This window comes from Lissotriton helveticus, chromosome 11 (assembly GCF_964261635.1).
Source record: "Lissotriton helveticus chromosome 11, aLisHel1.1, whole genome shotgun sequence".
Taxonomy (NCBI): Eukaryota; Metazoa; Chordata; class Amphibia; order Caudata; family Salamandridae; genus Lissotriton; species Lissotriton helveticus.
The window spans coordinates 1065063991-1065208169 of record NC_136072.1 but is presented as its reverse complement, the minus strand read 5'-3'; the positions used below and the strand labels follow the sequence as shown (position 1 = coordinate 1065208169).

General features: G+C 46.7%; 1 protein-coding gene across 2 annotated transcripts; it reads right to left on the bottom strand.

Annotated features, from left to right (window-relative positions):
• Nucleotides 1-34969: 34969 nt before the first annotated feature.
• Nucleotides 34970-112414, bottom strand: KMT5A (lysine methyltransferase 5A). 2 transcript variants are annotated; one of them, XM_078667612.1, is made up of 8 exons: nucleotides 112396-112414; nucleotides 104826-104923; nucleotides 81793-81949; nucleotides 68397-68601; nucleotides 63526-63634; nucleotides 63212-63271; nucleotides 47813-48003; nucleotides 34970-36115 (listed from the first exon to the last, which is right to left on the bottom strand). In XM_078667612.1, exons 2-8 carry the CDS (start codon nucleotides 104913-104915, stop codon nucleotides 35905-35907), a joined length of 1023 nt encoding a protein of 340 aa, XP_078523738.1. In that variant the 5' UTR covers nucleotides 104916-104923; nucleotides 112396-112414; the 3' UTR covers nucleotides 34970-35904. The 2 variants fall into 2 exon arrangements, with proteins under 2 accessions (XP_078523738.1, XP_078523737.1); XM_078667611.1 differs by lacking the exon at nucleotides 112396-112414 and adding an exon at nucleotides 112166-112300.
• Between the last annotated feature and the right edge of the window lie 31765 nt (nucleotides 112415-144179).

The window sequence follows — 144179 nt, the reverse complement described above, 5'->3', positions numbered from 1 at the left end:
AGTGAGGGCGATAGATGGAGTGAGGGCGATAGATAGATGGAGTGAGGGCGATAGATAGATGGAGTGAGGGCGATAGATAGATGGAGTGAGGGCGATAGATAGATGGAGTGAGGGCGATAGATAGAGTGAGGGCGATAGATAGAGTGAGGGCGATAGATAGATAGAGGGCAATCGATAGATAGAGTGAGGGCGATTATGAGGGCGATAGATCGATGGAGTGATGGCGATTATGAGGGAGATAGATGGAGTGAGGGCGATCGATAGATAAGAGTGAGGGCGATAGATCTATGGAGTGAGGGCGATAGATCGATGGAGTGAGGGCGATAGATCGATGGAGTGAGGGCGATAGATCGATGGAGTGAGGGCGATAGATCGATGGAGTGAGGGCGATAGATAGATGGAGTGAGGGCGATAGATGAGTGAGGGCGATAGATGGAGTGAGGGCGATAGATGGAGTGAGGGCGATAGATGGAGTGAGGGCGATAGATAGATGGAGTGAGGGCGATAGATAGATAGAGTGAGGGCGATAGATAGATGGATAGAGTGAGGGCGATAGATAGATGGATAGAGTGAGGGCAATAGATGGATAGAGTGAGGGCGATTATGAGGGAGATAGATGGAGTGAGGGCGATAGATAGATGGAGTGAGGGCGATAAATAGATGGAGTTAGGGCGATAGATAGATGGAGTGAGGGCGATAGATGGAGTGAGGGCGATAGATAGATGGAGTGAGGGCGATAGATGAGTGAGGGCGATAGATAAGTGAGGGCGATAGATGGAGTGAGGGCGATAGATGGAGTGAGGGCGATAGATAGATAGATAGAGTGAGGGCGATAGATAGATAGATAGAGTGAGGGCGATAGATAGATGGATAGAGTGAGGGCGATAGATAGATGGATAGAGTGAGGGCAATAGATGGATAGAGTGAGGGCGATAGATAGATAGAGTGAGGGCGATTATGAGGGAGATAGATAGAGTGAGGGCGATTATGAGGGAGATAGATAGAGTGGGGGCGATTATGAGGGAGATAGATGGAGTGAGGGCGATAGATGAGTTAGGGCGATAGATGAGTGAGGGCGATAGATGAGTGAGGGCGATAGATAAGTGAGGGCGATAGATGAGTGAGGGCGATAGATGAGTGAGGGCGATAGATGAGTGAGGGCGATAGATGAGTGAGGGCGATAGATGAGTGAGGGCGATAGATGAGTGAGGGCGATAGATGAGTGAGGGCGATAGATGAGTGAGGGCGATAGATGAGTGAGGGCGATAGATGAGTGAGGGCGATAGATAGATGGATAGAGTGAGGGCGATAGATAGATGGATAGAGTGAGGGCGATAGATAGATGGATAGTGAGGGCGATAGATAGATGGATAGAGTGAGGGCGATAGATAGATGGATAGAGTGAGGGCGATAGATAGATGGATAGAGTGAGGGCGATAGATAGATGGATAGAGTGAGGGAGATAGATAGAGTGAGGGCGATAGATAGATGGATAGAGTGAGGGCAATAGATGTATAGAGTGAGGGCAATAGATAGATAGATAGATAGAGTGAGGGCAATAGATAGATAGATAGATAGAGTGAGGGCGATTATGAGGGAGATAGATAGAGTGGGGGCGATTATGAGGGAGATAGATGGAGTGAGGGCGATAGATAGATGGAGTGAGGGCGATAGATAGATGGAGTGAGGGCGATAGATAGATGGAGTGAGGGCGATAGATGGAGTGAGGGCGATAGATAGATGGAGTGAGGGCGATAGATAGATGGAGTGAGGGCGATAGATAGATGGAGTGAGGGCGATAGATAGATGGAGTGAGGGCGATAGATAGATGGAGTGAGGGCAATAGATAGATGAGTGAGGGCAATAGATAGATGAGTGAGGGCAATAGATAGATGAGTGAGGGGAATAGATAGATGAGTGAGGGCAATAGATAGATGAGTGAGGGCGATAGAAGAGTGAGGGCGATAGAAGAGTGAGGGCGATAGATGAGTGAGGGCGATAGATGGAGTGAGGGCGATAGATAGATAGATAGAGTGAGGGCGATAGATAGATAGAGTGAGGGCGATAGATAGATGGATAGAGTGAGGGCGATAGATAGATGGATAGAGTGAGGGCGATAGATAGATGGATAGAGTGAGGGCGATAGATAGATGGATAGAGTGCGGGCGATAGATAGATGGATAGAGTGAGGGCGATAGATAGATGGATAGAGTGAGGGCGATAGATAGATGGATAGAGTGAGGGCGATAGATAGATGGATAGAGTGAGGGCGATAGATAGATGGATAGAGTGAGGGCGATAGATAGATGGATAGAGTGAGGGCGATAGATAGATGGATAGAGTGAGGGCGATAGATAGATGGATAGAGTGAGGGCGATAGATAGATGGATAGAGTGAGGGCGATAGATAGATAGAGTGAGGGCGATAGATAGATGGATGGATAGAGTGAGGGCAATAGATGGATAGAGTGAGGGCAATAGATGGATAGAGTGAGGGCAATAGATAGATGGAGTGAGGGCGATAGATAGATGGATAGAGTGAGGGCGATAGATAGATGGATAGAGTGAGGGCGATAGATAGATGGATAGAGTGAGGGCGATAGATAGATGGATAGAGTGAGGGCGATAGATAGATGGATAGAGTGAGGGCGATAGATAGATGGAGTGAGGGCGATAGATAGATGGAGTGAGGGCGATAGATAGATGGAGTGAGGGCGATAGATAGATGGAGTGAGGGAGATAGATAGATGGAGTGAGGGCGATAGATAGAGTGAGGGCGATAGATAGAGTGAGGGCGATAGATAGATAGAGTGAGGGCAATCGATAGAGTGAGGGCGATTATGAGGGCGATAGATCGATGGAGTGAGGGCGATTATGAGGGAGATAGATGGAGTGAGGGCGATCGATAGATAAGAGTGAGGGCGATAGATCGATGGAGTGAGGGCGATAGATCGATGGAGTGAGGGCGATAGATCGATGGAGTGAGGGCGATAGATCGATGGAGTGAGGGCGATAAATAGATGGAGTGAGCGCGATAGATAGATGGAGTGAGGGCGATAGATAGATGGAGTGAGGGCGATAGATAGATGGAGTGAGGGCGATAGATAGATGGAGTGAGGGCGATAGATAGATGGAGTGAGGGCGATAGATAGATGGAGTGAGGGCGATAGATGGAGTGAGGGCGATAGATGGAGTGAGGGCGATAGATGGAGTGAGGGCGATAGATGGAGTGAGGGCGATAGATAGATGGAGTGAGGGCGATAGATAGATAGATAGATAGAGTGAGGGCAATAGATGGATAGAGTGAGGGCGATAGATAGATGGATAGAGTGAGGGCAATAGATGGATAGAGTGAGGGCGATAGATAGATAGAGTGAGGGCGATTATGAGGGAGATAGATAGAGTGAGGGCGATTATGAGGGAGATAGATAGAGTGGGGGCGATTATGAGGGAGATAGATGGAGTGAGGGCGATAGATAGATGGAGTGAGGGCGATAAATAGATGGAGTGAGGGCGATAGATAGATGGAGTGAGGGCGATAGATAGATGGAGTGAGGGCGATAGATAGATGGAGTGAGGGCGATAGATAGATGGAGTGAGGGCGATAGATAAGTGAGGGCGATAGATGGAGTGAGGGCGATAGATGGAGTGAGGGCGATAGATAGATAGATAGAGTGAGGGCGATAGATAGATAGATAGAGTGAGGGCGATAGATAGATGGATAGAGTGAGGGCGATAGATAGATGGATAGAGTGAGGGCAATAGATGGATAGAGTGAGGGCGATAGATAGATAGAGTGAGGGCGATTATGAGGGAGATAGATAGAGTGAGGGCGATTATGAGGGAGATAGATAGAGTGGGGGCGATTATGAGGGAGATAGATGGAGTGAGGGCGATAGATGAGTTAGGGCGATAGATGAGTGAGGGCGATAGATGAGTGAGGGCGATAGATGAGTGAGGGCGATAGATGAGTGAGGGCGATAGATGAGTGAGGGCGATAGATGAGTGAGGGCGATAGATGAGTGAGGGCGATAGATGAGTGAGGGCGATAGATGAGTGAGGGCGATAGATAGATGGATAGAGTGAGGGCGATAGATAGATGGATAGAGTGAGGGCGATAGATAGATGGATAGAGTGAGGGCGATAGATAGATGGATAGAGTGAGGGCGATAGATAGCTGGATAGAGTGAGGGAGATAGATAGAGTGAGGGCGATAGATAGATGGATAGAGTGAGGGCAATAGATGGATAGAGTGAGGGCAATAGATAGATAGATAGAGTGAGGGCAATAGATAGATAGATAGATAGAGTGAGGGCGATTATGAGGGAGATAGATAGAGTGGGGGTGATTATGAGGGAGATAGATGGAGTGAGGGCGATAGATAGATGGAGTGAGGGCGATAGATAGATGGAGTGAGGGCGATAGATAGATGGAGTGAGGGCGATAGATGAGTGAGGGCGATAGATAAGTGAGGGCGATAGATGGAGTGAGGGCGATAGATGGAGTGAGGGCGATAGATAGATAGATAGAGTGAGGGCGATAGATAGATGGATAGAGTGAGGGCGATAGATAGATGGATAGAGTGAGGGCGATAGATAGATGGATAGAGTGAGGGCGATAGATAGATGGATAGAGTGAGGGCGATAGATAGATAGAGTGAGGGCGATAGATAGATGTATGGATAGAGTGAGGGCAATAGATGGATAGAGTGAGGGCAATAGATGGATAGAGTGAGGGCGATTATGAGGGAGATAGATAGAGTGAGGGCGATTATGAGGGAGATAGATAGAGTGGGGGTGATTATGAGGGAGATAGATGGAGTGAGGGCGATAGATAGATGGAGTGAGGGCGATAGATAGATGGAGTGAGGGCGATAGATAGATGGAGTGAGGGCGATAGATAGATGGAGTGAGGGCGATAGATAGATGGAGTGAGGGCGATAGATAGATGGAGTGAGGGCGATAGATAGATGGAGTGAGGGCAATAGATAGATGGAGTGAGGGCAATAGATAGATGGAGTGAGGGCAATAGATAGATGAGTGAGGGCAATAGATAGATGAGTGAGGGCAATAGATAGATGAGTGAGGGCGATAGATAGATGAGTGAGGGCGATAGATGAGTGAGGGCGATAGATGAGTGAGGGCGATAGATGAGTGAGGGCGATAGATGAGTGAGGGCTATAGATGAGTGAGGGTGATAGATGAGTGAGAGCGATAGATGAGTGAGGGCGATAGATGAGTGAGGGCGATAGATGAGTGAGAGCGATAGATTGAGTGAGGGCGATAGATGGAGTGAGGGCGATAGATGGAGTGAGGGCGATAGATGGAGTGAGGGCGATAGATGGAGTGAGGGCGATAGATGGAGTGAGGGCGATAGATAGATGGAGTGAGGGCGATAGATAGATGGAGTGAGGGCGATAGATAGATGGAGTGAGGGCAATAGATAGATGGAGTGAGGGCAATAGATAGATGAGTGAGGGCAATAGATAGATGAGTGAGGGCAATAGATAGATGAGTGAGGGCGATAGATAGATGAGTGAGGGCGATAGATAGATGAGTGAGGGCGATAGATGAGTGAGGGCGATAGATGAGTGAGGGCGATAGATGAGTGAGGGCGATAGATGAGTGAGGGCGATAGATGAGTGAGGGCTATAGATGAGTGAGGGTGATAGATGAGTGAGAGCGATAGATGAGTGAGGGCGATAGATGAGTGAGAGCGATAGATTGAGTGAGAGCGATAGATTGAGTGAGAGCGATAGATGGAGTGAGGGCGATAGATGGAGTGAGGGCGATAGATGGAGTGAGGGCGATAGATGGAGTGAGGGCGATAGATGGAGTGAGGGCGATTATGAGGGAGATAGATAGATAGAGTGAGGGCAATAGATAGATGGATAGAGTGAGGGCAATAGATAGATGGATAGAGTGAGGGCAATAGATAGATGGATAGAGTGAGGGCAATAGATAGATGGATAGAGTGAGGGCAATAGATAGATGGATAGAGTGAGGGCAATAGATAGATGGATAGAGTGAGGGCGATTATGAGGGAGATAGATAGAGTGAGGGCGATTATGAGGGAGATAGATAGAGTGAGGGCGATAGATGAGTGAGGGCGATAGAGGAGTGAGGGCGATAGATGAGTGAGGGCGATAGATGAGTGAGGGCGATAGATGAGTGAGGGCGATAGATGAGTGAGGGCGTTAGATGAGTGAGGGCGATAGATGAGTGAGGGCGATAGATGAGTGAGGGCGATAGATGAGTGAGGGCGATAGATGGAGTGTGGGCGATAGATGGAGTGTGGGCGATAGATGGAGTGTGGGCGATAGATAGATAGATAGATAGAGTGAGGGCGATAGATAGATGGATAGAGTGAGGGCGATAGATAGATGGATAGAGTGAGGGCGATAGATGGATAGAGTGAGGGCGATAGATAGATGGATAGAGTGAGGGCGATAGATAGATAGAGTGAGGGCGATAGATAGATGGATGGATAGAGTGAGGGCAATAGATGGATAGAGTGAGGGCAATAGATGGATAGAGTGAGGGCGATTATGAGGGAGATAGATAGAGTGAGGGCGATTATGAGGGAGATAGATAGAGTGGGGGTGATTATGAGGGAGATAGATGGAGTGAGGGCGATAGATAGATGGAGTGAGGGCGATAGATAGATGGAGTGAGGGCGATAGATAGATGGAGTGAGGGCGATAGATAGATGGAGTGAGGGCGATAGATAGATGGAGTGAGGGCGATAGATAGATGGAGTGAGGGCAATAGATAGATGAGTGAGGGCAATAGATAGATGAGTGAGGGCAATAGATAGATGAGTGAGGGCAATAGATAGATGAGTGAGGGCAATAGATAGATGAGTGAGGGCGATAGATGAGTGAGGGCGATAGATGAGTGAGGGCGATAGATGAGTGAGGGCGATAGATGAGTGAGGGCGATAGATGAGTGAGGGCGATAGATGAGTGAGGGCGATAGATGAGTGAGGGCGATAGATGAGTGAGGGCGATAGATGGAGTGTGGGCGATAGATGGAGTGTGGGCGATAGATAGAGTGAGGGCGATTATGAGGGAAATAGATAGATAGAGTGAGGGTGATAGATAGAGTGAGGGTGATAGATAGAGTGAGGGGGATAGATAGAGTTAGGGCGATAGATAGATGGATAGAGTGAGGGAGATAGATAGAGTGAGGGCGATAGATAGATGGATAGAGTGAGGGCAATAGATGGATAGAGTGAGGGCAATAGATAGATAGATAGAGTGAGGGCAATAGATAGATAGATAGATAGAGTGAGGGCGATTATGAGGGAGATAGATAGAGTGGGGGCGATTATGAGGGAGATAGATGGAGTGAGGGCGATAGATAGATGGAGTGAGGGCGATAGATAGATGGAGTGAGGGCGATAGATAGATGGAGTGAGGGCGATAGATAGATGGAGTGAGGGCGATAGATGAGTGAGGGCGATAGATGAGTGAGAGCGATAGATGGAGTGAGGGCGATAGATGGAGTGAGGGCGATAGATGGAGTGAGGGCGATAGATGGAGTGAGGGCGATTATGAGGGAGATAGATAGATAGAGTGAGGGCGATAGATAGATGGAGTGAGGGCAATAGATAGATGGAGTGAGGGCGATAGAGTGAGGGCGATAGATAGAGTGAGGGCGATAGATAGAGAGAGGGCGATAGATAGAGAGAGGGCGATAGATAGAGAGGGCGATAGATAGAGTGAGAGAGATAGATAGATAGATAGAGTGAGGGAGATAGATAGATAGAGTGAGGGAGATAGAGTGAGGGAGATAGATAGAGTGAGGGAGATAGATAGAGTGAGGGAGATAGATGAGTGAGGGCGATAGATAGATGGAATGTGGGCGATAGATAGAGTGAGGGCGATTATGAGGGAGATAGATAGATGAGTGAGGGCGATAGATAGATAGATGAGTGAGGGCGATAGATAGATGGAGTGAGGGCGATAGATAGATGGAGTGAGGGCGATAGATAGAGAGAGGGCGATAGATAGAGAGAGGGCGATAGATAGAGAGAGGGCGATAGATAGAGTGAGGGCGATAGATAGAGTGAGGGAGGGAGATAGATAGAGTGAGGGAGATAGATAGAGTGAGGGAGATAGATAGAGTGAGGGAGATAGATAGATGGATAGAGTGAGGGCGATAGATAGATGGATAGAGTGAGGGCGATAGATAGATGGATAGAGTGAGGGTGATAGATAGATGGATAGAGTGAGGGTGATAGATAGATGGATAGAGTGAGGGCAATAGATAGATGGATAGAGTGAGGGCAATAGATAGATGGATAGAGTGAGGGCAATAGATAGATGGATAGAGTGAGGGCAATAGATAGATGGATAGAGTGAGGGCAATAGATAGATGGATAGAGTGAGGGCGATAGATAGATGGATAGAGTGAGGGCGATAGATAGATGGATAGAGTGAGGGCGATAGATAGATGGATAGAGTGAGGGCGATAGATAGATGGATAGAGTGAGGGCGATAGATAGAGTGAGGGAGATAGATAGAGTGAGGGAGATAGATAGATAGAGTGAGGGAGTGAGGGAGATAGAGTGAGGGAGATAGATAGAGTGAGGGAGATAGATAGAGTGAGGGAGATAGATAGAGTGAGGGCGATAGATGTGTGGGGTTGAGGGCAGAGCGTGGGGCAGAGCGTGGGGAAGAGGTCAGAGCGTGGGGCTGAGGGCAGAGCGTGGCGCTGAGGGCAGAGCGTTTTCTTGGTCTTGCTGAGCGTGTGGTGGATGTTGCAGAGCGTGTGCGTTGCAGAGCGATAGTCTGTTATGTTAAACTCAACGCAAAACATATTCCCTAGTGCCTTTGCAAATCTAAATTCCTATTTTACATCCTGCAAGTAATAATAACGCAACAGTATACTTTTTTCTATTTATTTTGCAACACAATATTCTCGCTGAAGTGCATCGAAATTCGGCTGTAAATATCAAAAGTCGAAATTTTACAGATTAGCAATAGCCAGTGTTAAAGGTCTGTCAGTATAAATCTCTGTTAAAAGTCTGTCAGTATAAAAAAAATAAAATAAAAAAAAAGAGGCTTCATGTGATGGAAGGGGTAGAAACTGAACCTAACAAAAGGAGTCCGCCGAAAGTATCAAGGATTAAAGGAGGAGTCATGTCTAGTTTGTGCTCTACTGGCGCCGCGGATCAGTTTACTTGTGACACTTGTAAACTTCCCATTGTAAAGCAACAGCAGGGAAGTGGTGCTATCGGCATACGTGCACCCCAACGGCCACTTCTTTTTCAGTTACTTAGACGAAAATAAAATAATGTTTTCAAGAAATATATTTTTAAACTGTTAAACATTTCTTGAATCCGTGTTTTTTGAAGCGCAATAAAGCAACAACAAATTGTGTCGATAAACGAGCAAAAAGGAGAACTTTGATAATTTGTAACTTTGTTTTTCTTAATTTCGTTCCCATACACATTTCATGAGAGCTTAGTCATTTATCAGTAAACCGTAATTTTTTCTTTGTAAAGACGGTCTTCCTCTTGTGAAAATAATCACAATGTGACACGGACTCACGTAAATGATAGCAGTGCCTTGCAACTAAAATATATTTGTATTATTTGAAGGGTGAAGGGGTGCAGAGTGTGAGGGGTAGAATATGTGTAGAGCAGTGTGTGAAATGCCATTTAGTACGGTCTAATGTGTGTAGGGCAGTTGTGACGACGAGGTTTGTATGGGCTAATGTCTGTAGGGCAGTGTGTGATGTGGTTTTTAGTGTGGTCTACTGTGTGTAGACCATGTGTAAGGTGTCAACTTATGGTGTCTAATGTGTGAAGTTCAGTGTGTGCGATGTGGCATTTTGTGTGTTGTAATCTGTGTAGGACAGTGTGAGGTTGCAGTGTAGAGGGAGCAGTGTGGAGTGGTCTGTGTGTAGAGGTAATTGTGAGTGTTCTGTGTAGAAGTGTTAGTCTGAGTGGTCTGTGTGAGTGGGGCAGTGTGTGTGGTCTGTGTGTGTTGTGTGAGAGTGGAGGTCAGTGTGTGTACTTTGTGTGAGGCTGCAGTATGTGTAGTCTGTGAGAGGTGTCAGTGTGTGGTTCTTGTGAGAGGGGGGCAGTGTGTGTGTTTTATATGAGGAGGAGCGTGTGTGTGGTCTTTGTGAGAGGGTGGCAGGGTGTGTGGTCTGTGTAATAGGGGGCAGTGTGTGAGGTGTGTGTGAGAGAGTGAGGAGCAGTGTGTGTGGTTTGTGTGAGAGTGGGGAGCAGTGTGTGTGGTGTGTTTCAGGAGGCATTGTGATGTGGTGGTGTCTGAGTGATGTGGTGGTGTCACTGATTATTGTGGTGGTGTCCCCGATTATTGTGGTGGTGTCCCCGATTATTGTGGCGGTGTCCCCGAGTGATGTGTGGCGGTGTCCCAGAGTGATGTGTGGCGGTGTCCCCGAGTGATGTGTGGCGGTGTCCCCGAGTGATGTGTGGCGGTGCCCCCGAGTGATGTGTGGCGGTGCCCCCGAGTGATGATGTGGCGGTGTCCCCGAGTGATGATGTGGCGGTGTCCCAGAGTGATGATGTGGCGGTGTCCCAGAGTGATGATGTGGTGGTGTCCCAGAGTGATGATGTGGTGGTGTCCCCGAGTGATGATGTGGTGGTGTCCCCGAGTGATGATCTGGTGGTGTCCCCGAGTGATGATCTGGTGGTGTCCCCGAGTGATGTGGTGGTGCTGTCCCCGAGTGATGTGGTGCTGTCCCCGAGTGATGTGGTGCTGTCCCCGAGTGATGTGGTGGTGTCCCCGAGTGATGTGGTGGTGTCCCTTAAATTTAACAGAGAAACTGTAGGAATGGCTCGGAGTAGTGCTTTAAAGGCTAAAACATACCTATTTATTAGATTAATTACTATTTAATACTTGCTGTTTGACAGCTGAGTTTACTGGACTTAATATGTATTGTTAGTGTTGCTGGGGCTGTTATTAAATTGTTCCTTGTAATAATAGCAGAGATCCTATTAACAGCATGGGCATAGTTCACACGGACTATTTACATGTATGCATTAGTGGTGCAGTGACACTAAGACGCCTAGGGGCAAGGGGCCTGGCCAACAGTATTTTAAGTAAAGCTAATGTTTTAATGTACATCTTTTTTGGTGATGCATTTTAAGGCTTTTGACGGAGTTTCCTGGGTCCGTTCTCTTTGTAAAATATAGGCAAACATTCATTTTTTATTTGTCTTGACGACTACAAAGTAATAGCATTTTCCATGCATTTAAACGTATGCGAAGGGGCAGTTGTGTTTTTGCCCCTTACTTCAGCAGTGACATTTTTTTCCGGAGCTTAGCTTCCTGCTGTTAGTGGAGTTGCATCTCACAGATGCTGCCAGGCAACAGATTACAATCTTTACGACGCAGCTTAAAGCACTAAAGTATCCTGTTCTGGTATCGTTTCCAACTGGTGAAAACATGTGATGTTTCACACTCTTGCAGGCTTTCGGTCTGTGTTTTTTGTCTGAACTAAATGGCAATGCATTACAATAGCTTAGCCCAGTTACAAAATGTACGTACGCAAATTTGTTTATTTAAATTGTTTAGAGCTTATAGCGTAAAACATTGTTTATTCTGAACACAAAACTGCTTTTTTCTTTCTTTACACGTTTAAAAAAGTAGCTACAAATGTTATTAGTACTGATTTTGTCAAGAGAAAAAAGTGCCTAGGTTCTAAATATTTTCCAGCTTAACGCGATGTTTTCAGCTTCATTGATTATATTCCTTTGGTTAGTTTAGGTTATGGAGCGCATATAAAGTATAAATAATGTGGTTTTAATTAAAATGTTGTTACAATATTGGCTGAAACTACAATTAAATAATGGCCTTGTTCCATTTGTTTTTATAGCGCTTAATTTGTAGCTATAGTGGTGCAGGGGCTAATATAAAAAGCCAATCAGTGCGCATACAAAATGTGCAAATGTGTTTGTGAAGTTGTTTTGGAGCTTAAACTGCAAATGCTTATGTTGCAGTGCCCATGGGCCAACGTTTTTAGGTTTCGACCTGGTGAGGGCACGAAGTGCCCCTCCCAGATCGAAAACTTTTGTCAACAGTATGGATGTCGGCACCGCCTCTGTCTCTCATTGGCTAGCTCCATAAATGGAGGCTAGCCATTGGGAGACAGAGGCTGTCAATCGCGCTTTCTCTTGAAAACGCGTTTCGGGGGCGTTTCGCGGTGTTTTTTAAAGCCCCGCCCCTTTGTCCCGGGCCGCGCTGTCATTGGCTGCCGGCCCGGGACACCCCCGTGACGTCATTCCCCGGGCCGCGCTGTGATTGGCTGCCGGCCCGGGACCTGACTTGTTGCCGTCTGGAGCTCACCCCCTCCCCTGCTTCGGCAGTTCCCACATGCTGGCGTGCGCTTGATAGCGGTAGCCTGATATAGGGCCCCTCAGAGTGCGGTGTCAGGTGAGCATCTGGTCGCGGTGCTTCGAATTAAACAATGAGGTACATTGTTGTGGCCTCTCCATGACTTATGTTCGAATGCAGCCCTGGCAAATGCAGCGCAGGTTCTTTTTAGAAGAGATTTGAAAGTTTACTTGTGTGGAAGAAAGTGTTTGTCACGTGTCTATGTTCCTTTATCCCCCCCCCCCAATATATTTGTATATCATAACTTTTTCCTCTTCTGTTGTATTTCTCTCCCCGCCAAACAAATTATTTTGGTCCGTAATCACTGGAAGGCATTCGCTTTGATGTTTTCGTGTACTGTATTGTAGCTTCATTCGTATAGCTTTTATTCACAGTGCCGCGTGCCGGGCATCTAAGCGCATTATCTGACGCTACACTGTGGAGGCGTTCGTGGATGAAAGGTTGTTGAGCCCGGTACTCTTCTCTACCCAAATGTACTCTTCTGAGGATCTCACTCCCCCGCCGAACCCCCCCCCCACCTGCGTAGTCCCACCACCTTCCTTTATTTTGTATACCCTCGCTCCCCACCTGCCTCCGATTTCTTACTCGTCCCTCCTCTCACTCGCCGAATCGCTTTTTATGAAATAGTTCTGTTTACTTTCTTGACCCACTCCCTCCCTCCCCGTAAGACGAATTTGCGTTGTAACTTTGGCGTTTGCAAGGATCCTTGTCGCACTCACTTCTTTCTCTTCTTGTTCATCAACTCCTCAAACACTGGGCATTACCTGCCCCGCCCGCTCAACATTCTTGTACCCGCCTTATCACATCTTCGCTGAAAGCCGTGGTCTTTCCACAGTGAGGAAAAGCTAATATATCGTTGGAGACATTGATTTATTTTCACGTCTGCGTCTGCGCATCATTCATTCACCCCACGGGGCGGGCACACTCCAGGCACCCGCTGTGTTTGTACCTTTTCTCGCCGCAGCGAACTGAACAAAAAGCTTTAACATATCAGTAAAGCATCCCCCCTCAGTTAGCACGCGCCTACTTTAGACTCGCGTGGTCACAACATATTAGACTGATGGTGTGGTGATTAACCAAACAGTTTGGAAACGTTTGGCATTCCGAATACATTCCCGTAAAAATGCCTACCGATGCTCAGGATGTTAACAAGCAGTTCTATCTGCTGCTGGTTGAAAGGGCGGTTCCCACCTGGCGACGGGTTATCACCACAGCTTTATTTTTTAAATGAATGCAGGGCTGCCGACTCCTGAGGGTGTCTATTTTTTTTATTCCACCCCGTGCCTCTTTCTTCCATCGCCCGACAGCCAGTTCCTGTCTCTATTTCACTCGTGCAGGCTCCTCTCAACCCTGAGTTTAACCTTCGTTGCAGCGTTCCCGATTTTCTCTCCATCCTACCTACCCCTTCTGACGTGCTCTCTCCTGCTGCGGGTCAAAGTCCGATGATGAAAAGTAAGTCTGGGTCCCTCCCAACAACCTGCAAGCAACCACCGGCACAAATTAAGCACTGCGTGACCAAACCACTAAGAGCGGCGGCATCGCCAGTGCGTTCAATGGGTAGATACTGTCCGGTACTTTATTTTGAAAGCTGCAATTCTCAGCACTGCTCCACTACTTTTGACGGGAGAGTACTGGCACTTCTCATGGGAAAACAGGTATTCACTTTCAGGGGCAGATTTACAAGCTCCTTGCGCCACTTTTGCGTCACTTTCCCCGCGTTAAAAGTGACGCAAAAGTGGCGCAAGGGGCTTGTTAATCGGCCCCTTAGTCTTAAATTGAGAGTACACGCACCTCTATATTTCCATTTAAAGTCGTATACTACCATTTCACACATCCTGCAAATAATATGGCATCATAGCGCCTAGAAGAGACGGTGTCAGCGGGAGCTGTAAGCAGAAGTTTACAGACGCTCCTAGGGGTGAAGTTCAAAGTCCTGAGAATCTGCTCATAATTTCAGAAACCATCCCAGCGCGTGCCAGTCCCTAACATGGCACTTAATGACATGTATGGTTGGACCAGGGCTAGGCTGGGACTGGAAGCAAACGCAGCCCCAGAAAGTGTTGTATCACCAGCCTCGCAATGCACAAAGCGCGCACACTGTGATCCTCTGCACCGAGATTAGAATCAGCGGCTTCTACAGTCTGGCCAAATATAACATATTGACAGATGCTGCAGTTTTAAAACTTCTGGGTCTACCTCAGTACCGAAGAGCATGATTCCGAAGGAGTTAAACTGACCCGTGTTGTAGTGCCCTGCGGCACCGAAACAGGGTTCCAAGAGCTGGCAGAACACAGTGAAAGGCAGATGGTGTAGTCATAGCCGGATATGCCAACGGGCACCCGGACATGCCAAGCGCAGAGGGTAGAGCTCGGTGGATCTGTTGGCATGGGGCGGGGGTGAGTCTCCTCCATAAACTCCCCTGAGCCCCGAGACTCCGTTGGCTCGCCTGTTTAAACCGTTTCCATGGATTAAAATCAATACCCCCCGCATTTTAGTTTCCTGGAGGGGGGTTGGAGAGATCTGTAGAGCTAGAGGGGGCGGAGAGAAAGGGTGCCACCGGTTCGGGTGCAGGCAGCAACACAGGCCTCCCTTTCGGTTGATTGGAGTCACATACAGCCATATCTCCTCTAACTCTCGGGTCCCCGGTGCCACTGCACCTGCTGCACCACTGACAGCTACGCCCCTGGAGAAGGAGGATTCTAAAGCAGAGGGGAGCTTTTAAGCATTAAAGAAGTGAAGAGATCGTCAGGACGCGTGGAGAGAGCAGCACGTGCGTCACTCGCCCTCAGAGCTTTATGGACATATGTTAGGAGTGTCTTTACGTGAAAGATCCGAGGTCTCCCCTCATCCGCGGACCGTATTTATTTATGCATTTTTATATAGCGTGGACATTACCCAGGGGTGTCAAAGCGCTTTACAATAGAGTTAAAGAAAGGTATAGCTCTCGAGGGTGTTATACCGTCCCACCACGCCCAGTTCGGTGTGAGGTACTTACCGGTTTTGTCAGGAGGTCGCAACTGTCGCTGTTGAGGGGTTGAGGTTGTCCAATACCAACTCTGTTTAGTTTTGATTTCACCTCATGTCTCTTTTTCCCTACCAACCAATAGTTCCTGCCTCGTTATCTCACCCTCGCAGTTTCCTTTTCATCCTTCCTTTCGTCCTATGTCACCTTTTTCCTATATTCCTCTCTCTCCTTCTTTCTACATTTTTTTATCGGTCTCTCGACTGCTCTGGGTTGAAGTCTGATCATTAGTAACACATCCTGGACTCATAAAATGTATGTCCGTGGCGGCGGCCACCACCTGCAAGCACCGCCACAAATTAAGCTCTGATTATATAATTCTGGGCCGTTAGTTCTCAGTTGGAAATGTAGCTCCCGGGTCACCTGAAGAGATATTGCATTTAATCGGGTGAGGTAGGTTCAGGGAGCATGCTTGAATGGAGGGAAGGCAGTATTTGAAGGAAGGAACTGCTCTCGAACGTTCCAGAAAATAGGGGGTCATGGCAGGGCACTTTTGTATACAGTGGGCTGCTGCTTGGGGAAGAGTGGAGGCACGAGCGACAGGGGCTTGGCTCATTCACTTTCCTTTCACAGTTCTCAAATTATCGGGTAAACGAGAGAGAACTGTTATATTTCTCCTTTTTAACTTCTTCCCGAAGTGTCAATAAAAGTAATAAGTAACACAATAAAGCTATTTGATAATTTTGTCAAGTGGATAGTTGAAGTGATAAAGTATATTCTGTGTGAAAAAAAGGCTAGACAAAAATGGCCCTTGGCCCTTTGAAAACAACTGCAAAAAGAACAATTGATGGACAGAATGCTGCACAATGTTAAACATTCACCCCAGTACAGAGATGTGGCCCTAAATCCATCCTTATTTTGCTCTACATGCCTTTCCAGTTCAGACCCAGCCATATGCAAATCAATTTTGACCCTGTTCCCCATGTGAACAGTCCAGCCCGAACTGCCAGGCCAGGTCCTCCCCGGACTGGAAACAAGCATCCTGGACCAGACATGTGAAGAAGACGCAGTGTCAGGGGGGCTGCTGCTGTTTGCATGTGGTAGCTTTCTTTTGTTTGATGTTGTCTAGACATCCCATGAATCAGCCATTCCGCTGCTGTCCTCGACATCACACACTATCCGAGACTGACCACTCGTGGCTGCCACAGTGGGGGATGGGAGCTCAGGAACAAGCACATTTGGATTTGTACATTTTGCTGCAAGCTGTTGCAAGCTAGGGACCTACAACTGGCAAAATAATAAAATAATAGACATTTCTCGACGCTTTTGTGCTGAGCCCCGCCCCTAACTGTGTATTTGCCGCATTAAAGCGTTGTTTTCGGGCCTGGGTCTGAAGCAGACCGTGAGGCATGTAACAGGTCTTTAGTCAGACAATTTCAGGTGCATAACACGTAATTAGTTTACAGCAGTTTAAAAGATGTCAGTCAAAAGTAGATGCATTCGGTAAAATGAGAGGCAAAATGGCGGAACACAAGTCTGTCCAGTGGGAACTTCTTCAGGTCCTCTTGCCTGGAGGTCTTTACACAGCCACCTCGCAGTGCCAGTTAGGCCTGCAGCAAAGGGCACATTGGAGACCCCGAGGCGGGTGACACTGAAGGGTTTTGGGGGACTCCATTGAAATGAATGGTCATGAACATATTTTCTAGAGCTTTCCACAGCAGTTACTGTAAGTACTCGAGTGGAGACAATATACCACTAAAAGGAAACAGTCATTGAGGGTCCCACTACTATTCTAGAAGAGACTTTAACAACAGAGTATTGCTTGGATACACTCTTCTTGATAACCTTAGTGTAATCAAAACCAGACAGCCTCCGTATTGGGCATCCCCATTACCTTTCTGAGAAATATCGTCTGTAATATAGTTTCCCAATTATCGTTTGTCGCTGTTCTCTTGTTACCTCCAGTACAGTGATATTTTAGTAAACGGTTTCTAGGAGACGATATTCATGTCAGTTGATATTCTGACAATGTATTCTAGTGCTACCATGCCTGTGTGTCTAAGCACTAACTTTTAGGCGCATGCTTGGTTGTGCTCTGTTTATGCCGGAATCTTGCTGTTGTGCAGTTGCGCCCTGAAACACAAACTTGTATGCCATTACCAGGGGCCGATGTCTGGAGCAGCCAAGGATACCAGCTGCTGTGGTATAAATTGAGGGCAGGGGCCTGGATATTTATACCCAGAGGCAGCACTAGTGGCAGACCCAGAAACCCATTAACATGCATAATGCCAGGTGGTTAGAAGGTCACTGGGGACTGAGATAAAAGGACGCGCACAAATTGCTTTGATATGAAATGTTTTATCTACTCTTAGGCTAACCCAGTTCGGCGCTTTGTTCCTTTCCCGCAGACTGTTGTAAGGAATAGATCTCTTTCAAGAGGCTGCCTGCTATTATTTGCTTTGTAGATGTTTGTTTACTGGCCTGCCTTAGGGTCACTGATTATACTGCAGCCCCATATGGTATCACTAATGACGAATTAAAGCCTTGCAGAGAGATGATTGCTCCAAGGATAGGTCAGAGAGGCGCCCAAAATTGCCGTAGGGTACACTAGGTCTCACATTTGCGAGAGATTAAGCTAATGGCAATGTAAATGACAATGGCATTTATTTAAGGAAGAGGAAGAGGTGTGGTGCCGCGGCCAGGGCGACTGACTCCGGAATCGGGGGATCACGGTTCGATCACCGGCGGCAGATTAGCCCAGCACCATGTGACTCTGGGCAATAGCTTGCTTAATCTTCCCGACGGCCCCCAGCGCCTAGAGACCCTAACGGGTGATTGTGCGCTTTACAAATGTGGATATTATTTATCTGTTTTCAAAACCAACACATACATACAAATTTTGTCATTTACAATGCCAATAGCTCTAACTTTTCCAAAGGCGAAACCATTGCATTGTAAATGCTTGTTTAGGTATTGTGATTGCTTTTTATTATTTTCTGGTATTTTACAAAGTTTCCCGGATCTGTACTCCTTGCTCAATTTATAAACTCTTAAGTTCACGAAAAGGGTGCAATTGTCTGTGCGCACCCTGTACGGATTAGGTAAGGGGACACCGGTGCACATTTTAAAAGCAGTCAACCTAAACCTTACTTTCATCTATAGCCACAAGTGTTGCTGTAACTCTGGTTTTAGTACAATGCTTGTTTGTTTCTATTTCTTATGACGTGGTTAAAGGCTTAAAAATGTGTACTAGAATATTGGAGAATATCTTTTAAGAGCATAGTCATCGTTTACAGTTCACATTTATGCGTATCGATTAGTGGCGCAGCAGGTGCAGTGGCGACAAAGCAAAGGTGCCTGCCAAACAGTGGTTATATTTATTTTAAACCCCAGCACAACAGCTGCATGTACTTTACTTCAATTAAGGGCAAAACTGAGCATTAATGAAAAGCAACTAAGAACAATAAGGCAGATAAGGCCAGTGGCTGTTTCCCCCTGCCTGTCTAGTATGCTAGCTATTCTATTTAGATATGCTATAACGCTAATATCACTTGGGCTTTAAGAATACTGCATATAGATAGCTGAGAAAAAAAACACCAGCTAGAACGACACCAGGAGTTCATGTGAAACAATGCATGCCCCTGATAAGACGAAAGCTCCATTAATTCTAAGAACGCACACCAAAAAATGTAGTGCCGCGGTTTGGCAAAGTGAAAGTGCCAAGAAGATAAAACAAAAAAGGCAGCTACACAAGAATATACCTACGGGACATGCCGAAGTGAAAGCACCATGGAGATAGGAGAAGGTACATACAAGACAGCGACTGTAAAAGTAACCAGGAACTAACGGGTAGATGTGGCCTTTGGCTGTTTCCACCTGGTTGATATGGGTGGTATGTATATATGCAGCATAGCAGATCACACACTGATGTGTTAAAATGGAATCGACATGAAAAAGGAAGAAACCACACACTGTAGAACATCAGCCATAACTGTAGAATGAGTTGACTTAATACAATGCCCGGTGTTAATAAAGCAAAAGCGCTATAAAGATGTAAGAAGCCACAAAGCGAAAATGAAACGCTGCTGTTTGGGAAAATGAAAGCGGCAAGAAGATTTAAGAGGCTGCAACAAAAAAAGTTAGTCACTGTGATGTGTAAAAATGGAAGCGCCAGGAAAATGGAAGAAGCCACAAACAGTAGAACACTAGGCAGAACTGTAGCATGAGTTGACCTGATACAATGCCTGGTGTTGGTAAAGCGAAAGCGCTCTATAGATCTAGAAGGCACCAACCCAAAATGAAGCACCAGGGCTTGGTAAAGTGAATGCGGCATGAAGATCTAACAGGCCGCTACCAAAAAGCTATTCGGCAAGATGCGGTAAAATACAAGCGCCACAAAAATTAAAGACAGCATGTTAGACCTGTCTGCCCTTTGAGTAGCCCTTCTGTTTATTTATTTTGTCCCCTTTTTGCCCCTCAAAACCTTTTCAATCTTTTTGTGTCCACTGGATTTTTGTGGTGTTGGCAGGGGTTAGATGCCCTTTTGCCCTCATAGTTTTTACCTGAGGCCTAGGTGCCTTTTCTGACTAGAGAGTATGGGACCCACAAAATGGTCGCCCTTAACTGCCATAACGGTCATTCCTAGACAGGACCCATAGACTAGCATAGGGACCTTCCAGAACCTTCTGGTCCCTTCTGGACCTTCTGAGGCCAGTCTATAAAAGGTCAGCTGAGGAGGAGCCATTTTGTCTTACCAGAGAGAGTCAGCTGGAGTACAGGCTGTAGCACAAGGTGGGGGTAGGATATCCAGAGGGTTGATCTCCCAGTGTAGGGACGCTTCCTCACTGCTTCACCACCCCTCTCCCCTTGTAGTTACTGACTTGACCCTGCCACGAGGTATTCCTGGGCGCCTGACAGATCCATAGCCTAGAAGAAGGGGCTAGGAGTGGTCAAGGGTGACTGAATTACTGAGGAGCTCAGTCCATTGCCCAGTAGGAAAGCCTCAGTAAGACACTCGTAGCATATTACCAAGAAGAAGGAAGGGTTAAATTGGTGAAATCGATTCTAGTGACCTCCTAGTTCAGTTCCCTAAGTGAACTGAGGACCTATTTGCCTTCCCCCCCCCCCCCAGACATTTCAACCGGAATCCCTCCTCGTACCTGTGGTGTCAGGCTGCTGGGTTGTGAATAGCGGCTCGCCAGGAGGAGAAGTCAGGGACTGCGTGATCAGGGCAGTGACCACAGGTAGTGTGGTCGAGGGGAGGAAGCAACCTCATTCTTTCATTGGGCCAGCGAGAACGATCGGAGGCTTGTGAGGAAAAGCCTCTCTCCAATCTGCGCAGGCCCGGTAGAGTGAACACTGGCCTAGGAGCGAGGGCGGAGCAAAGGAAGAGGTATTGCCGCAGCTGAGCGGGCTCGGTCTTGGAGCCACTAATCACTCGCGCCTGCTCAGTCGGGCCGTTTCCCTCAGGAGAGGCGGAGTCAGCGCTCGACGAGGAAGCGGGTGAGGCGAGCATCGGCCCTTCAGCCCGTGTGGCTCTCTTCACCTCTGACCCCGAGCGGCGGGTGAGGCGAGCATTGGCCCTTCAGCCCGTGTGGCTCTCTTCACCCCGCGCCAGCTCTGACCCCGAGCAGCTGGTGAGGCGGGACGAACTAAGGGCAGAGACCACTGGTGTGATCTTTCTCTCCCCCGGTGTTCCGAGACTATGGCCCCGAGGGCCCACCTCTAAAAAGTAAGGAGTGTGTGTTGGGGGGAAACCTAAAGCTCAGAGTACCACCGACCAAGGGGCTGAGGATCGGTCTCTTCCTAAGGGTCTAAGCAAGAGTGGCTAATTACAGATAGAAGCCTTCAAGACTTCCACTAGTGACCTGATCACCTTAATGCAGTTATTGGAAACTGATTGTTGATATGCTAGTAAATAATCCTCTTTGTTCAGGAATAGAGGAGAACTTTCATGGAACAGTGAGGTGGGGGATAGTAGCCATTGTTCCTTGATACTGCAGGGGAATAGTCAGTAGCCCCCACTTATGTAAACCAAAGGTTACTTGAATTCATAAAGTGAACTATTGATACTCATTTAGAGACCTGGTACTGAATTCGTTTGCTTGTAAATTGAGTAGTGATGATTTCTCTTCTGTAAACACTGTTTAGTGCTGATTTCTTTGATGTAGAGTTGAACATATGTACTGTGACTAAAGAGAGTTAAGTATCTACAGAAATTTAAAGAAAACTTTTATAAAACAGCTCATATTTTTCTAACAATGGTGTAGTGTCCTTATTTTTTGAGTGGTGGGATGTTATGTTACTGATGGGTGTGGCGCAAACTTAGCACATGTTCCTTGGAGTTAGGCCTGCCCACTTAGTGCCAAGCTGCCCTATGTGACTTGGGGTTCCCTAGGTCCAACACAGCACACATCAAAAAATAAAAGTCCGTGATATTTGAAAATGAAAGCAACATGTAAATCTAAAAAGGCAAGCCGCAAACCCAAAATGAAGCGCAATGGTTTGGGAAGTGAAAGCGGCAAAAAGATCTAAGAGGCTATTACAAAAAAGTTAGTGGCCGAGATGTGTAAAAATGGAAGCGCCATGAAAATGGAAGAAGCCACACACAGTAGAACACTAGGCAGAACTGTAGCATGAGGCGACCTGATACAATGCCTGGTGTTGGTAAAGTGAAATCGCTCTAAAGATCGAAAGGCACAAACCCAAAATGAAGCGCTGCGGCTCGGTAAAGGGAAAGCGGTATGAAGGTCTCCCAACTGGGACAGAGGACTTAGAAGCAGACGGGGACACGATGGGTGAATAGGGAGTGGGTAGTAGAATGGGGAAACAGCGGGGGACAGTACAGAGACGGAGGGGAAAAAAAAAAAAAAAAAACAAACACAGAAAGAGGCCACTAAAAGAGACGCTGCAGATAATCGTAAAGAGCCAAAGAAGCTCTCGGCATTGCTGTGGCAGGGTGGGGGGTGGAGCATTCTTTTGAAGACTGAGGTGGCGGGCAGGGGAGCACTGTAAATAAGTCTTCGGAGGAGGGCTGATTCTGCGGAGCGCGTGAAGTGGCAAGCTCTGGCATTGCGCAGAGGGGGGCGGGGGAGAGCATTCCTTTGAAATCTGAAGCTCTTGGCATTGCTGTGGCGCGTCTGATGCGATGATGCGAGGCACAGACAAATGGTGGTTTGTGACGTGGCTGGTGTGGCGGGGGAGCGGAAAGGATTACTTTGAAGTCTGATGCCGAGGCTCGGGGAGCAAATGGCAACCGCGCGCACGGAGCACATGCACTGTGTGTAATCCGCCTGCCAAAGCCCTCTTGGTAAGCTTTCCTGATGCACCTCTATATGTCTCGAGCTGCAATGCGCAAGCGCATTGGCAGGTCGAGACCTAAAAAGTGGGGGCATACCCATGCAAGAAAAAATGGCACTTTCTCACAACCGCCTCACAGTCAGTAGTTTCTAACCCCTGGTATGACGATAGACTCAATGACGACAGGCGTACTATGCGAATGGCAGAGCGCACCTGGAGATCGGACCCTTCAGCCCTGCACCTCAAAAGGCTTAAGAACAAGAGAAATGCCTACTTCAGGAAAATAAAGCGCACAAAGTCGGACTTCTTTAGCCGCCAGTTGGACCAATCAAAAAACAGGCCAAGAAAGCTGTTCGAACTAATCAAGACCCAAACAAAGGCACAACCCTTACAATCAAACAGCACAACAAGCGACACCCCACACTGTGAAGCCTTCTCTGCTTTCTTTAAGCTAAAGTCTGACAACATAAGAAATGACCTCATCATGGATGTAAGCCGATTCCCCAACCACACCAGAATGTCTAACAATCAACCTAAAAACAAGGCATCCTGGCTGTACTTCGATACCTACTCGGAAGAAGCAATACACAAACTGCTCTGCACCTTGAAGCCCTCTAATCACCTCACTGACCCCCTACCTGCTAATGCTGTAAAAGACTTCATCCCCTTGCTCCTCCCTCTCTGGACCAAAATCATCAATAGCTCCCTACAACAAGGCCTAATTCCAGACTCCCTCAAGGTGGGGCAAGTCACGCCTATACTCAAGAAAGCCTACAGCTGATCCGTCTGACCTAAACAATCACCGACCCATCACCAACATCCCCACCCTGGCCAAACTGCTGGAGAAATGTGTCCAACTCCAACTAACAAAACACATTGATCAATTTGACCTCCTCAACCCTCATCAATCAGGCTTCCGAGCGAAACATAGCACGGAAACAGCTATGACACACATAATTGATGACGCCCTCCAAATTCTTGATCGCAATGAGTCCTGCCTCCTCATCCTTCTTGACCTCTCTTCAGCATTTGACACGGTCAAACATGAGAACTTGCTGGAGCTGCTAAGCACTAGAATGGGTCTATCGGGAACTGTTCTCAAATGGTTTTCGTCCTTCCTTCACAACCGGTCTCAGAAGTTCAAGATCGACAATGTGCTATCTACACCTGTGCCTGCAGATCTAGGTTTCCCACAAGGATCCTCCCTCTCCCCCACACTGTTCAACCTCGTCATGGAACCGCTCGCCACCTTGCTCCAAGCTTCCAATGTCCAATTCCATATGTACGCCGACGACACACAACTTTACCTAAAGCTACAGTCCCTTGAAGATATCAAACATCTGAACTCCACACTTATTAACACTCAATCTTGGCTGGCCGATAATCACCTCAAACTAAATGCTCTGAAAACTGAGTTCCTACTCATCTCACCCCGGCGAAAATTTCCACCACCCAAACCTGGCTCAATAATCTAACAGCACTCAATGTCCAACCTACCATCGTGGATTCGGCGAAATCCCTAGGCATCACACTCGACGCCAAGCTCAACATGCAGCAGCACGTTAGCAAAGCCACAAAAGGAGCTAATTTCCAAATCAACACACTGAGGAAAATTAAACCTTTCCTCCCTGCCGAACACTTCCAAACTGCTGTACAAGCTCTAGTCATCCCTCGAATAGACTACGGAATTGTGGCCCTCAGCGGACTCCCGCTATCCACAACAGCACCCCTAAGAGCCTCCCTGAACGCTGCCGCGAGACTCATTACTGGCTCAAGAAAACACTCGCATATATCCCCAGACTTAAAGTCTCTAAAATGGCTGCCTTTTGAAGCTAGAATACAGCTAAAAATTGCAGTTATGACACACGCGGCCGTGCACCACAATGCACCCAACTACCTCGCTCAAAAGTTGTCTATATCAGGAGGTTCGAGATCCAATAGAAGTACAAAAAATCTACTCCTGAAACCTCGTAGATTCCGGAAAGAGAAAACATACAAGCGCTCCTTCTCAGGAATGGCACCCAGGATCTGGAATGAGCTCCCTCCTGAAACCAGGCTTATCTCCTCCACTGCACTCTTCAAGAAAGAGGTGAAAACCATCCTTCTGGCCAAGATCTCCTGACCGTATAGGTGCTGGATCAGAGACTCTGCATTGCTCTGTATCTCTGTTCACCTGGTCCTTTGGCACTATACTTCTACTTGATGGGGGACATTATTACACTACTCTTAATACCGACCAATATATGATACACTTTGGGTTACTGATTCACTCTCCCGATGCCCCCACTCAGTGTTCTCTCTACATTAAGTCATTGGTATAAGCCATCCACACACCCAAGGTGTACCTGAACACCTCTGTAGTGGGATCAATGACTGGTGCCGTCTTATATTACTTGTTTACCTGTTTGTATATTGATATGTTTTATGTATGTTATTATTATCATACCATGTCAGTGACTATTATTCTGCTTCCATTATCTCTGCTCACTCCTACTGCCCCTACCCTGTCATTGTGAAGTGCTCTGATATCTGTAAGGATCTTGTTCGCGCTATATAAAACTTTGAATAAATAAATAAATAAATAAATCGTGGTGCTCCCCCAAACACCACATGCAGCTGGGGTGAGGATCTGTCACCGACATCCGGCGCGCACAAGACGAGCACGCCTTAAAGCCCGAAGGCATTCGAACACTGTCCCCAGAAATACACAGAAACGAAAAAGGGAAGGCCTGAAACAGGCCAGGAACACTATCCGGATCCACGTTGCACGCGGAAAAGGAAGAAAACTGACCTAGGCGTGCTGGGGTGGGACATGTGACCTCGCTGAGGTAATGTTCGCGGACGTCAGGGCGGAGTCGCGTGATGCCGTGTCCCCCCCCCCGGCACGCAGGGATGCTGTGGCAAAACTTTTCCGGACCCAGTCTCGCGCCTGGGGATAATTCTACGTTCAGTAATCTGCGGCTAGTAGTGTCTATCAGATCCGAGATACGGCGACCCCGGACCTGCCTCAAGCCTCCAGCCTAAATCCAGAAGGCCCCCCTAACTGCGACCAGGAGCTGGTAGGAAGATCTGACCTCAAAAGGCACCCCTGCACCCAACGCCCCACGGCCTTGTGTGCCCAAACTAACGGTGCCTAACCAACCCTTAACTTCCCAACATACGTCTCGAAATGGTGGTCGTAAACAGTAGTCCTTCTCCCTGCCTGCAGTGCTTATGCAAACCAGAGGTTCTCCATACAAAACAGGGTGCCGATGAAACCGCACTCTGCACCCGGCCGCCCCAGTGACGCTGAGGATGCACCTTTTGTGCTACTTTGTTTCCCCATTTGCCCGGACCCAAACCCCTAGGAGCTTTGCTCCCACAACCCAGTGGCCTGCTTGCCAGCAGCCACCAACCGGAGGACCCCCTTTCCCCATTGGATAACATTGGGCCTCAACATTCTGCACCCGGCCGCCCTAGTGCAGCGGAGGGTGTAATAAGAGCGAATCACTGATCCTGGAGGACCCCCCCCCCACCCCCCCCCCCCCGAGTCTAACCCAGAACCTTAACTCCCATAGTCGATAACTTACCTGTGAACGAATAACTTGTTTTTCCTCCATAGGATAACATGGACTATTTTCTTCCAAAAAGTTTGGAGTTTTGAAATCTAAAATTATTATTTAAAAAAATAATAAACGCACAAATAACCAAATAGTATTTACTTACCTGTTTGCAGGAAATGTCCCAGTGCTGAATCTAGGCATCCAGCACGGATTTAGAAAAGTAACATAAAAAGTAACTTACCTGTAATTTACTGAAAAAGCCTATTCATTTCAATGTAATGTTTTGCTAAGTATTGCAATCTACTGCATCCCCTGTAAATCAAAGCACAAGTTCTATTGCACTTTCAAATTGTTCTACATTCAGCAACTTATTACTGTAAAGTATTTAATGCTTACATGTGCTAGGCTTGCTTGGTTAAAAAAAATAAACCAGTATTTTTTTTATACAAAAACAATTGGTCTAGCATTCAGTCCTTGAGTGTGTGAATTCATTTGCTGACTGAGTGTGTACATCAAATGCTTAACACTGTCCTCTGATATGGCCTTAATGCTCAACAACTCTACCACAAATAGAGAGTAAGGTCTAACTTTAACCTCTGCCTATCTCTGGGGTCACCTGGACTCTATATACACTAACTCATTTTGGTGTAGTATATGAACAATAGTTACTTACCTGTAAACAGGGGGTTCTCCAGTATTGGTGTCTTTCATAGATTCACATGCCTGAATCATTCCCCGTCGTCGGAGTGGGAGCGCCACGGTATATAAAAAAGCAATAATATGCCATAATATATATAGCAAATATCAAAAATACTAAACCAGGAAGTAAAGTAGCACCAGCTACAGTAGAAAAAACTTCCACATCAGTGACTATCCTAGTCGTTATGTATTAGTCCAAACTGCAGCCAATCAGGCGACAGCACCCACCAGGATGTTCTCCCCAGAGGCTCAGGCTCTCAGATTTTCTCGCACAGGAGTGAAACCCAATAATGCCTAAGTGAGTCTCTGGGGGGAGGCGGGAGGGTTGCATGTGAATCTATGAAAGACACCAATACTGGAGAACCACCTGTTTACAGGTAAGTAACTATTGTTCTTCTCCAGTATTAGGGGTGTCTTTCATAGATTCACATGCCTGAATCCGAATGGTAAGCAATACTCCTAACAAAATGCTCGTAGACATCAGAGTGTCAAATATATATAGTATGCATGTATAACAATCATCATCAACATGTGAAATAACGTCTAAAGAGCATAGAGAAGGAGGTGGAAACAGAGGCTCACCTTATTTGAAAAGATTGTGCAGCACTGCTCTTCCAACCGAGGCATCTGCGTCGTCTGCTGAATCTAGACAGTAATGTCTAGTAAAAGTGTGTCTGCTAGACCATGTAGCCGCTCTGCAGATCTGTCGAAGAGGCACACCAGCAAAAAGGGCAGTGGAAGAGCTAACCACCCTTGTAGAATGTGCTTTTGGCAAGGACTGTAAGGGTCTACCGGCCTGCTGATGGCAAAGTCCTATTGTAGAGGAGACCCATCTAGCAATGGTCTGTTTTGAAACTGCGCAGCCCTGGCGTTGCCAGCCAAAAGCCACGAACAGTTGGTCTGTCTTGCGAATGGCAGAGGTTCTTGAAAGGTAAAACTTGAGACATCTTCTAATATCCAACGAATGCAGTGCCCTTTCAGCCGGAGACTGTGGGGCTGGAAAGAATGTCTTGAGGACAACCGGCTCATTCAAATGAAAATCCAAAGGCACCTTTGGCATGTAGGTTGGATTAGTACGTAGTACCACCGAGTCCGTGGTGAATTGGATGAAAGGCGATCTAGATGTAAATACCTGAATATCGCTCACTCTTCTAGTAGATGTTAAAGCGAGTAATAATGACACTTTCCAAGTTAAAAATTTCAGGTCCACCTTATGGATCGGCTCAAAAGGGTGACGCATGAGCTGAGTTAGTACGACATTCAGATGCCATGCAGGTGGAGGTTTCCGTACAGGCGGAAACATACGAAACAATCCTTTAAAAAAATTGCTGAATGATCCTTTCGGAAAACAAGGAGTTTGATCCATCTTGACGAAATCTAGAAATGGCAGCCAGGAAGACTTTAAGAGTCGAATGCGACAACCCCAATCTGGCCAAGTGTAAAAAGAAGGGTAGAATTTGCTCAGGCTTGGCATGAATGGGATGGAGACCGTTAGACTGGCACCATGCACAGAAACGTCTCCACTTAAATTGGTAGGTCTTGATCGTAGATGGAGCCCTGGCTTTCGCAAGTACCTCCTGGCAATCCTGTGGAATGTTTAAGTGTGCAAATTCCATGTGCTGAGGAGCCAAGCTGACAATTTCAGCGAGTTCGGGTCCGGATGGTACACCTTGCCGTTCTGGGTGGATAGAAGATCCGGAATGCGAGGAAGTTGGATAGGGTTGCATTCCGAGAGAAGTAGCTCGGTGAACCAGTATTGCCGGGGCCATCGTGGAGCAATCAGAATCAACCGGCATGGCTGCTTCTTCATCTTCTTGATGACTTTCGGAATCAGAGGTAGCGGTGGAAAAGCGTAAGCGAATATTTGACTCCAATTCATCGAAAGGGCATCGCCACACGAGTCCTTGTGGGGAACCCAGCTTGCAAAGTATGGGCATTTCCGGTTCTGTTGCGTCGCAAACAAGTCCAGATCCGGATGCCCCCAAGTCCGAAAGATGCGGTCTAGAGATGGTTGATGTAGCTCCCACTCGTGAGTGCAGCCTGTTGATCTGCTGAGAGAGTCTGCTAACACATTCGCGACTCCCGGGACATGGACCGCTGACAGATGTATATTGCGAGTCAGAGCCCAATTCCAAATCTCTTGTGCCTGTTGCGACAGCCGGGCTGATCTTGTGCCTCCCTGCTTGTTTAGATAATGCATGCAGGTGGTGTTGTCTGTCCGAATCAAGACTGTGGCGCCCTCTAGGGTCACCCGAAAGGACTTCAGGGCTAGAAAGATGGCGTGCAATTCCAATCTGTTTATGTGCCAAGTCATTTGGATCTTGTTCCATTTTCCACTGACAGTCATGCCTTGGAGGTGTGCCCCCCAGCCTGTCATTGAAGCGTCTGTCGTTACTATGAACCTGGGCATTTCTGTGAGGAAAGAGCATCCCACTTGTATGTTGTAACCTTGACTCCACCATTGAATCGCTTCTCGCATTCGAGGTGTTAGTTGTACGATATCCTCGAAGGAACCCGACACCTGTAACCACTGGCGACTGAGCTCCTCTTGCAAGGGCCTCATCCGAAGAAGACAGTTGGGGGTGAGAAGAATACATGAAGAAATCATCCAGACAAAGGACTTGAACATGCGCACTGAAACGCACCCTTTTGACAACAGTGTTGCCGCAAACCTTTGTATCTTTTCCTGTCTCTCTTTCGAGATAAATACTTGGGCGAGCTTGGTGTCCAGTGTCGCTCCCAAGAAGGTCTTTCTCCTTGCTGGCGTGAGGTGCGATTTGTCGAAATTCACTGAGAAACCCAGGCTTTGCATCAGTGAGAGAGTTTTTTGTATGTGACTTTTTACCATGTCGAAAGAACTGGCCTTGATAAGGCAATCGTCTAGATATGGATATATCTGTATAGACTGCATTCGAAGGTGAGCTGCCACCGGGGCCAGTATCTTCGTGAACACTCTGGGGGCTGAACGCAGTCCAAAGGGAAGAACCCTGAACTGGAAGTCCCTGCCAGCCACTCTGAACCTTAGGAACTTCCGGTGCCTGGGAAAAATTGGAACATGGAAGTATGCATCCTGAAGGTCGAGTGTCGCCATATACTCTCCCGTCGAAAGAAATTGGAGGATTTCCTGGAGTGTCAGCATTCTGAATGACAGTTTTTTGAGGAATTTGTTTAGGTCACGTAGGTCGAGGATTGGTCGCCATTCCCCAGATTTCTTTCGGATAAGGAAAAACCTTGAGTAGAATCCTTTTCCTCTCTGATGATGAGGTACCCTTTCTATCGCTCCCTTCCGAATCATAATGTTGATCTGGGCAAACAGCTCCTTGAGATGTGCTGGAGGCGGTCCTTTTGGGGGGAAATTTGGGGGAGTTTTTACAAATTCCAAAATGTGACCTCTGGCTACTACGTCCAGAACCCACTTGTCCGTGGTAATCTTGGACCAATTCAAGTAATTTTGGGATATTTTTCCTCCAATTTGGTTCGGGTTGGGACAAAGTGGTGGCAGGATGCGTTTCTCACTTCTTATTGTCTCTTCCACGATAGTTGGATTTTCCTCGAGACTGGGAAAAATTTCCTCTTCTCTGTCCGTAAGTCTGTTGATATGGCTGGTATCTTTGGTTTCCCTGGGCGGAAGTATAGGAGCGCTGTTGGTTATAGCCTCCTCTATTGGAGAAATTCCCTCTTCCTCCACGAAAGGAAGACTTTTTGTATTGTAAAGTGCCCAGCGAACGCACTGTCTCAGTATCCTTTTTGATGGATTCTAGAGCATCGTCAACATGCTTTCCAAATAAGAATTCTCCATCGAATGCCATATCTATAATTCTTGTTTGGACCTCCTGCCGAAAGGATGTTGCCTTTAACCATCCTTGCCTCCTGAGAACAGCTGCACCGGCTAACTGACGAAAACCTGTGGCAGCAACGTCCACTGCAGCATCAATTGTCTCAGACGAGACACACTCTCCTTCCTGAAGGATCTTCTTAGCTTCAGCCCGATCTGGCTCGGGGAGTTTGTCCACATACGGCGAGATGTCTGACCACATCTGCCTCTCGTATCTCCCTAAGATGGCCAGAGAGTTAGCAGCCCTAACGGTTGTGGCTGCAATTGTAGAAACCTTTTTCCCGATAGAGTCTAGACGTCTCCCTTCTTTGTCTGGTGGAACAGAGACCTGAGACGTTGGGTTAGAAGACCTCTTTTGCGCTGCCTGCGCTACTACAGAGTCTGCTTTCGCCTGTCCAACGAGGCACGCTGGAGATGAAATTGGTGCTCTATATTTCTTGTCCACTCTCGGGAGCACTGCTGGCAAAGAATTTGGCTTGGACATTATCTTCAGTCCTTCCTTCCATATGAATTCTATGATAGGAATGGTCCAACTCTGTTTTTGTGGCGTAGATTTAAAGTCATACAAGAAGCAGTCTTCTTGTTTTGACTCCATAGTAATCATGAACCTCCTTGTTGCTCTATCCATGATCTTGTGGAATGTGGCAATGTCCACAGGAGGTGACTGTGCTGTAGCAGGTTCCGCCGGAGAGGGCGTGTTGGCATCGTAATCCTCATACTCCGACAATTCTGACTCATTGTCTATCTCTCCTTCTTGCTCCTCATGATCTGAGTACTCTTCATCATCTGCCTGAGGAGCTGCGACCTGTGACGCAGACAACCCTGCATGTCCTTCCCCCAACGTCACTGCAACAACCGGCTGTGCCTGCTTTGAAAGCGGCGTTGTTGTTCTAGGTCTTGGTGTAGATACCTGAGAGTCCCCTGACTCTGAAGGTGGGAAACGCCTATAGTAGTCGCTGAGCATATACTGTAGATTGCGAAATAATTCCTCAGGCATTTGCGAGGTAGGATCAGGTCTGTCCTCATGTGAAACAGGCTCCGTTTCATGCATGTCTTCCTCCATATCATCTTGAATCTTAATTCGGAGGTCAGACGGACTTCTGGCCGCTCCAAAATTTCCATCCTCATAGGATCCTTCCTCATCTGAATCCAAAAGTTTCTCTGGAACTACTGGCGTAGAAGAAATTGCGTCATTAGTAGCTCTTTTCTTCAACAACGTAGCTGTGGTTGCAGGGGAAGGTAACGGTATCCCCGATGACTGAGCTGACCAAACCTGTAAGGTAGTGCAGCTTGACAGTGTTGGCGTCGATGGGGTCTCCTCCGCCACCGACGAACCTGTCTTTTGCTGCTGAATGGCTTGTCCCGTCGACGGTACCATCGTCGACGGGTACGTCGTCGAGGTCGTAGACGGTAGCTTAGTCGACGTTGATTTCATCGTCGACGAGGATTTTATCGTCGACGGTAACGTCGTCGGCGAGAGCTTCGTCGACGGCAAAATTTTCTTCGTCGGCGGGGAGCCAATCGTCGACATCAGAGTCGTATACGAGGAGCTCGTCGACGGTACCTTAGCCGTCGTCGACGGGACTACAGACGACAACGAGATAGGCCTGATCTGTACATGAACCAACGTAGGCAATGAGGCCGAAGACATGACTAACGTCGGCCTAGGTGAGGAGAAAGTCATAGTGCAAGTAGTAGACGTGACCACATGAGAGGAAACACTCCTTTTTTGACGTTGAAATTGTCAAAGGTGGCAATTTAGGAGGCACAGACTTCGAAGATTTCTTGGGAACTGCAGATTTCCCAGACTTCTTAGAGGGCGTACTATCCATCTGAACAGGTGTAAGAGTCTTATTTAAATCACTAGGTACAGAGGTATCCAGAGAGGATTGGGCCTTCTTTACCACCTTTGCCCTTGGAGATGAAACTTCAGTTTCAGCCTTCCTCTTAACCGACATTAGTGAAGAACCAGAGGCAATGCTTCCTACCTCAGATACCGGGTCTTCCTTGTCCTTTAGTCTGTTGAGCCACAACAGAAGTCGTCCTTCCCTGTCTCTGATGGTCTTAGGGGGGAAGGTACGGCAGATCTTGCACTCCTTTGCCTTATGGTCAGGATAAAGGCAATATAAACATTTTTTGTGGGGATCTTCCTTGAATAATCTTGGTTTCCCACAAGAATCACAAGCCCTGAACAGGGACTTAGAGGTAGACATCTGAAAAAATTTAAGAAACTATTAGTCTTGAAGAAAAAACTGAGCAGAGCTCAGGGAGACTCCCTTCACACGAAGTGCAGTAGAAAATCTGAGAGCCTGAGACTCTGGGGAGAACATCCTGGTGGGTGCTGTCGCCTGATTGGCTGCAGTTTGGACTAATACATAACGACTAGGATAGTCACTGATGTGGAAGTTTTTTCTACTGTAGCTGGTGCTACTTTACTTCCTGGTTTAGTATTTCTGATATTTGATATATATATATAGATATATATATATATATATATATATATATATATATATATATATATATATATATATATATATATATTATGGCATATTATTGCTTTTTTATATACCGTGGGACTCCCACTCCGACGACGGGGAATGATTCAGGCATGTGAATCTATGAAAGACACCCCTAATACTGGAGAAATATAGAGCCAGTTTCCTACGAACCCTCACCCTGCTCAATCTCTCCGCTGCCTTCAACAAGGTCTCCTAGAACTCCCTCATCAGAAGACTGCACTCTATTGGCATACAAGGATCCGCTCTCCAATGGATCTGTTCCTTCCTCATGGTAAGAACCCAAAGAGTCAGACTGCCACCCTTCACATCAGAGACCAAGAAACTGCTATGCAGTGTCCCACAGGGATCGTCCCGCAGCCCCACTCTTTTCAACATATACATGACACTGCTCGCCAACATCATTCAATCACCACATCACCGTCAACTCCTACGTCTGACACCAAACTCATCCTCTCCCTGACAAACACCACCAGAACCAGCTTCACCAACTGCATGTCCATGACAGCAGACTGGAAGCTCAACTCTGACAATACAGAAGTACTGGTCTTCGGCAAGAAGACACCCCCCCCCCCCCTCCCCTCCCTTTCCCCCCCATGGGATTCCACCTGGTGGCCGTCAGAGCTAGGACCAACTCCAATACCCACAGACCACACAAGAAATCTAGAGATCATCTTAGATGACAGGCTCAACAGGACGGCTCAAGTCAAACCAGTATGCACCTCCTGCTTCCATATCCTAGTCATGCTGCGAAAGATCTTCAAATGATTGCCTCAGAACACCAGACAGATCATCACACAAGCACTCATTACCAGCAGGCTAGACTACGGCAACACTCTGCGCCTGAATCCCCAAACTACTCCTGCATAGACTCCAGATGATCCTGAACGCAGCCACAAGGCTCATACTCCCAAGCTGCACCCACATGCCGCTGCACCCACATGCCGCTCGGAGGGCTTCACTGGTTCCCCATTCACATGCGCAGCCAAATCAAGCATTTTACGCACACATAGAAAGCCCTACACAACACAGGACCAGAATACCTGAAATGTCGCAAACACTTTCACCAACCCACCAGACACCTACGCTACCTATGTTCGGTTACTGGACGTGCTCTCACCATAGGATTAAGTGATGTGTGACGAATGTGCACTATTCTCTACAGGATTTCATATACAGACCGTCTGGGCACACCTAATGTTCTGAAAATTCCAAGGGGAGCTGGGCTTGCTGTGGTGGAAGAAAAGTTTCTTCTCTTCTGGAAAAGCAGTTGCGGTATGTGGAATGGTCCGAGTAGTTTTCCACACAGGAATTAAGACTGCCTTTGAACAAGCTTCTCTGGTAGAATTAGACAGAAAGAACTTGAGACAGAGAGCTGGTCCATGATAATATGAACGCAGACTAAGATCTAAGATAGACGACACATGCCTCCCGAACCAATTTCCCAGTCCCAATTTCCCAGTCCACGGCCCAAGACTCCTGAAAAGTCACTTTCTAAACCATGCATCTCGCCCTATTTAACATACGCTATTACTAACCGAAACATACAGGACCCCAAGTGAATGCAAGTTACTCTTGTTCACTTCATGGATGCATAATAACTATGGTTATACAGCCACAAGTAACCATATGTGTTCTAGACAACCAATTAATGCAGCCACACAATTGATTTATACACATGTGCAGCTTTTAAAGCACTTCCACGGCATTCAGAAATTGAAAAAGAAACATTTTGAATCATGTGCTTTCATGTTAATAAATATTTATTCTTTTTTGACAATTTTTACTTTCTCTGACCACATTTTAAAAACAATTCCAACTCACTCTTCTTGCTCTTAAATATTGTAGATCCAAGGCATCGTGATTTGGACATTCCACACTGCAGCAATCTAAAACAGTACACTGGAGAGAAGTATATTTTTTCTTTAGGAAACCAAGGCAAGCTTGAGACTTTCCATCTTAATTTATAGTATTCTGCTGAATCCAGATACTTGAGGGTTGGGTGGAGGAGAGGAAGATTTGTTTTATTTCTAGCACCCAGGACACATTGAACAAGTGAATTCCACAAAATCCTTCAACTTCCTTTTGCTTGAAGTGTTTTTCCTTCTTGAATGGAATCCACTCATGTACCCAACCAGAAGACTTGTCCCATTTCATTTCACTTGCAGCCATCTCCAAAACCGGATAGTCAAGATAGTAAATGGACGATGCTTAACCATTAATATATTTCCTGGTATTTTGGCTTAACATGAATGATCTTTCACACGTCGCATCCACTAAGTCACTGAGGTTACCTTGAACTTCCAGAGTACATCAGAGATGCAGAACAATGTCATGAAAGGAAGGAAAATGTAGGATGAATGCAGCTATTCTGTTAAGGTCAACAAACAACATTGTCTGAGGCGAGGTAAACGAAACCATCTAAAAATCCTGCATAATAATTCATTGCATGCTTTGGAAGCACCGACTTTTCCACAAAATGTACAAAAGTTGAACAATATAAAAAAAGTTTTGGTAATCTAAGGCTGCTTGCCCTGAAACTGATCGTAACCAGCTTTAAATTCTAATGGTTACAGAGTAAAAAGGCAAATTTTAAAACCACCCAAAACAGTTTCCTAAGATAATGGTAAAATCATTAACAGCAACTCTTCAAGTGTTCAGTCCAGGAAAAAAGGCTGAGTTACTTTTTCAGCCATGGATGTGCTTCAATGGAGGCCTTGCTACGGTCCCCATAATCGTACAACAGTTCTTCACCTGCCTGAATATCCCTGGAGGCAATTAAGATAAGATGAGGCACCGTGTTAATGTCATGAAGTTTCGTGTGACAGTTACCAGCTTTGCTGTGATTTATCAATCTTCCCAGTCTATTGGTTTCTCGAGTAGCGTCAACACTAAAAACAAAACAAAAATGCAGAGGCATGCATTATTGATTGCACCAAAGTAAAGCAAGGAAATTTACTCAAGTTAGTCTACCTTACAACCATTCAAATTGCCTGCAGATTGTTACAAGCAGCCCCAACCCATTTACCCTCTCCCACCCACTAGTTAGCATTCACAATATGTATGTTACTTACCTGTAACAAACATTTGCAGCATGGGGAGTTGTAGACTGACATGTTGTAGGATCGAATGCCATTTTGTACTAGGTTCCGAGTATTGAAACAGTTTTTTTCCACCAAAAGCATTATTTTTGGAATCTATTGAATTATTCAGGATCATCTGAAACCGCAAGGTACGGGAGACAGAAAGCTGAATTTGTCAATATCTAGGCTATCTTGCTTAAACCTATAATTGACATGCATTGGCATACCCAATAGGTCTCGCCTTTGGGACCTGTATTTAATTATGCAGCACAATATACTTGGTGCAACATCAACTGTTGCATAGCTTAACACTTATAAGGTCCCAAAGGTGAGACCTATTGGCTATGCCAATGCTTGTTTTCCTTTTGGTCATGCTGAGCAGCAGGTGTAAAATAAGATTTGTTGCTGCAGTACAGCATCGCCAAAAAGCATTGGCAAAGACGTTAGGTCCAAAAGGTGAGACCTATTGGCTTTGACAATGCTTGTTTCCAGTGTGAGGGTACTACGATGTGACAAAGGTGGGATGATTTTTTGGGACCTTAACCTTGTTCTTGCATAACAATTGCTGCCGGTACTGGAACCTGGCTGGTCCCCATTCTATGCCAGCGTTTGTCCCTTGTAACCGAACAAAAAAAAAAACGTGGGTGTACCTGAGCAAAACGTACAATTTACAAACTTCCTCTGTGTATGCCGGTTTTCTCTAAGACTACGTGCGGACTCTCCCCATCACTATACCCCTCTGATAGGGTTATGTTAGTAATGACATGATATTTTCCTTTATCTTGTCAAATATTTTCAGTGAAAAATCTGTTGTCTACACGTCTCCCGTGCAATGAGGGTGCATTGGTGCCCCCCACTATACCTTGTTACAATGAGAGTTTAGGACAGATGAGCGTGAAAAATAGGTTCCGCATTTTTGGGAACCCTCACGAATGTACCACTGCGTAGGTTCTCATTTGCATGATCCCTTTTCGGATACGTATTTTGAATGCGCACATCCACGAATCGAAAATAGACTTTACAAAGCATAAGTTCTGGACACTTTGCAGAGTTGCCACAGTCGAAGAAGTCCGCTCTGCAAGCATAACCTACCCGTTTCACCTCTTCAGGGTCTCTATTAAGCGACAATTGCAAGACTTCTAGCTTCTTGCGCATCTAGTAAATGTCTGTAACTCGAGCCATATAATACTATTTTGCGCTTTTTGTGGAATCGAAATGTACCACTACACATGTGCTGGTGCCAAAAGGAATTCATTGCACGGCCAACCGTAGCAGCACTTCAAAGCCAGGGAGACGCCAAACATCTTGAGGCTTGTTGCTTTGAAGTGCTGCTGCCTCCGAGGCAGAGCGCGACGTGCGCGAGCGGGATCTCATCTCAACTGCACAACGAGTCCCTAACAGCTTTGCTTACGAGCATGGCATCTGAAACCATGAGCGTGTGGGTAAACACTGCCTTCGATGAGTGCCAAGCTTTCTAATTGTACACCCGCTGTGTCAGTCCATTTCATTGTTGAGTGGCTTAGATCAGCATAGTTAGCAGAGCAACACATATTTACATGTTTAGTCGGCTGATGAATGAGGCCCCCGCTCTGCTCTCAGAGCCATCTGGTAAATGACATGCGGTTTAGAAGAAGCCGTAGCAGCTGTTAAAGCCTAGAAGAACAAGTGATCGTGGTGGAGAGAGGGCGGGGCATCCAGTAACCATATGTGTGTCAGCACGGGTTTACAGTTGCCTTGCTGTGCAGCCAGGAACGAAAGTGAAAGCAGTCAGCTAATTTTCGAAGCACACACTCGTGCTTGTGGCGCGCCACAAGCACTCCCACAAGGTGTATGCCGCCACAAGCACGAGTGTATGCTTCAAAAAGCTGAACGACGGCTAAAGGTCTCCTATGTAGCGCATGAGCGCTGCGTAGGCAAGACCTAAAGAACAAGTTACTTACCTTCGGTAACGCTTTTTCTGTTGGATACAGTATCTGCCTGTGGATTCCTCACCTTGTGAATATCCCCCTGCATCAGCAACGTTCGGAAAATTCTTTGCAGCTCGCCGGCGTGGAAGACGTCACAGGAACGCACGACATCGCGCGTGGCTCCGCTGACGTCACAGACTCCATAATAGGCCTACGCCGGCATGATGACATCAGTTCCACCCTTTTTTCCGTGCCCTCGAGGCACACGGAAGGCCCAACAACAATAGAAATGAACACAGTATACACAGTACAAACTAGTCAAGTTAACACACATAGTGTGAATATAATATAGTAAACATGTCCAAGAACACATTCCCTTTGAGGATAACATGTATACATTAAAAAACATTACCAGAAATGCAGGTATAGAAGAGTGGACAATGGGGAGGTGGGTGGGCATGTGAGGAATCCACAGGCAAATACTATATCCACCAGAAAAAGCGTTACCGAAGGTAAGTAACTTGTTCTTCAGATGGATACATCTGCCAGTGGATTCCTCACCTTGTGAATTGATTCCCACAGCAGTCCCCACTCCTGGAGGAGGGTGTCCACTCCTCTATACCAGAAAGTCCTGAAGGACAGAACGCGCAAAGTGGCCGTCCCTCCTCACCTCGGTATCCAAGCAGTAATGCTTCGCGAAAGTGTGGAGGGAGGCCCAAGTTGCCGCTCTACAAATGTCCTCAACAGGAACACCCCTAGACAAAGCAGATGTTGATGACTTTGCTCTAGTAGAGTGGGCTCTTATACCCTCTGGAGGTTCCTTACCAGCCAGGGCGTAGCAGATCTTGATGCATAGTATTATCCATCTCGAAAGTGTGCGCTTGTGCACAGCTCTTCCTTTTCTGCAGCCAGCAAATCCAACAAACAGCTGGTCATCCACTCGATACTTCTTTATCCTATCACGATAAAAGCTCAACGCCCTCTTAGGGTCTAGACGGTGAAGCTGCTCCTCCTCCTTGGAAGGGTGAGGGGGAGGATAGAAGGTAGGAAGGGTAATAGACTGTCCTAGATGGAAGGGAGTTACCACCTTAGGCAGAAAAGCAGCCCTGGTCCTAAGAACCATTCGTTCAGCATGAATGGGGGCTTCAAACTAAGAGCCTGAAGCTCACTTACCCGCCTTGCCGAGGGAATAGCAACCAGGATGACCATCTTAAAAGACAAAAGTCTCATGGGACACTTGTGCAAAGGTTCAAAAGGAGAACCCATCAAAAAAGTAAGCACCAGATTCAAGTCCCATTGAGGTACAATAAAGGGAGTAGGAGGAAATGTATTCGTAAGGCCTTTCAGAAATCTTAAAACAAAAGGAGATTTAAATAAGGACGGCTGATCCGGCAGGCAGAGAAATGCCGACAAAGCCGAAAGATAACCTTTGACTGTAGCCACAGCAAACCCTTGCTGCGCTAAAGAAAGAGCAAATAGAAGAATATCTGATAAGCGAGCCCTCAAAGGGTCAATGGACTTCTCCCCACACCAAGTCACAAATTTAGACCATCTGTATGAATAGATTGACTTGGTGGAGTCACGCTTGCCGATAAAATGACATCCACCACATCATGTGGGAGAGAAAAGGAATTCAGTTTGCCCCGTTCAATCTCCAGGCATGAAGGTGTAAGGTCTGGAGGTGGGGGTGTAGAACCTGCCCCTCCATCTGAGAGAGGAGATCTGCCCGGAGAGGGAGACGGAGCGGCGGGCACGAGGAGAGGTGGAGAAGATCTGTGTACCACACCCTTCTTGGCCAATCCGGGGCGATCCATATGACTTGGGCCCGGTCTTGGCGAATCTTCCTCAGAACCCGAGAAATCAAGGGCATGGGAGGAAACGCGTAAAGGAGTTATGAGCCCTAACTCTACTGAAACGCGTCCCCCAAAGCTCCCTGCATCGGATACTGGAGACTGCAGAATGACGGGCAGTGAGCGTACTCACGAGTGGCGAACAGGTCCACCTGGAGTTCCCCACGTCCGAAAGACGTGACAAACTACCTCTGGATGAAGCCTCCACTCGTGGTCGGCCGAGAACTGCCGACTGAGACTGTCTGCATGCACGTTCAGAACTCCGGCGAGATGATTTGCCAACAGACAAATCTGATTGTCCTGAACCCAGGACCAGAGACACAGAGCCTCTCTGCAGAGACACTGCAACCCCACTCCTCCCTGTTTGTTGACATACCACATCGCGGTGGTGTTGTCCGTCAGGACTTGAACCGACCGCCCGCGAAGGGAAGGGAAGGGAAGGGAGAAAGACCTTGAGTTCTAGACGTATTGTCCACAACTCTATAAGGTTGATGTGAAGCAACCTTTCCTCTGGAGACCAAAGACGCATGATCTCCAGATCCCCCAGATGAGCACCCCACCCTAAAGTGGATGCATCCGTTATCACCGTGGCAACCGATGGAGGTAGATAGAAAGGTTTTCCTTGAGACAGATTGCCTTCCACACTCAACCAAGATGCATCCGCTGCAGCTTCTTTGGAGATCCTCACAGACTCAGATCTCCGTTGTGTTGATACCACTGCCTGCGGAGACACCACTGGAGTGCCCTATGTGCCAGCGTGCAACAGTGACAGGACTTCCTCCTGCAGGAGAAGTAGGTGGTCCTCCAAGCAAAATCCTTGGCAAGGAGGGTAATCCGGAGGAAATTCCCGAATGGGAAGAGCATACCCATTCTCTACGAGATTGAGAACCCAAAGATCTAATGTAACCGATTCCCAATCCCATAGAAAATGGGTAAGCCCACCCCCCCCACAGGACCCGCTTGATCCGGAATGGCGGATCTAGGGCTGCTTTGCTGATGATGGAGGGGGTTGGGAAGCGGAGGAGGAGGAGGCTTGACGTCTGAGGACAAGCGCTTTGTCTCCCCCTGTAGGATTTATATAGTGGATTTTACTGTTGCTGCTGCTGTTGAACTTGACGGTAGGGTCGAAAGGACGAACGTCCAAAACCTCTATACCTCTTAGTCGCAGAGCCTCTGGACTGCAGCCCCAAAGATCTGGCAGTAGCCCTACGGTCCTTAAATCTTTCTAAAGCTACATCAGTTTTTTTGCCAAATAATCCAGTACCATCAAATGGCAAATCCAACAAGGCTGCCTGAACGTCCGCAGAAAAGTCAGATGACTTCAGCCAAGCAGCCCTTCTAGAGGCAACAGAAGTTCCCATAATGCGAGCAACTGAATCAGCAGTGTCAAGTACACTTTGAATCACTTGACGTGCAGCCGCCTGTGTATCAGCCAACACCTCCTCAAAATCCTTCCTGTTGTCCTCAGGAATTTTTGGAGCCAACTGCCGTACAGGGTCCATCAGGGCATGAATTTATCTCCCCAAGAGACATGTGGCACTGGTCGATTTTAGAGCCATACTCGCAGAAGAGAAAATCTTCTTCGCAGTCTGATCCCGTTTCTTGGACTCCTTTTCCCCAGGCACTTGAGGGAAAGCACCAACAGACCTCTAACAGGCTGCCTGTATAACCAGACTTTGAGGCAAAGGATGCGAGGATAGAAACTCAGGACCACCAGGAGCTACCCTATACCTCCTTGCAACACCCTTAGCCACTGCAGGAGCTGTAAGAGGCTTGTTCCAAACCTCCAATATAGGCTCAGTCAAAGCCTCATTAAAAGGAAGCAATGGTTCTACAACCGAAGATGGGGAATGAAGGACCTCAGTCAATATATTAGCATTGAATTCAGCTGTAGGCAAAGATAAATTCAAAAGAGCTACAGCCTTTTTAATGACCACATGGTATGGTGCAACGTCCTTTGAAGGGGCATCAGAAACAGAGCTTTCCCCTGAATGGGAGCTGTCCTCTAAGCCACTAGCTTCCCTCAAATCATCAAAATAGTCCTCCTGAAGCTCACTTTCTTCCATCTCAGCCTCAGCCTCTCTATATCTCTGCTCCTCTAGAAGACGCTGAGCTTCCCGCCTCGATCTTTCCTTCACGGGCCGCGCCGTCGGATCCGTGACCGACTCCGACTGAGCCAGAGCCGAGATCGGATCCGGAAGCCCAAGCTGCTGCTCACGAGGTCTAGTCGGAGCCGGCGACGATGGCATCGGCGTCGACGACCTCGGTAGCGCAGAGAAAGGCCAAGGCGGAGCAGATGCCGGCATAAATGGAGCTGGAGCATAGGAGTGGGGAACTCCTAAACTATATGCCAAAGGACCCATAGGACCCGAAAGTGCACCAGAGGGGTACAAAGCTCGAGTAGACTCCATACATCGCGTTTAAAAACAAAGTAGGGTCTTGACCTGGAGCTGGGAAGGGCGGGTAAGAACCCACAGGATGCCCTCTCGGAGGTTACGGATTCACCTCCTCTTCCACAGGCTGATTGACTGGAGTCACGGAGCCCTCATGTAAAGGACCCTCGTCTTCCTCTCGAGCCGGGGACGGCGCCGTAGAGGGAACCAACACCGGAGCCGGAGAATGCACCGGCGACTCCAAGGGCGAAGCCTCACCTTCTGGAACACCAAGCAAAGGAGACACCTCATCTTTTCTATGCCTCCTCTTAGGCGACTTCGGCCTCGACTCCGAGTCCTAACCGGAGTGATGACGAGATCCATGCCTTCGTTTCTTATGCTTTTTCTTCGCTGACCTCGAAGCATGACCAGAAGACGACTTAAAAGGCTACGCCGTGCAGGAACTCGACCTACTCGAACGCAATCTCGAAGTCTTCTTCTCTTTTCTACCTTTCAACTTCGCCACCAGAAGTTTTGCTTCCCTCTCTCGAAGAGCCTTCGGGTTCATCTTCTTACACGAAGAACAGCCTTTCACATCGTGGTCCTAACTCAGGCACCAGATACAATCCTCATGCGGGTCCGTAATCGACATCATCTTGCCGCACTCCCCACAAGGCTTGAACCTGGTCCTCTTAGACAACATCCTCAGCGAGAAACATGCAAGAAGCCAAACAGATAAAAACAGTAACAAAGTTACCAACAGCTACAGAGGTTCCCTGAAACCGTTAGTGTCGAAGACGCAGAAAAAAGGGAACTGATGTCATCACGCTGGCGTAGGCATATTACGGAGTCAGTGACGTCAGCAGAGCCGCGCGCGATGTCGTGCGTTCCTGTGACGTCGTCCACGCCGGCGAGCTGCAAAGAATTTTCCGAACGTTGCTGACTCAGGGGGATATTCACAAGGTGAGGAATCCACTGGCAGATGTATCAATCAGAAAAACCACCACCAAAAAGGGAAATCGCCCTAATCACTGAGAACATATAAATATAATAAACACACACCTGCACAACCTGAAAATAAAATGCCATTCAAAGAAAGGAACAGGAGGGAGGAGTAGTACATTTTTATTTCTTTCAATCCTATGTAACATTGTTATACAAGGTAGAAACAAGAAAGACTGTTGAATATTATTCTGCTTGAGTTTCGCAGTTTAGGACTGTCATTAAAATATTGTTTTGTCTTCCCTAGGATTCCTCCAGTTGTGGGTGTTGGGATTAAAGGTGGAGGGTGTAGAAGCATGTTTTAGGGCCAATCTAACTAGGTTAAACAATGTAGAAAATATTAAAATCTTGTTTTATCTTTTGGCAGTGTTTAATTATTTTGCCGAATGGTGAAATGGTTGGCTTATAAGAATCTTGAGAGGAAACCTCGAGTCATCTAGGGTGGGCCCAATGGATATAAGGAAAAGACCTCTCTAAATGTTATCCAGTGACATGCTTCATCATAGAGTTCTTTCCGACCCTCCGACGGTCAGGGCATGCAGCAACCTCTTTCCTTACAAGGGAGCACTTTTTAAGGAAAAAGTGTGTGGGATCTATAGGAGGCAACCTTTAAAATTGCCAAGGCGGTGCCCAGTTAGTATTTATTCACAGGTCCATCTGACAAGCTTATCAACTGGGAAAAACAGACTAGCTGGAGTTACTGTCACTCCTTGGCCCTCAAGTGTGATCAACTAGTTTCTGCCACATACCCAAATCCAGTGGCTTTCGTCAGGATCAGTATGTCCCTATTAATACCCTTTTGGGAAACGGTGGCAGTTATTTCATCATTCCATGCAACACACATACTGTAAACTACCGTGATAACCTCTCTTAGAAGAGGGTCCACTTATTTAGTGGCCCTTCTGGTGCCTCATAGCGATCTCTGGATGGGAGTGTGCCCAGTGGTCACACAGTCATCATGGGTTCCCACCTCAGCCTGCATGGAAAAGGTTTTTCCCCCTACATCCAGTGGGCCCACCCTAGATGACTGGAGGTGGACTCTCTTGAGCATGACAATGTATATGAGGAGGGTGAGTCACAACATCCGTTTCCCTCCTCCTTTCCGCTCTTGATTTTTTTTCATAAGAATCTTGGACAATATGCACCATCACATACACCCCCAAACACAGAACAGGTAAAACCATTTGATACACCAGCCCCCTTTTCTAACAAGTCAGTATTAATTGCAGGTCACTTGCTAAACACCCCAGATATGCAAGGTATAGTGATAGGAACTGTGAAAAGAGTGCTGTAACAACATACAAGGGATAGTGGTGAAAACATGACAAGACTTTCCACATAATAAAATTGATAACCGCAAGGTGTCCCATTGTTGTGCGATACCTTCAGCCAATTCCTGGCATTTGGCCAAACTGCACTTTTCTGCAGGGGTATTTTAGTCCATAGTAACAATGTTAAATGCAAGTCTTCAAGTCCCAGAATACAATATTATGTCTGTTAAAAGGTCAGGATTCACTTAAATTGGGACATTTGACATGGGGACATTTGGCACCTATGCATGTGCACCAAACAGTTGCACTACCTTAATACAGTCAGGCAAATAATGCAGTAAAGAAGGGGCGAGCATGCTTAAAGCGTCCGGTGCTTTAGAATGCAGGTCAGTAGGGAGTAGACGATTGATCCAAACGGTGTCCAGAAATGTGTTTATTGAAAGTTTTGAATACAGCACTGTTTTTTTTTATTTTTTATTATTAGTAGTCCTGTACCCCAGACAGTCATGCCAGAGTGTGAGAGTTTATGCAATATTAAAAAGGGTAATGAGATGCAGGTGAAAATGCAACAGAGACTTTCTATGTCTAAAATAGACCATCATAAGTTCATTGGGTGCACTGCCAAAGAAAAGACACTACATACCCTGTTTTACTTCACCTTTAAATTATATATGTGCTTTATTGTAATCACTGCATAAAAACAATAGTTTTTGTAAACACTGGAATAAAAGTTTGTATCTACTTTGAGGGTAAGGCAGCTGAATAAACCCAGACTTCAAAAGGTTTGAAAAACAGAGAAAACACCACTTAATCCACAAAAATGCCCGTAGGTCTGTTCTAATACATGATCTTTTTATAAGAGGTGATTGGGGAGAAGGAGGATTATGTCTAAAAGGAGCCATGGACATCTTTGGAAAATCCAGGGATTCACATCCATGCATAACATCTTATGACTACACGTCTCCATAACCTGGGAAACAAAGTCAGTGGTATCTTAGCCAGACCTCATTATATACTTCACTTTGTCCTGGCCATCATGTACCGTCTGTGCAAAGGAGTTTTGGAAATCCTCATGCAATACCTCATTCCTCATGTTCAGAAAAGCATGGATATAGTAACCCGAGAGAAACAGCATTCAAAGAACAGAGTGCTACGTTTGCAGATATAAAGCTTCTTTCTCCGATTCACCGTTTGGTGGAGCTGGAAGAAAAGAATTTGGATAGACTTCACAATAAGGCTCTTAGGAGTTGTATCCTGCATCAGGAAAACTGGATCACCCAAGGCAGGTCTGTGCGGTCTAGAAATAGGACAACCCACTGGTGGGGTAGAGCAAGCCTTGGACCATGACCACAAAAGGGTCTCAGTCAAAGATTCATTACAGGGCCCTGAAGGGAATGCCAGACCTGCAAGATTTGGGTCAGAACAGTGGCCTTGGTCTCCGAAGTAGTGAGCTACAAGTCACCCCTCTCTGCGTACTCCCACCACAAATAGTGTTCTCTTCTGCAGGGGCCACTAGGGGATAATTACATTCCACTTCTGGTGGAGTGTCCAAGCCACTGGCTTTTTGCAGGTCAAGATATGACAGCATCAATATAATAAAGTAGTAACTAATGATTATCTCCCCCCTCAAGATCATAGTCTTCATTGTTGGGAACATGTTCAAGACCTTAAAGAGCATCCAAGTCAGATCCAAAGAGGCCATCCATTCTCCTGAAATGTTGCTGCCACGTCAAGGGGGCAAGAGGACTGTTGATCATTCTGCAGTGGAGCCTTGTTAAGCTAAATCATGACATGGGATGCCCTGAGCCAAAGCCAGTTCTGCAGTCAGAGTGGAATACAGTACTGGTACCTCTGGAGACCAGGGCAGCCTCGATAAAGGGGCAAAGGATGGAGGCTAGAGCAAGAAATTCAAAGCAAAGCCAGCCTGGGGTGGGTCGGTATCAGGGGAGGACTCACCAGCAGAATTCAGACCGGTGGCCCGAACAGATCCTTGGTGTGCAAAACATCATCCGAGACGTCCAGAACCATTCTAAAGAGCTCCAATCTGATGGAGTCCACGTTTTTTCGGAGGAATTAGTGTGTATCTGCTCTAGAATGGAAATCTGATTGTAATAAGAGGTTGAAGCTGGAGTCAGGGCTTTAGAGAGCCAATTATGAGAACTCTCCTCGCAGTGCAAGCAAAGGATACAAAGAGACCTGGGTAAACTTTGTGTACTCTCTGACTTTTCTCTGAACTTAGCCTTGCACTTGACCTTCGACAGTGAATGGGACAGAGAAAGGACCTCTAGAATCGGAGCAGAAACAATTGTTTTTTTACTCTGTAACAAAGCTTTGCTTCTCACTCGCAAATGGCCTCTGGTGTCACCAGGGAACATTTTGGGTGTGGAAAAAGAGGTATTTCCATCAATGAGCACGGGTGGCACAGATATGTAGCTCTGTGTCATATCCGAAGTCAGAGTGTCAAAGTTGTAGCAAAAACTGGTAACGCCACCTTCTAGAGCACAAAAGCTATTGCAGAAATTGTTGGATCCATTCTGCATCCTGAACTGGGTAGACTAGAAGTCCCAAACATGCTGCATTACTAATAGGCAATTAATCTACAACATATAGCTGGTTGGAGACTTTCTACTCCTGACACTTTAGGTTTCATCTTTAAATAATCGTGGAAGTCCAATACGACATTCATATTCCCTTGATCTTCATTAAAGATTCAGGTTGAGATTTGCATTTTTGTTTTTAGCTTGCAGAGGATCAAGAGCAACTGCTGGTTTACACATCGTGCTCAGGAAGGGTAGATGACATTTAAAATACATTCTCGCTAACCAAAAGTTCATCAAAATAAACAGCAATTTAACAACGACACATAGTGGGGATGCGGGGAGTTCAAGGGAAATTGAAGACAGTAACAAATGTACCAGAGAATTGATCAAGACAAGTCATTGCTAAAAGGCTGCTCGAACACAGAATCAACTAAACGAGATTTTAGATAAACAAAGTTGAGAAAGGTAGGCTGATCCATCAGTTCAATCTGCATCTTTGTTATGCAAGAGAAATCATTCAATTTAAATCAAGCTAAAAAGAATGCTATAAGACTGACACTCACCAGTAGGTTTTACTTCGGTATTGGAAGTAGTACATGTAGCAGCCTGTAGAGGAGTCCTGTGCATAGAGTGCTTCTCGTTTCTTTGCATCAGTAATCTCTATGAGATCACCATGGTATTCAACAACAAATTCCCCTCGAATAAAGTCTCTTGTGGCAAACACTCCTCTGCCTTTGCCATCAATAAAATCAATCTGAGCAGGAGAAAAGACGAAACCTTTTTTCCATTAAGAGTTCACCAGTTATCTCAAATGCAAACAAAGAAACCAGCTAAATTCCATTTCATCCCCACCAAGAATTGGTTGAGCAGCAAGACAGTTTAAACGGAAAACCACAAAATAAGAAAACAATCAAAAGCCTTTCACTTTCACCGCAGCCATCGAAATAGTAGACATTTTCTTTTTTAAACAACTGAAGTATTACAAATGCAAGTGCTGTGCACCCACATCATTAGGATATGTAGAGACCAGATTACAGAAATAATATAAAGGGCTAGGGAAAATGAAACTTTAACTCATTTTTAACTACATCATACATTTATAGTTTCCGGCACAGGGCAAAGAAAGGACTTGCCGCCCCCCCCCCCCCAAAAAAAAAACCTTTTGGGGCCAGATGTACGACCTTTACATTTTGCGACTCGCAAAATGCAATTCACAGCAGTGTCTCATACACTGTTAGCGATTCCTAATGGGCTTGTAGGTGCCCTTTACGACCCCATTAGGAATGGCCAGCACTCCCAGGGATGGTGGCCTGCTGGGGTCAGCAGACCACCATGTCCGACTGCTTTTTTTAATAAAGCAGGTTCTTTTTTTGCATTAATTTTTTTAAATGCAGCCTGTTTTTCTTAACCCCTTCCACGCTCATGACGAGCTGGGCTCGTCATGAGGTAGCCTCCTCGCACGCTCATGACGAGCATGTAACATGCGCTTTACAAAATCTCAGCGTGCGAGCGGAATTCCGCCCGCACGCATGCGGTTAAAGGAAAACGGGATTAAAAAAAAAAAAGAAACGTTTGTTTTATTTTTTAAGGGTAGGTAGTGCTCCCTGGGACCACTGCCTGCCCTTAAAAAATATTTTCCCATCCATTCACAAAGGGGAAGGGGTCTCCTTCCCGTTTGCGAGTGGATTACCAAGCGTTTTGCTGCTGCAAAACAATGGTACATTCCATGGTAACTCGCTATTAGGAAGGGATGGAGGAGAGTTACAAACGCTACATTGCAAAATAGCATTTTTACATGCAAGGACACTTTTTTTGCGGTTGCAAACGAGCAGATTGCCAGTTTGCGACCGCAAAAAGCAGTCTTACATCTGGCCCATGGTCCTCTAAAAAAGGAGGAATTATAAGCCAGGTTTTGGGTAGCAAAGTTAGCCAGAAGAAAAAATCCCCACAAACATTAGTAAAGGTGCAGTTTCCATCCAGTCCTCAATGGGCATCTTTATTATTATACTAGTGAAAAGGAATATGCTACTTACCAGTATGCATCTGTTCTTGGCATGTAGAGCTGCTGATATTCATATCTGTGCATAGATCGCCGCCTAGTGTTGGGTCCGGATGATTGCACCTTGTTGTCCTGGAAGAGTCTTCGAAGTATCACGAGATAGGTGACTCCTCCCCTGGACTACAGTGCGCATGGGCATCTTCTCCATCCTCAGATTGTTTTTCGCCATTGTGGCAGAGATGGAGATAGTAAAGTAAGAGATGGCCATGCCAGAGATAATGCTGCAGCAGCGACAGGCACCGGGGAGGAGGGCAGGCGATATGACTGTCAGCAGCCCTACATGCCAAGAACAGATGCATACTGGTAAGTAGCATATTCCGTTCGAGGCATGTGGGCTGCTGAATTCGTATCTGTGCATACACTGTATAGCAGTATCTCCTCCAGCGGTGGTTACCTGTGCCAGCTGCAGCAGTTTGAAAAAGAGTTTTGAGGACAGCCAGGCCTACAGCAGCTTGCTGTTTTGCTTGCACGTCTACACAGTAGTGTTTTGTGAAAGTGTGTATGGTGGTCCATGTGGCTGCCTTACAGATGTCTTCAAGAGGAATATTTCCTAGGAAAGCCATGGATGCCCCATTTTTCTTGTAGTGTGCGCTCTTGGGGGGACGGTTAAAGTGTGTTTTGCCTTTTGATAACATATTTGAATGCATTTAACTATCCATCTGGCTATTCCTGACTTTGAAAAAGGATTTCCTTTGTGTTGTGATGCAAAAGCAACAAATAGTTGTTTTGTCTTTCTAAATGATTTAGTTCTGTCTACATAATAAAGTAGAGCTCTTTTTACGTCTAATGTGTGTAGGGCTCTCTCAGCTACGGACTGTGGATTTTGAAAGAATACTGGCAGTTCTATTGATTGATGGATATGGAAATTGGATACAGCCTTAGGCATGAACTTAGGGTTGGTTCTAAGAACCACCCTGTTGGCATGTACCTGCATGAAAGGTTCTTGAATTGTCAGTGCTTGTAATTCGCTCACTCTTCTGAGTGAGGTAAAGGCAACTAAGAATGCAACCTTCCACGTTAAGAATTGTAGTTCGCATGAGTGTAGAGGTTCGAAAGGAGGTCCCATAAGTCTGGTAAGCACTATATTTAGATTCCAGACTGGGGAAGGGGGGTGTCTTGGAGGGATCACCCTTTTCAAACCCTCGATGAAGGCTTTGATTGCTGGTACTCTAAACAGTGAAAGGTGTTGCCTGTTTAGAAGGTATTCTGCTATAGCAGCGAGGTGTAGTCGTATAGAAGAGTATGCCAAGTTAAATCTTTGTAGATGCAGCAGGTAACAATGTTTTGTATGGAAGCGTCTAATGGGTCGATTTGGTTATTGTTGCAGTAAATAACAAATCTCTTCCATTTAGCTGCATAGCACACTCGTGTGGTTGGTAGTCTTGCCTCCCTAATGATGTTCATGCAGTCTGGGGGCAAGTTAAGGTATCCAAACTCTAAGACCTCAGGAGCCAGATCGCTAGGTTCATCTGATTGGGATCTGCGTGTCAGATTTCTCCATGGTTCTGAGTTAGAAGATGGGGTGCAAGGCACAGTCTTTGATGAGGAGCTACTGAAAGTTGTAGGAACGTTGTGTACCACGGCTGTCTCACCAATGTGGGAGCAACTAGGATTAGCGTAAGTGAGTGTTGCCGCAGTTTGCGTGCCACCAGCGGGATCAGTGGTGCTGGGGGAAAAGCGTACGCAAATCTGCCTGACCAGTTCATCCATATCGCATTGCCCTGTGACAACGGATGTGGGAACCTGGCGGCAAAGTACCGGCATTTGGAGTTTTCTTTTGTGGCAAACAGGTCTACCTCTGGGTGACCCCACGCTTCGAAGAATGGCTGGAGAACTTGGCGGTGAATCTCCCATTCGTGTAGTTGTTGGCTGTGCCTGCTGAGCAGGTCGGCAATCTGATTGTCCTTCCCTGAAAGGTGTTCTGCTAGGAGAAAATTTGTTGGGGGGGAAAATCGCCCACTTTCATATGCTTTGTGCCAGATGGGACAGCTGTGGAGAGTGGGTTCCTCCCTGTTTCTGGATATAGTACATTGCGGTCATGTTGTCCATCCGGATCAACACCGTCTTGCTGTACAAGTATTTCTGAAATGCTTTCAGGGCTAGGAATATCGCTAGCAACTCTAGTTGGTTGATCTGCAGTTTTTCCTGTTTGTTTCTCCAGAGCCCTTGTACTGTGTATTGAAGGAGATGGGCTCCCCAGCCTGTCAGTAATGCGTCCGCTGTTAGTACTAGTTGTGGAACCGGCTCTTGGAACAGTCGCCCCTTGGAAAGGTTTTGTGGGTTCCACCACTGCAGAGAGTTGTGAGCGCGACTGTCTACCAACACTAGGTCTTTTAGTTGTCCTCGAGCCCGGTTTCATTGCCGTGCTAGGCATTCCTGTAATGGGCGCATTTGAAGTCTGGCATGGGGGACAATGAATATGCAGGAGGCCATCATGCCTATGAGCTGCATAAAGACTCGAGCTGGCAGAGAGTGTTGTGGCAGGAATTTGCGAATGAGTATTTGCATGCTGGCTATCCTTGCTGAGTTTGGATATGCTTTTGCCACTGAGGTATTTATAGTGGCTCCCAGGTACTGCTGTGCGTGGGATGGTTGCAGATGCGATTTTGGATAGTTGATGGAAAACCCTAGACTGTGTAGCAACTGAAGTGTTTGAGATGTGTGTGTTGCGCACTGTTGGCACGATTTCGCTTGTATTAGCCAATCGTCCAGATAGGAGTACACATTGATGTGTTGCCTTCTGAGATATGCTGCCACTGTTGCTAAGCATTTTGTAAACACTCTTGGAGCCGTGGTAACCCCGAAGGGCAAAACCTTGAATTGGTAGGGTTGACCTATTGTGAACCTGAGGTATTTTCTGTGGGCTGGATGGATGGGTATGTGAAAATACGCATCTTTGAGGTCCAGTGTTGCTAGGAAATCTCCTTGTTGAAGCAACGGGAGCACTTGCTGTAGTGTGATCATATGGAAGTGTTCAGATAGTTTATATTGATTTAGGGGTCTGAGGTCCAATATTGGTCTGAGGGAGCCGTCCTTCTTGGGAATAAGAAGTATAGGGTGTATACTCCTGTCCCTTGCTAGTGGAAAGGGACTTGCTCTATGGCCCCCTTTTCCAGCATGCATTTCACCTCTTGTTGGATCAGGGTGATGTGTTCCATGGACATAGAACGATGTCTGGGTGGTATGTTTGGTGGCGTAGAAGTAAGTTCTAGGCAATAACCAAACTGGATAATTTCTCTCACCCACCTGTCCGTGGTAATTGCGTGCCAGACAGGTAGGAACTGTTGGAGTCTGCCTCCGACCGGTGTTATGTGGTCTGGAGGCAGCGTAATGAAGTCACTGTTTTGTGGCAGTGGAGGCTCTGGTGTTATTGCCTCCACATCCTCTTCCCTTATTACTGTTGCCCCTATAACTTCCTCTGTTTGTGTTCTTGTTGAAGGAATCTTGTGTGTTACTTTTGTATGAGGCAGATGTTTGCGAGGTATTTCCTCGTGTAGTTGCCCTGTATGAGGAGCGCCGAAAGGAGCCCCTGTGCTGCTGAAATTGCAATGCCCCCATGGATTTTGCGGTTTCTGTGTCTTTTTTCATTTGATCCAAAATGGTGTCGACAGCAGGGCCAAATAGAAAATCTTGATTGACAGGTTGGTTAAGAATGGTGGATTGCACCTCATTCTAAAAACCGGAAATACGCAGCCATGCAGGTCTGCGTAATAAGAAGCTAGTGATAATTGACCTAGCTGCGGTGTCTGCTGCGTCAAGCGCGCATTTGATGGAGGCATTTGTTATAAATTTTCCCTCTTGTATGAGGTCATCAGCTTGTGCTTTAAAGGGCTCAGGCAGGTGTTGCATTAGGCTTTCGAGTTGATCATAATGCGCCCTGTCGTAACGAGCCAGTAGGGCTTGTGTATTAGCAATCCTCCATGAGTTGGAGGCTTGTGCTGCTACCCTTTTGCCTGATGCCTCCAGTATTCTTGACTATCAGGGGGAGGTGCTTCCCCTGTTTGGGAGTTGGCCCGTTTACGTGCATTAGCCACTACCAGTGAGTCTAGTGGTAACTGTCCCCTGATGTAAGTAGGGTCTGTAGGAGCTGCCCTATACTTCTTTTCTATTCTGGGGTTGATTACTCGTGCCCTGGCTGTATCCTTAAATATGTCAGGTGCAGGTTTCAGAACTCCTTTTAACATGGAAAGTGTTCTAACGCTTTTTTCTGAAGTGGGGAAGGTGTCAAATAAGAAGTCTTCCTCAACAGGGTCATTATGCATATCTACATTGTGGAATTGTGCTGCCCTGTCTATGAGTTGATTGAAGACTATGGTGTCATCTGTAGGTGACGGCTTAGTAGGATAAGAGGGTACATCAGGGATGGGGTGGGTGTTGTAAGGGTCTGTTGGCTCCTCCCATGGTTCCTCTTGTGGTTGAGGATCTTGTGGGAAAATCATATTGAGGTTGCGGCTCATCCCCCATGTTACCCTCATTGTCCCCCTGGTGAGAAGGAGAGTAAGGAATGTAAGGATTAAAGGGTGTAGTACGCATGATAGGCTGAAAAGGAATGAAGGGTCTAGAGGGAGAAGTCCCAAAGTCCTTTTTCTCTAATGGAATAGGGGAATGTGAGCCAGAGTCCAAAGTCCTCTTATTTCTGTGCAGGATGGTAACTTTACCAGTCTCTGGATTGATGTATATTTTTGCTTGGTCGTCTGATGGATCTGGGTGGAAGAGTTCTTCCTCTACAGTCTTGGGTTGAGTGTTAGACTTTTTTGGGTCGATAACACTTTCTTTTTTTACGACTTTTGGAGTTTTTCTTGCTTTTTTTCAGCTCGGGGCCCTTGTTCGGGGTCGACGAGTGATTTGGGGGTCGACTGGAACTTTCGGGTCAACACGTTTTTTGTGCTCCGTAGGCTTTTTGGGATGAGTGTCCTTTTCAGAGTTGACGTTCTTCGGATCGACTCGTGTCTTCGGAGCACTTATCTTTGGGTCGACAGGTGTTTCCGGCCATGCTACCGGCTTCGGTACGGCCCCCTTTTTGTCGGCAACCTTTGGCGGGTCGATGGATTTTGGACCGGTAGGCTTATTCGGGTCGGCGCCCTTCTTTGGTTCGGCGCCCTTAGGCTGCGTGCCCCTGTTCGGTTCGACTAACTCTTTGGGGGGGGGGGGGGGGGGGGGGGTCGACGCTTTTTGGCTGTATGGCCTTCTTCGGTTTGACACCCTTTTTTGGCTCTGGAACCTTCTTTGGGACGATGTTACTGGGCCCTGGGGTCTCTGAAGGTTTCAGTTTCGGAGCAGAGCCGGATTGCGGGGCTAGCGAAACTTTTTTATGATCTTGGCTAAGGCCTTTTGGCGATGCCTCGACCGGAGCTTTCGGTTACGGGCTTATTGGTGTCGGGGGCAGTGTACTCACGATTTGCCCCGGTGGGATCTCGTCATCGGCGTCCGAGTAGTCCTCGACGGTGACTCTCTCTAGGTCAGAGTGTTGAGCGTCCGGTAGTTCCTGGTCATCATCGAAGATGTTGTTCGGTTCCGGTGCCTGTCGCTGCATTTCTTGCCTAGCGGCCCATCGGATCCGTATGGTTTTCTTCGACCGAAACTGGGCGCAGGCTGGGCAGGTTTCTTCCCTATGGTCTGGGGAAAGGCACTTGTTGCATACTGAGTGTTTGTCAGTATGTGGGAACTTGGAGTGGCATTGTGGGCACCTTTTAAAAGGGCTTCTTTCCATCGACGGTCGGCTCACGTGGCGTCGAAAAATCCCAACGGCCCGCGTCGATGACCGATGGGAGATTGAAAGTTGGATCGAGTAGAGAGGTACCGAACGAGAACAATACCGTCTAAGTCGCAGGCCTTTTGGCCTTTAGAAAGTTTTTTTTTCGATTCCGAAGTTGGAGTTTTGAAGTTAGCATCCGAACCCAATGGCGGAAAAAAACAATCTGAGGATGGAGAAGATGCCCATGCGCACTGTAGTCCAGGGGTGGAGTCACCTATCTTGTGATACTTCGAAGACTCTTCCAGGACAACAAGGTGCAATCATCCGGACCCAACACTAGGTGGCGATCTATGCACAGATATGAATTCAGCAGCCCACATGCCTCGAACATAGATTTTCTGGGAAAGTTATGACATGTTTGGTTGACGGAGGAAGTAAAAGGAACATGTTACTTAACCTGTGGCATGTAGTGCTGTACATTTACATGCTGCGCATAGTCCTGCCATATAGTGTTGTGCCCGGATGTGTGCAGGCTGTTTTTCTTCGAAGAAGTCGGAGTCACAAAATAGTGCAGCGAGTCCTCTTGTGGATAATGTGCATGTCATCGGATGAAATATGCAGCAAACCGATGTCTAGAGAGATGTCCATGTAAAAGAGGAAGAAATAATAAAGACACTAACACCCACAGTGTCCGGAGAAGAGGGTGGGTGCATGTGACAATTGATGAACGGCATGCAGAACAAAAAAAAACAAAAATAAAAAAATAAATAAATAATCACCCCCAGTCAAGAGATCTGGGCTAAATGCATTATTATTTTGTTCACCATGCCACCCCAGTTTAGACCTGGTTGTATACAAATCAGGCTTGGCCCTGTGCCTCATGGGAACAGTCCAGCCTGAACTGCCAAGCCAGGTCCTCCCTGGACCAGAAACAAGCATCCTAGGACCGGTTTCAGGGTTACAAGACTGATTTGGATATAGCTGGGTCTGAACTGAGGTGGCAAGGTGAGCTAAACTATGACTAATTCAACCCAGATCTGTGACTAGGGGTGGGTGTCTGAAAAGTTTCAGCACTCCGTTCATCATCTCCTGGTGTTCGCATGTGAAACAACACCACTACAAGCCATGAACAGATGCTTACAGGACAAGTAACATTTTCCATTCAAGGCATGTGTGGCTGTAGAGAGACATGCTGTGCATAGAATGTAAAGCAGTCTTCCCAAAAAGTGGTAGCTATCTGGCAGCAGATTGACAGAGTACAGAGCACTGCCTGTCCAACATTAGCTTGTTGGGGGGGGGGCTAGCACATCCACACACTAATGTTTTGTGAAAGTGTGTGTGGTGTAGAACAAGTTGCCGTTTTGCATATCTCAGCTATTACATAGCTCAGGATGTTCCCCATGAAGGCCATAGGGAATCCTTTCTTCCGAGTAGTGGGCTCTAGGAGGAATGGGTAGAGTCCTCTTAGCATAGTATAACGGGATGCATCTAATGATACATCTGGCAATGGCGTATTTGGATAGGGCCTCCCCTTTATGGGGTTTGGAGAAAGCAACAAAATGCGTCTTCCTAATGGTTTGGCTCTGTCAACATAGTACACGAGGGCTCATTTTACATCCAAAATATGGAGAGCCTGATCCACAACTGAAGAGGTGTGGCGCCGCGGCCAGGGCGACTGACGCTGGAATCTGGGGACCACGGTTCGATCCCCGGCTCCGGCGGCAGGTCAGCCCAGCACCATGTGACTCTGGGCAATAGCTCGCTTAATCTTCCTGACGGCCCCCCAGCGCCTAGAGACCCTTACGGGTGATTGTGCGCTTTACAAATGTGGACTTTACTTTATTACTTTACTAATCAGGTTGTGGGAAAAAAGACAGGAAGTTCAATGGACTAGTTATGGTAGAAGTGGTAGACTTCCTGCCGCATCTTGAGGAGGTCAGCACAATAGTTGTCCATGACCAGATGGTACTCCTCTATCAAATGGATTTTGAGGCAGCGAGCCCACCGCCAACTGTTCTGGGATAGCTGCAAGAGTTATGGAGAATGTACCCCCATGTTTCCGAGGAGAATACTTGGCTGTCATATTGCCTGCCCAGATACGAACAAACTTGCCTATCAGATGAGGCCTTCAATGAAAATTTAATGGCTAGAAGTTCCAGGTAGTTTATGTGGAGGTCCTGGTCTTTGAGTTCACGGTCTCTGGAAGTCAAATTTTGCAAGTGTGTGCCCCTACCTGTAAGGGAGGCATCTGTTGCAATGGTCCTCTGTGGAACTGGGTCGAGGAAAGTCCACCCCTGCAACAGGTTGTTGGTGTTCCACGACAGCAGAGAGCAACAAGTGCGGCAGCCAATCATCACTAGATCGTTCCAATGACCCTCCACCTGAGAACTCTGTTCCACTAGGCATTCCAACAACAGGTGCAAGTGCAGCTTGCCATGGGGTGATATCGCAATGCAGGTTGCAATCATGCAAAGGAGGCGCATGACTGTTCTGACCGTGAATTTTGATTTGGTTTGACAAGAGGGAGCAGTGTCTGAAAGTCTGGATCCTGGCAGGGTTGGGATGGGTCATGCCTATCTCAGAATTGAGAATAGCCCCAGGAAGGGTTGGATCTGGAGGGGTTCGAGGTGGGATTTAGTAGCGTTAATGGTAAACCTCAATTGGTGAAGAAGGTATATTGTGATGCGTGTTCTCAGCATTACTGGTAGGTGGCACTCTTGATCAGCCAGTTGTCCAGATAAAAGAAGACCTGGATGCCCGGGCGGTGCAGGTATGCAGCCACCACTCCAAGGAACTCGATTAACACTCAAGGTCCAGTAGTAATCCAAGGGTAGCACTTTGATGTGGTAATTTGTTTTGCTAACCACAACCCAGAGATATCGGCGATGAGCCGGATGTATTGGTATGTGAAAATAGGAGTCTTCAGGTAGCGTGCAGACATGAAGTCACCTTGCTAAGAAGCGGAATGACATCCTGGAGATTGACCATATGGACAAGCTCTGAAAGGATGTATTCATTTAGTGACCTATGGTCCAGAACGGGATTGAGGACCGGTCCTTTTTCGGTATTAGGAAGTACAGCGAGTACACCCTTTCCCTGTTGATGGTGGGAGGCGGGTTCTATAGCCACTTTGAGAAGGAGAGCTTTGACCTCTTCTCTGAGAAGCCTTTGGTGTTCTGGGGATAGTTGTTTTGGGGTGGAAAGGTGGGAGGTGTGGAAGTGAGCGCCAAATAACCAGGTTAGATATTATCCAACATCCAATGGTCTGAGGGGATTGTCTGTCACATGGGGGGGAGGGGGGGGGAAAGCCTTGAAGGCAGGGTTTGTCGGTGGTTGCAGCTCCTTTTGGGGAGCCACCTTTACCTCTAGAGTTGTTGCTCCTGTAAGACCCTGTAAAGTAAACCCTGGAAGAGAATTGTTGTCCACTGGTAGGACGTGGAGGCTTTGGGGGAGGTGGTTTTCGAGCCTCTATGATTGGGTGTGCAACGGAAGGTGCTGCTGGGAGCAGGTGTCTGAAGGGTCTCCTGGACTATTTTGACCTTTTCTAATATTTGGTCTACCTGTGGACCAAAGAGATGCTAACCATCAAAAGGCATATTCAACAGGTTCTGTGGAGGTGTGAAGTCAAGGGGATCCTCTGGAGGAACAGTTGGGGAAAGTAAAGGCCAAGGTACAAGGTGAAGGGATGGTTGTTCATGGGGTAAGAAGATGGGGTAAGGAGATGGAAGCCATATCCACTTTCGTGCGCTGCTTTGGGGAAATCGAAATGCAGTAGCGGCTGCTACCGGATGGTGGTGTTGGGGGTGGGTGAGATGTAATCAAAGACAAGTACTTACCTTTAACGGCCTGCCGCTGCCTCTACTCCGTCCTATTCGTCTTCCTGTCCTGGCCAGCAGCAGATAGCACCTGGGCACACAGGCTCCCTTGAGCCAATCACAACGCTGCAATGCAGCATTGTGATTGGTCGGAGTGCTGCTGATCGGCTGGCAGAGGGAGCATGTGCATGTTACTCACCAGGCTGGGTAATGCAGCCTGGTAGGTACATACAAAGTGCACATGAACTGTTTGGTCGGCCCAAGAGGGCCGTCCAAACAATTCATGTGCACTTAGAGTGCGAACCACCCCTCCCCTGCTCTGTAGAGCCCATCCGCACCACAGACTGCAATAGGGAAAACAAAATGATAACGATAAGTTATCCTTTTATTTTTTCCTTTTGAGTGGTGGGGTGATGCGCCTCTGCTTTAGCGGAGGAGCTACACTGACGGAATGGCCAAGGCTTCCTTGAAAGACAGCTGGCGTTTTGAGGGTGGAATTGCAGCAGGCCCCCCAAGGATGGGTAAGGATTTGACTCGTAGAAGTGAATGGCCAAGTGTTTCTGCCTGGAGTCTATTCCCTCCTGCAAATTGTGGAGAAGCAGTTCTACTACATCGGTGGCAGTCATGCTGATCGATGCCTAAGTCTTCGGCTTCGAGGGCGGCTTTGATTTCGTCTCAGAGGGTTGGTTCAGTGCTGGATTGGCCGTTGCTGGACCGGACAGTCACAAAGGCTTCTTGGGCCCTGGGCCCAAGATGGGAGGAGCGTCTAAAGTGGTTTGTCGATGCAGACCATGGCTAAAGGCTGTGGTGGTTCAAAAGTCTGTCTCTGGTGCTCCAGAATGGCTGTGTGCCCTTTGGCAGAGGGCTGCACAGATTGAGAGCGATGTCAAGGGGGACGGGATTGCCGTACTCATGGACTGCTGAGTCAGCAGCAGGTCGTCAACTTCCAGATCAGAGCCAGAGCTTTCTTCGGGGAAGAAAGCCTCTTCATCTGCAGCAGACAGTTGAAGATGATGTTCTCTCTCAATCTCCTTGGAACAGAATTGTCGATGTGCCAGATGGTTTTGAAGAGTCTTCTTAAAAGAGAAGGAGCAGCAGGCATTGCAGCTTCGTTGTGTCTGGGCGACAGGCACAAAATTACAGACCTGAAGGAGATCTGTCCGAGGACGTTTTGCATGGCAGCGAGTACAACAACAATGGTATCTGCTCCATCACCGTCAAGGCATGGAGGAGAGACTTGACCGAGAGATGAGTAGGCCCCAAAGGTCGAGGCCCCGGTAGACGGTGGTTGGCCCTGATCCCACTCTACCAAAGTAACCAAACATCAACCCGAGACAGAAAGTAAGCGAGGCGCAATCGAAATACAATACCGACAGAGGGAAGAAAACAATGTGAACCAAAAAAAGAGCACAGCAACAATGTCGACACGGATCACAAGTCCAAACCAGACAACTGAAAGAAAACTAACAATGAGCAAGATAAAATTCACACTATCTTGTGATTCGGAAGATTTCTTCAAAGAAAAACTTACACACATCCGAGCCCAACACCAGATCGCAGGAGTATGCACAGCATGTGTACCCATAGTTGCACATGCCTCAAATATTTAGAAATCCAAAAAAGGCCAGGCACGGAAAAGAAAAGAAACCAGGAGTCTGGGGGTCAAAATATTTGGGGTACTTAAGCAGAAACTGCAGTAAAGGTGTAAACAAAGAAAAAACAAATCAAATAGAGAGAAGTGGGAATTGCATAGAATGTATGCCTGTGCTCAAAGTTGGATTTTCCGTAGCAAAGGAGCAGTAAATGACAGCTAAATTGATTTTTCTGCAAAGGTGTTTTAAGAAAAACATTTCATCAGCCTTTCCTAATTAAGATCAGAACCGAAGGGAAGAAAAAAAATATTAAGAAACAAAACGCCCAGGAAAATACTATAAGTTTTCGTCTGATGCCATAATTATTTCTCTTTTAAATTGGGTTAATGGATTCTTAAAAAATTGTTTCCCTTGGAAACAAATTCATGTTTACCACCATACGTAAAAAGGCAAAGCATAGGTTCTATCAAGCCGGTGGTCTGGATTTTGAAGAACACCCAGACATTACACATGCTTTAAAAGCCAAGTGTTTTAAAGTACAGCTTTCGTAGACACGGGTAAAAAGGTTTAAATAAGCTGCTCCGTAAGTCTTTCCAGTTATGAAAAGATTATTCCATTGGACCTGCAGTGTGAACAGGAAATGTCTAACCTGTCTTCAGGGAGGTATGTTTGAAAAAGCTTGCGGTAGGTTCCTTACAAGTTGTACACAAGTTGTTTAATACATCTGCGAGCAATCTACTGAATGTATGAACATCTTGCATGTTTTTGCAATGATCCCACAGAGTATACAACATAAACGGACAGTAATTTCCTGCAGAAGACGTTTGGGGGCACATGCTCAAACAAACATGAGAATGGATCCTGGGTGCTGTTGAGCTGCACACATGTTCATGCACTGGCAGTCTGCCGAGGCCAGAGTATGTGTTGGAATAAAACACAGCTGGCTTCTTCTCACATCTGGGTTCATCAGGAGGTGTGGAGACCTGTGCTGAAGACCTTTGGCCTGTGATCATGGGGAAGCTGCAGACACAGCAGAAGCTTCGCAGCCTAGGAAGGGGGCGGGGGGGGGGGGGGGATGTGTGCATCCAATCATTAAATCCACCCAGTCATCCTATCCTGATTAAGCTAGAAGAATTCTCTTTGGCAAAAAAGACAAAGCCAGCATGTTCTGCATCACATCACATGACGATCATCTCCTTACTGCTAGTATACTTCTGCAGGTCCAACACAAAAATGTAGAAGAGATCAGGTTTTAAAATTAAAAATCAAAGTGGACATCAGCTTAAAAACCGAACTTGAACAGAGGCAGATCACTCTGAAAAACAATGGCTTAAAGTGTGCCAATGGATTGGTGTTCCAAGTCCTAGTGCACCTGCAAGGAATTTTTGTTGTGGTTGTTACTCCATGCTATTATTCTGTATCCCCGCTGTGATTAAGAGATGTCAGCCCAGATTAACAGGGGGGAAAACACAACGGCCACTACCCCACAAGCCACCTACACCCTGTGTTTCCAGCTCCGTAACTGCCGGGGAATTTTTGAAAGCAGGCACTGCTTATCAGGAACCGGTAAGATGCGACTGGTGAGCAGTGCGCTTGCGGGCCTGAGCAGTAGTAGTCCTGCAGCTGGTCATGGGGTTTAAAATAACCTACCAGCTTCACACTGATGGAAGAAAAAAAATAGACAAAGTGCTACACATCGCAACTTCTCACAACCTTAAAGAATGGCACATAGAAACAGGAAACTGTGGTCCATAAGGTATCATTCTATTATCATTAAGGTATCATTCTAATATCAAGTATCACTATATTCCATAAAGAGAACATTGTAAAGTATTAATAGATGTAATCCCTTACATGTACACATAATCAATATGCCATTTATAGAATTTCTATAAAGCACTAGTTTCAAGAAAGTAAGTGTCAGACATTTTTGTATAACAATTTAATTCCAAAAGGTTATCATTTTTAGCATGGTTTTGCAAAATTTACACGTTTTTTTAAACAAATTTTAGCAACTTTTTTTCCACAAGGTCCAGTGCCCACAAACAGGAAACGAATATGCAGAGATAAGTGAAACAAATTGCATCATATATAAAAAGATGTAACATTCTGATCCTTCCATTATTTCTTAGGTTTGAGGTTCAAGGAGTGAAGTCTATAAACATCTATGACAGACTGTGTTTCGACCGCAGGTCTGTAAGTTCCTCATCGAGACAGGGAAGTGAGTAGCCAATATCTAGAAGTTGCAGCGTGGGAATCTCTCACCAGGGGGTTAATCCAAGTTGCCCCCAAGGAAGAATTAAAGGACTTCAAGTTCAGAAGTGGCTGCTTCTTAATGGGGCCCCGTTCACGAATCCAAATGCACAAAATGGCTCCCATCGTTTGTCAAGATCGGGTGAACTACAGTAGAAAAGAAAATCGCCTAGACTGGACTCACCAAGATAAGCGGCAAATGAATGCGCGCATAGAATCAAATGACTGAGCAGGAACCAATAAAGATGCGACTGGCTAGCAGTGAGCTTGCAGTCCTGGGCAGGACCATTGCCGTAGCTGCTCAGGGTTTTTTAAATAACCTCTACCAGCTTCAAACTGATGAGAAAAAAAAGCAACAAAATAGGCAAAGTGCAACACTGCAACTTCTCACACCCTTAATTAATGGCCCATAATGGTGTAGCGTCATGGGTTAACCAGCAATCTCCTAGGTCTCACCAAACACATGCGTCACCAAACAGGCCAATCATAATCTTCCTATGAAAATAAATATATAGATTAAGATATTTAAAACTAGGGGTGCATCTTACCTTCATGCCTTCTTCTTTACCGCTTTTAATTAATTCATCTATTCTTAGCTTTTCTTCACACTGGAAATAATGTGAGAAAAAAATGTGTTATATTAACAGTAAATGTAGTCAAGCGTTAACGTTACTAATTCATAGTGAAGAAAAGCAATTAAACACAGTATACGAAACAAAAACGTATCCTCGGTGTGCAGTGGACAAAGTTGAGCTTTCAGATTCTTAGTTAATTTTGGATCCATGAGGGCTCACAATTCATGGCAATTGGTTTACACGGTTGGGTTTTATTGCACTGCCTACGATTCGAAGCTGGCACATACCTGTAATTCGGCTTTGCTCTTCCTGCCACTTCTTCTGACCGGGAAGTAATCTGTAACCTTGCGATTCTGAGAATGTCTTCCTTGAACCCTGGAGGATGAGACTGGAAGCCTGGAGGGAAAAATGGAACACATCATGAAGTATGGAAGCACATAAACAACAAGGGAGAACACAATGAAGGTAGTGCCTATAAAAGCCTTGCATGTGGAACCGAACACCATCATTGTTGTGATCAGCAATGTCCGCGGCAGATGCTTTTCACTTTTGTCCTCACTTATAAAAAGCAATGTAATCTGTGTGACTAGACTGTCAGTTGTAGTCGAGATGGACACAAGCATGCTTTTTAAACCGCTCCTTGCAAAACAGTATCATGGATATACACAAGGCAACAAAGTGCTTAAACTTGGAATCTGGTGCCTGGCACTCCGGGTGATCTGGCGTTGTTGGATGTGGAATGACATGTGGGAGATGTTTCTGTGCAGAAGTATGAGGCTATGCAGTTTGAGAAAACGGTCCTTTTAGGAGTAGCCAGAATCCAATATACAAGACTGGCATCAAGTAAAGCCTGCACTCTGGTATGAAGTGACAAGACTCAATCCATTGAGGGACTGTGGCGCAGTCAGCCATGTGTCATGTAGCATTCACCTAGGAACAACTGACTAACTCAAGTGTTGACTGTTAAGCATTCTGCTACAAGCCGCACGACATCCACCCAGAAGGAGGGAAAGTGCAACTAAAGTTAGCGAGGGCTACTGGTAACCACTACAAGCAACCAAACACTCACCCAGGGGAAGGAAGACATGGGCTGCTTTTAGAAATGGTGACACATCCAAGACAATCAAAGACGTTATAGTAACGACTGTGGTTCCCAAGTATAACATTTTGCCTTTAATTGCAGGACATGACCTTAAGTTGGGGACCCAAATTTGTAATCAGCAGAATTCCAGGTACTTCTACAAAGGTCTTTCACTGTGTGCTAGGAGCTAGGCTAACAGGACTGGCTGGCCCTGGCCTCCTGACGGGGTGAGTGCGGAGATCCCATGACCAGGCGAGACACTCAATTACAGAATGGTCCGAAGCGGAAGGCTGGATGGGTCAAAGCTTCCACTAGCTATCAGGAAGCAGCTAGGGTGAGAGACAAGAGTAGTCATCCTCTCTGAGAATGATTAATGTCAGCCGACTTCCACCCACAGACATACAGGGTGCCCTAAACACAGATGACAAACTATGCAAGATCCCAGCACGAAGGTCTGTCCCGAGTGTAAGAAACTGGCTCTATATAATCACTGCACCAAAAGGAGGTACAGTGTGTATAGAGTCCAAGGGTCTCCAGAGGTTTGGCAGATGTTAAAGTTAGATAGAACCTTACTCTCTAAAGTGGAAGCTTGGCCGAGCAGTAAGGCAGTATCAGAGGACAGTGTTATGCATTTGATGTACCCACTCGGTCAGCAAATGAATTCACACACTCAAGAACTGAACTCTAGGCCAATTGTTTTGTATAAAACAAAAAATTAAAAAAAAGATATACTGTTTATTTCTAGAACCAAGCAAGCCTGGCACAGGTAAGGATAGAAATACTTTGCAGTAGTAAGTTACTTGTGTGAACACAATTTAAAATTGTAGTATAACTTGTACTGTTTTTTTTGGTTACAGTTTTAAGTAAGCAGTTTGCAACACTTTGCAGGTATAATACTTTCGAATGAATGGGCTTTTTAAGTAAAATGCAGTTAATTACTTTTCAGATTACTTTTGCTAACAGGGCTGGATCCTAGTTTCAGCACTGGGACATTTCCTGAAAACAGGTGAGTAAATGAGTTTTAGTTAGAGGTACGATTTTTAAAGAATATTATTGCATTTAAAAAAAAAGTTGACACAAACTTTTTCACATAGAATCACCAATGTTATCCTATGAGAGGAAATTCATTTAGCAGGTAAGTTATGTTAACAATACTTTTTCTTACTCAGTCCTGCATACCTAGATTCAGCACTGGGACATTTCCTGAAAACAGTTGAGAAAATGCGTTTTGGTTATTCGGCTGATTTTTAAGGAATATTTGTAGTTTTCAAAAGTCAACACTTGAAAACTTTTTGGGAGAAAATGTGTTAATGTTATTCTATGAGGAAAAAGAGATTGTCGGTTTACAGGTAAAAAAAACGGTCTTTGGAGGTAGGTTTCTGGGGTTAGCCTCGGGGGTCTCCCAGGGTCAAAGATGCACCGTTGTTGTACCCTAAGAGGCACTCGGGCGGCCGGGTGCAGAGTGTTGAGGCCCAATGTTATCCTACGGAGGATAGGGGGGGGGGGGGGGGGGGGCACTCTGGTTGGTGGCTGCTGGTAAGCAGGCCACGGGTTGTGGGAGCAAAGCTCCTAGGGTTCAGGGCAGGTTGGGGACCAAGTTAGCACAAAAGGGGGACCAAGTTAGCACAAAAGGGGCACCCTCAGTGGCACTAGGGCGGCCGGGTGCAGGGTGCCGTTTTGAGGTCGGGTGGCCTGTTGATTTCAATGGAGATTCTCCGGGACAAAGAAACACTGAAGGCTCGGGGACGAGGATCTTCCAGGAGTGACCACCATTTCGAGGGGTAAGTTGGGATGTTGAGAGATGGTTAGGCACCGCTGGGTTGGGCACACAAGGCCGTGGGGCATCGGGTGCAGGGGTGCCTTGGGATGTTGGATTTTCTTGCCCGCTCTGGTCGCGTTGGGGGGGGGTCCTCTGGATTGAGGCTTCAGGCGTCGTCTGGAGGCTTGAGGCAGGTCAGGGGTCGCCAGATCCCGGGTCAGGATTGCCATGGGGGGGAGGGGGGGAGAAGACCTCCTTGTGGTGTTTTTCCAGTCTACCTGGGGCCAGGTTCAGCGGGTGCAGAGTGGGCTGGCTTTGCAGTTCCTGGCTGGCACCAGAAGCTGCAGTTCAAACATGTCAGGTGTTCACGGGAGAAACAGCTTGGAAAGTGAAGGCAGGCAGGTCCTCTGGAGTTTGAGGTTGCTGGCCGCTGGACAAGCTGGGGTTTTGCAGGAGAGGGGAGAGAGACCTGTAGGGCTGGGGCCAAGTCAGTGGGAGTCGTCCTCTTGTTAGCTCTGCACAGCTTCTCGTCTTTCTTAACTTCTTTTTCTTGTGGTTGCTGGATCTGAGAAAGGAAGGTTCAGGGTGCCCCTAAATACTAAATTCAGGGAAGTTACAGGTAGGAAGAGAGCAGGGACCAATGGGTCCCTTCCCTGGGGTGGGTACATCCCCCTATTCAGCCACTCTCCAGTGGGAGGGGGGCAGGAGCCTGTCCCTGGTTGGCTGAGTCCCCCCATCCTCAAGATGGCGGGGACTCAAAGTTGTGCTTCACCTTGCCTCCCCCACCTTAGGAGTGGGGTTGGCAGAGGTGGGCACACCTCTCTTCTTCACTTGTTTTTCCCGCCGGGTCTCCCGCCCAAAGTGGGGGTAGAACCAGTGGGGACCAGTTGCTGAGAGCAGCAAGTGGTCTGGAGAGGCTCACAAAGGTGGTATGCCTTTGAAGCTTCTCCTTTGTGAACCCTGCCCATCTTGGAGGGGTGGGCAGGGAAGGAGGCTTGGCACCTTGTCCCAGGATGTGCATTGTTTCAGGCCCCAAAGAGCAGCAAGCTCTCGACCCTGTGGTCCAGAAACATGCCTGGTGGTGGCAGCCTACACAGCCACTCAGTCAGATAGGTCGAGTTTCAGGGGGCATCTCTAAGATGCCCTCTGTGGTGTGTTTTACATTAAATCCCACACCGGCATCAGTGTGGGTTTAATGTGCTGAGAAGTTTGCTACCAAACCTCCCAGTCTTCAGTGTAGCCATTATGGTGCTGTGGAGTTTATGAGGACAACCTCCCAGCGCCATATACTCTTAATGGCAGCACTGCACTTACAGTGCCCAGGAATGGACCTGGGTGCTGTAGGGGTACAGGGCTCATACACCTGTACCTCACCACTTGCATAGGGCACCCAGCTAGAGGGGTGACTGATGAATGCCAGGGCAGTGGTTTGTGGGCATGGGACACAGGGATGTGGGAGCTGGGCTCCTGGTCACTTACTCAGGGCAAATGGGGAAGTAGGATAGGACAAAGGTTGCACTGCCAGAGGCACTCGGGCGGCTGGATGCAGGGTGATTTTGAGCCTTCGGGCGCTCAATGTTATTCAATGGAGATCTTGAAAAGGGAACAAAGGCTCAGGCTCGGGGACGGAGGATCTTCTGGAGCGACCAATACTTTGAGGGGTAAGTTGGGATCTTGGAGGATAGGTAGGCACCCAGGAGTTCAGCACAGGGGGCTGTGGGGCACCGGGGTGTCTTCGCGGTTGGAGGGGTCCTTTGTCCTGAGGCTGCAGGTGTCATCACGGTCGTCGAGGAGGGTCCTTGGGCACTGGATTCTAGGTCAGAATCATGGGTGGGGGGTGGGGGGGGGGGGGGAAGACGTCCTCGTGGTCTCGATTCACTCCAGCACAGGCCAGGCTTGGCGGGTGCAGAGTGTGCAGGTTTTGCGGTTCCGGGCTGATGCCAGGGCTCGTTACTTGCTTTGAGCAGTACCACTGCTCGTGGGAGACCCAGGTAGTCAGAGTCGCAAGGCATTCAGGTCCTCTGGGGTTTTAGAGGTTGCTGACCACTGGAGAAGCCGGGGTGTTGCAGGAGCAGGTTTGAGGTTCCACAGGCCTATAGGGATGGGGCCAAATCAATTGGTGTCTTCCTCTTTTTAGCAGCTGCACGGCAGGTCTTCTTGTTCCGTAATCTGGATCTAAGGAAAGAAGGTTCAGGGAGCCCCTAAATACTACATTTAGGGGCGTTACAGGTAAGCAAAACATAAATTCAACTACAATACTACTTAAACTAGTTAACAGATAAGTGACCTATTCCAAAGCCAGATCACAATTCACTTACTTCCTCCTTGCTGTTGATGCAGGTTTTGCTTTGATGGAAGTGGCGGGTACTGCACTTATTTTAACCACTGGCGGCAATGCAACATCCACTTGTTTTTCTGTTGATGTTCCCTTTTGGCCATTGTGCATGGGCTCTGAGGAATTACATACTTCTTTATCTATGGATTTCATTGCAAGTTCAGCTGTGTTACAAGCATTTCTTTTTTCTGTGGGTGAAAATGTGCAAAAAAATAAAATAAAAACTTGAAAGGTCTTGATGTACTAATTGTAATTCTACACCTTAAGACTATACCATACAACACAATGGAAATTATGAAACTGTGCCCTTTCATTGAGATCAGGTTTTCATTTCCACAATGCAGATTTAACATGGAGTTTGTGACTTAGGAAGGCACACACCAAGCCTCTATCCCATCAGATGCTTGTGGAAAAGTAAATTTTGCCATGTTCTGTGTCCCTACGCGTCCTCCATCATATGTTATGTGTGCATGATTAATATGCATATGTATTCCCCATGTTCGATTAAAGACGCAATTACAGTTGTGTCCATCTCTAGTATGTCAGTTTCCAGTTCTCGTGAATACTACGAATATCAGGCCTATGTAAAGCTACGTTGCCACGTTTCTCAGTGTGCACGTTATTTCATTGTAAAGTTCCCGTTTCTAGGCCTCAAAAGGGCCTGGACACCAGATTCAGCTTCTGTCTCCTGAGCCTCGCTGAGGAGCGATACAGCCCCCACCTGTGTTCCTGACCCTTCACTTACTTCCTGCCTTGCAGTGCCCGGTTCAGCCTGGCTCTGCCTCTGAGTCTGCCAAGAGTATGTTATGATTCTAGTTATCAGTCCAGTCCTCCTTCTCTGCATTCCTAAGCTACTGAATCGCATCAATAGTTTCCGTCATTGTCTAGCCTTTACGTCTCCATGTAAGAGAAATACTGCATTTAATGGTCATTTAATATTCTTCATCACGCACTACATGTAGAATAATGCATGCTCCAGTCTTAGAGTCTGTTCGCCTTTACCCAGATAACTTTTGGATTCTATCAACATGTTCTCTAAACATCAGATACTAGATACTGCTTAGGTACATGTCGCCCTGACTCTCCAGACTTCAGTCTCTGCTCCTAGCACAGAGTTCGTAGCCCCCAGCTTCTTCTAGTAACACGTCATTGCCAGTTTGCGCGCACCATTAGGTCAGAGGTCCCGGCTCCTTAGGTAGCCCCCTCCATGTTTCCGCCCCATTCATGACATATTCTGTTACGTTTGCATCACATGTCTATGTATACGCCTCTGTTACACCTACTTTCACCCTTATCTTTCGCGACTGCTATTGACCACACCCACTGCTCCGCCTATCGTATGTATTGTAATGCAACTGTTTTAGTATATATGATCGTGTATTGTTATTAAATGTTAGCGCGCGCTCATCCCAGATCCAGCCCCGGCAGCTGCCGGGCTCTGCCATCCTATTCCTATGCAGGTTGTCCTGTTCCTGTCCTTTATGCTGTAATAAACCTGCAAACTCCTACTACCTCGAATCTTGACTCTTATTTATTGAGCTATCTGTTATTGCTATGCCTAGACAAAAATAGATTCGGTATTATTTATTTATATACCACATAATGGCGCCCGAACAGGGACTTGCCCTTTCCCCACGTGTCGGTGAAGCCACACCGGCCCCCTGACCCTCTGCAGTCGTGACGGAACTCTTCTGCGCACCGGCAGATATTTCTGCTTTAAGTATCCCTCAGGCCCACGGAGGAGACGGAGGAGGCGGTCCAGCATCCAGACGAGACGGTGGAGGAACGCGGCGAGTCCCGACCAGAGCCCAAGCCGAGAGTCCAAGGTCCGAGGTATCCGGAGGCCCACCCGTAACAGAAGTTCGAAGTTCGTCCGTCCGGCGTCGAAGCAGTCCAGTCCAGTCCGAGGCCTTCCGTTCTTGCTGCCCGGTGAGTACCGTTGCTGGGGTAGTATCTAGACAGGGTCAATCTAATTGACTCTGGTCCGTGGGTTGGTGGTACACAGACCCACAAAACGAAGTGTCCACTTCGGTGGATGCGGGTCCTGACGTGTCTCTGTATGAGACCGGTAAGTTTCGTACTGTTTCAGCAGTGCATCTAGTTTCTGTTCTAGTCAGTTCTGTTCTCGAGAAAATTCATGTATTCTGTTTTCCGTATTCCAGGTAGTATTCTGTTCGAACTGTTATTCTGAATGTTATTCATGTATTTTAATGTCGTGGTATGAGTGTGAAGTAATTATCGTGTTTATTGTGTATTGTGTTGTGTCCAGATTATAGTTCAGTCATGCCGCTCTTTTCAAAACTGCGTCAGTTAAAAACCAGAAAAGGTCTGCTAGAAGCAGCAGTTCCTGTTCCGCCTAGGGACAGTCCAGGTCATTTCATGTATCAGAAGCATGGCATAAGCGCCATATTGTATCTAGATTTATGGGTAGAGTATACCAAACAGTTTGGAAGAAAAGTATAGATGGCCCGTATCAGGTACGTGGGATGCCGAGTGCATCATGAGAGTAGAAGAAGCATTATGGAAAAAGAAAGCCAGACAGTCACAGAAAGATGCCATCGAGTTATGGCGCAAAGAATCTCATAAAAGAACCGAAAAAGAAATCAGAAAGTCAGAACTAAGTAGAGAATCCTTAGAGCGGGCCCAAGAAAGGGAATTAATCGAGATTGGTGAACGAGTTAAAACCGAACAGTCAGACAGACAGAGGCATGCTCTTATTAAGGGTATGTATCCTCTTCTTGCCGAGGGCTTGCCAAAAGCAACCCCAGAGGCATCCAGTAATTTCCCGCCACCACTAGTTCCGACCAAGCTACGTCACAAACCGACCGCAGCTGATATTTTCATTTCGTCCTATTTGGACGACACAGTCCCAGAATATGCAAATCCTGTTCCTGCTCCGCCAGTCCCTGTAAATCAGGCACTTCCCGCTCCTCCAGACACCGGAGTACCTGTTACGGTACCCCCGGTCCAGCCCGCCATACAAGTCCAGCCTGCATTTCCATTTCCCACTCTGCCAGGACGAAGAGCATCAGTAGACGACTCTAGTTTAGGGGCCGCAGGGGGAGGTCCTCCAGGAACCCCGCCGCCACACAAGCGTTTAACGTTAGCCGAATTACATGCACAAGCGTCACAGCGTACGCCCAGATATCAGTCTGTTGCAGAAATAAGAAAAGCCCTTACCGAATGTGGCTATGATCCAGTCCCAGGCGAGGATAATATGGTTTTATATTCATTACGCGTGAGAAAGGTGACCGAGTATCTAGTCACCCTACCAGATATGAAAGAAGATCTAGACAGAATATATCGTTTCATCCGTACAGGGAATGATCCAGAAAGTATTAGTGACGTCATGTGCCAAAGAAAAGTTGAAGTCCAGCTCATGCTATTAAAGTTTCTGATTAATTGTTTAATACGAGAACAAGATTATCCGACCAAAGATCGAGCAGAAATGAAAATCCTGACAAGGTGGAGTGATAATATAGCCGAGGGTAAGCATAAGACCATCAGTAGTATAGAGAGTATGTACAAGAAGATTCGTAAAGAAATAATAAGGATACATGAACAACGCAAAGAAGCACAAGTAAGCGAGAAAGAAAGTAACTGATACTGAAGAGGTAGAGGACGAGAATCCCGACAGAATAGCGTATGTAGGAAAATCTAGATTTCCAGATCGCCATTCACGTCTAGAATACAAGCCAGTTTTTCACCATCCAGCATCAGAACAAGGTTCTCTAGAACAAGTATTTCAAGCTACCGATCACATTCTGAAATCACGAATCGGTTATAGCGAGTTAAGTACTATGCATGAACAAGAACTAGTCCGATCAGCAGTCCGATGGATTACTGATTCTACCACTTTTCCAGACGAAATAGTGGCACAAATGTTTCTGAAAATGCCCCCAGCCGAGCAACGACTGGCGGGTATGTATATGATCCAGCACCTCATTACATTGTATGAGGATCAACATTCTGATCCAGGTCCGTTACACGATGTCCTGAACGAGTTACTCCAGTACAAATGGAAAGGTTTAGGTACCGATTTGATTAGTGTCATTCTAGAACAGCGCCACAAATACAGAACGTTTCTGAACCCACATTTTGTTCATGTCTCACCCCCAGAAAGTAAACCCTTTTACATAGACAGACAGAATCCGTTACGAGAAGTGCATCCAGTTAAGACAGAGGGTGGTGAAATGCAACGAGTGTTTGTTTACACCCCTATCACAAAGATGGAACTCTTAGAGATGAAAAAGTTAATTCCCTGTCATGATAAAGATCCAGCAGGGTTCCACCGAGAATTAAAAGACATGCTCCGTATGGGAGAATACACGTATCCAGATATCATTAAAATGTTAAAAGTCTTGTTGCCCGCAGGGGTATATGAGAAACTCAAAGAAAAAGAATGGGAGGTGGGAGAGAAAAAGATCGATTGGACAGTCCTAGAAGCTGAAGATAAGGCACGAGTACCAGGTACCGGTCTTGGAGATAAATGTAAAGAATTACCAGAATTATTAATACAAGTTTTGCCTAGGTTATTGACAACTAGAAAAGAAGACTGGGATGCAATCTCAGCATGTAAACAGAAACAAGACGAAGATATTAGTGATTATTATTCCAGATTTGAGAAATGTTTTACCATAAACAGTGGCCTCAAGACAAGTAGCGAATCATACCCTCATCTTTTTGTTACTAAATTAGTCGAGAATTCAAGTCCACAAATTAAAAACCGAGTTTTGAAAGTCGAAAGTACCTGGCAAGCTAATACCCCGTCCCAAATGTTACAGATGCTTCAATATCACCAGAATAGAATCAGAGAAGAACAAGAACATGAAAGGAAACGTATGAAAGACACGAAAATGAAAGTACTAGTTGCACAATCCGTTCAAGACAGTCAGAAAAGGGGTCCGAATCAAGCCAGTCATCCTGCAGCTCCCGTTAAAGGAAACTGCAATTATTGTAAACAGCCAGGTCATTTTATAAACGAGTGTGCAGTTCTGAAACACAACATAGCTACCGGTAAGACTAAAGAAAGACCACGTCCGCCTAGACAAGAACAAGTTACACAGACTCCTCAGTCACAGAATGCACCACAGACAGTTACAGCACCGCAGCCTATCGCTGCAACACAGCATGTTACACAGCAGATGTACCAGTATGCACAGTCTGAGTATCCAGAGTATCAGCCATATTCATGAAACAGCCTAGAGAGGGAGGTAGGCTTGCCTCTCATCGAGATACCTGTAGATCAAGAAGGTCCCTATGTTCATAGTCAAGTATTAGGGAAAGATAGAAAGTTTCTGATTGATACAGGGGCAAGTAGGACCACTATAAGTCACGCCGAAGTTCCAGGGGCTCCGCTCTCAGGCTCTAGAAATGTTTCCCTTGGATTTTCAGGAAAACCTATTGTAAATGAAATATCAAAGCCAGTTACTCTAGAAGTAGGTCCATTGTCCCGCACTACTGACCTGTTACTTACTAAGTCATGTCCAGAAAATCTATTAGGCATTAAGACACTGAAAGAGTTAGGTGCAGTTATATGCTGTTCCCCAGAGGGAATACGATTGTTCCTACGCGACTTCAAGGGTCACTATGTATTACGAGATTTTGATCCCAGATTGTCCAATGTTCCGCAGCATCTATGGGCGCAAGGTTCAACTGATGTTGGCTTTATGCAAATCACACCCCATCGTGTGACTCTCAAGCCAGGTGTAGTCCTGCCACGAATAAGACAGTACAGATTGCCATCTGAGGCTGTAGCAGCCTTATCCAAAATTATTGACGAGCTCATGGCTCAAGGAGTAGTTGTAGAAACTGACTCCAATGTATGCAATTCTCCGATCATTCCTGTTATGAAACGTACTGATCCAAATGCACCTCCAGTATATCGTTTAGTGATTGACCTTCGAGAACTTAATAAATGTATTATTCCCCAGTACCCAGTTGTCCCAGATATCTCTTCCCTGTTGACAGCCATTGATTCCGAAGCCACATTTTTTACAGTCATAGACCTCAAGAATGCGTTTTTCAGTGTCCCCATTCATCCAGACAGCCAGTTTCTTTTCGGATTTTGTTTAAATGGAAGGAGCTATATGTTCACACGCGCTCCTCAAGGTTTCACAGAAAGTCCTAGTATTTACAGTCAAGCACTCAAGAGACAACTAGACAACATTCACATGCCAACTGACACTGCCCTGCTCCAGTATGTCGATGATCTACTGATCACAGCCCGTTCTGAACGTGCTTGCGAGCGAGCCTCACACAGTCTTGTATTTCCTAGCCGAGATGGGACACAAGGTGTCCCCTTCGAAGCTTCAATTCTGTGTCCAGCAAGTGGTCTACTTTTGACACTTACTGTCCAAGAGGGGTAGGCAGTTGACACCAGACCGTATCCAGTTAATAGCGAGTCTTCCTCAGCCAAGGACCCAGAAGGAGGTACGTGCTTTTATTGGCCTTACTTCTTATTGCAGACAATGGATTCCTCAGTATGCATTCCTAGCTAAACCACTGATACAGTTAACGACACAGGAGGCAGCCGTATCGACTGTCCTCCCTTGGACATCTGAACATGCACTTAGTTTCAATGAGTTAAAGAAAGCCCTATGTCAAGCTCCAGTTCTAGCAACACCGAACTACAGTAAGTCTTTTACACTTTTCGTCACAGAACGCGAAGGTACAGCATTATCTGTCCTCACACAAGATCAAGCAGGACAATACAAGCCTTGTGCTTATTTTTCGAGCACATTAGATCCTGTAGCCCAGGCTCTGCCTGCGTGCCTTAAGTCAGTTGCAGCCACAGCACTTGCTATCAGACAAAGTGATTCCATAGTATTAGGACACTCCCTGACAGTACAAGTTCCACACTCCGTGGAAGTTCTTTTAAACCGAACACAGACTCAGCACTTGACAATTGCACGTTTAACAGGTTATGAACTGACACTGTTCCAGCCACACATAGAAATCAGACGCTGCAACGTTTTAAATCCTGCTACATTGTTACCATCAGTTACTTCGAATTCTGCCACACACGACTGTGTGGAAGTAGTTAACATCATGACAAAGCCAAGACAAGATCTGACAGATATTCCATTACCAGATCCCGACCTGACACTTTATGTGGATGGTTCATGTATGAGAACAAGTACAGGAGAACTAGTAGCCGCGTATGCAGTGACTACTGACACTGAAGTTATTGAAACACACCGTATTGACACCCTGTCTGCTCAAGCAGCAGAGCTAGTTGCTCTGACTCAAGCCTGCATTCACGCCAAGAACCTGAAAGTTAATGTTTACACCGATTCACGTTACGCATTTGGAGTTGTACACGACTTCGGAGTGCTCTGGCAGGAGAGAGGTTTCATGACTTCTCATGGAACCAAGATTCAGCATGGTCTCCTTATTCAAGCTCTGTTAGATGCAATACATTTACCGACATCCATTGCTATCATGAAGTGCAAAGCACATACGAAAGTTACTGACACTATTTCTCAAGGTAATGATCTAGCAGATCGCACAGCCAAGCTTACAGCTCAGACACCAGACATTCCAGTTAATAAGACACCGACACACACTCCAGATCTGACTACCTGTATGACAGTTAAAGACCCTACACAAGATGTCATAGATATCCAGTTACATGCTACTCCCGATGAAATCAAGAAATGGTCCGAACAAGGAGGGGTCCAGACAGATCAGGGATGGGTAACAAAGGGTAAAGCCACATGGTTTCTCCCCGACTCCATGGTTCAAGTCATTATCAATACCGCACATAGTCCAGCACATTTAGGAGAAAAAGCTATGTTAGACAGTATCCAGAATATTTGGTTCAACAAGCATTTACGAGCTGCAGCCAAGCAGAAAGTCCGTACCTGTATGATATGTTGTCAGTTTAATCCAGGTAAAAGTGTCCCGGTGGAACAAGGTGGATTCCAGCCCCCTGACCACCCTTTTGAAGTCCTCCAGATGGATTACATTCAGATGGAGCGATGTCGAGGTTTCAAGTATGTCCTTGTAGTTGTATGCGCTTTGTCCAGGTGGACGGAGGCATATCCAGTTCCAGATTACACAGCCGCGACCACTGCCAAGCAGTTGGTTCGTGAGTTCTTCCCCCGTTACGGACTCCCTAGGGTCGTATATTCTGACAACGGCCAGCCATTCTCATCCGAGCTAATGAAACACGTGTCCCTTTTGTTAGGGTACCAGTGGAAGTTCCATCGTGTACGCCATCCTGAAGCAGCCGGTCTCGTAGAGAGACATAATCAGACCCTGAAAATTCGAATTGCAAAGGTTTGTCAAGAGAAAGGTGTGGACTGGCTAATAGCTCTGCCAGTTGCCCTGTTCTATATGCGCATGGTCGCACATTCCAGATCAGGTCTGTCCCCGTATGAGGTCGTTTTCGGCCGCCCCCCTAACATGTGGGGTACTCCTAGACCCCGAAGTATTACCGATGTTTCAAGTAATATGCTGACAGATTACCTAGCTTCCTTGATGTCTGCCCTCAACTCTTGTCGTTCACAGGTTGCCGCCGCATTTCCAGACAATACCGAGGTGGCACCGCATGAAATCGTTCCCGGATCCATGGTCCTAGTGCGAAATTTCGATCGTTCAAGTCCGCTGGAGCCTCGCTGGAAGGAGCCCCGACAGGTCCTCCTGGCCACCCGCACAGCTGTGAAGTTGGAGGGACGCAAAGGCTGGGTGCATCTTTCGCATATCAAAAGGTTTTATGGATTGAAACCAATTTCAAAGAACATTTCCGAGGATTTAAAGGACTGCCAAAGTACTATTCTTAAGGACTGTCCCGCAAAAGACAATGATACTGCACCCTCCCTGTTAGAGACAACTCCGCAACAGGAGTATAAGAAAAAGTTAAGGTCTAGTAAAATAAGTCAGCCAGTTTGATTGTCTAAGTCCTCCCCTGGGTGAAACGGTTAGACCGGTTTCTGACATGTATAAAATAGACCCCCATAGTGAGAGAGTTAGTCAAAACTCAATCCGATGTATCGTTTTTCTATGTTTCATATTATTTCTCAGTATTATGATTTCCTGCACCAGTTATGCGTTTTATCTGTATTTTCCAGTTCCTCATGTAAATAAGTCTTCTAATGTTACAGTAGAGCACACGTTTAGTGATCTGCCTCCTCATGAACTCTTACCGCCTCGCTATGCGTAACAATTCTTTTATCCGCATGTTACATTATTCACACCAGACCAGCAATGCCACTAATTGTTGGGTGTGTGGTCGACTCCCCCCTTTCCAGACCCCGAAGGGAGTTCTGCCACTCTTTCCGTATCCCTTTTCACATAATGGTTCGTGTGGAGCATGGTCCACGTTAACGTCATCTTCAACAGATATGTCTTTTCTTAACAGTACATGTTTCCCAGACAAGCAAGGTCTTCCCCACAGAACAGGGTTAGATCTAGAAAACGAAGTTTACAATTTAGGTAATTATTCTTCGAATTTCATGGTCCTGAATGTTCAGTCTGATTCCACTCCAGACTTACCTGCTATTTCAGTACTACCAGTCAAAGGCGAATTATGTGTTAGAAATAATGGTTCCGTACATGTAGGACATAGCGATTGTACTACTATTGTCAAATATAGTGACAGTGGGAAATCTATTTTCAAAGCTTCACGTCATTCTTATTTTATTTGTGGTCAGACCGCATATGTTCGTCTGCCCCTCGATTGGGAGGGAACCTGTTACATTGCCTTCCTACTGCCACCTGTTTTCCTAGCTCCATCTGATTATCATAGAAACACACATCTAGTACACATTAGACATAGAAGGGAGTCCCCCATTGTCGATTATACTGAAACTGCTCTAGAACAGTATACAGATTTCAATAGAGGTTTCTTCTTCTTTATAGGACCTATCCAGAATAGTAAGCTAATTCGTAGGTTAACCAGAACCCTTGAAGCAGTAGTCAATGAGACTGCCTCTGCCCTAGGTAACTTAACTGAAGAGCAATCTGCTATGAGATTTGTCGTTTTACAGAATCGTCTCGTCCTTGACGTCATATTGGCCGATAGGGGCGGGGCCTGTAGAGTCATCGGATCTAGTTGCTGCATTTTCATTCCAAATAAAGCACCGTCTGTTTATTCAGCTATAACCAGACTCCATAAAATTGCCCATCTGTTACACCAAGATCCAGGCACCTGGACATGGTCCGGTTGGTTCTGGAATATAATTTCCGCTTGGGGATGGAAAGTCTTGTCCTTTCTAGGTATTGCAGTAGCGATCATATTCAGCTGCTGCCTCTGTATACAATGTGGCCCTGCGATTTGCGGCATTTGTGCTACCTCTTGTATTCCTAGTCCCAAGTCCCGTTCTAAATCCCGTTCCAAGAAAATTCGAGACGAGCAAATGATACTGTATGAAATGATAGATGGTATCATGAATATTGATGTTTCCTGATGGAAACGTAGTGACAAGGAGGGAATGTGGAAAAGTAAATTTTGCCATGTTCTGTGTCCCTACGCGTCCTCCATCATATGTTATGTGTGCATGATTAATATGCATATGTATTCCCCATGTTCGATTAAAGACGCAATTACAGTTGTGTCCATCTCTAGTATGTCAGTTTCCAGTTCTCGTGAATACTACGAATATCAGGCCTATGTAAAGCTACGTTGCCACGTTTCTCAGTGTGCACGTTATTTCATTGTACAGTTCCCGTTTCTAGGCCTCAAAAGGGCCTGGACACCAGATTCAGCTTCTGTCTCCTGAGCCTCGCTGAGGAGCGATACAGCCCCCACCTGTGTTCCTGACCCTTCACTTACTTCCTGCCTTGCAGTGCCCGGTTCAGCCTGGCTCTGCCTCTGAGTCTGCCAAGAGTATGTTATGATTCTAGTTATCAGTCCAGTCCTCCTTCTCTGCATTCCTAAGCTACTGAATCGCATCAATAGTTTCCGTCATTGTCTAGCCTTTACGTCTCCATGTAAGAGAAATACTGCATTTAATGGTCATTTAATATTCTTCATCACGCACTACATGTAGAATAATGCATGCTCCAGTCTTAGAGTCTGTTCGCCTTTACCCCGATAACTTTTGGATTCTATCAACATGTTCTCTAAACATCAGATACTAGATACTGCTTAGGTACATGTCGCCCTGACTCTCCAGACTTCAGTCTCTGCTCCTAGCACAGAGTTCGTAGCCCCCAGCTTCTTCAAGTAACACGTCATTGCCAGTTTGCGCGCACCATTAGGTCAGAGGTCCCGGCTCCTTAGGTAGCCCCCTCCATGTTTCCGCCCCATTCATGACATATTCTGTTACGTTTGCATCACATGTCTATGTATACGCCTCTGTTACACCTACTTTCACCCTTATCTTTCGCGACTGCTATTGACCACACCCACTGCTCCGCCTATCGTATGTATTGTAATGCAACTGTTTTAGTATATATGATCGTGTATTGTTATTAAATGTTAGCGCGCGCTCATCCCAGATCCAGCCCCGGCAGCTGCCGGGCTCTGCCATCCTATTCCTATGCAGGTTGTCCTGTTCCTGTCCTTTATGCTGTAATAAACCTGCAAACTCCTACTACCTCGAATCTTGACTCTTATTTATTGAGCTATCTGTTATTGCTATGCCTAGACAAAAATAGATCCGGTATTATTTATTTATATACCACATGCTGCATAACATCACTGAAGCACAGAGAACAAAGGCGCAACAAACGGGTTTATCTCTGTTGATCCAAAAGGTACCGGAGAGTGCATTTTTCTTTCCATCGTTCTTTATCTCCAAATTCTATGTTTCAGCCCTGCACAGTATACAATAATATTGCATAAGCAATCACCTTAGTAAAGGAGACCATGTATATTTTGACACCTCCCTTAAAGCGGACAATAAGCCCCAGGGTAACTTTTTCCTAAAAGACTTATTCCAGGCCTACTGGTCTATCCAAAAACATCACCTGCGGGTGGGGGGGGGGTGGGGGGGGGGGGGGGAGTAATGTCGCTTAACCAGAGTAGCGAAAGCATAAGCACGTAGATTCCAACCAAGCAAAATGCTCATGTTGCCTGTCGGGAGCCAAATGGGAACCACAGCTCCACACCATTTTGGCCAGTCTCCTCCCCTAACATCCCAAATAGCAGGTTTTTTTTGCTTCTTTTTTTAACAGCCAAAAGATGTAAAAAGGTATTTTGGCACATGCATCAACTTTGCTTCTATTCACACCTTCCATGTATACATCAAGTACAGAGGTTTTAATTACTCGTGCAGAGAACCTAACCCAGCATTTTCTGCGTTAAGCGTGGAGGGATATTCGTGCCAGGCAACTTTGAAGATGCCCAACACCCCCTCAAAACATCTGAATAGCAATTAACTGCAAACCACAGTTATGTATAATGTACATGCCTTACCGAGCAGTGCATAGTACTCAAAGGAGTAAGTCCAGGCTGGATGACCCAAGCTATTCCAAGTCACTCAACCGTCTGTAAATACAAACATCCCCAACTGCTGCAGCACTTGTACTGAACACTAGTATGCAAGACTATTTGCCAACAGAACCCGTTCTTCAAGTTATGTTGCGGTGCGTTTCGGTCTTTAAATTGCTTATTAGTTAAACATAGACATCCTGCCTTTTTTTTTTTAATCAGAGTCCACAAAGTCAGAAACACATTCCACGTTGACTCTACTAGTTTGCAAATGTGATACAACAGACACCCGGGAAGAAGATTTGGAAAGCTGCTTTACTGAGAGAAATACTACCACCAAATAGCCACTTAACATGGTAGATCACCCCTCACACAACTTCCTAAAAAAGATTACTGTCCACATCAAATATTGCGCCTCATTCCAACACAAATCCTCTGGCATCACAACACTGACCAGTCCTTAGTGCGTTTTAAGAAAAGGGAATAAATAAATAGTATTTTTTTAACCACTTTGAGAACTCTCCGGAACTTGCCAGGGTATGCAGTGTGCTCTAAATTAACAAAATTACCGACTTACTGTACTCTTCAGTGTCAATATGTAGTTTAATAAGCTATTATCAAGTGATAAAACTAGATTTTTATTTGAAGTAAAACGTTTCAATGCTTGCAGACTGACAAGCATCTGCTAGAGAATGATGAAGTCGCACCAGCTCATTCAGCAGGTAGAAACTCAGAGCCCCACAGGTATTTAATTAACTAACACCTTTACAGCAAAAAAACTAAAATGCTAGTGCACGACTCCCCCAAAAATCCGAATTCCCAAAAGTACCAGGAAGTACATCATAAAGGAATACTGCAAAATGATCAGAGTGGCAGGAGAATTCTAAATGTGTAGTCACACTACCCTCGTTTAATGTTCACTGTAGATGTGCTTTTCGTCCCCCAAAATGAGAATACAACTATACTTGTAAACTAAGGAGCCATGGCGGTAACAACTCACCTTCTGCTTTTCTGTGAGCTTCAATTATCGCTTTCCCTGCACATTTCACTTCATATGGATTGGCAGAGTTCTCTTCTTGAAGTGGAGGGCGTACATTGGGAGATTTAGTAGGACTCATGTAGGTGTAGATCTTGGATTGCCCAATAAATACAATGTCCTGGTGCAGAAGGAAACAACAAAAAAAGTTTAGGAGGCAATTTAACAATACGGAAGTAAAGTGTGAACCACCACCTCTTATTAGATCTAGCATAGAGACAACTTTACTTGTCTCACCAGCTACAGGTTTTCGGCGCGGGGGGTACAGGGAGGGGGGAATCATGTTACTAAAAACTTATTACACTGATCTGTTCAAGTGTCATTTTTTTCTGCCTAGCAAAGCATACAACATGGGGCAATGGATCAGCCCACTTTATACACTGGCTCTGTAAGCAGAAGCCCTTCGCATGATCATATGTGGATAGACACTGGAAAATGAGTGCACTGCCTGCCAGAGATAGATAGATAGATAGATAGATAGGAGATAGATATCTATCTTCACAGTTCATCTCTGAAAAGGGGAGCCTCCAACTCTGCAGGGCGGCCTAGAGAACAGGCACAGAGCAGCCTGTCAATTAACACAAACAAATTGTTAAAGCCCAGTTCAGGAACAGCAGTGCATTTATTTTTCGAATTTAAAAAGGCAGCATGCTCTCATTACTTTCGCTACACATTTCAGCTCCAACGGAGCCTAGTTCACAGGTGAGGCAGCTAGCATGTGAGGAAATCACATGCTTATTTGTAAAATCCAGGCTCTCACGTGACCCCCCATATTTGTAAAACTTCATGTCCCAAACTGCACTGTTGCTGAGAAAAGTACATTTCCATCTGCAATGTATTACCAAATAAAGCATATTTGCATCCAGGGAACTGCAGATGTTCTATTCAAAAACATTTCATTGCAGAGTGCATTTTGTGTAGAAAATTCCTCCACATATGAGAGAACTCGTGCAATATCAAGGACCCCGGATCCGCATATTGTGAATCTTTCAAACAGCCCCATGTAATGCTGCCAAATAAATGTCTAAATTATTGCAGTGTCCGGAAAAGTCAATAAGAGAGAACTTTCTCCCCCTTTTGTATCCCTTTCTCACCTCTGCACTCGTGTCAGGGAAATTCTTCTGCTGGCAGATACAAGAGGGGGAGAAAATTCTCACGTCTTGACTTTTCCGGACACTGTGCAATAATTGAGACATTACATTGAGACATGCACACATGGGTAATGAATTTTAAGCAAATATGTCAAGTAACTTCATTGCATACACAAAATGGGGCTACAACCCAATCATTTAGGGCCCGATGTAGGTAATCCCAGATTCGGTATTTAAGAACAGGCAAATGGGATGTAGGTTATTTTACCGAAAAAATTACCGAATCGGTAAGTTTTGGTAATTACCGATTCGGTAAATACCGATTCAGTAATTGCCATTCATTCCTATGGGCTTAGAGGCCCATAGGAATGAATGCCAATTACTGAATCTGTATTTACCGATTCGGTAAAAGGGGAAAACATTGAAGGATGGCAGTTAGTCACTTTGACACCCTGTTGCACCCCTCAATTGTGTATGGGTGCACATGTTGCAGACATACATGCCCTAAGGGCATGTATGTCTGCAACATGGCACTGTTGGAAAAGCAAAAAAAATGCTTTTTGCAAGGTTCATTATTTACCACCAACTTGTAGTTGGTGGTAAATAACGAATCCTAAAAGGGGAAAAGCACTCATTTGAGTGCTCCCTACATAGCAAAATCGGTAATTTACCGATTCCCTAAAATACCGCTTCGGTAAATTACCGAATCAGTAAAATGCCCACCCACATCTCATTTTCCAAATACCGGTCGGTAACGGCTGAAATTACAGAATTTCGGCCGTTACCGACCGGTATTTGCCTACCTACATCTGGCCCTTATTGAGTAAACTGCACAAAAATTAATACAGAGCTAGGGGTCCACTTACAATGTTAACGCACTTATGATGTTGCACATTTCCACAGGTGTCTTAGCCCATAACCTCAAGATAGTCTCAATGAAAGTTAAGGTCCAAAACCACCCTGTTAAACGGAGGATGATACTGGAGTGCCTTCACAAACAAGGGGGCCACATCTTCCTACTCCAAGAGACGAAAATAGACTCAAAACAATTTAATTCACTTAGAATTAGGTCTTACAGCGATGTTGCTGGCTTGGACGCAATAAGAAAGAAAAATGGTTTCCTGACTAATAGCAAAGAAATCCAACTTAGTGGCAAGCACATCTGACACTAAATGGAGGTGGATTACAACAAAATTGTCAAAAGACAATACGAAATTTTACAATAATATTATTTATGCCCCAAACAGGGACGAGTTGGAATTCTAGGATGATTTGAGCAAACAAATTGAAAATCCCAGACACTGCTATACACATACTAGCAGGCGATTGCAATCTCTCCATGGACCCAGCATTAGACAGGGGATCACGCTGTCCTTTTCGCACCGATACAGAAAAGGGGGTGGTGATGAACAGAGTGTTTGAATTAAGCAGACCACTCTTACCCAGTCCAAAGATCAGGGATTGATCCATCACCGTTATTTATCTCACTGCCCCATCCCAGCTCAGAACCTGGCTATATGCAAATTAGTCTGTCCCTGGCCCAGTGCATCATGGGAACAGGGCAGACCAAACTACCAAGCCAATTCTTCCTTTTCGCACCAACAACTCTCACAAAGCCCTTCTTAATCTCTGCACACGTTTCAATTTTATGAACACTTGGAGACTACAAATCCCAAAGGAAGGGAATATACCTTCTATTCGTCCCCGCATAACTCCTACTCACGCATTAACTACGTACTTATTTCTGGCAATGCAACAGCCAGAATCGCAGAAACCTCGATTGAGCCGTGAGTGATCTCAGACCACTCATGCATCAGCTTATCTATATCTGATCCTTTTAGGAAACAACCTCTCTGGAGCCTCAAAGAAGTTTTAGAAAAAAAAGAGTCAAACAGACAAACCATTGAAACCGCGTGTTAGAATCGGCTGGTCTCTAGTTGGCAGAGGTATACACTTCTGACAAATAGGGACCCACCTCCTCTAGTCAGGGCAAGGGGATCACACACTCCGATAACCCCCACTCACCCCCTTGGTAGCTTGGCAGAGCAGACAGGCTTATCTCAGAGGCAGTGTGTTAAGCATTTATGACCATATACAGTAATAAAGTGAATACACCACAAATGGACACAACACAGAAGGTATTATAAAAATAAGGATGTTTATATAAGGCTTAGCACAAGACCAAATAACGACAAAAATATACCACAATCTCAATACTCTTTGGAAGGAAAAATAATAGTTCAGGTAAAGTCTCTTCTTAGTAAACAGTTCTTTAGCAACAAAGGTAACTATGTTTAATGAAAAAAAAAGTGATCATTCAAATATCAAGGTAACTATAGAAATCAATTCCAAAGCAAAAATGGTGAACAAAAATTGGCTCAATAAACATTCAAAAACATGTTAGAAATGTAATCTTATTGGAATAAACAAAAATTGATATTATCAGATCTTTCAACTTAAAAGTCCAATGCATTTCGGGTTTCAATGAACCCTTCTTCAGGGGTTAATGTATAATATCACGTTTCAAGTAGATTTTCTTGACTTTTAGTTCCGAGGCTGCACACTACAATACAAACATGCAAACAAGTTTGCTTAAAATTGTAGTAATGAAAATTGCGTACAATAAGTTATGTAGAATTTGCGGAGGGCGGACCTTGCCGGCAACCGTGATGGCCGCTTGAGTCCAGAGCTCCGTCTCGTCATCCCAATTATCCTTCATCACCACGCAGATTAGCGGAGCAGCAGACTTCCCCACAACTTGTGGACAGCGTGGGCTCTCGGCGGAGGCTGGGCGCATGAGTAACGGCGCCAGAATTATCCAGTTTCCTTGACGAGTGGCGGATGGCGTGGTAGGCCTCAGAGTTGCGCCCTGCAGTGCAGCCCTGATCCGAGCTGCGAAGCAGTGCGTGCAGCCTGATAGAGCGGAGGTGCCCGAAGAGTGCTCGGTGGCGGACCGGAAAGACCAGACCGGCCCGCGCAGTTCGTTAGCGGGGGTGAGCGGCCTTGCTTCTTTCCCCCCCCGGCCCTGCCTCCCCCTCCCCCCCCCTTGCCCTCTGGTGTGGAGCGGTGTAGCGGGCTGCCTGCCGCGACTACGGGCTGGACAAAAGAGACCTGGTCGAGTGCCTGCTGCTGATACCCGGGCCCCAGCAGTCTTGGGGAGCAACTGCCAGGCAGAGGCCGTGGGAGGCCGCGGCACGAAGTGGATTGCCAGCAACCCCCCCCCCCCACTCAGAGACTAAGACGCGCCTGGGGGTACATGAGACACGAGGCCCTGGGGGAGCCCTGGGGCAGTGCAGTGTGGTTGCGGTGCGACCACAGCACCGGCAGGAGTGCAGCCAGGGGTGAAAGCTTGTGGCCCAGATTTGCCGATTCGTCAAGGAAGGCACCAGCCAGCCTGACGAGCTTGGGGGCATTACGGACATTGGCAGAACCACAGGGCCGCCTTCTGGAGTTTAACACGGGCCCGCAGGAAGGTAGGAATACGCAGCCAGGGGACTCACAGAGGTGTCGACATCGAGGGGTGGCCCTGAATTTCAGGCGGAGCCGGGCAACTGTGGGGTCTCGGGTGCGGCCTAGAGGCTTGCTGCACGACACATCCCTGCGACGGAGCTGAGACACCTCACGGCGCTCGCACGAGGACATTAAGTCCGGACTGCCTTCGCCCAATCAAAGTGCTACACACCCGGTTGACCTTTACACCCTTGTCCCTCGGCACTGCCTGGCACCATGGGGAGAGGCGATAAGACTCAGAGCAAGCTGAACTTCGAGCAGAGGCGCTCTAAGTCACAGGAGGCTCCGGGCACGGACAAAGCCAACTTGTCCGATGGAGGGGACACCACTGAGGCCTCAGACATCAAAAACATGTTCCTGGCAATGGAAAAAGGCCTCCAGAACAGTATGACGTTCATAGGCACAAAGATCGATGCCCTCACTTACAGAGTGGACCACATGGTGGAGCGCATTGACAAACACGTGGAAAGACTCAACATGTCCGAAAGAAGACTAACGGAGGTCGAAGAAGCGCAAATGGAGCTAGACACCGATCATAAAAAGATTGAGAAGCTTATGCAGCTACAAACATTCAAAGAGCTATTTACAAATCATATTAGACACCCTTCTCTACCCGGTACCCACCTACCCTTCCAGCCCCTCACCCCATCTACATGCTCATACATACACAACCCTCCTTTCTGGACCTCTATCCCTGCCCATAACTCTTCCACCGACGTATTCGATCCATCAATACATTGACACGTTAGGACATACGTGGCCTCCTACACTCCTACAATTCCGTCTCCATGGCCCGCGTAGCCACCACACACCTCCCCATCTCTACTATCCATTCCAACCCTCACAGGCCCCCTACTCAAAATAGAGGCACCATCTCTAATAATCTCACAAAAGTCACCCTCACTCTGGACCCCTCCGCCTCCATCACCCGACGGCTCAAATGCACACTAAACTGTAGATCTGCCCCCAGACACGCATCAGACATAGCCGACCTCATAATCGCACTTGATCTAGACCTTATCATACTCAGAAACCTAGTTAACAGAATCCTCCTCCCCCCTCATTGACATTTTAGCTCCCCCTAACTATCACATCATCATATTAGACAGGGCCTGCAGGACAGGAGGTGGTATAGCATGTATTCACGGGAGTAACCTCTCAGTAACTAGAGCCATCTCCCCTACATTTTCCTCTTGTGAACACATACGCCTCGACGTTAACAGTGAGGGCAATCCAGTTTGCTCTCTACATATCATTTACCACCCACCAGGAGACACCTCACCTTCACTGAACACCTCATGGACATGATCACAACGAACTCGGGTCGACAAATTACACAAATCTTCCTTGGTGATTTGAATCTTCACTGGAATGATCACAATGACTCGGTGGTTAACAGTCTCAAAAACTTCCTCAACACCATAGACCTCACCCAAATCTGCAACAGCCCCACTCACGACCAAGGCTCTATCCTGGACCTCATCATCTGCAAAGGTGATGCCACCCAACTAGACGCAATCCAACCCTGTGACTGGTCTGACCACTACATTATCACATTCTTCATCATCCATCATCCATCACCCAGCTACAACCTTGTCCTTCGCCCTACCGGAAACAACGATGTTCAGGCGCTCACCGATCATTACCTCAAATCAATTACCACGATAGTCAACGAAGTTGCACCCCTTCAGTTAAAGAGTCTCCTCCAAAATCTCTAAACCATTGTACGACGGTCTGCTTAACGATGACAGACGAGCTATGAGATTAGCTGAACGTAATTGGAGATCTACCCCCTCAGTTTTTCACCGCAATGCACTAAAGAAAAAGAGAAACGCTTACTTCAGGAAAATCAAACGATCGAAAGCCGACTTCTTTAGCCTTCAACTTGACCAAGCAAAAAAAACGACCCAAAAAACTTTGAACTAATCAAATCGCAATCCAAGGACAAACCACAACGATTACTGAACACATCCAACACCCTACCTTCCTGTGAAGAAAGTCTCTACCTTCTTCAATCTAAAAACAACCAACATCAAAAATGATCTCCTCGTTGATCTAAATCTATACTCTAGCCCCTCAGCAAAACCCCCATCAAACTAAAAAACAATGCGTCCTGGTCATCCTTTGACACCTACACAGAAGATTCCATAGGCAAGATCCTGGGCACCCTGAAGCCCTCCAATCACCTCTCGGACCCTCTACCTGCTAACACTGTTAAGGATCATATCCCATGGCTTCTACCGCTCTGGACCAAAATCATTAACAGCTCTCTCCAACAAGGATGCATCCCAGACTCCCTCAAAGTGGGATAAGTATCGCCCATACTCAAGAAACCCACAGCTGACCCTACTGACCTTAATAACTATCGCCCTATCTCCAACATCACTTCCTTGGCCAAACTGTTAGAAAAATGTGTTCACCTCCAACTGACAAAACACATCGATCACTTTGACCTCCTCAACCGACACCTATCCGGCTTCCGCGCAGGCCGCAGCACAGAAACAGCCATGACTCACATTATTGATGACGCACTTCATTTTCTTGACCACAATGGTACCTGCCTCCTCATCCTTCTCGACCTGCCTTCAGCATTCAACACGGTCAAACACGAGAACTTACTCGATCTGCTGAACACCAGAATGGGTCTTTCGGGAACAGTACTCAAATGGTTCACCTCCTTCCTCCACAATCAGACTCAGAAATTCAAAATCAACAACAACGTCGCCCTGCCCTAGTAACACTAGGTGTTCCACAAGTATCAGCCTTATCCCCTACACTATTCAATCTAGTCATGGAGCCACTCACTGTACTGCTTCATGCCTCTAATGTGCAATTGCACATGTATGCAGACGACACCAAACTCTACCTCAAACTACAATCCCCAGATGACATCAAACTTCTCAACTCAACACTTAAGGAAACACAGACATGGTTGGCAGAGAACCATCTCAAACTTAATGCTCTAAAAACTGAGTTCTTACTAATAGCTCCCCCCGCCAAAATCCACATCACTCAGGACTGGCTTAAACACCTCAATGCATTCAACGTCCAACCCATCATTGTAGACTCAGCAAAATCTTTAGGCATTACCCTGGACTCCAATCTCAATATGCAACGACATATCAGCAATGCAACGAAGGGAGCTAAATTTCCAAATCAACACCTTGAGGAAGCTGAATCCCTTCCTCCCAGCCAACGACTCCCGAACTGCGGTCCAAGTGCTAGTTATCCCTCGGATTGATTATGGAAGCACCACACTCTGCGGCCTCCCCCTATCTACAACCGCACCACTAAGAGCCTTTACCAATGCTGTAGCAAGACTCATCACTGGATCAAAAAAACGCTCACACATCTCCCCCGACTTAAAATCTCTGAACAGGTTACCCTATGAAGCCAGAACACACCTGAAAATCGCGTGCATTACTCACAAGGTCTTACACCACAATTCGCCTAGTTACATCGCACAGAAATTGACAATCTCAGGAGGTTCAAGAACAAGAAGCGCACAAACTCTCGTATTGAAACCACAAAAATACCACAAGACAGAAACATACAAACGCTCCTTCTCAGGGATGGCTCCCAGGATTTGGAATGCCCTCCCTCCAGAATTAAGACTTCTCATCCACTGCATCCTTCAAAAAGGAAGTCAAATCGATCCTCCTGGCTAAATTCACTTGATCTTAAAACTGTGTAAATACTATTTAACTGTTTCTCTTTCCCCCTGTATTACATTGTTTTTGTCTTCTCATTCTATGTAAAGCGCTATAATATCTGTAAGGATCTTGTTCACGCTATATAAAACCTTGAAAAGAAATATGCAGTCCCTACAAGAGAAAACAGAAGATTTGGAGGCCCGCTCTCGTCGCTCTAATCTACGCATCACGGGCCTGCCGGAGACGACGCAGACGGGGAACATGGAAAAGTTCGTCAAAAAGCTTCTGGTTGCTCTCCTCGGAGAAGGTGCATTCTCTCCAATGTTTGTGGTGGAGCGTGCGCACCGCTCGCTGGGCCCACGCCCGCCCCTAGGAGCACCGCCGCGCCCCATCATCCCTAAGTTGCTAAACTACAGGGACAGAGACGTGGCATTGCGACTGGCCAGGGACAAGAAGTCGCTGCAGTTCGAGGGCTCAGAGATCTCGCTCTACCCGGATTTTACTGCAAAGGTACAGGAGGCCCGCAAGCACTTTGCCCCGTTTAAACGACAGCTCCGTGACCTTGGTCTGGACTATGCAATGTTGTACCTTGCAAAACTCTGTGTCAACCGGCAGGGGCACTCCCACCTCTTCACTGACCCAAGGGCTCTGCAGCAAGCCCTGAAGGGATGGTTGAGGGACCTTCACAGCGATGCCAACAAACCATCGGATGGCGAGGAGCAGAGCAGCCAGCTGGACGAGCAGGAGTGACCCGCAGCTTCTCGTGTGCCCCGCAAACTCGTGGGTGATCGAGGCACAGTGAGTGGAGAGGACTGGTTTAGGGAGCGATGCGCCAGTTTGTCTTGTTTTTGGAGATGCAGCTGCCGAGGATCAGCAGGGGACTGGGCACCATGGTTATTTGCTCACTGGGTGTACATCGTGGATGCCACCATTCCTGGACTCACGGCACGCGGCCGTGGGCTGTCACTTGGGGACCTCTACGTGACGACTAACTCATGCTCGGTTGGCGGGCTGAGAAGAAGTAAGGGGGAGTATTTAACTGCAGGCGATGCGACTTGAACTGCCAGAACTGTTTCCAGATAGGTCTTTCTTCTCCTTTGCTGATGCATGTACAATGGTATGACGGGAAGTTGGAGTAGGGCACCCGGCAAGTTGTATAACCGCCGTATTACTTGCTGGTTGTGCAACGACCTCGGCCCCCGCACGCAATGCACACCTTTTGACCCGTAGGAGGTCACCCAGTTGGGGATTTGGGTGGGGGGGGGGGTCTACATTTTTTCTGCATGGCCTTGTTGGGGTTGCTCTGCTGTGGGTGGGGGTTGGGAATGTTTCAGAGTTTGGGACGGAGGCTGGGGGGGTCTCTTCATTTGACCGCACAGTCGATTACAACCGCACTAGGTGATCACATATACATGGCTTTCAAGATGAGGACGGGCGAGGAGTATGGCTGATCCAGGGAGTTCGGGATCCGCTGCCAGGATCCGGGCGCTTACATGGAACGTCAGAGGGCTTAATGATTATCGGAAGTTGAGGAAAGTACTGAGCTACCTACAGCAGCAGCATGTTGACGTGGCACTCCTACAGGAGACCCATTTGCCACTATCTAGTAGAATGTTGCACAGTAGGGGCTTAGAGGGCTACATCGCTGCGGCGGGCTTCACGACTCATGCCAGGGATGTGCTCACCTGGGTGAACCCCAAATCGAAATTTACTCCGGTGCTCCTGAGGGCGGACTCCGAGGGCCGTTTTGTCATTTCAAGATGCGTGGGACTGGGGATGGAGTTAGTTGTGGTTAATGTTTACGGTCAAAACTATGACTCCCCGGAATTCTATACGTCCCTGGCAGCGGTAGCCCGTGAATATGACACAGCACAGGTCCTGTGGGGTGGGGATTTTAACTTGGTACTTGACCCGGGGCTGGATAGATCGGCGGGTCCAGTGCGTAGGCCTGCCGCAGCAGCGCTTACACTACATAGTTTGCTCATCAGCCTAGACTTAGAGGATGTGTGGAGGTAGGGACATGCCTCGCAGGAGGGATACACACATTATTCAGCGTACCACATCATTCAAACTAGAATTGACTACTGGTTGGCATCCTCCTCGATGATGGGCCGGATACAGGATTGTAAGGTCCTCCCGCGCACTCGGTCTGACCACTCGCCGCTCCTACTGGTGCTGCGGGCCCCTGGGAGGACAATCCCCCCTTTCACGTGGCACTTCCCGCCGTATTCACTCCTAGATCCTCAGTACAGAGGAGAGCGGGCAGAGGAGATTGATGTCTTTTTTAAGGCCAATATAGGCTCGGTAGATAGCTTCCAATCGGTGTGGGAGGCATTCAAGGTTTACATACGGGTTATCGCTATGTCCAAGCACTCGGGGGTACTTAAGTCCATTAGGTGCAGGCTATCAGAGTTGGAGCGGCGGCTGGCGCAGTTACAGGAACGACAGCGGACACACCCGGACGTAGCGGTGGACGAAGAGATTATGACCCTCTTAACGGAATATCACGAGGAGGCAGACAGGGAAGTGAAGCACATGGGCAAATACGCTACAGCCCGCGCTTATGGAGAGGGGGGGGGGGGAGCAGCCTGGCTCGGTCCTCGCAAGGGTTTTGAGGGGGCGGAGGGGACGACAGCAGATAACGGAGCTTAGAACGGAGGAGGGCACTGTCCTCACGGACGAGTTTGATATTGCGCGGGTGTTTTCCAGCTTCTACGCAAATTTATATTCCTCTAAGTGTGGAGACCTAGACGGCGAAATCCTAGATTACCTGGAACACATAGAACTGCCTATGCTCACTAATACTCACAGGGAATTCTTGATGCTACCAATAGAGAAAGACGAAATAGTTGAGGCTCTTGCCGGAATGCGGTCAGGCAGTGCCCCTGGGGCAGATGGGCTCACGGTGGGATTTTATAAAGCCTTTCAAGACACACTGCTGCGCATCTTTAGACGCTGTTGGATGACATTTGCGTGGAAGGGAGCATGCGGCACTCTATGAGAGAGGCGCTCTTAGTAGCGATTCTTAAGCCCGGCAAGGCACACGACGAGTGCGGCTCATACCAACCACTCTCCCTGCTGAATATAGACAAGAAAATCTTTGCCAAAGTGCTGGCGAACCGACTGGCGCTCCTGGCCCTCCTGGCCCCTTTGCTTGTCGCGCCGGAACAGGCGGGTTTCATCTCAAGTCGAAATCTGACATACAATATTCGCACGGTCCTCGGCACCATGCAGCACGTAAGGCCTGACACAGAGGCTATAGCGGTGTTCCTCGACATGGAAAAGGCCTTTGACTCAGTGGAGTGGCCTTTTATGCGACAGGTGCTGCAGAGGATGGGACTGGGTCTACCGTTCCTCCAAATGATAGGCTCTATCATCAACCCAGGGCCAGACTGAGACTTGGCAACCGGGTTACAGACTCCTTCCCAATTGGCAGGGGGGGGACAAGACAGGGCTGCCCGTTGTCCCCCCTGCTGTACGCACTTGTGGCGGAACCGCTGGTGTGCGCACTGCGCGAGTACCACGGCAATGAGGGTATTGGCTTCCCCGCATATAGGATTTTGGTCTCAATGTACGCGGACGACACCTTGTTATATGTCCGTGACCCCGAAAACAACTTATCTTCAATGCTTAGAGAGGTGGTACACTTTGGAGCCCTCTCAGGTCTTAAAGTCAACTGGACGAAATCTTTGGCTTTCCCTCTCACCCGGCTACTCTCCCATTTGACAGAGTCCAAGGTCCACTGCAGCGGGTACTCCATCAGATATTTGGGTATACGACTCCACACTGATCCCGAGGTATTATTCAATGAAAATTACAGGATTGCTTTTAGCAAGCTAGAGAACGATGTGTAGGCCTGGAACAGGCTCCCGCTCTTCCTCATGGGTCGTGTCTCCATAATGAAAATGGTGGTGCTCCCCAGGCTATTGTTTCTATTCGCTGCTATCCCGATCGTGCTGCCTAAAATCTTCTTCCGAAAACTGACGCAGCTCCCGAACAAACTAGCTTGGGCAGGTAAGCAGCCTTGGGCAAAATGGTCGCTCCTCACTCTGCCGTGCAGCATGGGCGGCCTTGGCGCCCCTGACCTGGAGCTATACTACAGAGTGGCACAAGCGTCACATTTGCACACTTGGGTGCACGGGGGTGCAAGTATTCCGCATGTGCGGATGGAAAAGGTGTTCGCTGACCCTCTCCCGCTTCTGGCGACGGTATTTACACCAACGTACAGTAGGACTGGGATTTTGGACTCTCTCACAGCGACGAATCATGCTTGGCACAGCCTTCTACAATTGCAGGGAGGGGCGCTGCTGTACTCGCCGGCTATGCCACTGGAGTGGGCCCAGTGGCTATCCCCCCCTTGGGGATAAGGGTGTGATACAAGCTTAACATTCGATGCGCGAGGGACCTCTTCCAGAATGAGGTCGTTAAGTCTTGGGATCAGGTCGAGGAGAGCGGGGAGGCGGCCTCATTGCTGCTCCGTTTTCAGTACCACAGAGTGCACATCGCCCTATTAGAACAGCTGGGTGACGATCTGGCGGAACCACCGGAAGTCCCCGAACTTTCCCACATAATAAAAACTGAGACTCCTCGTAAATTGGTGACCAATTTATACAAAATCGTTATGTCACAGAGAGCACCAATTCACGAAAGCTAGGCTGGACTGGCAACGGGACCTACAAGTCACAATAGACGACGACATGTGGCGCTACTGTTGTGGCAATACAAGATGAATATCATTAAACGGTAAGCACAGATTGGTGCACTTAAAATTTCTCATTAGAGTGTACTATACTCCAAAGAGACTACACAGATATGGTCTCCGCCAATCGGCTGAGTGTGAAAGGTGCCACGTGCCGGAGGCAGATTACCTACATTTAGCGTGGCTGTGCCCAGGGGTGCGGGACTACTGGGAAAACATTCACCGAGATGAGCAAGATTGTCGAGACTGACCTCGCCCCGGATCCCGCGCTAGCGCTCTTGGGACATTCCAGGGGGCTGCCAGTTGCAGCACGTAGACTTGTGGATATGGGGATGCTCATGGCTAAGCGGGTTGGCAATATGCTGGATGAGAGGGCCGGTGCTCACACCTAAGCGATGGGCGCACGATATGCTTTATTGCTGTACACAACCCGACACTACAGTGAGCTGCTCCCCCCCACGAGTCGCCCGAAGAATTTTTGGGGTCTGTACCAGACATATTAATGGCAGGGGCGCTGCGGACACCTTCGTGGACTCTGGAGATGGCGTGGCGGAGGCTGTGGGGATCACATAGGCCCACTAGTCACCACAAGGGGAGTCTGATAACCGGGCTGAGAACCTGGGCTAGCGGAGGCGCTGGGGTGGTCCCGTTGGGGCCACTTTGGCGGGTTGGCACCGCTGGTTTGTTTCGGCATTGCCCACCCTCCGGACGTGCTGGGATGGTTATAATTCTCTCAAAGTCACTGGCAATTGATAGAGGGCTAGGAAGGGGTAGGACTGGATATGGGGAGTGAGGAGGGGGTGAGGCGAAGATAAAATGTTCATTTCATGATTGAATGCAAATAGCTCCTCCACTTTTTCTTCATATTTCATTATTAGTTTTTTCTTCTCTCTGTGATCCTCATTTGAATAGGGGATATTTGCCGCCTGCCCAATTTCGGATTGTTGGCTGAACGGCTGTGTATGGCTCGGTGGAGGGACTGGTGTGTTGTAATGTTAATTGGTAACACTGTGCTGGTCCACTTGGGGGGTGTTTATCGACTGTAGTGATTATGTACTTTGAAAATCCAATAAAATAAAGTTTAAAATAAAGTTATGTAGAATTTGCACATGTATGAAGAAAAAGGAGCAAGAGGGAAGAACTTAAGAAAAGGAGTGGAATAGGTCCCGTTATATGCATAATACCGAATCTTTCTCCGTGCGTCCCCATGAGTCGGTTTTAAAACATTTCTTTACTATAAAGCCAATTTGCCAAGTGTGGTGCATCCCGTAACTAAAGAGTGGTAATCTGTCCCCGAACCTACACACAAGTGCCTCTGTGCTGCGTGCTGTACAAGATAGAAAACAATAGTGCGACTGAAGAGTACTTACTACACCAGACAAGCATTGGAAATGCAATAGGTCTCGCAGCATTAGAGTTAGTGCTTTTAGAATTGTTTATGGGTTTTTTTTGTAAATCTTTAGCATTTTTGTTTCCTGTAGCCAATGCTAAAGAATTACAAATAAAAAAAGCCATAAACAATTCTAAAAGCTCTAACTCAAATGCTCCGAGACCTATTGCACTGTGTGAGGGTGAGTGAGGGTGAGGGTGGGTGAGGGTGGGTGAGGGTGAGGGTGAGTGAGGGTGAGTGAGGGTGAGTGAGGGTGAGTGAGGGTGAGTGAGGGTGAGTGAGGGTGAGTGAGGGTGAGTGAGGGTGAGTGAGGGTGAGTGAGTGAGGGTGAGTGAGGGTGGTGGCCCGATGGGAGAGAGCAGCCAGGATGGGAGAGAGTGTGAGAGAAATGGCAGGATGAGAGAGAGATGGCAGGATGGGAGAGAGAGATGTCAGGAAGGGAGAGAGATGGCAGGATGGGAGAGAGAGATGGCCGGATGGGAGAGAGTGTGAGAGAAATGTCAGGATGTGAGAGAGATGTCAGGATGTGAGAGAGATGGCAGGATAGGAGGATAGGCGAGAGGGCGTCAGGCAGACAGAGAGAGAGAGTGGGAGGAGCAGTGACTCTGTTACAGACAGATCGAGGGAAGTAGGGAGAGAGGTGAGGGGAGGGAGAAACGGCGGCCGCGATTACTGACACTTCAGGAGAGAGGGCGCGTGAGGAGAGCTGAGAGTGACAATGTCAACAAAGGACGGGAGGGCATGAAGAAAGGAGACCCCCTTGCAGAGGTGACGGGCAGAGAAGAAGAGACAGCGACTGGTGAAGGGTCATAGACAGAGGGCAATGGGAGAGAAAGGCGACATTGGCAGGGAGAGAGAGCAGTGATGGAAACACAGTTCATTAGACAGGAAGCGTAAAGGGTGTGAGGCTGGAGGGGGTACCAGGTGCGGCCCCCGCTCGGGGAAACGAGGTGGAAACAGAGAGAAGCGCTCCACAGCCAGAGGCAAAAGACGGGGTCCGGGCACAGGCGAGGAACGAGGGCACATTGGGTACAGGCAGCATTCATAACAGGGCGCGCTGGTGAGCGCCAAGCCTTCCTGCCCCCCAGGCCTGGAGAACAGACAGCAAGGCCCAGCTGCAGCCGCCCTGGCCTCCCGCCAGCCCCAGGAGATCAGCCGCCTGCAGGAGGAGTGATTCACCGCGGCGGCACAACGGAGCCTGTGTGCAGCGGCAGCGGCGGGCCGAGGGCCTGCTTGTTTTGGAACAGACGTATTGCATTGAAAAAATAAAGTTTACGAGGGCTTGAACCGGAGCTCAGCGACCGCTGCTCTATTTTAAGAAGCGTCTCGCGCTGTCACATAGACGCAGGCAGCGCGAGGCGCGTCTTTGCTCGCTGAAATGGTTTGCGAGATGTTTGTCACGAGCAAATGTAGCGCCTTGAAATAATAACGGGACACTGCGCAGAAATATTGTGTAAATCAGTGTGCATAAAAAAGGTGGCGTTCTGAATTGAAAATGTACATACTGGCTGGTTTGTCACTCCTTGATTCTGGTGGTGAAAACCCTAACAAGACGAAGAGAGCGAGAGTGAGCTGGCCCTGGAAACGCCTCCCCTCCCTGCTGTTTGTTTCAGCAGAAAGAGGAGAGGAAGCAGCGCTGCTTGCCAGCACAGCCACCCATAGGCAACAAGACGGAGGGAAGAGAGGGGAGGGGGGAGGAGAAATGCGACACGGCGGGAGGGGGCGGAGCGGGTAAAATAAACAAGACGGAGGGAAGAGAGGGGAGGGGGGAGGAGAAATGCGAGGGGCCAGAGCGGGTAAAATAAACAAGACGGAGGGAAGAGAGGGGAGGGGGGAGGAGAAATGCGACACGGCGGGAAGGGGCAGGCAGGATGACTCAGGGGAGGGGGCGGAGCGGGGCAGAGCGGCATGTGGGTGTGAAGAAGCCGGGCCTTTGAAGTGAAGCTAAGCTTCACTTCAAAGGTGTCGGAGGAATGCGGGCGGCTGTGCACGCGCTTTTAAGCTCAATGCACATGCGCATTGAGCTTAAAAGTCACGGGCACTGCAAGGAATCGCCACGATTCCTTGCAAGTTAGATAAAGAGTCGATGAGCCCCTATAGTCTCGCTTGCTCGATGCGCATGCGCATCGACAGGCGAGACCTAAAAAATGATGAACTCTCCGACTCTCTAATAAAATGATGTGAGAATTCAGTAACAGCTGTCGAGGTTTCCAATGGTGCCCCCCATGTTAATTCTCCAAGTTCATGAGTCTTACCCGCTTCGTGTTTATAGGTTCTAACAGCGTAGGTAACTCGAACAGGGAACGCGTGCGGTCAACTACAAACAAATGAGATGTGAATGTATTGGGCGTTTCTTACTACTTACTCAACGCCTACAATGCATGAATGGGACATTAATCTTACCCATTAAGTGACTCAGCCCGAGATATGATCCGTATAAACTTTCCGCTACGCCCAGTTCACAGGATTCAACAGTTTAAACTAAAAAATAACAAGCACTGGCGTTGCCAATAGGTCTCGCAGTAGGAAAGTTGGAGCTATTACAATTGCAAATAACAATGCCTTTTATTTTTGTTTTCATTTTAAAAACATAAAGGGCTTTGTCATTTACAAAACCAATAGCTCCAACTTTCCTACTGCGAGACCTATTGTGCACTGCACAGTGTGGGTGAGTGGCGTTGCGTGGACGAGTGGCGTTGCGTGGACGAGTGGCGTTGCGTGGACGAGTGGCGTTGCGTGGACGAGTGGCGTTGCGTGGACGAGTGGCGTTGCGTGGACGAGTGGCGTTGCGTGGACGAGTGGCGTTGTGTGGACGAGTGGCGTTGCGTGGGTGAGTGGCGTTGCGTGGGTGTGTGGTGTTGCGTGGGTGTGTGGTGTTGCGTGGGTGTGTGGTGTTGCGTGTGTGTGGTGTTGCGTGTGTGCGCATCAGCTAAGCCAACCAAACGTAAATATTCTGCGTGCAGAGGAGCGCGAAGGGCAGCACTAGTCTCTAATGTAAAATAAATACGCTGTGAGTAGTGAAGCGTGAAGGAGACCTCGAGCCTTCAAACTGAAAGGGAAAAGGCGCGAGGATCAAAAAGCGACGAATATCTCATGCTGGAAACACATTATATGAAATGCTACTGCTGCTAATTAAATATAAATAACAAGGAACTGCAGATGGCTGGGCTTTTCCAACTGTATTAAAGGAATGGATCTCACGGCCGTGAAGTGTGAAGCAGTGGGCGGGGAAGCTTTGAAGCTCTCGGAGCGCGGGAAGCAAGGAATGGATCTCACGGCCTGCCGGCCGTGAAGTGTGAAGCAGTGGGCGGGGAAGCTTTGAAGCTCTCGGAGGCCGCAGCGCGGGAGAGCCTGGCGGGGGGGGGGGCGGGAATACGAGCGACGGGAGGAGAAGTTGATGCAGGCGGAATAGGGAGATGCGCATGCTTGTGTGGTCACGTGACCCGCTTTTGTGGCCACGTGACCTCACATGCACTGTGAAGAAACCGCAGTGGTTTCACTAGTCGATCGAGCACTTGAATTCTCGATCCCAAATGCGCTTGCGCGCATTGTAGGTCACGAGACCTAAAAAGGACAAGCCTTTGATTGGGCAGGGCTCCCCATCTTCTAGATAGCAGGAGCCCAGAGTTGTGCTTCACCTCGCCTCTCCCACCTGAAGGGTGGGGTTGGCATAGGCTGGCACACCCCCTTTCCTCACTTAGGATTTCCTGCCGTTCTTCCCGCCAGAGTGGGGATCAGAACCAGTGCTGGCCAGTTGCTGAGTACAGCAAGTGGCCTGGAGAAGCTCACAAAAGGCAGTATGCCTTTGAAGCTTCCCCTGCCCATCCTGGGGGAGGAGCCCCCCCCCCCCCCACGAGAGTGGCAGGCTCTCGAACCAGGGGTCCAAAAACATGACTGGTGGTGGCAGCCTCGGCAGGTCAATGGGGGTTGGTTAGGTTTCAGGGGGCATCACTACGATGCCCTCTGTAGTGCATTTTACATTAAATCCCACACTGGAATCAGTGCAGGTTTAATGTCCTGAGAAGTTTGATAAACTTCTCAGTCTTCAGTGAAGCCATCACGGTGCTGTGGAGTTCGTAATGACAACCTCCCAGCACCATATACTCTTAATGGCAGCACTGCACACAGTGCCCAGGAATGGCCCTGGGTACTGTAGAGGCACAGGGCTCATACACCGGTGCCCCTCACCACTGGCATAGGGCATCCAGCTAGAGGGGTGACTGATGGATGCCAGGGCAGTTAGTTTGTGGGCATGGCACACAGGGATATGTCAATTGAATAGTGTAAGCAAAAGATTTGCATTTACATCCCCTCATGGAGGCACTCCGGGTAGTTCATAGAAATGAATCTATATGTTGAATTCAAAGGATAAGTTTATTCCAAATGTTTTCCAAATTCGTGGAGTATTTTACTCCCTTTAAACAGTTTGTAGATATTGTCAACATATCATTACAGCGAAACCATAAATCTCCAATGCATTTCGGGCTGTCCGCCCTTTGTCAAGGAGAGGTGGATGGTACGCGCCGTGGCGGTCAGGAAAGATAACGCGACGAGTTAACCAGACCGTCGCGTTATCTTTCCTGACCGCCACGGCGCGTACCATCCACCTCTCCTTGACAAAGGGCGGACAGCCCGAAATGCATTGGAGATTTATGGTTTCGCTGTAATGATATGTTGACAATATCTACAAACTGTTTAAAGGGAGTAAAATACTCCACGAATTTGGAAAACATTTGGAATAAACTTATCCTTTGAATTCAACATATAGATTCATTTCTATGAACTACCCGGAGTGCCTCCATGAGGGGATGTAAATGCAAATCTTTTGCTTACACTATTCAATTGATATTCCATGGTGTGTGACGGTCACACCACCCTCGAGTGCACCCTTCCTGAATAAACATCAACTACACCCTTGACTAAAAGTGCTGTGCACCTACCACCAATTCACACAGGGATGTGTGCCATATCGACTGTTTAGTTCTGTACTTAGGCACTCAACCTGAAAAGGCAGTGTGCGGGTGTCAGGGTACAGGGCCCCCAAGGGTGGCACAAAAAGTGCTGCAGCTCTTAGGGGTCTTCCCTGGTCACCATGCCCTGGATACCATTTACTAGGGGCTGACAGGTGGCCAGAGATTGCCAATTGGGTTTTAGTTTCAACACAGTTTTAGGGAAGGAACACAGGCCCTGGTTGGCAGGAGCCCAGGGCACACTCCGTCAAAGCACATCAGCAAAAAGTGGGGGCATATACATGCATGAAAGATGGCACTTTCTCACACTATTAGCTTGAAATAAAGAGTAAGAAGGAAGAACCCCAACCAAGACTGAGGGACTCGGGAGTGATGAGAGGCGAAATACACCCCCCATCCCCCAATGTATACCATATGATTGTACTTATTACAGACATTGTTTAGTGATGGCTATGCCACAAATTATTTGTACCACTGCCGATTGGATTCAAAGTTGTCATGTTGTACGATGCTCTTAGCCTTCAGCGCAAAAGATGTACTTGCACAGTGTTTTTCAGAACACCATACAAATTAAAACATTTATTTAAAAAAAAAAAATTCCAACAGTACATCCACTTAAATAAGCCTTTGTGATAATTTCACCAGTCCACAGAAAATGTACCCTAACCTAGAGCTGGAGTTAGCCCCTCTAAATTTAGAATGATCTGTTGTCCTAGTTCTTGTTTGCTTGGTCCTCATCTTTTTCGTACCCTAGCATCGATGTATTACCTGCCCCTATATAGTGGTTTAAATTTCACTAGTTGGACCATGTGCCCTTTTTGTAGGTAGGCAGTACCTTTGTCTATTTCGCAAATGTGTGTTAACTTCTGACCTTATTTGATAAGGCAGAAAATATATAGAAATAAAAAACAGTTGTATTGCGGTAGGAAACAAAAAAAACACAATATAGAGATTAGATTATTGCCACAAAAATCAAATATTCGAGCACAATACACTCTGGATATACACTGTTGCTTAAGTTAGTTGAATTATTTTTCAATTGATAATGTAGTACAGATGTGTGAGAGGTGCTCCTTTGTAACTCAATTACCCCGAGGAGTATTACTATTTTGCTGTTTTTGGTAGGTGAGTGTTTAGTTGTAGTACTATTCCCAAATGGTGTCTGGATAGGGTTAGACTTTTTATTTATTCCAGGAGCCTAATGTATCATGGATTTTCAGATGGGTAGCATCACCTATGTTTTGAGGACCTGCCTGTAAACGAGAGCGGTTTACATGAGCGCACGTTCAGGAGAAAGTCTCCCTTCAACCAACCAACAAATAAAAGTTTTTACCTCCAATTTGCATGTTTTTGTAGGCAGTCCATGGACTAAAGACAATGGATTGATCTTAGTATGTGATGGGTGCATGAAGGACTCAAGAAGCTTTGCTTCTCTTCCAGCCATAAAATCAGCTTGAAAATGTGAAACGAGTGGCGGATGGAAGATGGCGGAACACAAATGGCTTTAAAATGTTGCTATATTTTGTGAATCACTGTATAATTCCAGTGCCTCAGAGTAGTCTGAAGAGGACATAAAGCAGCATGTGATTGATATGAATACACATTCCTAAACTGGGACATCAGTCAGAAGCCACACAGGATGCACACTCTTGGGGGGGGGGGGGGGAAGTCTCACCTTTCGATGTGAAGACCCAGTCTCAGACTTCGAGGTGTTTTCCTACATGGCACCTCATATAGGGGCATTTTATGTCAAAGAGGCTCAAGGGTGCATGTATAGACATGGCACTCCATGGGCATAGAAACCCTAATCGTTAACCTTGCAGCCTTAATCTTCCACACAGTAAAAGGGCCAAAAGGGAATAACCAAAATCTACTCAAGGCACTCTGTCTTTTGCCTCGAGCAAAAGAAGGGTATGTGGGTTTCCTAGCACAACTGAAGACTCACTGCTAAACCACTTATGATTTCCATCACTAAAAAAGCTAACAATTCTGGGAGGAAAAGAAGGTGGGGTCAGAGTTGAAACTTCATCATAGAAACCCTTGTGGCGTCTTAGATAATAAGGAGTTTGTCTTGCCTGAACAAAAAGGAAAGAGGATGCAAATAAAGGAAGGAGCAAGCGAGAGCCATCCACTTTGCCAGTGCTGCATCTTATGTGACGCCTCAATATGCTCAGGGACACACTGTCCACCTGAAAAATGCAGACGCGTGGGGGCACAAGCTGGGCGCAACCGATCTTGACAATAGCATTTTCCTGCTGACAATAGCATCTGTGTCTTGAAGCAGCTTAGCCTCCCCTCCGGATGCCAAATAAAATCAACGCACTACTGTTTTGTTGAAATTCACAACCCCAAACTCACACGTAGAGGAGGTATGTGCAATAAATTACATTTTAGAATCAAGTTTCACCCGACATATACTCAATGCCAAAATGTCCGGCCGCAAAGAATGCTTTATGTCCAAGCCTCTATTTGCAGACACTATGAATTGTAAGACACATATTGCCTTTATGAACCTTGAGAATGCCAATGGTGCCCCACAGTGCTGAAGAACATTGGTTCTAAATAAAATATTCGCCCGATCTGCCCTTGCCCCCGGCCCTTTTAGGAAAGATATACATTTTCTAAATGTTCTGGATTTTGCGGTCAAAGGTTTTCAAAAAGATGCTTTAGCTAGGAGCAAAACAAATATCTTTATGCATGGGATATCTCATTATATCAACTTCAAGGCAAACTGATACCAGAGAGAAAGCATCATATGATTTTTTTTTTTTTTTTAAGTACGTTAGGAAAGCCGCGCTATATCCAGGTCGGTTACAATAGGCTCGAAATATTGTTGAATAGTCTAAAACAGTTACTCACAAAATAAACAGTATTGATGGTGTAAATCGGGAAAGTGGTTTAAACAAAGATAGCATCCAAATCGGCATTACAAGTTCTAGGCAGTTAAGCATAACATCCCCAGTGTTTTCTACTAGTTTTAATGTGTTCTATTAAGACAACAGGCTTTGGTATTATGCATTGCTATGGCTGACAGCAAGCGGTGTATCCTATCGAGCGCTGCAGTGGGTACCTTCGAGAAATTTCTCACGGAAATACACCTTCCATGCTTTCGAAAGTCTACATTAATACTGCCAGCAGTTATGAACAATAATTGGAACTGGATTTTATTTTGGGCATAATTGCAAACTATTTATCATGCTTCACTATATGACTTCAGCCACCCTTGTGGTTCATGCATTCCATTTTTGCTGACTCTGTAAACATAAACGTGCTGCTGCCTGGGAGCAGGGACTGAGCTGCTTAAATTTTATAAAAATATGCACCGTCTGGTAGTGCTGACGACTTTGCTAATATTATGTGGACATTTGTTTATACGATCTAGCATGGATAGTGTTGTGTAGATGTTTGGATATAGGATTTATATCCGATTATACTCTGCGGCCCCAATAGGAGTACACACCATAGATTAGGATGGTAAAAGATAGCAAGTACTTTAAAGTTGAAATATAAATGCGAAAAAGCGAGGTCAACCAATGTAAAAGTGTAAGCTTCATTTCAGGTCTGAGTAACACGTAAACATGAATAATGGTGGGAAATAGAGTGTTTGTGGGTGCTGTGAGCGTCATGCATGTGGTACTGGAACAGACATAATACACATGTAAAAGTTATTAAAAGAAAGCTGACCCCTTTCATTTTCGGGTGGTTCTCATTCGTGCCTCCTCCTCTCTGGCTCTCTGACACTTCTTCCGTTTTTCCTTCCTTGGATTTCGACATTTTCTTCCCTGGAGAACAGAAATGTTTCGTGTGATTTAGGAAGGGTGAAGCAGAACAGCGCTCTTCAATTCATTCAGTGCCACCTCACCCAGCGCACAGGGCGGCCATGTTTAAAGGGACTGAGACTCGGCAGCCGCAGCCAAGAAGTGGCCTGAAATCAGGGCCCTGCCCAGCAGCGAGGGGCCGAGCCTCTCCGACGGCAGGGCCTGCACGGAGGCTGCTGGGAGCCAGCCAGAGCCCTGCCCAGCAGAGGGCTGAGCCTCGGCACACGGGGCGCTGGGAGCTAGGCCCCAGCCGGGAGGGAGGGAGGGGAGCCAGGCCCTGCCCAGCTCAGGAGGGGGCGCGCCCCACAAGCACAGGCCCTGCCCAGGGCCCGGCCGGGCAGAGAGGGGGTGAGGCTCAGCGCGGGGAGGCAGGGGGTCGGGCCATGGTCACCAGAGTGAAGGGCCAAGGCCCAGCCAAGAGGGGGGCGAGGGGGCGGAGCCTCCCATTCACGGAGAGCCGAGGGGCGGCCCAGCGGAGGGGCCGGGCTTCACTCTCCCACTGAGAGCCTGCGCAGCCGGGGAGAGGGCCGAGCCCTGGGCACGGGGGCCAGGGACAGGCCTACAAGAGGCGTGCGGGGGGCAGGAGCTGGGCCTGCGCACTCATACAGACCCGGGGCTCCTACCCAGCAGACAGGCCTGGCACAGCCCCTGAGCAGCTAAGAAGAGGGCAGAGGAAAGGTGGGGGCGCTGCTGGGCGAAGGCCCTAGCAGGGAGGGAGAGGTCAGCCTCGGCGCAAAGACGCTCGCCCAGCAGCAGAGCCCACCCTGGCGGCTCACAGACTGCCGGCCGAGAAGACCCCGCTGCGGCTCCAAGCAGAGCCCGCGAGGGGCCCGAGCAAGCGTGCACGAGGGGCTGGGGGCAGGCAGGAGCATGGGAGAGCCAGGGCCAGGGAGAGCCAGGGCCAAGGAGAGCCGTAGCCCAGCTGTGCCTGCACGGGGAAACAGAGCCTCCACTGAGGGTGCACAGCACAACCCGACCCATTAGAAGGGAAGGCTCTGTCAGACTGGTGCAGTCAAAGTGTAAGGGCATGTAATACAACACTGGTTCACGGGGTGGGGGTGGAGAATAAACAGGGCCTCAAGTTATAGGGGGGTTGGGGTGGGTAAGGGGCTTCATGGTCTTGTGAAGCACTTACTCAGTGAAGACAAGTCCTGCAGGGAGGTGCGCAACAGTCAGTGCTGAACTCTAGGTCGTCTCAATTTATGACAGCTATATCAGTAACGCTAAAAAACTTGGAGCTTTTACGGCCAGGTCCAGGTCAGCAACGTGCAAGGAAAACAGTTGAGCTGGCAGTGTGACGTGCATGGGGAGCAACACGCGCTTCTGTGGCATGCAGCGGGGCTTGCACTGGGGTATGCATAGTTCAGTAGCACGTGCTCTCGATGCATGGTTGAGTAGCACGTGCCCTCGGTGACTTTCAAGTGAAACGGCAGGGTTTTAAGTATAAAGGCACGAGGTGACAACACGCGCCTCTGTGGTTGCCATGGAGGAGCAGTAGCCCGACCAGTGAGACGAAGCAGGGGGAAGGCCTTGTGACATGCATGTACACTGTTTGACTGGCCGCAGAACTTTCAATATAAACATTCGCATTAATAACAGTTGTATTTCCGGAGCAGCAGCGACATAAAAGGACAAACATAAGAGCAATATATAAACGGCAGTGACCGGCAGCAATTCCACAGAGGCCTGGTCGAAGTGGCACCAAAAGACAAGCATTACGTCAAAATGAACATAGCAAGATATGCAGTAAGCTACCCTCACGAGGTCATGGGTAAACAATACAGTTGTTATCACCTCGAATACAAATTATTAACAAGTAGATACCGAAGTAAATAGCCCATTGAAAATGTATGCCATTGGAAACTGATAGCCTGTAGGCACTAGGCAGCATTCCACTGAAAGCAGAACATTGGGAGAAGGCTTGAGAAGCTGAAACTAGGTTTACAAGCATTGACAATGCCAATAGATATGGCTTTGGAATGTTGTATGGTAATGTGAAGCATTACAAGTAAACAGCATGGGAAGAGATGTGTGTGTAAAAAAAAAAAAAACACTGTAGAATAGTATTGGTGTAGGTTAAAAGGTCAGGTGACAGCTGCACTGTCAAGCCAGACCTTAAAATCCATGTAGGTTTAACGACTGCCCTCCATATCTGTGCTTTTGCCAGAGAAAAATGACATTATCTTCTTATGTAAGACACCTTTACAGCATTCCAGTGTCATGTGTCTTCCCCCTGAAAGTACAAGCTCTGGCAGCTGGATAAATAAACAAAATGATCACATTAGGGTGGCAGGCAAGCCCCTTTTAAGGTTTCGCCTGGCGATCCTCTGCGCAGCAGCGTTCGCGCAGGCGAAATCTTATGTTAGAACAGTATGTTGTTTAGTCCCGCCTCTCTTCCATTGGCTAGCTCCATAAATGGAGTCTAGCCATTGGAAGAGAGATCTGTCAGTCATTGTGCGAGGCGATTCGTGGGCGTTCCGGCATTTTTTTCCCTCTCTGCCCCTTTGCTCTCCGTCATTCGGAGGTGGGCGTTTACTTTTTTTTTGCCTGCGCTTTTGGTTTCCATTTCCCCCGCCGCCGGAAGAAGTCCTCGGGTGAGTGCTTGCTGTCCTGCCCCCCCCCCGCCGCGTTCGTTGTGCTTGCTGCCCCTTGCCCTGCTCCCTCGTTCGGTGTGCTGCCTGCCGCCCCCCCCCCCGGGATCGGCAGCAACTCGTCCTCCCCAGTCTCGCTCTGTGTCCTGGGATCGGCAGCCCTCCTCCCCTCCCTGTCCCGGGGTCGGTGGCTCTCCTCCCCCCAGTCTGGATCGGCCGCCCTCCCTCCCCCTTCAGTCTCTCCCTGCACGTCCTCCTCGGCGGGCTTGGCATCCGCTGGGCCCTGGCACTGGCCCACACCCGGCTCTGGCGACTGCAGATTGGCCCGAATTTCTTGGGCTGGAGCCGAGACCTCTCTTTCCCCTCAACATCCACCCTCCTCCTCTTCCTCTCCTCCCCTTTCCCTGGCTCCCGCTGCTGCACAAACCAGGACTGTGCACACCAAGCGGAGCCCGGGCACAGGATCCGGGAGCGCGGGCTGTGCAGGGTGGCAGGGCACAGCGCGACCATATGTCAAGGACTGGGCAGAACCAGACGACCCCCACCCTCCGAGGACAGGTGAGGGACCCTTCTCCGTTCGGAATACGTCTCTGCATATTCTAGGCTGGCACCGCTACACTCAAGTGCCGCGATGCAGCTCCCGGCTGCACGTGGCACTATACCGAAGGAATGATATAAACTGGCGCAGTAAGGAAAGGGATGAAATGGTGATCTGGCGGGCCAGATGCTCCGTGACTTTGTGTCTGTGCGTGTGGCAGTGCTGCTGACACCCTTTCCTGAAGGTGGGTATCCGCGGAGAGGGCAGAGGCATCTGTGCCAGGGTTACGGGGACTCAGAAGGGAACCTGAGCTCCCCACTGACGTCCTCCGTTTTTATGACTCTTCTTTAGTTTTTGGCCTCGCTGTTTCTTTTTAGGCGCTTCGAGGCCACCCGTGCGCCATTTTATGCTATGTCAAATTAAATGTAGTTATTAACCTGTTGCTAATGTCTGCCCGTGCCTCCTTCAGTGACTCCACCTTTTCTCTGCCTCCTTCTCACGAAAGGCAGCGAAGCCCCCAACAGTGCCCACCTAGCCTCATGTGCGCCCCACGCGCCTCCTTGGGCGCTATAGCAATACTTTCCCCCAAAGGTATCCTCTCTTTCTCTCCTTCAGGTTAATCATTCCTCTCCTCGCTAATTATCCTCCCTCTCCCGCCTCCACCTTTCTTCCCTGTTCCTTCCCTCTCACACCCTGTATCCCGTTCCCACCTGCACTGCTTTTATTCCCCCTCTCTCTAACGTTTTCTCTCTTCTGTCTGTCTTGGTCAGACCCTCTTTCTGATTGTTTCTGTATCCCTTTCACTCGCTGACACCCCTCTGCTACACTCTTCTTCCCCCATTCACTCCTCCACCCCTGTCTCTGCCTTTCTAACTCTCTCCCTCTTTTACTTTCCTCATCTCCTCTGTATAAACTCTGTGCCTCTTCCAGTCTCTTAACCCTCTTTCTCTAGCTCCTCTCTTCGTTTAGTCTCTCTCGCCCGCCCCCTTTCTTGCTTCGGTTTTCTCTCTTTATTCTCTCTCTCTCTGAATCATCACTTGGCTTTCTCTCTTTCCCTTCCATCTTACCCCTTCCCTTTAGCGCCTCCTTTCTCTGCCGCGCACCCCCTCTTCCCTTTCCCTCCTTTATTCTTCTTCGCTCCCTCTTTCTTCTTCTCTCCTTTATATCCTTCGTCCTTTGCCAGTCCTTAGTTTAAGTTTCGAGTTAAACATATTTTGTGGGAAAGGGCCCCGTTCCGGAAGGAGCTGTCGGGAGACAAACCACCCGCTGTTGGAGCCGTGGAGACGCAGGGCCCACCCCAGCGAGCGGTGGGGGCTGGGTGGGGGTAGTGGAGGGAAAGAGGTCATGTAAACACATCCTGCCCACGCGGCGTGCGCCTCTGCTGTACCTCAGGGCAAGTCCCCCTCACAGTGGGCAGCAAGCTGTCGAGAGCCCCGTCTGCCAGGCTGTCACAGTGCACAATTCAAGGCCACTTCCAATGGGTGGGCACCTGTGTACTTGTCGCTCTGCTTACTACCCCTGACAAGGTGTGGTTGGGTGGATGGAGTCAGTGGATGAATGGAGTTGAGTGGTGACTAGGTGGATGGACTTAGTGGGTGGATGAAGTGTGTGTGTGTGTGGGTCTGTGGCTCTGTATGTGTGTGTGTGTGGCTCTGTGTGTGACTCTGTAGGTATGTATGTGTGTGGGATACTGAGTGGCATTTGCGAGAGATTAAGCTATTGGCATTGTAAATGACAGTGCCATTTATTTATCTGTTTTCAAAACCAACACATAAATAAAAATGTCATTTGCAATGCCAATAGCTCTAACTTTTTCAAAGGCGAGACCGTTGCATTGTAAATGCTTGTTTGTAGAAGCACTCAGTTTGCCAATCAAAGCATACCCTCCTGGCTCCCAACATGTGGGTGGAGCCAAAGCCCCTCTAGTGATGATCACATAGACGTCTGGCAGCAGCTGCACTATCTAGCCAGACTATAAAAATAACTGGCAAAGCCAATAGGTCTCGCCTCTGCTAGAGCTAATGGCTTTGGCAATGTGTTTTAACCATGTTGTACACCAGTGTGGCTGCTGTTCAGCATGGCTACAAATGAGTGGTGTGGAGTAGTGGGAGTTAACTATTTTTGAATATTTCTAAAAGAGGCATTACATAGAACACATCAAGTGACAGACTCATAATGGGCAGTCAGATGGAAGGTAAAGTGAATACAACTCTACTACACACCTATGGTAGCAATGACATGACACTTGGAGACACTGCCAAAGGACTCAGTTATGAATAAACTCACCGAGTATAGCTATGGATAATTTGATGTCACACGTTTTTTTTTCTTTTAAATGTCCCTAAACAGGAAACTCAAACTTTAATTAAGCACTCAACTTAAATTCAAGCCTGCCTCGATATGGGTATCTGAAAACTAAGATTGGATGACAACTGCACTAAGATTTTATTTCAGAAGCCCCTTGGTTAGCATTATGCAGAATCTCTTAATGTCAGTTCAAACGTTTTACATGCTTGTTCCAGATGCTTTGCTGCCCTCTTGGAATGCCCATTTTTATTCAGCTAACCACGCCTATCACCTCTCGTATGTGTTTATTAATTCACCGGATGTGACCAAAAAAAAAAAACACGTGTGACTCAGTTGACATCAAGTAAAATCAGAGTTATCACACAAGCCTTCTCCCAGAATGTACTCTCATACCTGCCACAAGCTTAAACACCCAAGAGGAGGTAAACAATCGCTGCAATAACTCTTCTATGCATGGTACCCTCGGCCCTAATACTGTACAGCACCCTACTGCTTAATAGTTGGATACCTTATGCGAGTCTTGACTATTTAGCTTCTTGCATGGCGAGAATTATAGGCCAACTTCTTTTTACCGTTGAGGCAAACATCTGAAATAGCAGGTGACAATGGCTTGCTTGGTCATCAGGCATTTTTCCAATGTTGTTATATTAAAATGTGGAAAGATCACATTACATCTCTAAATCTGGTGGCCATTAACACTAGTAAGAAGCTAGCGACATCTACACTGTTGCAAACTACTTACTGCACTGGGACATTCGCCCTGACAGCATTCATGTGTGAATGGGAGGTCCACAAATACTTACCACCAACTTTGCAACATTTCCTCACAAAAACAAATGTCAAAAACAAACATGCATGCAAGAACTTTACAATATCAAAGCTCTAACTGGGAAGTCCCAAAAAACCCCAGGACGCACACCCACAGCCTGATTTTTTTTAGAGGGGGTGTTGGGGGGGGGGGGGGACCCAAAAGTAGCAACCTACGCTCTATACATATGCCATGAAAGAAATTAAAGCAATCCTATTAATGCAAGTTTGAAGGCTGGAACTGTTATTCCCCGTCCACTAGATGGTCCTTTAAACGATTCGAGAAGGCGGGACTACACTGGGATGAAGCAACTGATAGGAGGGCGCTGCTTCGCAGAACAGAGACTCGCGCAAACATTCTAATCCTAAACTAGACGGCGTGCTCTGCACAGCTACTGGACAAAAAGTTTTCTATGCTCGCATGTAAGGTCCTCAGCATTAATTTCTTAGGCGGGTTGGAGGAACTCGTTCCCCGCTGACTGGGCAACATCGGTTTCGCGTGTAAGGTTCCTAGGTTTGTGCTTTTCGGGGTGCGGCAGTTGTCAAGAATATATTCCATCAGTCCAACGTTTTTAGCAACGGAAGGTTGCATTCTGGGACTCGTGGTTTCGATTTTAAACTGCACATTCAGGCAAAAAAAAAACAACAACAAAAAAAAACACAAAATACGGTTACACGAAATGCCAGGATCGGGCTATGGCGCCCCACTCGATAATAAACCATTTGTAGGGACACGTAATCGATTAATGAATCAACTCGGTTCGTGAAATTCCCGCAGGTATTAAAAAACACGCTTACGAGTGGCAGCGCAATGCAACAAAAGCAATTAATAAACTGCGTGGACTTCGCACACTTTAGGCACCGTCCTCTTTTGGGGAACAGTGTACCGACTCTTATTACAACTTAAGGACCTGCATCGAGTACCCAAAATCCTTCAACCCACCCCACAACACGCGTAAATACCTTTGGCCATGATAGTTTAGCGCTAGCAGCAGACGTGGGTAACCGGCCAGGGAAGTTGACAAGAAAAGCTGAACAGAAAGTAAAGTGACGCGGTCCCTTTAAATGTACCAAACGCAAGCCGCCACTCGATTTTTCATTAGACCGACCATCTCGGTTATTATTGGCCGTTGCCCCTGCCTTTCAAGGTTTATTTAAAATTGTGGTTGGTTATAGGCAGTGACTAATCTCACCTCTCCATAAGGTTAACGCCCTCCGGGTCTCGCTAGCCCTTTAACTCTCCGCGTGCCTTTTCAAATCCCCATTCCGCTTCTGATTGGTTGTTGGTGATGAACGTAGGACAACAGACTCGGTTGCCATGGTTGAAGAAGGATGTCTCTGAATAGTATGACGTAGAGGAAATACCTATGCAGCGCGTGGAAATACGTTGCAATGGATTTAACCTTCAACAAAGCCAGCGGCTTTGGTTTTTGCATAGTGACAGTTGCCTCGCGCTCCACGTCTGGACGGAGACGTGGAATAGGATATCCGTGTTAAGAGCGTAGATAATCCAGCACGTGGGAACGCAGAAGTCAGAACTACAAGAAACAAGCATTTGCAATCCAATCGGTCTCGCATTTACGCGAGTTTGGACTATTGGCATTGTATATGACAATGCCTTTTATTTTTATTTTAAATACCAAAACAGAAATTACAGGCATTGTCATTTACAATGCCAAAAAGCTCAAACTCGCGGAAATGCGAGAGCTATTGTATTGCAGATGCTTGTCTTGCTAAATGATTACCACACTGCGAACAAAAACAAGCATTAGAAATGCAATAGGTCTCGGATTTATTTGAGTTAGAGCTAATAGCATTGTAAATGGCAATGTCTTTTAGCCATGTTTTATGGAGTGTATGCATGTGGTGTGTAGGGGAATTATGTGGGTTGGATTGGAATTGTAGCAATGGTGGCATGCTGCGCTTTAGATGAATATGTTTAAAAGTAAGGTGCACCATACTGCGATTGCTACAATAGTTAATTGTGGATGCGTTAACAATTGATATGTGCACTGATGGCTGGTGGTGTGTGTGCCTGTAGAAATTGTGCACTGATGACTGGTGGTGTGTGTGCTTGGTGGAAGCTTGCACTGCCGGCTGGAGGTGTGTGTGCTTGGTGGAAGCGTGCACTGATGGCTGGTGGTCTGTGTGCCTGGTAAAAGCGTGCACAGACGGCTGGAGGTGTGTGTGCCTGGTGAAAACGTGCACTGATGTCTGGTGGTGTGTGTGTGTGTGTGATTGCGTGTGTGGTGGTGAGTGTGTGGTGGTGAGTGTGTGGTGGTGTGTGTGGTGGTGTGTGTGGTGGTGAGAGTGGTGTTTGTGTGTGTGGTCTTATGTGTGTGGTCTTATGTGTGTGGTTTTATGTATGTGGTTTTATGTGTGTAGTCTTATGTGTGTGGTCTTATGTGTGTGGTCTTATCCTGCGCTCTCACTCTGAAGTCATTCTGCACTTAGTCTAAACTCACTCTGCAGTTATTCTGCACTCACTCTCACTCTTCACTTATTCTGCACTCATTCTGCACTCACTCACACTCTGCACTCATTCTGCACTCACTCACACTCTGCACTCACTCTCACTCTGCACTCATTCTGCATTCACTCTGCACTCACTCTCACTCTGCACTCATTCTGCATTCACTCTGCACTCACTCTCACTATGCACTCACTCTGCACTCTGCACTCATTCTGCACTCACTCTGAATCTGCACTCTGCACTCTGATTCTGCACTCTGATTCTGCACTCTGAAACTGAACTCTGAGTCTGCACTCTGAAACTGCACTCTGAATCTGCACTCTGAATCTGCACTATGAATATGCACTATGAATATGCACTCTGCACTCTTCACTCTGAATCTACACTCTGCACTCTGAATCTGCACTCTGCACTCTGAATCTGCACTCTGACTCTGCACTCTCACACTCTGCACTCACTCACACTCTGCACTCACTCACACTCTGCACTCTCTCACACTCTGTACTCGCTCACACTCTGCACTCACACTCTGCACTCACTAACATGCTGCACTCACTCACACGCTGTACTCACACTCTGCACTTACACTCTGCACTCACACACACTCTGCACTCACACACACTCTGCACTCACACACACTCTGCACTCACAAAGTCATCTGGCAACTTCCTACTGTAACAGACGCGTAGGCCCTTCAGGTCGGCACTCAAATTGCCTGCGGTCCCTCCTAGAGTGTAGAGCGACAGGCGGCATGAGATGTGTATGCGGCCCAAAGTTGAATGTTACTCAAAACAGTCTGAAATAAGTCCACGGGACATCTTGTAGCACAATCAAGCGCTGCTCCATCATGGTCGGCGACAGGCCAGCCCTCCTTTTCCCTATGACGGCGAGGCATCACGGGATGAAGACGGAGCAGCTCTGCAGCTAATTAGACAAGGAAACTTACAAGGAACTACATGCATGGCTAAATAGTCTGGAGTGCAGGGAGTGTCGGCGCGATCCATCTCTTTCCCCATCCCATACACCTATGACTGTAGCGAGTTGAACATTAACTCACTGGGTTGGCACTTTTCTCGCCCGTATCCTGGCACATGCAGAGAGGCGACTGAGGAGGAACTGGTCATAGAATTGCAGTACAATGGATTCCCAGTCAGGAAATGTGCTTTGAGCTGCAGTCTGATAGAAACGTGCCCGATAAACAGATTCCGTGTGTGCTCTTTGGATGCCGTAGCGCTGAGTGCACTGTCTATGTGCCTTACAACGTTTAGTAACATATATACAGCATGGATGGGTCTAGGAGGAATGAAATAATGACCCGAGACACATATTTGGAAAACTTTCAGGGTCGGACTGTTGTTTAAACAAGCAGGACATAGACGATACTGCGGCCGTCACACTGACACATGAAAGGAAGCAGAAACCAGTCCTTCTGAAACGAGCAGTGGTGCGCGCCCGTAGCCCCGAGCCCTAAAAACTCGAGACTGGTGCACGCGCGCCCAGCATCTGTCTTCAATTACCGTGGGCCCTGACAGTCGCGATAATTGAAGAAATATGCCCTTCTGCTGCATGTGTCCGCACGGAATATGCAATAGGCGGAGCTACTCTACCGCCTATGGCCTATTGCGTGCTCTCTTCCGAAAACACACGCACGAGAAGGCCAATCAGAATGCAGCTGGCAAAAAAAAGGACAAAAAATCACGAGCAGCCAGGAATTTGTTAGGTAGCTTTTCGGAGACGCTAACTAAAGGACTCTTGGGCTCCGCCCACACTGCTACGCAGTGTGACGTAGGCCCGAGCCCTAAAAATCAGTCAAAAACATTGCAATTTACAACGCCAATAGCTCTAATTTTCACAAATGCAAGCCTGAATACATTACAAATGCTCGTTTTGCAGTGTTATAGAGCACATACTCCACCCGAAGGTATAAGCACCAATTACATTACACAAGGACGCATTAATAGTTTGTAGGCATGGGAATATGGAGTGATTGTGCGCTACACTGACTCACTTTCAAAGCACAGGGACACAACATATTTACAACAATATGTCGCATCTCTGTGCTTCCCCTGGCTCACAAATTGCAGCCATGCACTGTCACCCTGCCACCATGGTGCAAGGATGCCTGCGTTGTGGGGAGATAGTTTTTGTGCAGGCAGGAGAAACAATCACTACAGGCATTTAGCATGCATTGAAAGAGGAAAAATGAGGAGAAATTAAACGTTTCTAATCGTTGCGCCTCCCTACACCTCCCCTGCATACACGCATTTCCAGATTTACGAATCCTCGTAAATCTGGAAATGTATCTCGTTCCATGGGTGTTGCGTGGGAACACCCACAGCAACACCCATGGAACGCCCCTTTTACGCAAAGTGCTGCGTGTAAAGGGGCCATATTTACAAGGACAAGAATCTCCTGTCCTTGTAAATATGGGGCAGTAAGATACGCCACCAGCACGTCACAAAAAGTGACGTACTGGTGGTGCAGGGGTCTTGTAAATCTGCCTGTAGAGCGGGTGCCGAGAATCAAACCTAATCCCCCACTTCCACAGTCAGCAGTTATTGCAGTTACCCCACATCCTTTTTCCATCTCAGGGAAAATGAGACAGATGCTGTGTACAATAACATTCGTTTACACATCATTCTTTGAATTTATCGTTATTTCATGTTATGTTATATATTGTATGGACTATACATAGAAGAAAAAAATGAATATGTGGACTTTACCTGCCAGCATATTAATAACCATACACCACTTTTATGACTAGGTCCGGAAAAGGGAGTGGTGCCAACTCTTTCTACCCCCATAGGAACCTTTTGAAAAAGTTTACATTGTAGTGAAGAATTATTTAAATGGACCACATGAGGTGCTGCAAAAATATACAGAGGGTCCCTGAGTAGCTAAATATATTTGGAGAAGAATCCAGGAAAAGATAGATTTAACAAAATAACATAAGCACTTCTCCAAAATCTGCATATAACAAACAATACGTTTATGATATACAAATACCATAAGGCAGACCAGTTGAGTTTATGATTTATTTTAAATACAACATTTTGTTTTATTTAATTTTACAGCATTTATTATTGTGATTCAACATATATATATATATATATATATATATATACATATATATATATATATATATATATATATATATATATATATATATATATATATATATATATATATATGTGAGGAAGAGGAACATGATGAAACTTACGTGATGGCCCGACAGCGGAACATTTTCCCCGTACCTCTCTCCATCTCCCCTTCTGTATTCGCAGACGCTTTCTGAGGAGCACTGCGCCTTTAAGACAATGGCACTTCCTGGTTGCGTGAGGGGATCAGCTGACCTAATGAGGATTAAAGCGGAAGACGCCGAAGAAGCGGTGTTCTCGTGAGGACCCTCAGAGGTAGTGGAGTCGGAGCAGGAGAAACAGCTCGTGGAGACCATCGCAATTTCACTTTGGAGCAGCTTGGAAACTTCGACGCAAGAAGAGGAGTCTGCAACGGAGAGAAGAGTGTTCCCGGGACCGGAGACTACTGGCGGTGCAACAGACGGGTAGCCAGACCCTAGCTGGTAACATGCGGAATCCCGCCACAGCCCTGGAGGGTCGTGGCTGTGATGGAGCAAGGGTTCGCACGTTACGTGACTTGCTTGTACTCATGAACCTCGAATAGTGGTAATAAATCTAATCAAAATGTTTGTCTTACTAATATTGCACTTTTACACTACACGGGGGTCTCCCAGAGACGCTTGCATATGTGTACTAAACAGTAATAACGCTTGCTATTAAAATGGCCGCTGCTTGGCGGGAATTTAGTCTGCGCATGCGTCGGTCATAATCATGTGATGTCACGCACTTGCAGTTCTGGTGGGAAAAGTTTGCTCATGTGCAATACTGCTAATATGGCCGCTTTGTCTCCTCATATGCTCCGTGCTTGCAAAGCTGCTATTGCAAAGGTACTTGTTACGCACTAATCATAACGCTATAGGTATTATGAAGTAAGGGGTATAGAGTAGCTATTCATGGTATACAGTGTATTCATTTTTTCTTGTATTTCTAAATTGTTTTCGCTTACTTTTCATGTATCGCATTCTTAGGGGCCTGAGGAACACTCGCAATTCCATATTGAACAGCCCTTCTGCGCATGACAGTCTTCTGCCGGTGGCATTGAAACCCTGCCAACCCGAAGTCCCGGCCAAGATGTGCCTGGGAAGATGCACATTCGCCTAGCAGAAGAAGCTGAACTGTTCTAAATGTATCATAATTCATAGATGCGCTATTGTAACATTAAGATTTATGCAATGGGAACCCCAAATTCAATAGGCGGTCCCAGAGTATGCTAGTGAAGTCTTGTAAAAGTGAAATGTGGTTAGTGTGTTGACCTATCCTACTTGTGGACCAATCGAAATTGGGGATTCTTACACTTGCAACATTTGGGGGGTGGTACACTGACCCGAAAACAGTATAACTAGCCTAGGTTTAGCTAGAGAAATTGTCCGAATAGCTGACCTGTCACTGACCCAATGCACTCAATAGGTGACTGATACAGAGGGCTGCGGAGCACTCTGTCCGTACGTAATTCCCACAAACCGGAGCGGGGTGGGGGGGTTTGAGAACCTTAAGTGCTGGCGGAGCACTTTGCTGGAGATAACCCATTTGGGGTCCTGACGGATAGCTGCAGAGAGGGTGTAGCGCAGGCGTTGCTACCGAACTGCGGGTGTTGGTCTTTCCTTGGTGGTCCTGTCCTAATCCTAATCTGGGTTTCCTGTCATGTCCTGGGGTGTCCAATCTGCATCTGCTGGCCTACTAGCGACTGTCCTTCCTTGGGGTTCCTCCCGTCCTTAACTGACCCGTGGCCAGGGTTAGTCTTCACACCATACTAGGTAAATATAGTGCTGAAAGTCTACTCTGCATCTCCTATATTTTCCTTTCTTTTGCTTTAATAAAGTCATACTCTTGCATATTTGAATTTCCATGCTTTCCGCATTTGCCAATTGGAAAGGTCATACTTTATGATTGTTATTCTAGCATGCTCCTTATTTTCCCGTCCTTTAGTCATTTTCGATTAGGTCCGAACTCTGAAACTGTTTAATAGCATATTCCCTATTTTTACCTTTCCTTTAGAATTCTAAATGGTTGGCTTGATTTATTTCCTATATGGATAAGTGCTCTTTTTAATCTTGGTTATTGACAGTTTATTAGCTGTAAACCTAATGTTCAATGAATCTGATGAAAATTAGATAAAGGTTTTCAAAACTTCCTGAGTTTGTGGTTATTATAAAAGTACAAATAGAATATAAAAAGGTATAGCGGTGTCTGCCTTTCTTTACAGCTAGCTCCCTGATCGAGTGTGGTCATTGGGTACCCGTAGCAGTGGAGTGGTAAGTCGGGTACACTGGAAATGAAATAGGAAGGAACTGGGATACTGGTAGTAGAGCGTAAGGTTACCTGACTTATGATTATGGTAAAATCGAATTTCTATGGGCCCGATACGTATATGGTAAATAAATAGTCGGGTGACCTGCGCGCTCTATCAGTATTTTTCTGGTAGCCAGAGGATGGTTTGGGACTAGTTAGGATAGGTAGTTAGGTTATTTGCTGCTAAATTGTGAAATTTTTGCTGCTAAACGAATTACAAATGTTTTATTGCTTTGAAAAATATGAAATGTTTTAAATTGTTTTTCTTGCTGTTATATTAATAAATGTACTAATATTACTCGTTAGTGACTGTTATATGTTTGTCTGGAATCCCCGGGGAAATTGAATAACGGGTGGTGAGGAGAATCCACGCCGTAGAGAGGTCACTTGCTAGAGGAAAATTGGTGCAGCTTAGGTAGAACTGGAAGCACTAATTAGGATTTTCTGAATGTGTGATTGAATAAATGGTAGCAAAGAGTTCGCTGGCAAAACTTCCATTGTGATATAACCTAGTAAGGGTCACACAGAAGGAGTAGCAGGTTTTGTCTAAGCTTGATTGATAGCAAAGGAGTTCACTAGTGAAACTTTTGACTTAGTATATATCCCGGAAAGAGTGGATGAGTCAAAGAAGTAGCAGGTTCTCTAATGCTTGAGTGAAGGGTAGGCAGAAGAGATCTACTCGTAGTATTTGAAAAGTAGACAGAAGAGGTTTACTTGCAGTGAAACAAATCTTTTCTTTTTAGACACTCGAGTACAGTGGCAAATGTTTTTACCTTGTAAATTAAATAAAGCACTTGCACTTTAAAAAAGAAATCAAGTTTCCGTTGCCTTGTAAAGGAGGGAGTCAGTTGCGGAGCTGCTCTGACGTCACTCTGTGCCGCGCTGGGATTGGTAGAGACAGCTGGTGTGTAGCGGAGCTAATATTGTAAAGGAGGGGTGAGCGCAGAAGCGCGAGAACTTGTCTCCCGAAAAGGCCGCGCACCCATTGGTCAGAGAATTTTGCAACCACAGTGTTGATTGGTTGTTGAAAAATAAAAGTCGCATTTGGATTGGAAGTGATTTTGTAAACAGAATCGCTTGCGGAAAGGTATATGTGGCATACGTATACTCCGGAGACTAGACCCGAACCAAGGTATCTAGGGTTTGGAAAAGATAAGTGGAAAAGTAATAGATACGACATTATGTACGGAAACAAGAGGAAAATGACTTTAATAAGCAAGGTGAAAAATTATTTCAAAAGAGACAAGCCTATCAAAACTAGAGAAGGGGAGGGAGGAGCCAAGCTCGCGTCCGAGATGGCCGCGCTTTAGCTCGGCTCCGTCAACTTTCCTGTTCGAAACATAAATCCTGCCTTTCTCCTGCCCCGGGAAGACAATTTCTGCTAAGCTGTGGATCTACGGCGATTTATAGACACTTACCGTCTGTTCCGGTTGTCTCTGGGTGCCGTGGTTCCGGAACTGTGCCTTCGCTCGCTTCGGGACCTCCGGAGCGGACTGGCCTGAGTCTCCTTGGCGGCGCCCGGACGGAGCGCTACGCTGTGGCCGGCCCTTGATGGCGCAGTGGGCTCGGCCGACGAGGCGGTTGTGCAGAGAGGCCGGTCGCGGCTTTCTGGTTTGATCAGGCGGTCCCGCGGCCTGGGTTGGAGGCGCTGCCTTCTGTTGACGGGACTGACCGTAATTGTGGCTTGTCCCCCCCTTTGTTCTCCGGTCCGGCCATTTTGAGTGCCTCCGCCCGGACTCGGAGAACGGGGCCGGCGGCATTGGGGGGCCGGCGATCCTCCTTCTTCTGGTGGCCCCCCTTCCTGCTCTGGACGGGCCTCTGCTGGTGTTGACTGAATTCCGTTTGCCTTGCTGTGGCCCGGTCGGGGGTCGGGGATCGCTGCGACCCCGCCGGGCTTCCAAGATGGCGGCCGACCCTGTATATCTCAGCCGGGCCGAGATGGGCGGCGGTGGTCCACGATGTGGCACAGAAACCGGATACTGTAAAGGTGTTCCTACACTTGCGGACATCCTCGCCGCCCTGCGCTCCTGGGGTACTCCTGTGGCCGCACCCGCTGTTAACCTGGATGAGGCTCGTTTCGCTGGGCCGTTTGAGCCCCCCCCGGCGTGTGCGGCTACGTCGCTGCTAGGTGCGGCTGGTTCTATCCCTGAAATTTTGGACCCGGTGGCTGCCGTTTCTGCTGATGTGCGGAGTTCCGCTGCCCTCCATCGTGATGTGTCCTCTCCTGTGCTGTGGGTCGGTGGGCCGGGTCCTGTCCGGGCCGGTCTTGGTGGTTCTTCCTGTTCTTCATCTCCTCGAATGGCCGATCGCAGATCCTGTGCTGACTCCGCTGGGTCGACTTTCCTCAGATCATCTTCGGAACTGTGCCTGCATTGTGTACCATGGTTTCTGACTGCTCCGGATCATTCGAGTGGTGCACGGAACATCTTATGTGGATTGAAGTTTGACCTCCCTGTTCTCTGCCTCCTGTTCCTTGTGGTCTGGTTCTTCGTGAGGCGGACTGCTACAGATTTGGAAAGAAAAGGACAGGGATGAGAAGATCTTGCCTTTGTGGACTGTTGTATTGCAATGCTTGGATGATCGATTAGTACGGTATGACCATGTCGGATTTTTGTCGTATTCCTGGTCTGTATCCTTCGATTCTTTGTCTTCCCGTGGACACTGATGTTTCGGACGGGAGGGTGGGAGCCGATGATTCTGTTATATGGCCCTCTCCCGTGTTCTTTTCTCTCCTATTCCTTCTTTTCCCCCCCTTTTTTGTCTTTATGGTTCTATCTTGCTTCAGCTCTTCTATATTTCGGGTTCTGATTAGGGCGACAGGCACGCTGCTGGGGGGTGGGCCATAGCCTTCTGCAGGGGTGCAGGGTGGGCTTGCGGGGTGGGGGGGGGGTCTGTCATTTCTTTGGGGGTCTTTTCCCCCCTCATTTTTCTTATTTTTTGGTTCTATGGCTCTTGTGTGTCCTCTTTTTCGGGACGCGGTCTCAGCATGTGTCCCCCTGGGTGGGTTGTTATTGATGCGCTGGCCATTTGGTCTTACTGTGACTCTGGCTCACTATTTAATTTTGCTCTGGTTACTACCGGTTCTGTATACCGATTTGTGGTTTCCGGCCTCGTTTGCCATGGGGCGCGTGCTTGAGGTGGCGTTCTTCCTTTCGTCTTTTGTCCCCTTCTCCCTCTTTTTCCTCCCTTCCTCCCCCCCTCTCGTGGTTTTTTTTTTTCCTTATTCCCTGGGTTGTGTGACGGAGGGCTTTATTTGATAAGCTTTTTTCGACTCTGTTTGATATGATACGTTCTTATTGTGGTGGGTGGCGTTGGACGGCGGTTGCCACTGTTTTTCTGGTGCGACTCATCTTCTGCCTTTACCGATAGGTGTTTATCATTACTGAGTTCTCCTGTATCTTTTACCGCGGCTGTTCGCGGCCCACCACGGCCCTCCGAGACTTCCTATCTGTTTATTATCCTGTTGTACCCGTTTCTATATATTAGAAAATCAACCTTCTCGTATCCTGTCCTTGCTGGTTGCTATATGGCTTTTAGCCCTTATTTCCTGTATGTTTTGTTGTGATATTCTGTATGCGTTTCTGTATTGTTGACTATGTCCCTTATTTGTGGTGGCCGGCCCGCTGGGTTGTAGGCCCGTATTTGGGAGCCTTCTCTGTACAATAAAGGTTTTAAAAAAAAAAAAAAAAACTAGAGAAGGAGTTGTCATCCCACCACCGCATCTTTTATGATGTTTGATAAAGGGTACCACTCTTCTGTATGGTTGGAAAATTGGGTGGAATACACAAAGAATGACGGAATTTTGGCATTTCCATTAGATGGTACATTTAATAGCAAAATTCTATTCAACTTGAGAACCCGAATGAATGATTTGCATCCCAGGCCCAGACTGACACAGTACGAGGCCTTAGAGGAATGGGAGATAGAGGCTTTTGAGAGGGACAAGCCCCAAATGGATAAAGGTTTGACCAAATGGTATCCTAAAGTGAAACCCGAAACCCGAGAAAAAAGAATGAAACAGTGGAGACAGAATATGATAGTAGAAGGACTGTATCCTATGATGACACTAGAAGAACCTGTGGGAGGGAAAAAGACAGAAAAGACCAAACATTGGGTGACCAGTGGGGATTTAGATGACGATTTGTTGGATGACTTGTTCATGAAAAATCCACGTCCTTATAATGAAGGACCCGATCCTCTAGTGTAGGGGATGCTTGCCTGAGACCTCCTTACCAGGAGAGGCCTAGACCTGTAAATGTCAGAGACGGCTGTCAAATACCTCCTTATCCGGAGATGCCGAGACCTTTAAGCACAGGAAATCCATTCATGAAACCTAATTATGGTGAGGGACCTAGTATGACGCATTCAACTGCCCCGACCCTGACTCCGCAAATAGTACCTGAAATAAGCCTGGAAAGAATACTGCAGGAAAGAGAGCGAGAGGCTATAGCTAAACAGAGAACAGAATTAATTCAGAAGATTTCCCAATTAAATACCAGTCCTGAAGCTTTGACAATTCCAGTAACTATTGGAACGGTTGTTCCTTTGTATGGGGATAAACAGGGGTGTCCCAAGACTCCAATTATTACCCCAGCAGTAGTGCAGCCGAGAAAAGAACCCCTTATTGTAGATGATCAGGAAAGTGAATGTGAGTCTGTGATTTCCTTGATGGATTTACTGATAAGGGAACCAGAAAAGGGTTCAAGAAAGAAGAACACTCCTTTCTGTTCAGGAGAAGTGCAGATTGAGTCAGCTTCTGGTACTAGAAGTTCCACCGTAGTGACTCCTGAAGAAATCGAGAGATGGAGTCGAGAATTAGAGAAACCAAATCCCCAGTCAAAACCATTAGATATTTACAAATTAAGAATAGAATTGGAAGAACTAATGGCTGGAAATGTGGGGTTAGACAGACTAAATACCTTTTCTGAGGAAGAACTGCTGTTTATCTGTAAGAGTATCACCCGTAATACCAGAGTCTTCCATGAGAAATTAGTGGACACCGCGGCTAGTATGGGAATAGATATTGGGAAATCTAAATCGTTGCAAAAACCCTACAGAGCAGAGTTCTCAGACAAAGATTTAGAAAATATGAATGTGTCAGGGAAAAAGGTACAGATCAAAGAGTTAGTAAACCTGTTGCAAAAATGGGGCGAATTAGAACAAGCATTGGAAATGCAATAGGTCTCGCACCATTAGAGTTAGTGCTTTTAGAATTGTTTATGGGGGTTTTTTGTAAATGTTTAGCATTTTTGTTTCCTGTAGCCAATGCTAAAGAATTACAAATAAAAAAAGCCATAAACATTTCTTAAAGCTCTAACTGAAATGGTCTGAGACCTATTGCACTGTGTGAGGGTGAGGGGTTGAGGGTGAGTGAGGGTGAGGGTGGGTGAGGGTGAGTGAGGGTGAGGGGTTGAGGGTGAGTGAGGGTGAGGGTGAGTGAGGGTGAGGGTGAGTGAGGGTGAGGGGTTGAGGTTGAGGGTGAGGTGTTGAGGGTGAGTGAGGGTGAGGGTGAGTGAGGTGTTGAGGGTGAGTGAGGGTGAGGGTGAGTTAGGGTGAGGGGTTGAGGGTGAGTGAGAGTAGTTGAGGCTGAGTGAGGGTGAGTGAGAGTGAGGGTGAGTGAGGGGTTGAGGGTGAAGGTTTGAGGGTGAGGGTGAGGGGTTGAGGGTGAGTGAGGGTGAGGGTGAGGGTGAGTGAGGGTGAGGAGTTGAGGGTGAGGAGTTGAGGGTGAGTGAGGGTGAGGGTGAGTGAGTGTGAGGGGTTGAGGGTGAGTGAGGGTGAGGGTGAGTGAGGGTGAGGCTGAGGTGTTGAGGGTGAGTGAGGGTGAGTGAGGGTGAGTGAGAGGTTGAGGGTGAAGGGTTGCCAATAGGTCTCGCAGTAGGAAAGTTGGAGCTATTACAATTTCAAATAGCAATGCCTTTTATTTTTGTTTTAATTTTAAAAACATAAAGGGCTTTGTCATGTACAAAACCAATAGCTCCAACTTTCCTACTGCGAGACCTATTGGCAACACCAGTGCTTGTTTTTTTTTAGTCAAAGCAACACACGCTCTTGCGTACATGTAGGCACACCACCCAAGAGCATCTGACATCTCTGAGAAAATATGTAAGTACATTCATATTCTGTTCACAGTATGTTATGGTCAGGCATGTCTGAGGACATCTTAGGGCCAGGCATATGAAAGAACATGCATATGTTAAGGTCATGCATACATCTGAGAGGGTTCAGAATAAAAGACAACCTGTCTTCACGATCTTGGGACATCTACTGGGCACGTGACCTTCCTCATCGCCTCAACCCTCTGCATAGGGGCTAAATACAAACATCTAAGAATTAAGCAAGTGCAGGTCATGTTCATATGGTGCATAAAAGGGATGTCACATGGAGTGTGGCCTTAAGGCTGTGAAGTAACTGCTCTCATAGAACCAACATGTGTGCACATATAATAATGGGCGTTTTCAGGGTGTGGCAGAGGGGTCCCTCAAGGGCATTGTTCTAGGACCTCATACTTTCCACTATTTAATTAAAAAATGTAGGATCTCGAATTCACACGCACACAAATTAACACATTCCACTTGCAGGGTGTTGAATTTGTGATAACTTAGGGATTGTGAGCGCATCCTGAGATGTATGACTTTTGCTTGAAATAAGATTACACACTGTCCTATTTTCACACAATGGTAGGCACTGGCTTTGGTTTGCTTCACTTTGATGAATGCCGATCTGAACGCAGTGATACAGAGCGAGTTGCCCAGGATCACACAACTGAGGCAGTTCCTCAGAAGACTGCCTCTGCAGCAAACCCCCTGACCGACACAGCGTAGATCTTGTTGCAGTGACAAACAGAGCTCTACAGACACGTCCCTGTATATCTGGCGCAGCGCAGTGCTGTGAATTAGATTACACAAAACGGAGGGGTGTACGCGTGATTGGGACAGTAAAAAATACAAGTGCTTTTAAATGACATATTTACATGAAACATAAAATGAGTATCACTGCGGCGGGTAACAGTAAACCTCGGTTATTCAGCGCCAAGAAGCTCCAGAGGTGAACGTGCAATTAGCAAACATGCATGTTACATTCACGTTTACATGCACGAGCAAATGAGGCGATCTGCCAAAAATGTAAAGATTTTTGTTGAACCTCGGTAGTCAGGAGTAAAACCAGCATCATCTCCCAGTCCCGCCACGTTCCTGCCCCCAAGCAAACCTCTTGCTGTAGCAGTAGCGCCACTCCAAGAGACCTAAGAGCAATGCAGGCAGAATGAGAGAAGACTGCCACATATCGGAAATGTAAGATTATAAAGGGACCGCGGAGCCGAATGGGAGATTTGACATGGCGTGGAAGCCATCTATTTCACTAGACGGCAGTGTAAGCGCCTCTGTCATCTGCAAACACCCCGCCCCCCAACAATCCCCTTTACAATCAAAGAAACCTAACAGTCTCTGTGAAGTCTGAGAGTGAGTCAGGGACGCATCACAGCATCACGGGCCATGAGAGACGGAACGCAGGGGTAAAATCTGCACGGAGCAGAGGCAGGGGAGAGGGGTGACAGGGCAGCATGTGACGGATGAGGGGCCGCTAGCAGGGTAAGGCAGATGGAAAAGGAAGGAGAGAGGGGTGGAATAAAAAGAGCAATGCAGGCAGAATGAGAGAAGACTGCCACATATCGGAAATGTAAGATTATAAAGGGACCGCGGAGCCGAATGGGAGATTTGACATGGCGTGGAAGCCATCTATTTCACTAGACGGCAGTGTAAGCGCCTCTGTCATCTGCAAACACCCCGCCCCCCAACAATCCCCTTTACAATCAAAGAAACCTAACAGTCTCTGTGAAGTCTGAGAGTGAGTCAGGGACGCATCACAGCATCACGGGCCATGAGAGATGGAACGCAGGGGTAAAATCTGCACGGAGCAGAGGCAGGGGAGAGGGGTGACAGGGCAGCATGTGACGGATGAGGGGCCGCTAGCAGGGTAAGGCAGATGGAAAAGGAAGGAGAGAGGGGTGGAATAAAAAGGAAAAGAAACAAGGCGGGCAGGGGAGGGGGCGGAGCGGGGAGAGCGGCATGTGGGTGTTAAGAAGCCGGGCCAAGATAGCACAGAGAGCAGACAGTCAGTCGGGAGAAATGCACAAGGCGGGCAGGGGAGGGGGCAGAGCGGGGAGAGCGGCATGTGGGTGTTAAGAAGCCGGGCCTTTGAAGTGAAGCTAAGCTTCACTTCAAAAGGTGTCGGAGGAATGCGGCTGACGGCGATTGCGGCTGTGCACGCGCTTTTAAGCTCAATGCACATGCGCATTGAGCTTAAAAGTCACGGGCACTGCAAGGAATCGCCACGATTCCTTGCTTCTTAGTTAAAAGTTGTTTAAGCCGCAATAGGCTCGCAAGCTCGATGCGCATGCGCATCGACAGGCGAGACCTAAAAATGGAAAGCCAGGTGGGCAAAGAAAAAGGAGGAAATTAAATCAAAGCAGATGGCTTCCGAGTTCGTCTTAAAGGAAGCAGACAAGACAGAAAAATTATATCCTATGCGAGAAGTGCCAGGTGGAAAGTATGTGCATGTTCCGTGGTCCCGACAGGATATTGTGTCCTTTACCAATGACTTCCTGAAATTACGAGAAAAGCCTGTAGATTGGTACAGACAGGTAGAAAGGTTTGTGAAGGTACAAAAATGCCTGTGGAAAGATCTGGATGGGTTTTTCGATATCGTAGTTCCCGTAGATTTGTGGACAGAATGTAAAATTGCCATTGGGTGGCCTAGTGAGGAATTCCCGATGGAACCTTTTACAGGGGCTCCTTCTGATGAGGTAATGAAAAAATACCAGCAAGTAATGTTAAATCTGAAGGGGAAAATGCCTGCAAAGGAAACTGATTTGACCCGAATAGATAGAACTACCCAAGAAAGAGATGAAACTGTGCATTCCTATTATGAACGACTGTTACAGGTGTTCAAAACGTACAGCGGCATAGATAACATAGAAATGAAGGACATGACCCATTTCATTTACAGGTTCGTATCAGGGTTAAGACCTGAAATTTGCCAATGGATCAAAGACGATAAAATTTGTTGGCAGTCTAAGAAAATTGATGAAGTTTTAAGATACGCCAAGTACTGTGAAGATGAGATGGCTGATAAACGAAAGGCCTTAAAGGAAAAAGTCATGTGGGCACAAGTAAAATTAGCTGAACAACAAGAAAAACAGTTAAGCAAAGCGAATAGTAATACCCAAAACCAAGGTTCTGGGGGTGGAGGGAAGCCCAGAGTAAAAATGAGCTGAGAGGAGGCCAAAAAGAAGTTCCCCTGTCACGGGTGTGGACAGATAGGGCACTGGAGAGACGAGTGTCCAGATGCACAAAATGGTAATATTCAAATTAATGATTTAAATCCACAGACGCAGAATGAGAAACCAAGAAAGACTCAGCAACGGGTAAAACAGAGTCAGTTGCCCCGTGCACCTAGACCTAATTTTAAGGGCACAGCACCGCAGGGTGAAGACATCGAGATTTGGGAAGGGAAGGAGGATAGAAATGCAGCAACTTCGCAATTTTTGTTGAATGACACCTTCCTCTGTGATGAACCTTACTGACGGTGCCTGAGGGGGGAGGACAAGGAGTGCGTGCTTGGCGCCTCCTTGCCGGTGGACCAGTCAGGGCCATACATTGAAGGAAAGGTTGAAGGAAATGATGTCACCTTTCTGTTAGACACTGGGGCCACCCGTTCTACTGTGAGAACAGCAGACGTTCGAAACCTACCCCTCTCGGGAGAAGCGATCCAAGTAGTGGGCGTATCTAATCAATTGATTAATACCCCAGTTACCGAGCCCATGGAGATTACAATAGGGAGTTTCAAAGAAATGCATAGATTTGTTGTCTGTGATTCCAGTCCTGTAAACCTATTGGGACGTGATTTGCTGTGTAAACTGAATTGTACCATCTTTTGCACACCAAAAGGCGTCAAAATTCAAACCCCAGACGAAGATGGAATATACAAATTAATGCTAATAAGACCTGACTCAGAAATTAAAAGACTGACAATACAAGACTTACCTGAAGAACTCCAACAGACAGTGAAACCAGAAGTATGGGATTTTACTGGAAAAGATGTAGGATTAATGGCAAATGTTGACCCAATTAAAATAGCCATAAAAGAAGATGCAGTTTATCCAAATACTAAACAATACAAAATGAGTGCAGAAGTGAAAGCAGGAGTTGCCATAGAAATAAAAAGATTGCTAGAAGCAAACATCATACAAGAAGTATGGAGTAGTCCTTGTAACTCCCCGATAATTGGCATCAAGAAACCTAGTGGTAAGTACAGGGTAGTGCAGGACCTGCGAAAGGTAAACAAAATCGTTGTTCCTTGCTGTCCTATTGTTCCGAACCCAGCAGTGATCTTATATCAAATTCCATGGGATGCTGAATGGTTCACCGTTATTGACTTATGTCACGCATTCTTTTCAATCCCATTGCATCCAGACAGCAAATTTCTTTTCTCATTTGAATTCGACAGTCACGTGTACGTCTGAAATCGCGTCCCTCAAGGGTATACAGAAAGCCCCTCAATCTTCAATCAGATTCTGAAAAAGTGCCTTGTATCTTTGATTTTACCTGGAGAATCAGTTTTGGTGCAATATATAGACGACCTCTTGGTGGCGTCTAAAAGTCAGAAAGACTGTGTTATTGACACCATTGCCTTACTGAACCACTTAGGTGAAGGAGGACACAAAGTATCACCTGACAAACTACAGTTCTGTACCTCTTCTGTAAAATATTTGGGGCACCAGATAGAGAAGGGTATCAGGAAAGTTACTTCAGAAAAAATTAGGATAATTCGAAACATGCAGTTACCCAATACTCAGAAAGAGATCAGAATGTTCCTTGGAGTTGTAGGATACTGCAGACAGTGGAATGTGGGATTTGCAGTCCTAGCAAAACCTTTGATAAAAATGACAAAGAAGGAGCAAAAGACCCAGTGGAATGGAATGAGGAAAGCATGACAGCTTTTACAAAATTACGAGAGTGTCTATGTACAGCTCCCGCATTAGGAATGCCTGATTACTCGAAAGAATTTGCACTGTTTTGTGATACACGAGACAATTGTGCACTGTCAGTCCTAACTCAAGAGAATGGTTTGACTAGACGTCCAGTAGCATATTTCTCTGCTACTTTGGATCCAGTGGCTGCTGGATTACCTGGATGTCTGAAAGCAGTAGCTGCCACTTGCATGAGTCTTGAACAGAGTGAATCCATCATTATGGGACATCCTGTAACTGTGTATGTTCCACATGCAGTTGTAATCTTACTGACCAGAACTAAAACCCAGTATCTCACACCTAGTCGGCTAACTAAATATGAAAGAATCCTTGTAGGTGCAGCAAATGTAACCATTACTCGGTGTAACATACTGAATCCAGCTACCCTATTACCAGATTCACTAATTGCAGAAGTACAGGGAGAGGTCGAGCATGACTGCATTGACCTGACTGAATTTAGTACCAAACCACGCCCAGATATCAAGGAAATGCCCCTGCCTATAGAAGATTTCGAGCTGTTTGTCTGAGACATGAGGATGGAGGCCTAAGTGCTGCCTATGCTGTAGTTACGATATCACGTGCTGTAGAAGCATCCTATCTATTTGGAGTAAAGTCTGTACAAGTAGCCGAATTGATTGCATTGACAAAAGCCTGTAAATTTGGGAAAAATAAAAGAGTAACCATATATACTGATAGCCAATATGGTTACGGGGTTGTGCATGACTTCGGCCAATTATGGCTGCAAAGAGAGTTCCTGACCTCTTCAGGTACTCCTATCAGAAATGGAAAAGTGGTACAGGAATTACTGGAAGCAATCCCGTTACCAAAATAATTGGCAGTGGTCAAGTGTGCTGCTCACAAATCTGGCGATGACAATGTGACAGCAGGTAATCGATATGCTGACCAACTGGCCCAACATTGTGCAAGACATCAAATGTCAGTCAATATCAAATTGGGAGGGAGCTGAAACAGCTGCCAACTTATGGTGTTTGAAATGTGTACCTACTTGGGAAGAACTGAGAGAGTTACAGGATGCAGCAGGACCCAGGGAAAGGAGAAGATGGAGAAAGTTTGGTTGTCAACAAAGGAGCGAGGATGGTGTCATTGTATGCCCTGATGGTATGCCTGTATTGCCTGATAGCTTGCTTGCTCCTATGGCCAGGCTAATACATGGAAATACGCACATTGGTAGGGATGCCATGGTTCGTGTCTTCAAACAGACATGGTTCAATTCAAAGTTCAGGACATTAGCAGAGAGACTCTGCCAGAGGTGCTTGACATGTCAGCAATACAATGCTGGGAAGAAAACAGTAGTCTCACTAGGGAAAATTGGGAAAGCGGAAGGTCCTTTTATAAGGTTGCAGATTGATTTTATCCATTTACCCCTTTGTAAAGGAATGAGATACGTCCTTGTCATTGTTTGCTTGTTTTCAAAATGGGTAGAGGCTTATCCTGCAAAGAAAAATGATGCCATCACTGTAGCCAAATTGTTATTGAGAGAACTAATACGTAGGTACAGTTTTCCAGTCACACTTGAATCAGACAGAGGTGGGCATTTTCAGAATGAAATAATGAGTCAAATCTGTGAAGCATTCAAGATTACTCAAAAACTGCACTGTGCCTATCGTCCAGAGGCTTCTGGAGTGGTGGAACAACTGAATGGCACTATCAAGTCGAGACTAGGACAAATGTGTGAATCTACTGGCATGAACTGGATAGATGCTTTACCACTTGTCCTAATGGGAATCAGAAGTATTCAGACCAACAGACAGGCCTGAGTCCCCATGAGATCCTGATGGGAAGAGTAATGCGACAAGCATGGGTACCAGGACACAAACTGATAAGCATTTCTGATGATTTGGTACTAGAGTACTGCAAGTAATTGGGTGACCAAGTGCGTTCTATCTCTCACCAGATTGGGGAAGACGCCGTCGCCAGGCCAGCAACTCCAGTCCATAATCTGAATCCAGGTGACTGGGTGGTACTTAAGAAGCACACCCGATCGAGTTGCCTTGCACCGAAGTGGGGAAAGCCAAGACAAGTAATACTGGTAACCACGACAGCGGTGAAGTGTGGAGGTGTACCAAAGTGGATCCATGCCAGTCATACGAAGAAGGTAACCGAGGATGAAGAAGCTAATCCTGCTTTGTTGCTGGATTTCGAAAAGAAGGGGAAACTCTGTCTTCACAGAGAAAAGACTAGTTATTATAATAACATTTTCATTGGTTCCAGTCAATGTGAACACAATTACAAGGTAATTGGAGGTTGGGGTTTCAAAAATGGGTCAGAACCTATGTTTCCCGGAATTTATTATATATGTGGAAACAAGGCTTATTTCAAATTGCCGGATCAATGGTATGGAAGCTGCTATTTTGGAATTGTCTTCCCAAAAATATACCATGTGAATGAAATTGCTGGAAGCAATGAAAACACTAATGAATTAGTGCGTAGTAAAAGAGAAAGTATAGGAGAAATAATAGGTGATATTTTTAGTGCATTGATACCGGCAGTGGGAGTGGATCTGAACACACACAGAATTTGCAAATTGTCAACAGTGGTGGATCGGTTATCTACTGACATTGCTGCAGGTTTCCTGATGGTCAATACCGAAATGGTTGCGATCAGATCTATGATTTTGCAGAACCGACTTGCTCTTGACAAATTATTAGCAAAAGAGGGCAGAGTCTGTAGAATGTTGAAAGCGCAACATTGTTGCACTTACATACCTGACACAAGTGTCGAAATTAAAAGGTATGTGAGGAACATTACAGATTTGGAAAAAGAGCTCAAACCACTGGAGGTTGACAGTGCCTGGAAGAGACTGACTGATGGTCTCTCCTCTGTAGGTCATTGGTTTTCTAACATAGGTAAAAGCCTTGTGAGTAAAATACTGATGCCAATAGCAGGTATAAGTTTATTTGTGCTAATTTTCATAATCTGCTGCAAATGTCGAAAAAACAAAAAGAAATATGTTATGAATAAAAGAGGTGTGAAACGGAATGTGGATGAACTAGAATTGGAGGAACTGAATAATCAAATTTACAAAAGGGTGAAGAATTCTCACCCTAACAAAGAAGTGAAAGAAAAATTGAATCGAATGATTGAAGAAATAGAACTGGGAAAGCTGTGAGAAGTTGGCATCTGGTTCCATTAATAGTGATGATAGTAAATATCATCAAAGAGGGGATTGATGGAGCAAGGATTCGCACGTTACGCGACTTGCTTGTACTCATGAACCTCGAATAGTGGTAATAAATCTAATCAAAATGTTTGTCTTACTAATATTGCACTTTTACACTACACGGGGGTCTCCCAGAGACGCTTGCATATGTGTACTAAACAGTAATAACGCTTGCTAGTAAAATGGCCGCTGCTTGGCGGGAATTTAGTCTGCGCATGCGTCGGTCATAATCATGTGATGTGACGCACTTGCAGTTCTGGTGGGAAAAGTTTGCTCATGCGCAATACTGCTAATATGGCCGCTTTGTCTCCTCATATGCTCCGTGCTTGCAAAGCTGCTATTGCAAAGGTACTTGTTACGCACTAATCATAACGCTATAGGTATTATGAAGTAAGGGGTATAGAGTAGCTATTCATGGTATACAGTGTATTCATTTTTTCTAGTATTTCTAAATTGTTTTCGCTTACTTTTCATGTATCGCATTCTTTGAGGCCTGAGGAACACTCGCGATTCCATATTGAACAGCCCTTCTGCGCATGACAGTCTTCTGCCGGTGGCATTGAAACCCTGCCAACCCGAAGTCCCGGCCAAGATGTGCCTGGGAAGATGAACCTTCGCCTAGCAGAAGAAGCTGAACTGTTCTAAATGTATCATAATTCATAGATGCGCTATTGCAACGTTAAGATTTATGCCATGGGGAGACGCGCGAGCGCGTCAAGCAAGATGGCCGCCGCCACCGGAGCTCCGTGAGTAAAACGGCCCGACTTTGCTTTTAACGACGATTTTTGTGTCAGCAAGTTGGCGAACATAGCGGCGCTAGCCTCTACATGCTATTACCCACCTGTGCAGTGTTTTTTGGACGATTTCGCTCGGCGGAAGTGCTTTTTTCGGCTCCATGGTTCTTGCTCCCAGCTTCACCTGCTGCTATTACCGGCTTTGAGTGCCTGGGGGCGGAGTGATATCTCTGACAGAGCCTGGCTTGGGCCTAGCCACGCCTCCAGTCCAATTTAGCTGCTGCACCTCTAGTTTTGAGGGGATATTTGGTGTTTTCTTCGCTATTCACATCATTTATCTCCCATTTAGAGGTGGTTTTCTTCATTTTATTATTTTTACGTAATATTAAATATTTTTTCACCTCAGAATGGATTCCAAAAACTCAACTACGAATAAAAGGAAGCAGCAGGTTTCTCCTCCTCCAACCAAATCTAAGGTGGTAGAATCATCAGAACCTTCTCTTGCATTAATTTTAGAGGAAATTAAAGCATTGCGTCTGAACACTGATACTATTGCCTCAGAAGTCAAAAATGTACGTAAAGATATGGCCTCTATATCTATGAAGGTCTCGGATAATGTCATCAAAATTCAGGATAACAAAACTAAGCTTGACGCTTTCACACCTTTAGTGGCCAAAATAGTTCCAATGCATACTCAACTGTTGGACATGGAAAATCGTAATAGGCAATATAATCTTCGAATTTTTTATTTGCCTGAAGATGTTGAAGGGACAAGTTGTCGACTATATCTCGAATCTCTTTTACCTGGTCTTTTGAATATTAAGTTCACAGAAAAATTTGAGATTGACAAAGCTCATTGAGTCCCGTCACATCGGAATCCTCGTCGTACTAAACCCAGGCAAATGATATTCAATGTTCTGCGTCATCATCATTTGGTTCTCATTCGAAAAGCTGCAAGAGACATTCCCTCATTTTTGGTGAATGGATCCAAAATCTTTATTCATCAAGATTTTGCTAAAGAACGGTGGCTATTCATAGAGAGTTTTCTTCCCTTCGTCTACAGCTGAGGAGCCTTGATTTCAAATATGGTCTTTTTGACCCTTCTACTATACTATGCGTGTGTGGAAAGATAATGTCTCCAAATCTTTTCAACGACCTGAAGATCTTCGACTGTTTCTTGACCAACAAGCTCCTTCTTCCATGGATACCCAGGATCCTAATCCTTGAGTTCATCTCGTCTGACTTAATTTGACACATTTTTGCATAATCTTATATTCATGGGCTCCAACGGTTAATGGCCATGCTTGCGGAACGGGTGTGCGTTTCCTTGCTTCTATTTATGTTTCTTGTTTGTTCGTTCCTCCTACTTTTTTGTTTCTCCCTCTTATATTTTCTGTCTAGAGTTACTCCTTTTACCTGGCTATTTCTTCCTTCTTCTTGTTTGGACTCCTTTCTTTGCTTCTTTCTCTACCTTAATGGCTAACATTCATAATTTCAAAATTGTTTCTCCTAATGTGAAGGGTCTACGGCAATAAATAAATTGTACAAAAGTATTAGATTATCTAGGTGGCTGCAAAGCTGATATTTGTTTTGTTCAGGAAACACATGTTGAAGATAAAATTTTACAGTACATGAATAAAAAGTGGGTAGATACTATTGCTTCCTCACCTGCCAAAGGTAAAAAAAATGGGGTCGCTATTTTCTTTGCTAAAAGATTACATTGTCAAATTCTTAGTAAGATTTCAGATTCTGAAGGGAGATATATTATAGTTAAGATCAAAATTCATGACTCTGTTTTCTTTTTGTTTAATATTTACGGCCCCACAGCAGATGATCCTGTATTTTGGGCTACAGTTACTACTGAAGTTTTGAAGTTGGGAAAAGTTCCTGTGATTGTTGGGGGAGATTTTAATGTTTTTGCTGACCCCTTGCTAGATAGATTATCTACCTCTAGATTCCGACCATCCCAGGTTTTCCATGCCTTTAAAACTTTTCTTCATACCACTAAGTTAGCTGACATTTGGAGACTACACTATCCCACTGGTAAGGAATTTTCTTTTTTCTCCAACCCTCATAATTCTCATTCCAGAATTGATTATTTTTTACTTTCCCCTTCTCTCATTCAATCAGCAACTAACCCTACCATTGGTACTATTGATATATCAGACCATGCCATGATTTCTTTTGTTTTAAATGTCTCGTCCTCTTTTACTAAGCAATCCAGATGGCGTATGAATACTGACATTGTCCTTAATGACACTCACAAGCCCAAATTATTACAAGCGATTAAGGATTATTTTATATTCAATCCGGAAGGCACTACCTCTGCTATTAATCGATGGGATGCATTTAAAGCTTGTATTAGAGGCTCCACAATTTCTATTATGGCACATGAAAATAAGAAATTTAATTCTACAATCAAACTTCTAGAAAAACGAATAGCCCATTATGAACGTTTATTTATTTCTTCTAGTGATCCTCAATATAAACTTAAATTACAAAAACTTAGATATGAATTTAATGCTATTCTTAGTACTAGGGCTGTGATCCAGCTTTCTAAATCCAATGCTAGATTCCGCTTTAATTCCAATAGGTCTGGTAAACTCCTCGCCAATTACTTGCGTATTAAAAGGGATAAAACTCAGATTACATCGATTCAAGGCCCTCAAGGTAAAATTGCACTTTCCCACAATGATATTGTTCAAGAATTTTTACATTTTTACTCCACTTTATATGATAAACCAGATCTTTGTGATGACTCTGTAATTGATGCTTTTTAAAATTTTTCTAATTTGCCTCATATTTCTCCTTCCGATAGACTTGGTTAGACTCCCCAATTACTACTGATGAAATTCTGAATGCCATCAAATCACTCCTAAAAAATAAATCTCCTGGTCCTGACGGCATCCCTGCTGAATTTTATAAAGAATTTCAAACTCATCTATTACCTCATTTGTACCAGATTTTTTCTCACTTTTGTTCCTCAGGTACCCTCTCGGGCTCTTTTTCAGAAGCCTTAATTATTGTACTTCCCAAACCTGATAAAGACCCTACCCTTGTCTCTAATTATCGTCCCATTTCTTTGATTAATCAAGACTGTAAATTGTATGCTAAAATCCTTGCCTTTAGATTAGCTCCTGTTCTCCATTCTATTATTCACCCTGACCAATCTGGTTTTATGAAACATAGGTACTCCGCTAACAATACTAGAACGTTATTACATGTCATTGAGCAAAGCTCCGCTCTCCTTGTACCTGCCGGTGTTATGGCTTTAGATGCGGAAAAAGCCTTTGATAAAATCCACTGGCAGTTTTTATTTAAAACTTTATTATCCTTTCATTTTGGACCTTCCTTTATTCGTATGGTTTCGGCTTTATATTTTGCCCCCACAGCTAGATTGTTTATTAACGGTCAAATTTCTAACCAATTTTCCCTTTTTAGAGGTACACGTCAGGGATGTCCCCTCTCCCCTCTTTTATTCCTATTGGGAATAGAACCGTTTCTTAACTCCATTCGTAAGTGTGAGGATATTCAGGGTATTACCATCAAAGATGTTACTGTTAAAACCTTGGCATATGCTGATGATGTGTTATTATTTATTAGTAATCCTACTTTATCTGTGCCATTTTTGCTTGATATTATTTCCAAATATTCAACTGTATCGGGATATAAATTAAATGTTAGTAAAACTGAGTTTTTTGAATATGCTTTGTACTCCTGATATGTTACCTTCACCGGACATTGTTTGGCAAAAAAGCAAGTTGAAATATCTTGGTATATTATTTTCATCGTCCATGCATGCTACCTTGAAATTCAATTGTGATTTTATACTTGATTATGTTAAGCAGAAAACTTCCAAATGGTCTTCCCTTCATCTTTCCTGGTGGGGGAGAATGGAATCTATAAAAATGAATATTGCCCCAAAAATCTTTTATTCCCTTGCAATGATACCCACTCAATTTCCACTCAAATTTTATAAAGATGTTGATAAACTATTGTCTAAATTTCTTTGGCATAACAAACCTCCTCGGATTGATTATAAAAAATTGAAAATTCCTAAATGCCAAGTTGGTTTTGCCCTACCAGATTTTTGTCTATACCACAAGGCTTTCATCTTAAAACAGAGTTCGTTGTGGTTCAATATTTCACCTATTATTAATCCTCCTATATGGTTTCATATTGAAAACTCCCTGGTAAAGCCTTTTCCATTGCCCTCCTTGTTAACTATGTCTCATACCTCTAAGGTGGTACATTCCTCGTCCATAATCAAATCATCCAGATTAATTTTTAATGATTTGAACTCTAATTTTGCATCTCCTTTACTTACTACGGTGCATTTGTCGTTATGGCATAGTGCCTTAATAAAATTGAATAGAAAGGTCTCTTTTTGGTCTTCATGGATTGATAAGGGCATTTTTTATCTTAAGGATGTTTTCTTAGATGGTGCGTTTATTTCATTTGCTCAACTTCAATTAAAATTCAATTTACCAACGTCTGATTTGTTAAAATATCAATTTTTGTGTAATTCCATTTTAGACTGACTGACATTTACATCGCTGCCTAGCGCTTCGTGCGCACGCCGCTTTTTTGCATTTTAAAACAACCTGGTTTATTATTTTATTTCTTCCTCAGTTATTTGCCTTGATTTTAATCTCTGCCCTCTCACCTGCATCCTAATTGTTAACCACCGCTATTCGAGCGGGTCCGGTTCCCGGGGTAGGCTCTTTCAGCAGCAGACATCTCGGAGTGGGGTAGTTGGTGTTTGTCTGCTCGGGCGCCATCTTCAGGGAGCGCTTTAGTGCGCAGAAGCACACAGGGGACGCCTATTTAAGGCGAGCTGCTTCAGGGTTAGCCCTGACTGACATTTACATCGCTGCCTAGCGCTTCGTGCGCACGCCGCTTTTTTGCATTTTAAAACGACCTGGTTTATTATTTTATTTCTTCCTCAGTTATTTGCCATGATTTTAATCTCTGCCCTCTCACCTGCATCCTAATTGTTAACCACCGCTATTCGAGCGGGTCCGGTTCCCGGGGTGGGCTCTTTCAGCAGCAGACATCTCGGAGTGGGGTAGTTGGTGTTTGTCTGCTCGGGCGCCATCTTCAGGGAGCGCTTTAGTGCGCAGAAGCACACAGGGGACGCCTATTTAAGGCGAGCTGCTTCAGGGTTAGCCCTGACTGACATTTACATCGCTGCCTAGCGCTTCGTGCGCACGCCGCTTTTTTGCATTTTAAAACGACCTGGTTTATTATTTTATTTCTTCCTCAGTTATTTGCCTTGATTTTAATCTCTGCCCTCTCACCTGCATCCTAATTGTTAACCACCGCTATTCGAGCGGGTCCGGTTCCCGGGGTGGGCTCTTTCAGCAGCAGACATCTCGGAGTGGGGTAGTTGGTGTTTGTCTGCTCGGGCGCCATCTTCAGGGAGCGCTTTAGTGCGCAGAAGCACACAGGGGACGCCTATTTAAAGCTCCCTGCCTAGCGCAGCGGGATCGCGCAGCGGGATCGCCTCTCACGTAGCCTGAGTCGTGCCAGAGTCCTGCCCGTCTGCGCCCGTCCGCGTCAGACCGGGCCAGACTGCGCTTAGGGACTCTGATTTACAGCTATGCCTACTCCTGCACCTCAGGCTGTACCTATGATGTCCTATACGGGTGAGTTTTTGCGATCACTACGCCCTCCTTCTAATTTATCCTGCTCTTGTTGTTCCTTACCGACCCATAATTTCAACTGTGGAGGTTGTACTTTTCGTACGGGTAAAATGTCTACCTGTAAGGCCATGAAACCGGTCCATTCGCGTGGTCGCAGAAGGACAAAGGTACCTCCTGCTAAACATCCTATTCTCCAGTTCTGGAATATTAATTGCCGGTCGCTACCTAAACATAAATCAAATATTTTTGATTTTTTGGTCGCTGAGAAACCTGATGCTCTGTTCCTAACGGAAACCTGGCTTCATGGTAGTTCCGGCCCGGATATTGTGTGTGCCGTCCCTAGCAATTATGTCATATTGAGACAGGACAGAGACTCTGGGAAAGGAGGAGGTATTGCTATAATTTTCAAGTCTTGTTACCTTTGCAAACTTGAAACTTTCCCTCTTCCTGGTTGTGAGGCAGCGCTTTTTAAACTTGCTATTAACCCACAATTTACTTTATCTGGCCTTTTGATATATCGCCCTCCCGGCAATGCCCATACCTGGATATCCGTGCTCACCAACTCTATAGCTCCTCTACTTCTTAAAGCCGCAAATTTTACTATTCTTGGCGATTTAAATTTACATCTTGATGACACTTCTTGCGCCTTAAGTAAGAGTTAAGGGGGGGAACTACCTTTACTTACCTGCCGCCACCGCCGAGAGTCACACCACGCCAGCAGTCCACTCAAGGAAGCCGCCCACCGCCAAGAGTCACACCGGGTACAGCAAACTGCGCCGCCGCTCCGGGAGGACCACAACTCCCGGCAGGCACCGCGGCGGCGCGACGGAGTGACGCGGAACGCGCCAGCAGGGCGCAGGGCGCAGCGACAGCCCGTTAAAGGGAGCAGGAGACCGGCAAAGCGGGGGGAACTACCTTTACTTACCGGCCGCCACCGCCGAGAGTCACACCACGCCAGCAGTCCACTCAAGGAAGCCGCCCACCGCCGAGAGTCACACCGGGTACAGCAAACTGCGCCGCCGCTCCGGGAGGACCACAACTCCCGGCAGGCACCGCGGCGGCGCGACGGAGTGACGCGGAACGCGCCAGCAGGGCGCAGGGCGCAGCGACAGCCCGTTAAAGGGAGCAGGAGACCGGCAAAGCGGGGGGAACTACCTTTACTTACCTGCCGCCACCGCCGAGAGTCACACCACGCCAGCAGTCCACTCAAGGAAGCCGCCCACCGCCGAGAGTCACACCGGGTACAGCAAACTGCGCCGCCGCTCCGGGAGGACCACAACTCCCGGCAGGCACCGCGGCGGCGCGACGGAGTGACGCGGAACGCGCCAGCAGGGCGCAGGGCGCAGCGACAGCCCGTTAAAGGGAGCAGGAGACCCGCGTCGCGGGACGCCCGGGGCGAAGCCCGGGCAAAGGGCGGGCCCTCTTAGGCCCTCAGAGGCCCGAGGAGCCTGGCCTGGGCCAGACACCTTGCCCGCTTGCAAGTAGCCAAAGGACATCGAGACTGCATAACTGTAAGTTGGCTAAATCTTGCTATAACATACCATTGTGAGTCCCTAAGTCCCTTTTCGCATCGAGATTTGTACTGGGTATTGGCCGTAAGCATTATCTGCTGTATAGTGGGTTATTTAGTGGGCTTGTCATGAACCATCCGGAGACCAGAAGCATGGCAGCCGCTGGGGCAAAGAAACTAACTGGTACCTTAGACGATTTTATAGTACGCACAAATGCGCTTATTGATGAAGGGATCATACTGATGGACAGAAGGGTGTCCCAAGATTTAGCCATGGCAAAGCGTTCCTCTCTGGGCCACATTGCACAAGCTTGCACACCTAACAGTGTATCCGCTCCAAAAACACTCGTAATGGTACATAAGGACCAGGGTTGTGACTTACCAGCATCGCAGGAAGGCTTGGAGGCAACCCCAAATCTCTCCTTGTTGCTGGAAAACGGCCTGGCTGCAACTGAGAATGAACATACAGCTAGTACCCTAATTGAAAGGGGGAGGAAGGAGGGGGCTATCCCTAAACAAAAGATTATTAAACAACAGCCCATTAAAATGACCACTCGAAATGGGAAAAAAGCCCAGGCTAGCAAAATCCATGACCCTATTCAGTTGGCTCAGATTCCTTTGAATGTGAGCACCAACCTAGATGCTCACCCCATTATTAATGACACCGTAGGTGGGCCACGGGTAAGCGTGGGCATAACACTAAGTCTGCCAGATGAAACCATCTTGGATAGTAGCTTGGAGGAGATCCTGGAACTAAGTGGGGTAGTTGATAATCAAGCTGGAGGGGGCGAGGACAGTAGTAGCCTAAGCATGGGTAATAATAACATCTATGCTATGCTAAAAACTCTTTTAGAACCTATCGAGGTGAGGCTACGCTGTCTGGAAAGAATACTGTCTAACATCCATAAAGATATTAGTGCACCTAGCTTCAATCCGAACAATAAAGTTCCACAAAAAAACCCAACTATGAACAGACCACCCACAGCTGCTAAAAGCGATGTTACCACTAATCCACCTCCAAAATCCATCACTAATCCACCCCCAATACCTACACCATCATCTAAAAACCCAACCTTAAATGACAAAGTAGTGCCACCCACACAAACCCCCAAGGATAAAGTTAATGTTGAAAAAAGGGAGACACGTAGAAACATACATTTACCGCCAGAAGCCTCACCATATGTTGTGGTCCTTACCGGAGTCCCCCAACTTGACAATAAATCAAATGAAAATAATGGGGGACTTGTAAATAAAACAATACATTGGTTAAATGATAACTACCCTCTCCCACCAGCCTTTAAAAGCAACATCCTTATGGTCGAAAGGGCTCCTTGGGTGGGGTATAATAATAATAAAAAAAGGACGTTTGGTGACTGCGTGGTGATAACATTTGAAAATCCCCGCACTGCAGAATTTATTACATCGAGGCCCCCAAGAAATTATGGGTTGTCTATTGTGGCTAGGTCATTATCCTACTTTTACCCTGAGGGTGAACAACCAGATAATAGGTGGAGCTGGACCAGGGACAAACGACACCTTGGTGGTAATACTGGTCAGGCTTCTGCTAATAACTACCACAACACACAGTGGAATGGGAGGCATGAAGATGGTTGGAACACTGTGAAACATAAAGGGAGGGCTCCTTATTTTAATCCACAAGGTTATGACCCAGGATGGACAGGCAAAATGCAATTTCCTCCGTTTTTCCCGTGTTACAACCGGTTTGACTGCTTGGAAGCAGTGGACTGACTCCCTAAGTTCAAGGAAGATGACCGGCTGCTTAACAATCCTGTGGGTATGGGTTCTATAAGTTGTCTGGGGTCTGAGGAAACTAAGTTCAAGGAAGATGAACGGCCGCTTAACAATCCTGTGGGTTTGGGTTCTATAAGTTGTCTGGGGTCTGAGGAAACCCCAGAAATACAGGTGGGGGATGAGTCTATACAAGGGAGCCTGGTCAGAAGACTAGGGAATACTGTAGATATCTCACCTGTAGGAAAAGATTACTGTAAGGTGCTCTTTTGGAACGTGGCCGGGTTAAAACAAAAGATTACCAACCCAACCTGGGGTGAGGCCATTACCGACGTGGGAATATTAGCCCTTCAAGAAACTTGGGCCACCACGCCGATACATCTTAATGGCTATAAAACTTACTTTACCCCGGCGGTGGGTGGGGTATACGGGAGACCTAAGGGGGGGTTGATTGTATACATATCTAATCTCCTGGGATACGATAAAATCTCCTTTTCCCCTGGATCCAGTTACTATCAAAAAATAGTGATATACACAAGGAAGGGTCCTAAGGTGGTTCTTTTCAATTTTTATAATAACTGTCCAGATAGCATGATTAAGGACGTACTTGACATTCTAACTTCAGAAATGCAAGACGAATTCGATAAGAGCAAGAGGGCTGAAGTTATGTTATTATGGGGGGGTGATTTTAATTGTACTCTCTGCAAAAAGGGCCAAAAGGGTATTTGTGGTTTAATGCTGGAACAAGATGTCAATTTGACGCATTTTGAACATACCCTACTAGGCGATTCATTAAATGAGATGATTTTTAACTTTAATTTTGGATTTTCTAATGAGTTAGCACACCAGACTACGACATTTGTCCCAACTTTTGTTGGGCGGGGTGCCTCATCTATTATTGATTTTAGTTTATGTACACTTAGCTCCGCGAGCAGATTGATTAGTGCAAACATCATGGACTTACCACTGAGTGATCATCTGCCACAAGTATTAAAAATGGAGAACCTATTTGTCGTAGAGGATATTAGAGAATGTCCGAACCAAATGGTTCAGGACGTGAGGTTGGGTGCCCAAAATGGCTACAACCTTAAATGGAGCAGACTGGTCCCGGATGATTTCCAGTATAAAATATTGAGTAAATGTATGAGTAGTTTCTCGATCTGCCTAGATGTACACGCAGAGAACCGTGATATAATAACACATTTTAATATCATCTCTAGTACAATTAAGGAA

Excerpts from the sequence above, each read along its gene's own strand:
- KMT5A (XM_078667611.1), bottom strand. Across the intron at positions 81,950-104,825 it reads ACCACCCGAAAATGAAAGGG|GACATTGTATTTATTGGGCA; the intron begins GTCAGCTTTCTT and ends CTTCTGCACCAG. Across the intron at positions 48,004-63,211 it reads GTAAAGAAGAAGGCATGAAG|ATTGATTTTATTGATGGCAA; the intron begins GTAAGATGCACC and ends TCTCCTGCTCAG.